This window comes from Vanellus vanellus, assembly GCF_965231255.1.
Source record: "Vanellus vanellus genome assembly, chromosome: 22".
Taxonomy (NCBI): domain Eukaryota; kingdom Metazoa; phylum Chordata; class Aves; order Charadriiformes; family Charadriidae; genus Vanellus; species Vanellus vanellus.
The window spans coordinates 8,305,597-8,446,004 of NC_138927.1; the positions used below are offsets into that span (position 1 = coordinate 8,305,597).

The following is a 140,408-nucleotide window of genomic DNA, read 5'->3' on the forward strand; positions in this document are numbered from 1 at the left end:
GCCCCGCACTCGGGGGGCAGCGGGAGGGCTCGCGGAGGGTGATGCCCTGCCGTGCCTTCTGCCGTACGGAGCCAAGCAGCCGGCAGAGGTGAGAAGTGAGCGCAAACCATGTTGCAGAATCGGGTCTCCCCTGGTGCCCCGCGCCCTTCCCGCCCCCCTGCCCGCTCCCCTCGGAGCACCGCGGAGCACCCCACACCCACCGGGCAGCAGCCCCGTCCCCCCTCCCATCGGGCTCCAGCACTCTCGGCGCATCTCCTGCGGCCCCAAACCCCACAGGACCCAACGCCGGCAAGTTAATGTCAGCGAGTAAACGGTCCCTGGGCGAAACTCTCATGCTTTTTCTCGCTGCTATTTTGCACCCGCGTGTGACAGCCCTCCTTGTTCTGCTCCGTCCACTGCCCCGGCGCACGGGGGTGCCAGCGGGCAGCACTGCCCTCGCCGCGCCGGCAGCCTGCCCCGCTGCCATCCTGCCTGCACGCACCATGCATGGGCCCGTCCGGCTGCCTCTGTGCCCGGTCACACTGGTGGCTTTGGCAGGGGGCGAGAGCTGCAGCAGCCGTGCAGGAGCAGCTGCCGGCAACGCCGTGCAGTGCAGCTCTTCCTTGGGACTTTCATCCTCGCGCTGCTTAGACATGGCCGAAAGCCTCCCGCCTCCCCGGCCCTGCTAGGGACAACCAGAAGCCAAGCGCCCACTTGCTCGTCCTGTGGGGCAGGGGCGAGAGGTGGCAGGGACAAGGAGCAAGGGACACTTCTCACCCAGGACACGGCCATCCTGGCACCCGGCCCAGGCTGAGCGCAAGTCCCCGTGCTGCCTTCAGCTCCGCTCACAAAAACCCTGGAAGGGAAAAAACGCCTATTTTAAGAGCTGTCTGATGTAATTATCTCTGCGGAGGAGGAACCAACGGACGCACAAGAGCAGACGGGCCACCTAATTCTGCAGATTTATTACATGCGTTAATTAGACTCCCTGTGCTGCTCCCAGGGACTCAGACCCGCAGCCATGCAGCTCTGTGTCGGTGGCACGTGGGGACGGGGGTGCACGGCAGAGCTGGAGCCAGTGCCGAGAGCACGAGGCCGGCAAAGCCGTCAGCTGCTGGGGGAAGGCAAGCCCGGCACCCTCGGGCTCTCCTTCGGCAGTGTCTGGGGCTGGCACAGCCCCTGCAGCTCCCGGGGGTCTGCCCAGGCTCCCCCAACCCCTCCTGCCCCTCCACAGCCGAAAGCGGGCTCGGCACGGGGGGCTGGGCAGAAACCCACCCGCAGCGGGGGGCCAGACGGGCAAAGGCCCTGCATGGGTGATTAGCATCAGAAAGGAGATTTCAAAGGATTACAAAAAAAAAGGAAATCAACTGTCTGATAGCAGGTTTTCGTCAGTCACACAGTGGTGTATAAATCACTGAGCCCGGAGAGCCGAGGGAGCCCAGGCAGTAGTGAAGCCGGACAAACCCCATCCCACCCCACCGGCAGTGGCACTCAGTGCCTCGTGCAGGGCCGACGCAGGGCTGGAACGCACAGAGGAGAAAGAACTACTTTTTATTTTCCCAGGAGAAAACGACAGTTTGCATTTGCTCATCTCTGTCCCAGCACGGGGAGGAATTGGTTCATTTTGGTCCTTGCTGAGTAAACCGGTGCTTCTGCCTCCGCTCTCAAAGGTCCCTCGGCCCCAGCGCTGCTCGGCCCGCACGCAGAATGGGCAGCGCGAAGGCGCAGAGACCCGCTGTCACCTGCTAACGGCGGACACGTGGGAAAACTGCAGCAAACCCATCCTGGTGGCCGGGTGGCTCCAGCATTTCGCACAGAGTTGCTGGTCGCCACGAGAGGGGCAGGGGAGCTCCTCTCACAGCCGGTCATGGTGCCCAGCACGGCCGCCAGCCCACTGTGCCGGACGGACCCTGCCCTCCCTCGGTCACCGCACTGCTCCTCCCAAACACCCCGCGCACGCGGCATCCGGGGCACCGGCACGTCCCCTGAGGGTGGTGGCAGTCACCACTGACCAGCCACTGGCCACGGCTCCAACACTCCCCTGGGCAGCACTGACCAAGAGGAAACCATTTGCTGCCAATAAAAAAGTAATTTAGAGCCCCAGAGGAATCCAGCTGTAATTTAGCACTTAAAGTAAACCTAGTGAATTTGGGACCATGTCCTGCCCCACCCATTCAGTCATTCTGAGCAGCAGGGTCAGGAATACCAACTTCCCGCACTCCCACAGCCAATGCACACAGGCACCGGGGCCGATGCCATCCCATCGCCCGCAGGACCCTGGAGCCTCCCGGAGCCCCCCTGCCCCTTCGCTGCCGGCAGCAAGCGCAGACCCTCGCCATGGAGGCACAGCCACTGCTGGGCCAGGGGGGTCCGGACTGGAGAGACTCCCCAGCTCCCGCGGGAGGCAGGTCCTGCCCCGCAGAGATGCTTTGCCAGTGGTGCCAAACACAGGGCTGGACGCCGGCACCCCGGTCTTTGCCCAGACAGACATCTTCGCACTCAGCCAGCCCCGCTGGTGCTGCTGCTGCCCTTACTCCCGCTGAAAGACAGAATTGCAGACTGGGAGCTCAGGTGTCTGAGCCTCTGAGAGCCGAGGTCTGTGATAGAAATGATGATATACCTCAAGTATAATGGTGCAAACAACCATTATCATAATTTTGGTACCAATTACATGTAATTTGAACAAAGGAGTTGTCCTAGCTTTGATTCACTCTCCTTGTATTCCTGGCTGGTTTCATTAAAATCACTTATAGAGATTTGCAGCAGTTCTGTTTGAAGTGCTGTCATTAGGATTTTCATTTTCAGTGGTGTCAGAAATAATTCCACAGCAGTCTGTTTATGTTTTACAAAGGGATCTGCAGTGTGTGGCCATCACTCATGGTCAGATGTGTTCCAGCTGGACCAGTCCTGCTGGTCATACGTCCCCGAGAGCTGGGGAAGGGTGCTCCAGAGGGCTATGGCAGAGGCCATCCCCCACACCGGCACCGAGCTCTCACCGCAGCCCGCGTTCTTCCCAGACCTCCCTCAACTGCTCCAAGCAGTGGTGTGCCAAATTTGCAACCCAAACCTTTGTAAATTTGAAGACCAAGTAAATGCCAGGCTGGTTCACGCTGCTCCCGAGGGCACCTACAGCTCTGGACTTGCACCCCCGCACACCCCCAAGGGGGGACCCCAAAGTGCCAGTGCACCTCAGGTGTGGGTTTCCCCGAGTCACAGTGTTTCCCCTATTTGTTAAGAGTTTTTTTACATTTAAGTCCTTGCACTGATTACCATTTAAAATCAATTTCTAACTTTATTGGCCCCTCAATAAAGTGGCAGTAAATGTCCCTTAACAATGAGGGCACTGAAGTTACGGCACTGAGCGAGAGCGGATTTCCTCGGGGTGAGCGCCGCTCTGGCTCCCATTCATTAGGCAATCAAAGGCGCAAGTTGCATGACACGCTGATGAAGAAACACACTTTGGGACTTGCTCCGTAACTCAATCACCACAAGGCACTCGCCAATTATCCCTTAGTCACGGGGTGAGGGTGACAGGGAGGGCATGCAGAGCGAGTCTCTTTCATTTGTCCATGATAAAAGAGGGTAATATACTTCGCAAATGATAATTAGCAATTCACTCCAGCTGGGGCTAATTCCTAGATGCATTTTGCACTCCAGGACTCGGCACTTGGGCAGACTCTAAATAAGGCACCAGCACGGTGTGTCCAGCGCCATTAAAGCTCTCTGGTAATTACAGAGTGCTTGGCGCGCCACGGAGAGCTGGACGGGTTCCCGCGCCAGCGGGTGCCTCTGCTGCGCCTGCCGCCATGCCGGGGCTGATGCAGCCCCTGGAGAGGGACCGCCAGCCGCTGGCCACGCTGTCCCCAGGACACCTGCTGTGGGGGTCCTGCTGGCTCTGTCCCAACAATGGAGATGGAGAGAGGGTCCCTCCCCGGCCGGCGCATCCCGGCCCCACTCCCAGCCACTGGCCCGGCACTGGCTGCCGGTGGAGGGGGCGTTGGGGGAAACAGCCCGAATCTCAGGGAAGCAATAAATCTGGTTTCATTATAACGGTGCACTTGTGTCCCAGGGCAAGACTGCCATGTAGGTTCGCAAAAATACTGCTTAAATAAACAGAAAGGGAGGAAATGCTGGAGAGAGTGTCCAATCTGCATTATAATTAGGGAAAAGAATAACAAATGGCAGAAACAACCTGTTCCCATCTGCAGCTGCAGTTTGCTCCTACTGTATGTGACAGGCCATGCACCATCCATACTGGGACCTTTCTCTGGAAATGTATGAATGTTTCATTCAGCAAGAGTGGAAAAAGAGCATCTTTCTGCGTGTATTGCAGATTCTGCTGTAATGAAGCATCAAAGAGAATTTTATCAACCCAGACACTTACTGCTGTCTCCAGTCTGGCAGCAAAAGTGGGGCCTGCACCCCTGAAGGGGTCTCCGTGAAGAACACCAACACAGGCACAGCAGTGAGGGTCCGGGGCTGGGGGTCATCTGGTGTGGGGCTGGGTTTGGTGTCACCAGAGTCACTCCCCGGCCGGCCGGAGTCGGAGGGTGCAGTGCTCAGTGGATGCATTTGAGACATTCTTCAACCCCAGACTGCCTAATTTGTCCATAAACCTTCCTAATGAGGCTGATAGTGTAGGAATGGAGAGAAAGCAGCATTATTATCTGTAAACAGCAGCGGCTGACAGCAAGTTTAATCACAGGCTGTGTAATGGTAACATCGGTGGAGGACACAATTAGACACTTCTCCAATTAGTCATACACCAAAGGCACAAACGCACAGCCTGAGAGTCGCTTAACCCACAAACGAGAGGAGCAAAGACCAAAGCTGGAGGCTGTCCCAGCCAGGGGGAGGCACTCGAGGGCCGGCAGGGATGGAGCCGTCCCCAACGCCCCACTTGTGCACCCAGGCACCGCCGCAGAGCCGAAGGCACCGCCGCAGAGCCAGAGCCACCACCGGGCGCTGAGCACCCCGAGCGGCCCTCCAGCTCTGCCAGCTGCCCACTCTGAACAGGATTTTGCAATCTGCGGTGAATGTGCTAATGGGATAAAGAGGTAAAGAGTTCATCCCACTCACTTTTCTCTGCTGCTTTTCTTTTTTTCTGAGTATCTCTCTCTCTCCTGGTTTTCTCTGGCTCACCTCTCCCTGCCTGAGCGCTCCTGAGGTCTGTAGATTAAAAGCATTAATAAGAGCCAGAAGTTATTATGTGAATCCTATTTATCACAAAGCAAATGGTATCCAGCAGGCTGCAGCCTTGGGAGCCGTGGCCACTGGTTTACAAGCAATGCTGTCAGGGCGGTGGGGTTTCTCCTTCCCCAGCCCCTGTGTCTGGGCGACGCGGCAGCGGGCGAGCAGGCAGCGGGACTGGGGGGAGCACAGAGGAGAAGAGAAAGTAGCGGCAGGAGTCGCTGCCGGTGGACCACAGCAAGAGGGAGAGCGGCGGCGGCACGAGAGGCGAGGGGGTGGATGCTGGCAGACGGCACAGCCGCAGGGCACGCGGGATGCGCCAGGCACCGCGAGGCAGTGGGATGCGGCCCCGACCACAGGATAATGGTGGCTGCGGCATTCCCACTGCCACGTCTGCTTCCACAGCAGACAAGATTTTAGCACGTGCCCTCTCTTCTTCCTAATCCCAATATCTTGGGTTAAACCAGTAGCTCTTCTGTGGTGAAATCCAGGTGTTTTGATTTGTCTGTGAGAGATCTCATTATCAGCTGCAGCAACAGAGACTCTGACATTTCATGTCAGGGCCCCTTTGAATTTACTTTCTGCCCTGAGGTACAAAAGAAACCATGAGAAATCAATTTTCTTTCCTCCAAGACCCCCTAGTTTTCAAGAACTTTTAAAGGGCAGAGAAACCATAACTGGGACGTCTTCTACCTTTAAAAGGGTCCTTTATCATGTTAGATTTTGATTAATCAGCCTCCTACTCTCCTGTCACTTCCACAGGGGAGAGCACCAGAGTCCTCCCCACAGGCCCTCGGGAGAGGGAGAGGGAGAGGGAGAGGGAGAGGGAGAGGGAGAGGGAGAGGGAGAGGGAGAGGGAGAGGGAGAGGGAGAGGGAGAGGGAGAGGGAGAGGGAGAGGGAGAGGGAGAGGGAGAGGGAGAGGGAGAGGGAGAGGGAGAGGGAGAGGGAGGCTTCGGCGGCTGTCGGAGCCACGGCCGTGTGCGGGGAAGGCTCCAGCCTCCGTGCCAGCCTGCCCTCCTGGTCCTGGTCCTGCTCCTGTCGGCAGGGAGATGCGGCACTGCGCTGGGTGCGGGATGCTCCAGTGGGCGCTGCTGGTTGCTGGTTTCTGCTCCCATGGTGCTGCTCGCCATGGCCGCCTCCAGGCTTGCAGACTGTTGCTGGGGCTGCAATCCCTGAGACTCCCTGGCTTGCTCCAGCAAGTGCCGGGACCTCGACGAGAGCATCGTGCTCGCAGACGAGCCCAACACCATAGGGGCTGAGGCTGCTCACCCCAGCAGCAGCCCCAACGGGCAGGCGCGGGGGTGCAGAAGCCCTGCAGACTCTGACTGGCAGCAGGCAGCTTCCTCTGCCTGCCAGATGACATGCATAATTCAGGCAAAATATTCATTTAAGACCGTCTGAGCCATGGTAATAAAGCAGACATTATGACAATACAGATCAATAAGTCCAGAGAGGATCGTTCGCTGAAACACACTGCAATTGTTCAAACCAAGTCTTAATTGTGACAGGAATTGATTTCTCTTTTCTAATATCCCCGACTTTTAATTAAAAGGTAGTTAAGTAGACGATACATTTCCAGGATCATTTTGAGGCAGGACAACATCAAGGAGCATGCACTTAAAATGCAGAAATGGTGCCTCGTTAATACCACGAGACTGCAGGTCAGGGAGTCGCTCCATGGCGACTCAGAGATACCCACGGCTGAGTGGGGCACGGGGGCACCGGGGCACCCGCGCCACTGCTGCAGCCTGAGCAGGGACATGGGCACGTCCCCCCTTGTTCTCTCCTGCTCCCCAGGGTCCTCCATCCATCTGCATTTCACACCCTCTGGCACACACGAGTGCCTCTGATAGTGCTGATTATCCTGCGGACTCCGGCGCTTTGCTCTGCTCTTGGACAGCGGGAGGTGGCCGAGGCTGGTGGGGCGGGCGGCATGCCGGGGACGGCAGTGGCTGCAGCACCATCTGCCCCGGGAGCTCTGCACGGGAGGAGCAGCCCCAGCACAGCCTTTCCCCGCTCCGACCCTGTGGCCACACGCTCCTTGGGGTGGTCCAAGACGCGTCTGCAGTGAGGAAGAAGCCGGGCGGAGGGAGCGCTGGGGCCTCTGAGAAGGGAGGGGATGAGCTCCTCCAGCCTTGTTTTTTTTAATTTCCAGGAAACTTCTCGTTGGCAGGGGTGGCAGCGGCGTGGCACAGCAAGACATGCGAGGAAGCCAACTGTGAAGCAGCCAGACGCTTCTCAATCATCCTCTATTAGAGTAAAACAGGCCAAAGCACCTTAATCTGACTGGAGGGAGGCCATTAACATCAGAGACTCCATTAAAAGAAGAAATGGGCCTTTTATCTACTCATCAAGAATCATAAAGGAGAAAACCTCGGAAGACACCCATAAATCCGCTAACGCATCCCCAGGGAAACCCCAGCACTGCAGCACGGCGCAGCAGCAGCAGTTCTGGTGCAGCAGCTCCCGCACCGACCCCACCAACACGTCTGTGAGACCAGGGCATCTCCCGCACAGTTCAACCTGACAGACTCACAGCCATCCGTCCGTATTGGAGGCAGCACCGGCGCACCGGGTGCCCGAGCCGTCCCTAAGGGGGGGCCTGTTGCTGCCAGGCGGTCCCTCGCACAGAGCAGGGCTCCTGGACTGCGCAAGTGCCAGGACGGATGCCGGCTGTGTGCCCCTGTGGCACCGCGGCATTGCCTGGCCTGGACCAGCCCACCCGGCATCCGGCAGAAGCCCCTCTCCTGTCTCCGGGAGGAGAGGCTGGACCCAGAGCCAGAGCTTTGCCAGGTTCACGCTCCCCCGGCAGATGGACCCCGAGGGACCATTACCTCCCACCACTTGAGCTCTAATAACAGAGTATTAACAGGACTAATCAAATTTTCCCCGCCTTACCACCCCGTCAGGTTGCTGCTTGGAAAACACGTGTGATGTAGTCAGGAAAGTGGCATTTGGACCAGCTCCATAAGAAATTGAGTAGTAATTTAGCAGTACTTTAGGGCTCTCCCTGCCACCTGGAAGCCATAATCAGACTAGCGAGTCCTCGCAGAGCCACCTCTGCCTCCCGTCCCCATCCCTCAGCACAGCCACCCCTCTGCCCTGTGCCCAGCGGATCCACCGCAGTCAGCCGCGCACCCCCCGCTCCGACGCATCTCCGCACGCCTGGGAGAGCCCCTCTCCCCGCGGCCCCCAGCAGTGGCGTCTGTGCAGCTGGCTCAGACGTGGGACCCGCAGCAGAGGCAGAGGACGAGATGCGCGTGTCCCCTCCTCAGGAGCTCCTGCCAGGGCAATGGCAAACACAGCAGGGGCCGGCAGGAGCCCGGCACCTCACCCACGGGCTCTGAGGGACGGGGACAGGCTGTGCCCCCAGGGGAACGGCCAGAGCCGATGCAGAGCTCTGACCCACGGGGCAGCAAAGCCACGTGTTCAAAGCTGCCATTTTTAACGGCAGTGGTTGCAAGCATGTCCTGTCATTGGACTATGGTCACAAGCAGCTGTTTACACTCTTTGAAAAGCTTTTTTCTTTTTACCCTTATAAAGAAACACAAGCACCAGTACCGAGCTGTACGGTGAGCTGCTGTATTAGTCCCCATCACAGGGCTTTAGAGAGAACAGTAATTACTTCTCGATACTGGAGTTCCCCGCGTACATATCCTCCTCTGTATTGACAAACCTGCCTGCCACAGTCTTGCTCAAAGCTGGCAGCGGTGGAATTCAGAGTGGCAGCACAAAGCAGGAAGAGGTCCAGGTTCCGGAGACCCTGTCTCTGCATTAAAAGGTGCTGGGATAGCTTTTGGCCATTCTCACAAAATATGTCTGGTATTTATTCCGCTGGGGGGCACCTAAGTGGTCAGACTCTGCGGCAAACGCTGTTTCCCCAGGACTGATTAGATTAGAGAGCGGAGGTGCTTGAGAGCTTGCTGCTATTGCCAGGAAAGAAGAGCAAAACTGAAGAAGATTCTCAGAAACATCCACGCCCCGATGTTCTTCCCCAAAGCTGCTTGTCCATGCCAGTTACAAATGCAGAGGCATCACCTTTGCAAATACAGCCCATTTATTTATATTATTTGGCTCATCAAATATAAGCCAAAACACAGGCAGTGACAAATGGTCCCCTGGCTTTTTGAGCCCCCCCAACATACCCCCACGCTGCGCCCCCGCCCAGTACACCTCATACGAAGTGCAACCCCTCCACCATTCTGCCTGTCCCCTGGCCGCAGTGTGTCCATGAGCAAGGCACCCCTTCTCCGGGCAAGTCCCATCACCGCAGCCGGCAGGTCGTGCCGCGGGGCCGGGGGGAGCGGGCAGCCGTCACCTGCGAGGGATGGGGCCAGCAGCAGCACTGCCACGGTCTGCCTTCCCCTAAAGCCTCCTTCCTAGAAAGAGGAAAGCCAGCAGCTGCGCACGTGAACAGCCTCCGAAGGAAGGATAACGCCGCGTGGCCGGGACATCGGTCTTGAGAAGGAGTGGGAAAGCCCAAACAAGTTTCTGAAGAATTTGTGGTGCTGTAACACCTCTTCACGCTGTCAAGCTTTTAATTCATCCAGCTTTGTTACCCCGGATATTTTTTTCTCTAAATCAATGCAGCCCCCAGAATGATAAAAACCTTCATTAATACCACTGGGTTATTGCCTAAAACAACAGCACACGATCTGGTGCTTTTTAGTTTGATTTTGCTGTCGCTTGGGACAGGATTAGAGAGAAATATATCTACTAATTCTTCCAATATCCTTCAGCAAACATCAGCTCAGACCAAAGAGGACACGAGATGCCAGTGCTAGTAATTGGAAAGCAGCTCTTCGCTTGCAGATGGTTGGAGACCCTTGATGGCACCCCAGGCTTTGACATAATTATCGCAGGCACAGAGCAGCTGCCAACGAGCCCAGTACTTGAGCGAAAAGGAAGAGCTGCTTAATCATACAGCCTCTCTTCCCAAAAGGGGGCTTTCTTCCCTGTTCAAACCCTTTGCAGGGGTGCTGCGTGAAGCACAAATCAAATATCACGGAAGGGGCTTACATACATACAATTAGTGGCTCTTCTTGCTCAGACAGAAATTAGCAATTTGCCTGTGAAGGGTGGAGGCCGTGGCACCTCCTGCTGCAGAGGTGGGGGCAGGCGCCAGCGGGACCCCGGCCCCGTGCTGCCAGGGCCCGCACCACCGCCAGCAGCAGGCGCATCCCCCCGACGCGCTGCCCTGCCCGCGGCCGTGCCCACGACGGGATGGGACCGAGCCCCCACCCGCAGCAAGCACGAAAGCGTCAGAGGGCAGATGGGCACCCGCGACGCAGAGCGCGATGCTCGAGCCCCATGAGACCACTGTGCATCTGCCGGAAAAGCCTCCGCGTGAAGCAGCTGAGGCCATTTTCCGCGGGACAGAGGACGGTGATATTGACGGCCAGAGGGAATCCTCCTACGACGCAGTGACAGACTCGGGTCTTTCTCCAGGGCAGCCGTCTGTAGCTGGTGAACTCCGCTTACAGCAGAACGTGTTACCAGGCCTGAAGCACAGCACTGCACTTCGCAAGAACAAATTTCATCCCAGTTACCTTACTCCTGCATTTTCCTCTGAAATATTCCAGCGCCCGGAGCCGCCAGCGCCCTGTGCCTGCGGCGCGTTCCCAATCCCAAGGGGTCGCCCCAGCCGGATTCCCACCGCCCCACACCACAGCCCCGCGGCTGCTGGCTTTACCAGGGTCTTACTCACCTTTGCCGTTCTTGCTCTAATCTCCGTTTGCTGTGGTTTAGCCAAGTTTGTCTCACACTCGACAGCAGTGTGTGTGGTTTCGGTCCCTCGCGCTGCTGCGTTGGGGTGCCCGCCTCGCTGCGCTGCCCGCGGCACAGCCTGCCCGGGTCGCGTGCTGAGGAACCCACAGTACATCTTATCCCACTTCCCACTTACTGCTGGTTTTTTGGAGCTGTTCGTAAGCTCATGTGTTGCAGCATCGCAGTGGCCTTTCCCAAACAAGACAGAATTTTCTGGCCAGACACCTCTGGCTTTGTGTCAAGCTCCAGTTTCCCCATCCAGCGAGTCCCAGTGCCTGCCAGTCATTAAGTTCACATCCAGTCATTGAGCTCACATCGGCTGTTGGCCTGTCGTTACACCGCCGGGATGGCTGCGGTCAGCGCTGACAGCTCTCTGGGGTTGTTCACACAAGGTTTAGCCTCACCAAATGTCCCCACAAGGGAATGTGGCAGTGGGGTCCGGGATGACTTCACATCCATCCCCACCCGTAGGAAGGCACGAGGAGCGATGCCTTCATTTCCACTGGCAGTGAGCGCAATTTAATACGGGGCCACAGAGAGCCCCAGGCAGGGAGCGGGGCGCTGCGCACCCTCGTGCTGCCCTGTGGCACCGGGACAGGAGCCGAGGAGCAGCCTGGCCCTCACGCTCAGCGCAGGATGCGGTTTATGTTTTGTTTTCTCTTGTAACTCTGTTCCCGACCTTGTAACTGTTAACTCTCAAAATCTGACCTTAAGCCTTGCTAAATAAATTTTTCCTCTCTGTTACCGTAAGGGCTGCACGATGCCGGGAACGACGCTCAATCATGGCAAGCGGGAGAAGCAAAGGGTCTCCGCGGGGCACACCAGGCTGCACGGGGCCGGGGAGCTCTGCCAGCACAGACCCCCCCTCGGGATGCCCGGACCAGGCACACATTTGCCCCCCTGACGCACAGAGCAACAGCAGAAACCCCAAGGAGTTTTGAGGGTACAGAGCAATTTCCAGCCTGCTTGGCCCCAGGACACCGGGCCGCAGTGACGCGGGGGAAGCGGTGCCAAGTGGGGCCCGTGGCCGGAGCCCAGAGCCCTGCAGAAGCCCCGTGGGATGGCGCCAGGCAGAGCTGGGCCACCAGCACATGCTGTGGGACGGCCGGGCCGGGCCAAGCGCAGAGCAGGTCAGCCGCACCACCGGCACATGCCGAGAGCTGGCTGCGACCACACGCAGCCCCGCCGGACACATCCCCCTGCCCTGGCGTCCCGCTCACCCACCGACCACCGTCAACGGGCGGCCGCAGGTAAATCACAGCATCCACCGTGTCTCGAGAGGGGGAGCACGAGCAGAGCAGCCAGATGCCACGTAGACTTCGGAGAGCGGTAAAGTAATTAAGTATTGACTGAGAATATCCTAAGTGAGCCCCGGATGCACATTACATTCTGCTTAACTCAATAATTACCGTATATATTATTCCTTTCCACACTCTATCTTTATTAAGCTAAAAGGTCTGTAATTAGCTACGTGGTTTAAGCGTAAGATTTTAAGTAATTCATATTATGAAATATAATTGCTTATTAGAGACAATGTTGCACATTCTATCACACCAGTATGTGTCTGTAATATTTTAACCAAAATACAAAGCTTTATGTCACAGTGGGTGAGCGGAGGTTTTGTTAATCAGGCACTGGGATGCAAAACATCCTCTACGAAGCCAAAAGGAACCAACAGACCGGTACGAGACTTGTACAAACCCACTCCCAGAGCCATTCCCCCTCCCAAAACTGAGCAGGACGCCGCAGAGCGGTGCCCACTCCACCTGGGGGGCAGCTTCGTCCCCATGGGACCAACGTCTGCGACAGCCGCGCACACGGAGCGCCCGCACCGCGGGTGACGGTCCTGCGAGAGCTGCAGTCAGCGACACCGACCGCGCAGAAACACCAGCCACAGCCGCCACCTCTGCAAGCAGTCAAGAGATTTGCCCGGCGGCATTTTCAGAAGCGTCGGGGCTGGCAGCGCTGCGGTCCCATGAAACAGAGAAGAGGGTTCCATGGCGGCACCCCCGTGACAGCCGCGTCTCTTCTAGAGAGATGGAGAGCAGGCAGCAGGCGGGGAGGCAGCCAGGGTCTGTGCGTTTTTTCACCCCTCCCAGCTCTCCCAGCACCCAAGGAACGCAATTTGCGGGGAACCATGTTCTCCGCTTAATGAGCCTCGTCAGCAAACCTCACCTGAACCTTCGCATTCCCTTCGCTCCTGCTGGCGGCCGCAGGGGCAGTCTGGGTCAGCTGCTGCTGCCGAACCCGGCCCCATCGCTCACCGACAGCACCGCGGCCCAGCATCTGCACGTGTATTTAGCTGATGATTTAAGCCTTGATTCCATTTAATTTAGATGTTAGAAGAGTTTTATTTTAGGGTTTAATATGTTATTTATGAAGGTATGTCAACACAGCATATCAATTTAGCAGCTGCTGCGAGTTTACTATGAGATGCTGTTTAAGACAGGACAATCTGTCTCGCTATATAATGTCAATTCTGTGGCACTTACACAAATGCAAAATCACTACAACATTAGAAACAAACAACAGCCATACTAGAGACTTAGAGAGATACCTTGTAAACTGCACGATAAATTATTGACTTTGTGGCATTTGGTGCTGAATTAAAATGATAAACTAAAGTTTTTATCTGCCGAAAGCCGTTTCCATGGTGTTGAAGCAGCAGATGGTCTTTCCTGGAGATAAAGGACTTCAAAGCTTTGCCAGTGCAGAGAACTGGAGATTTAACATATGTATTGTAAAATTTAAGAGGAGAGCACCTGGTGTTGCAGCCTGACGGTGGCTGGCACGGCTCTGCCTCGCATGTGGCCGAGCCCCGTCCGGCCAAGCAGGACCGGGACCCACCACAGCCCCAGCCCGGCCCAGGGTGCGTTCAAGAGGCTGCACGGACCCAATTAGCTGTTTATCAGGGGCTCCTTCATACTCACTCAGGAGGGAAACCCCAACAGTCGCAGCCTTCCCTTCATTCACACCAACAGCCTGTTCTGGCCCTGTTTTATGAGTCATTAATTCCTAATAAGTAGAAAACTGCATGATGGGCTTTGGATAGGAATAGTTTACTGTATCAGAGACAATCCATGATCTAAATCACCAGCTATAAATCAATTTTTGAATGTTGACACATCTTTAATAATGATAAATGAAGAATTTATGGATGCTGCTAAAGTTCACATCAAGATTTTGATTTATGAGCACACTGAGCTCAGGTGGAGCCATCAGCCCCAGGTCCAGCACCTTGTCCCAGACTTGCACAGCCGTGTGTCCCTCACCTGCACTCCGGCGACTGCCAGCCCCCCGTCTCCCTCCTGTGCTGTGGGGCTGGAGGTCCCCATGGACCACAGCTGAGCAACTGCAGGTGTGTCTGAGCTGCTGCCCCCTGTGCCAGCTCCCGCCATCCTCACCGCCACGCTGCAGACAACCGGCACAGCGAGAGGTTGTTTTTTCTGTGCATTGAATGCTCCCCCTCGTCCGGAACACATCGTCCTCGGGTGGTGCTTCTCCCGCCTCTCTATTTCTCTTGACCTGCAGACACCCTTTCTCACCACCGTGAGGGTCTGTGGGGAGACAGAGAGTAGTGTGGGGTGAGCTGTGACCATCTCAGCTTTTGCAGAATTCAGGACACTGAACTGGCACAGGCATGCTGCCGAGAGCTGGAGGGCGAAGGGCTGGAGCAGAAAGCTGGGAGCCAGGAGACACTGAGGCTGCAGGAGGCCAACAGACCCAAAAACGGCTCAGCCACCTGCAAGGCTGAAGATAGTCTCGTTTTGTAACAGCACCATGGTAATGGTAGGAGCTCCGCCACGTATTTCACACAAACGAGACACATGAGCAACTCCAGACACAGGCACAGCCCTCCTCCGTCCGTCTGTCTGCGGGCTCTGCTGGTCTTTCTGCTGCCCGGGGCACCGGGACGCAGCTCCCTGACGGGGGCTGTTCTCATGCGCGTGTGCCAGGAAGGCCTTCTGGGCTGGAGAGCTGCTTTTCATTTGATTTCAATTTACCATTGGAATTAAGCTGGTGTAAAACAGTGTGTGAAGAGAAAAATTACCATGTCTGTTTAGAGAGCGTAAAATAGGTACTTAACTGTTTGACCACTTAGATAGCGGGGTCCAAATCACTTTTCACCCAGCTCACGTCCTGCCACAATTAATAAGCTGAAAATGCTTGTTAGAAGCAAACAGTAAACAATAAATAACCTCAGTGCCTGTCGCTCCCCTCCTTCAGGCTCGTACTCTGCCTCCCCCCGCCTCGCCTGCAGCCGCAGGGCAGCCATGTGTGGCGTTGGTGGGAGCCGCAGCGGCCGGGCGCGGGGTCGGGGCTGCGTGGCGGGGTACAGGGGTGCTGCCCGTGGCCATGGCAGCCTGCTGTGAACCAAAGGCACCTGCAGTGCCGCTGCAGGACGGCCCCGAGAGCGGGCATCCCGTCGGTGCCCCCCAGCCCCTCTCTGCTGGCTGAGGGCTCCCTGACCCCGTCTCTCTCTGCCGAGACTGATGGTGGGACCCCCAGGCACCAGGGATGGATCGGAAAGGGGCTGTGCTCGCCAGAGGTGCTACACACATGTCAAATAAAAAGCAAGCTCAGCAAGCGACCCCAGCGACGTCCCTGCGGCAGACACGGTGAGACCCGCCACCCCCGCCCCTGCCGACACTGCCCGTCCTCCGGCGGGGAGACGGCCGGCCCGGCACTGCCTCTCCTTCCCCGGCTGGAAGCACCAACCCCGATCCATCTTTCTCCAGGGAATACTACATACATGTGCCGTGAAAAGGCAAGGCATGACACACGGACTAGCAATTAGCCTGTTCCCGTTGTAACGAGGGTGGGAGCACAGTGGCTGTTGCCAGCATCCCCGCGGTGCACGCCGGCATGCCCAGAAGCCCCGGGAGGGCTGCTCGGGGTCGAAGCAGGGGGCTGATCCCCCTCCCCACCCAGCCCCTCATTTAACAACGTCTGGAAGCTTCGCAACGAGCAGCACTGAGCTATTCGGCCCAAGCCAAGGCCATGACAGCTCCCCAGCGAGCCAGAGAAACATTAATTGCTAAGCAAGTAATTAATGGCTACAAATATGACCAATACAATTACACTGAGGGTTTTTTTCCCTCTCTGTCCAGAGTCTTGGCACCAAACGGTCTCATAATTAGATGACAAACTGACGGGCAGCTCCAGTGAAACCGCCCATCCTCGTCTTTTGCAGAGACTCCCAAGTGTTCTGCACCAATAATTACTAATCAAGTTATTTCTTTCAGTATTAAAAAGGCATTTCACAGGTAATTCGCCCATAATAGCACAGGCCCAGCGCTGGCAAACAGCCCCGTACCTCCATCCAGCACACATGCTGCTCCACCGCGTCGCGATGGGACCCCCCGGGAACAGCCAGGACCTGAGCGTGGGCGAGGGACGGGGCAGATCGGCGAAGGAGAAGCAATACCCGATGAGCCCTACTCCCTCCAGCCTGGCGCTGGGCACGAGGATAAATGCCGTGGGGGAGGACGAGCGGGCCCGCAGGCAGCGGCGTGCCCACACCACCCCTTCCGCAGGTCCAACCTGCTGACCCAGTCCTCACCTGCACGGGGACGCACCCTCCTCAGCACCATTTCATCCCAGATGTTCACAGATGCTGCTGGTGGTGTGCCCTGGCTCAGTGACACTCTAATGATGTCATCCATCTGCATTTTCTAAGACTATTTGGGAAAAAAGCCCACAAGTCTGTAGTTTGTCATTATCATACAGACCTGGAAAACAGCTGAACAAACCACTAATATTGAGCAAACAAACAAACAAAACCCAATAATGGCTTCTATCGAGCAGAGACCCAAAGCTGATGGATGACCTGTAGCAGCCCAGGAGAATTATTTCTGAATTGCTATTGATTTCCAAAATCAAAATGTAAATTTTGCCTCACAATTGAAGTATTGGGGGAAGTTTTTGCTTTTAGAAAATCTTTTCTCTCCCTGTGACTTTGGGGGGGGGGATAACATTCACTCCAGCCAAGCCCCCATTATTCTCACAGACACAGAGCAGGCTGGTTACACGCAGGCACCCACACCGGGGTGCTGGCCGGTGTCTGAGCATCGCAGGGCATCCTCGGGGTCCTCCTAGACGCCAAAATGCTGACACACAGGCAGAGCATCCGAGAGCAACCAACGAGCGCTACAGCTCCTGCCCTGCTGCCTCCAAACGCGGCTCTGCGTTGGGGCAGGAGCTCAGCACGTCACTGTGAAATCTAAACTAACTGACTGGCAATCTGAAAATGTTAGAAACAGCCCCTCTCCATCCCAGCGCAGAAAAGCCACCGGCGAGCGATCCTGCCGGGCTCCGCAGATGCAGCAGCCCAGGACAGCACGTCCCACACCAGCAAACGCCGGCGGTAGCTGCCGCTGGTGCACACTCTGCTCCTCCTCCAGCGGCTCAGTATCCGCCACCCCCCTGCATCCCCAGCCTTTTATCATTATCTAACCCATGACAAACCCATTACGATGCTAAAGATTGGAATTACTGTGATCCCAGCAGATGCCCAGGAACTGGCCCAGAGAAACACTGGCAGTGTTTTGCACAAGGCAGTAATAAATTACTGAAGGTCACCTATGATTTATCACTGCTTTGGATTCCAGACAGTGACACTGCTTCACCCGGGGAAGCAGCCTCGTGGGTGCCAGAGCATCTGCTGTCGTTGAGCCTCTAACAGTGATGTTTTTGCTTATTTTATTGGACTGGAAGTATCCCCAATAAGCACGCTGTCTGCTTGCTTGAGCAACGCCTTTGCCATACAACACTGTGAATTTACATCCCATCCACTGTGCACAACTGCTCTGACAACTGGAAAAGCACCGTCTGGGGAGAGGACAGACTCCGGGAACCGCGGGCGGCTCCCAGGCAGGGCGAGCTCTCTGTGCCAGCCCCGCACACCCCCATCCTGCCCGGCCGAGCGAGCGAAGGACGCGGCCACGGCCGCAGCCAGCTGCGGTCCACAGGAACATGGCACCTTCAGCATGACCCTGAGTGTGAGGGAGAGCCTCTGCGGTGCCGGGCTGGCCTGGCAAGGGCTACGGACACAGACCCACGGACCCTTCCTCCCCGGCGCTCTGGCTCCTGCTGGAGCATCCCCAGCCCAGCTCCCAGGCTGGGTGCCCTGAGGTTTCGGCAACACTGCGGGGGCTTCGAGACCCCTGCCAGCAGCACCTCCTCCTTGCTGGCTGTTCGCCTGTCCCCGGACGAGTCCTGCCTGCAGCGAGTGCGGGCAGAGCGCAGCACCAGTGGAGGGGCAGCCCCAGCCGCTGCTCACGGCCTCTCCGGCCCCACGCAACTGACCAGCCGCGGATGCTCCCACTGCTCAGACAGCCATAGCGAGGAAGACCCCAGCCTCCACCCCACTCCTGCGCCTGCGCCCCTCTGCCCCGGGGATGTCCCCCCTCCTCTGGGCCCCGATCCTGCCTCTTCCGGGGCTGGGACAGCCCAGCGCAGCCGGGGGGGAGTCAAGGGCACAGACAGGCAGTACTCGCAGCAAGACCCTGGCAGTTGCAACCTCTCACTTTAGAAGCAGGAAAAAGAATTACCAGCAACTTTTGGAAGTAAATAAATAGTTGGTGAGCTGAGCCACTTGAATTATTAATGATCAGTTCAACTGTTCAGACACCTTGGTCATTACTAACAAGAATATCTGATGCCAATAAAACTCTTTGCCTATCGTGCTGCCAATATAAAAAAAAATCCAATACGTATACAAAACCAGGTACCCTCAAGCACAGAGAAAATGGCCAGAATCTGGCAAATCCCCCAAATACATCCCTAGTGCAGGCTGGGTCATTATCACCAGGATGGGGCAACTATGCACACCAAGAGGGCAGCTGGGGCCACGCTGGGGGACACCTGGGACATCCGCGGGACCCCAGGAGCAGTGAGGACCCAGAGATATTAAGACAAGGTCACATACTCATTTGTTGCAAGTGCAAGGGGTAGATAAGAGGACATCAGCTGCACAGCCTGCCCCAGCCAGAGGCTGCCCTGTGCCGGAGCCCAGCGGAGCTGCCGCAGACATGAGACACATTCCTAGTTTCAGCCCTGTGACTCCCCAGACTTGGTCCCAGCAGGGACGAGTCTTCGCCGTGCTCCTCATTGTGCCAGAAACAGCGGCAGGTGACAGACGCTGCCAGAGATAAGACTACGCAGCACTGCGCCGTGTTTCATCTTCAAAGAGCTTTAAAATGCTGAGAAATTAACAGCAGCTTCTCCTGGGCACAGCTTTTGTCCCTGCACGAAGGTCTGAGCCACCAGGCTGGCATCACGGAGCCGCGCTGCCGGAGCCTGTCTGCAGGCCTGAGCTGCTCTGATGAGGACAATTAGACAAGAGGGCAGAGAAACCCCGAGGAGAGCGGCTCCCGCCAGGCTGCGGTGGCCCCTCTGCAAGTGCGGTGGATGCTGCTGGAGCCTCCCCCGCCACGAAGGCAACAAGGACAGCGCGCCCTCCGCCAGCCCACCCTCCGCCCTCACCCACTGCATCGCGGGGGGAAACACCAGCGGGGGCAGGGTCACCCCAGGGTTTGAAACCCACAGGTTTTCCCTGCAAAGAGCCCTCCATCCCCTGGAGCTGCTCCCCTGCAGGCCCTGCCATGGGGACGGGCAGCCTGCCACCGCCAGCAGCGCCTGGACCGGCCTCGCGTCTGGCTGGCGGCGGTGGCTGCGTTTCTAGATATCCCTTTCATCTCATCAGAGGCTGCTAGATTTAATTCCCAGCACTTTGGTATAAAGTCAGGGTCCCACCCGGAAAGCAATTTGTGCCTCCTGGAGCAGGCAGTTGTAACATTTCCCATTAAAATGTAAATTGGCTAAGTTTTCTGGCATCTCTTTTCCTTCCTTAAGGTAAGAAGAATATGAACTTGTATTATTTTTTCCATCAATGTTATCTTCCTCTCAGTTTTGTGCTAAGTAAAAAAGCTGCCCGATATACACCTTCCGCAAATTAAATTTGAATTGAGTCTGACAGCACAACAGGGATCCAGATTACAAAGAGATGTGCTAGCCTAATTGGAATCATTTCTAAGAGGTTATTCGCAGAAACGTTAACCACGGAAGGCACAAGTGGAGCCACACGCGGCCTCTGCACCGAATGCTCATCGCGGCCGAGCCGCCCAGCGCTGCCGGCATTGCCGCGGCAGTACGGGACCAGCCTGCGCCCGGCACCAGCGGCACCTCGCCAGCAGCATCGCCTGTCGGGAACGGGCTGGACACTGAGGTTAGTTTTACCAATGATTGCAGCCTTCCAACCCAAACCAGCCCTCCGCAGCCAGGCGCTGCGGGGTGCCGGGGCCAGCCAGGTGCCAGTGGTCCCTGCCCCGGCACTGTCCCTGCCCCGGCACTGTCCCTGCCCCGGCAGCCGTCCCTGACCACCACTCGCCCCCCCAGCCGCCGCAGCAACACGCCGTGCCCCCCGCCAGCAGCGAGGGGAAGGGATGTCTTGTAACTGGCACGGGATTTTGGCCAAACATGCTCAGAATAATTAAACCAGTTGTCCTGCTCACACTGCAGTTTTTAAAAGACGATCTTTCATGATTAAAACCCCAAATCCCTGTAGACTCACCACTTCTTTTGCCTTCAGACACCTGGAGGCAGGGAAGTGCTCTCTCCATGCCTCGGGAAGCTTGTCAGAGTCTGAAGGGTATTTAAAGGATACAACTATACACCAGGGGGAAAAAAACTGAAAATTATCTTTTGATGGTCAGCGACGCAGAGACCAAGGGGGAGCAGGCTGCTGCTCCCAGGGCTCCCTGCCCAGAACTGCTGCTGGACACGGCTCGTCAAAGTCACGCTGGAGCAGAGCAGCTACAGAATTAATATGGGAGCACGATGAATTAATTACTATCTCCAGCTGCATTTCTAGTGGGGATAATTTCAGGTGCAACGGTTTGAATGACATCGTTTCAAATAAGAGTCTCCCATTCTCCTGACTAATTTAAGGTTAACTAAATTTGCTTCTCACCAGGAGACAGCTCATCAGCTCAGCCCACAGTAATGACAGCTCCGCAAGTTCCCGCACGTTGTCGAGAAGCAGGAGGTGCTTTGGGATTTGTGCCCAAGAAGAAGTAGGGTCAAGTTGTGCCAAACTTCCTTCTCTGGCAGAGGTCCCCACAGGAGCTCCAGCACCCGGGGCTGCAGCCGGCAGCTCTGGCACCGCCGCTCCCGCCCCATCCCATTGCCCCACGCGTGGCCGCTGGCCACCACGTCATCCTAAACACAGTTTGCTACGGTTTGGCTCCCCTGAGGGGCTCAGGAGCTGCGAGGTCCTGGGCGAGAAGGGGAGATGCTGGTCCCTGCAGGGCAGCGGGATGTCCCTGTTGTGGTCCCTCCCCGTAGGGCAGCGCACCCTGCACTCCATTTTCAGTCCCATCTCCAGAAACCGCAGCCTCACCACACCGGCCGCCTGCCGCGGCACGAGCCATCCTGCCTGATGGTGTGACGGCCAGGCAGCCCAGCCGGCCCCACCAGCCCCCGCTCCATGAAGGAACAGCACACCGCGGGGCCAGCCCGGACGGCCATCGCAGGCCTGGGGCACGCACGCCATGAGACCTGGCGGCACACGGATGGCCCACGTTGGGCAGCGATGGCTCAGGTCGGGCAGCAATGGCCCGGGTCGGGCAGCCAGCCCCGGCAGGCTCGGGAGTTCCTATTTCCCCAGTAATCTCATCAAAACAAGCTGTGGCTAATGACAGGTTGCGTCACGACGTAATGAAGTAATTGCATTTGACAGAGCCACAGCCGTCCCACTTCTCAGCGACTGGTGGGCAGAGTTAATGGAGAGCATCATCACAGACCCAGGGGAGAGCGGGCTCATGAATAAAAACCATTTCTGTTGCAAGAGAGGTCTGATCCAGTGTTTTCCCTGTCCCAGAGACCCCCAGACCCCGGGGACAGGAGTGCCCCCCAGGGCCGCAGTGTGGTTTTCGTACGGGGCAGCTCCCGGCACGGCACAGGCAGCACCAGCTGCTGGAAACCAGCCGGCGGCTCAGACTCCAACCGAAACCTCTGTCCCCTCAGCAGCAGTAAGTGAATTAGCAGAATCAGTCAGCATTAATTATGCACAGAATCATTTGCTGGTGAAATTAAAAAAAAAAAAAATCTAATTTAATCAAAATATAATTAAATTAATAGTTAATTTAACAATTCCGCAGTGAAAACCCCTTGACCTCCCTGCAAGCATGGGCTGTTCATTGCTCCGGCACTTGGCCCTGGCAGTGGTGGCACCCCATGGCACCTCCGGCACATCCCCACCTCCACCGCTGCTGCCCAGAGCCCCCTCCCCAGGGACTCACCCTGCAGCCATCCCCAAGGTGTCAACATCAGAAGGGGTAAATTACAGCCTTTTTGAGAATGGGAGAAGAAAGAGAATCAGAAAATCATCTAGGTTGGAAGGGACCTTTAAGTCCAACCATCAACCTAACACCACCAAACCCACCACTAAAGCATGTCCCTAAGAGATGGGCATACACAGACGCCAGTCCCAGTAAATACTTTTTTAAGGAACTGGAAAATAGGAAGGAGACGAGCGGCAGCCAGGTGGAATTTCTTCCAGTAAAGGGAGCTGAGAGCAAATCTGACAAATGTGTCTGGAGTGGCTTGGGAAAGCGGGTGCTGTCTGGGGAAGGGGACTCTCCAGATGGCCTCAAGGTCCCTTCTGTCTCCATCGTCTACGCTTCCACAGACTAACTCCTTAAATCGGCATCCTGTGGAAATTTGCCAGGCACCCTGCCAGCTCTGGAGCTGGAAGAAGGGCTGGAGGACAGTATAAATGGATATGCACGCGCAGCATGTAAAAAGGAACCGGGTTTTTGCAACAGGCCCCTACGATCTCCAGAGATAAACTCAAAGGAGCATTTTACAGCAGCCACCTCGTGAGAGGCAAAGCCCTGGCTGAGGGAGGCAAGGTGTGCGTAAGAGAGGCAGAACGTCCCCAGCCCAGAACTGGCTGTCTCACGGATGCCCCTTCCCACGCGCTGTTTCACAGCCCTCTCCTGTTACAGGCGGACTCATTCCTGCAGCAAAAATGAGAACTGCAGCTCAGCATCCCCCTCTACATACAAATATGGCCTAGATGGACCAGATCATCTCTCCTGGATATAACCACAGTGAGTGAAAAATCCTCACTCTGAGCTTCAAGCATCTGGCAAGGCGGACTGCGCTCCATCTGGAAGCATTTCCCCATGCACTGGACTATCTCCTAGTCAAGGCATTATAAGAAAATAAATCAGAAGGAGATTAACATAAATATTGTTTGAAAGATTTAATCAGCTACAAATTGCAATGTTATGTTTCCAGCTTAATTAGCCCAAGCCTGGTTTTCTTTGCTCTGTATTGTGAAGTACAGAGAGGGCATTTAGAAGCGGCGCTGCAGATCTCGGTTTGCGGTGATGCAGGCTGGGGCTAGCAGATGCCTCAGAGAGCAGGATCTCTGGGGGAGGCTGCTTTTTGCAGCAAGAATGGTGCCCCGGTGGCTTCCTGTGCCACTCTGTGACAAGGAGGATGCTCCGGCCTCGCAGGCGCGGTGCTGCTGCACCCGCCCATACAGGACTCGGCTGCTTTGCCTTCAACAACATCAGCAGCGCGAGAGTACCACACGGAGGTGGTACTTGTGGGAGTCCCCCCAGGGAGAGCACCTCAGCCCTGCACAGGCACGGGGCGGTTTTGCCAAAGACCTCCTGACTGCCCCATCAAAGGCATGGCCTGAGGTACATCTGCACCGGGCAGACCGTGCCTGTACTGTGGCACTGTGAAGCCCCACACATTCACTCAGACCTGCAGAGCTCAAGGAAGGGTGAGGAATAAATCTAGTGTCATAGTTACAGATGGCCAAAAATGTGTAAAAAATATTAAAGCAATTAAATACATTCTCTGAGACACCTTCCTGCAACCAGCGTTATTCCTGGGCTGCTCTAATTTATGTCCTGCTTCCTACAGTACTCCAAACGATAACCAAAAGTCCACAATAAAGGGTGTTCCAACTATACCAGCTGTGAAAAGGTCTCAGCACAACCACGTCTGCCATGTAACAGCTTCACAAAACAAAAAAGGGTATGAAAAGCCACAGGCTTTTAGCCACCGATGGTAGCAGCAAGAATGACATTGTGGACCCGGGTAAGCACTCAGTGAACATCAGTAGATAAGATCACAGTGACAAGCCAGAGTTACCCAGCAACTGCCCGACATCAGACAGACCCGATTGCTCGGCCAAGGCTGCCAAACAGAACCCCCGACAGCATCTTTCCCCAACGGCTTCACCAGGGATGGAAGGGGTCAGACACTCGGCAGCTTCACCTCTGAGACCAACACGGGCCAAGCCTCCCTGGTCTGTTTTAGCTCACTTGAATCATTGCTTTATGAGTTTGAACTGGCTCCTCTAATGAGGTTCTAAAGATGCGTTTTTATTTGGAGGGCAAGTGCTAATTAAAATGCAAACCATGTATGTCCTACTCCGAGTGCTCATGCCAATGTGATTTCAACAAGGGTTGCAAACACAAGAGTCACCCTGATCTGTGCTGCTCCTGTGAATTGGCTTATGAAAGTGTTTATAGTTCCACCTACAAGATCTAAAAAGGCATCTCTCTCGGCTCCAGCAGAAGCTATTTGACTAATCAGCAGGTCCTAACTGGTGATGAGCGTATTCTCTCAGTGCATCTCAACAGGCAGCCTGCAGTGTCCCAGACACTCACCATTGCCGTCGGTCCCGATGCCGTGTCCCCTGCCCACAGCACTAGCAGTGCCTGGCACTGAGTCTTTGCACAAAGTCACTCAGCGCAGCAGCAGGGTCCCCGTTTTGGAAAGTACACCTGATTAAGGAACACCTGACTAAGGAACAAAGCCGAGGTTTGCTCGTGCCAGTGCATTCCAGAGGCGCTGACGGTGCCCAGACGCTGACACAGAGGCCGGTCACTTTAGCTGGTGCCGAGTACATCACCCTGGCAGCTGCAGACACACAGAAGCCAGAGGAAAGAAGTAATTTACAGTGCCTGCATCTCCTGCAAGGGAAGAAGGGCACCAGCCGTTTCACCCATGCCTGACGCCTGGCTCATCCTCTTGATGCTGGTGGCACAAATAAAGCTGTCACTTGCGGGGACACTGAACGCCAGCAGCCTGGAATGGGCCGGGAGCAGAGGCACCAGCTGAGATGCCGATAAGTTTCCCCAGCTCTCTGCCCACCGAGGCTGCTCACAAAGGCCACATCAGGCTGTGGCAGAGAGACAAGGCTTCGGGCACCCCAGAGCAGACCACAAAGCCAGCCCTTTTCACACAACGCAGGGCTTTGCCTCACCTTCTGGGAGACCATCGCCTCCCACCCAGCTACGGGCAAACAGCCCTCCCCGGCCGTGAGGGCATCGCCTCCGCCTGCGCGCGTCCACGGCCCCAAGGGCAGGGATGAGCCCCTGCAGCACAGACCCCGCAGCCAGGGAAGCGGCTCTCGGGGGTCCCTGCGGCTGTACCGCTCACCCCGCGTCCCTGCGGCGGGGCCGGCTGCGTCCCCACAGCGCGGAGCCGCGTGCCCGTGCCGTGCCTGTGCCAGCACAGAGGTCGGGAGCAGCGCTGCACCCCGGTTATTGATGGCACAAGATTAGCTCGTCCGAACAGGGAAATACATCACTGGAAAAACAGGAAACATTTGGAAAGTGGACGGCGGGTGTGAGAGTGATGAATGAGTGCCGGAGGAGCCCGGCAAAGATCAATGAATAGCTGATGAGCTGAGGAACGAGACAGGGCGGGCGAGGGGAGCTCACCATGCAAATGCAGAGAGAGCAGAATCAGTAGGGAAATTGCTCACCACGGTGAGACGTCACAGTGAGCCCCCAAACAGCCGCGGCACTCGCGCCACGTGTGCGGGGCAAGGCAGGCATCGGGGCAGCCGGTTCCAGCTCCGCTCAGCATTGGTGCAAACCAGGGGGTGTGCAGAGCAGACGACCATCACTGCATCACTGCCTGCCGGGGCCCAAGGAGGGACCCCCCGTGCCCCGCTCTGTCCCCCCCGCCTTGCTCAGAGCAGTGCCCGTCAGCACTGCGAGGACAGTGGAGCAGGGCAGAGGGTCCTGAGCAGGCAGGCAAAAGGGACGTGATCCCTCCTTTATCTCCCTCGGACTCTCTGTCCTGCAGGATACCCGAATGGGAAAGACAAGGTAAGAGCCAAGGCTCAGAGAAGGGGAAACACCCAGAGACCCCTCACGCACACACTTTGCAGGTGTACCCAGCCTGGTGCTTCTGGGCTTTTACGGCAGAAGCTCCACAGATGGGCAGTTTCTGTGAAGACATCATTTTGGGGTCAGCTCTGTGTGTATTACAGTACATTAGCAGCGACTGAGACAGCTGCTCAGGAGCAATAAAGATACATAACCATTCTGTGCCACCCAGACACCCGGAAAAATCAACCCAGCGTGGGCTTTGCAAGGACCGGGCGCAGGCAGGAGAGCAGCACTGCATCCTGCCCTCGTCGGCAGCTCGGCACGCAACCCGCCATCTGTACCGTGCCGAGCCCACACCGGCACGGCCCCAGCACAGCACTCGCTTATTAATGCTTTTAAGCAAGCGTACACAGTGCCAGCCGGTACGGCCTCCAGCTCCAAGGCTCCCTGCAGTGGCCTAGCACTATCTAGTGGCGGGAGACGTGGCTCCAGTGGCAGGACACACAGCTCCAGTGGCAGGAGACACGGCCCCAGTGGCTCGGCCACCCTGGATGCAAAAGGCTGGAGGTCCGGCTCGGCTTCCGGGGCTGCTCAGAGAACAAACCTCCATGGAGGGAGGCAGCGGGAAGCCAGCAGGACAGTCTTTTAGGACAAGCGTCACCTCCAGCAATGTAGTAGTGAGAAGTGCCCTGGTGCAGTAATTTTTGGGAACTCATGTTTCCAGGCCTTCTGCACTACAGGGCGGTTGATCCGGGTGGGCTCGGGGATGGGACTCCAGTAAAAACCGATCCTTGCGATACTGCTGGAACACAAATCACCCAGACAACGCGGAGACCCAGACTGAGCCACACCACCATTTCACCCAGTTAGATGTGGCTGTTAGACCTGAAGATCCCGACTCATACACCACGCATCCCCTGCTCATTGCTTCCACATAATTTTTTTTTAGGTGGACGCTGCTATTCCCAGGAAGAGTGGGGCAGGCGTCACCCCCACAGCAGGGCTGGTGTACAAGCAACAAGGAGAGGTTTCCCAAATCTCTTTGGCAAACTCAGGCAGGACTAGTTACAGGGATTTGAGAGGCCAAAACATAGAATCATCATAGAATCACAGAATGGTTTGGGTTGGAAGGGACCTTAAAGATCATCTCGTTCCACTCCCTGCCCTGGGCAGGGACACCCCCCACCAGCCCAGGTTGCTCCAAGCCCCGTCCAACCTGGTGCTGCTGGCACCTCGGAAGCCTGTTTCTGATTTGCCGGCATTTTGTTCCTTCAACAAATTAATCTCATTACTGGGTTTCCATTTATCAGGAGTTTTATCACCTGTAACATTTGTGTGTAGCAGATTCACCCAATTAAAATGTTTATTTCCTTTAACAGCTCGGATAGTCACATTTCAGTGTTTGCTGGAGCGTGTTTACCTTTCCTCAATTAAGTTTAGTCCTTCATCAGCCCCTCAGGACCCGAGTGCGGCCAGTGGCCGCTGCCCTTCCCCACCACCCCCATCTCTGCCCTCCCAGCGGGGGCCATGGCTGCCCCCACCCTCGGGCCAGTCTCACCAGGAGCATCATCAGAGCTGCGGGGAATGAGCCCCCAGCACTGCCCGCACGGAGGCCCTGCAGCTCCCAGAGACCAGCTCTGCCGTCGGAGGGCACCGCCGGCCCTCCCAGGCAATGAGAGCCCCGAGGCCGCCCACCAGCCCCAGACACCAGCCCTGTGGCATGCACAGGCACCCACCCATCCCCAAGACCCACACCGTGTCACCATGGCCGCAGCACGAGCGGTGTCCCCCTCGGCTATGCCGCGATGCCCTGTCCCCGCACACCATCCCCACGGCCCCCTGCACCCAGCGCCTCTCCCCACCACCACCCGGGAACCCGACAGCCACCTCGGAGCGTTGATGACAGCATCTCATGAACACCCCAGGTCTTCTAAAGCATTAGAATGATGAGATGCTTACTGCACTGCTGATGCACAGGAAGAGAAAAAGTTCAGGAATGAAACGCGTCTCCCCCAGCCCTGCTCTGTTACATGCTGCTGCAGGAGTGCTGGTCCTGTCCCAGTACCCACCCGGGCTGGCAGAGGGCCACGGGGAGCAGCCAGACAGCCTCGTGCCCTCCAGACCAGACACTGCCCACAGATACGCGTAAAGGTAAGGCTCCTGTCCGCTCCTGGAGGCCATTAAACTCGCCGGTCAACTCCAGCACGGAGCCGATGCAGTGCTTGGGCAGCAGCCCTGCTCCACTGCTTCAGTGACTGTGTTAAAAGAACTGAGTACTTGCATTTAAGACAATGGGAACAATTTTTCAATAGCTAAATACAGGGGGTTTTCTCTTCTTTATAATTGGGATTTTCAGTTTACTTATTGCTACCGAGCGCCAGGGTCTCTTTTGCCTTTGGCATGCAGCCACACAAAGGGCGCGATGACCACACTGTGCACAAGAGCATCACATACATCATGGGCAAAATCCAGATGTGTAATGTTGCTTTAAGCACAAACGGTGTGCAGAACTTTGAATTAAGTGCACGAGAACAGTGTCCAGGGGAGGGAGCTGCCTGGAGCAGTCACCAGGGCAGTGCTGGGTAGGGCTCATAAACAGAACCCTCTTTCTCCAGCACTTCAATACCTTGCCTTCAGAACCCAAAATTGCTTTATTTTGCCCAAGTTTCTAAGCTTATCAGCCGTAGGCTGGCACCTCTAGCCTTTCTTTCACACAGGAAAGCAGCAGGCACAGGCGCTCCCATACAGATGGAAATAAAGGCTGTGGGAAAGGCGGCCCCCACAGCAAACCGAGTCTCGCACCACGCTTGCCTGACAACAGCCGTGCCCACTGAGGGCTTGTCACCCCAGCCCCTGGAAAACCTTTGTGCTGTCCTCCAGATAGGGATCACATGCGGCTTTTTGTAAGTACAAGACCAGCACCGGCAAGTCTCCCGCTGTTTTATTTCTATGATTCCTACATGACACCGGCTGAATCCTGGGCCAACCTTCTCAGGCCATCAGGCTCCCGCTCCCTCCGCAACACCGCTTACAGCACCGTGTTCATAGTGCTGCTGGGGGAGGAGGGACACAACCACGATATTCTCTCCGCAGGCTCCAATGGCACATACACATACTTTGTGTCCAACTCTTTTGGCTTTTTTTTGAGAAAAAACACCAGAGGAAACTTTCACCCATTCCCTATTTACTTCAGCTTAGCACTGCTTTCAGAACAAAATCGAGAGGGAAATCCCCTTTAAAAAAAATGAAGATCAGCACACCAAGAGCTTGTTTTCATTCTTTGTATTAGGAGGAATCCAGGTCTTTCTGAGCAGCTCTTGTCTAGATAGGGACCATATGAACACTGTGAATTTCAAAAGCACTTACAGTTTCATCTCAGTAGTAGGTTTTGATTACATTTAGAACAGAGAAAAACAGCCAGAGAACACCTCAGCTGTAACACCCTGAAAGCTGGAAAAACCTCTTTTCTATCTTTGCATTTCTCTCAGTGCAGACACAATAAACAAAGACATGGAATGAGTGTTAAGGGGAGGGTGGATCAAACACAGTCCTCATCTTCCCATCCTGAGAACAGTCCAATGTTCAAATACCATATTTCAAAGGCCTAATCACATTAGTAAAACAGAGAAGTATTTGGGAATGGTACAGCAGCACAAAGAGGTCAGCATACGGATTCGGGTTGGTTTCTCAGACTATAGCAGATTGTGATACTAATTAACAGACACCCGTCAACTGTTATTCTCTTTTTTTATCTTTTTTCTTTTGGTTATTAACCTTTACATAACCCATCGACCTCATCAAACAAGGCCACGAATGCCCATTTCCTGAATGCGCCGGCACACGGTGCCCCGCCTTCCCAGCTTTCTTAAGAAGATCCTGGTATCAAGCCATACTTCTGCCTCAGGATTTCAACTGTGGATGTCAGTGCGCTGTGGGGTGAAATAGAACTGTCAGGAAAAAGGTTTTTAAAGACTAAATTGCATTTTCTGTGAAAGAGCCAACAGCTAGATGCAGTACTGCATATTGAATCGAGAACACAAACTCCAGAAACGAGAGTGTTTCACATAGAAGTTCTAGAAAGGGGTGTCCTGGGCTCGGAATTTGAAGCGGTCTTTCAGGATTTCTGAGCGTGCTGGTAATTAAGCTAAACAAAGTTAATGTCAAGGGTCAACTGCTATGGGAAAACAAGCAAAACACAACCCACCCTAACTTGAAAGCTTCATTTCATTTAAAGTAAATAAAAAGCTACATTTATATTCATCAAAGAGTGCTCACCAGCCAGGACGAATGATGGTGAATTTCCCTGACACAGACAAGTCGACCACAGTTGATCCCAAACGACACTCTGGGCTCTGGACATCCCCTATCGGGCCTCCATCAATGATTAAGGACAACTGAGGCCACAGGTCTTGGAACTCCTGAAAGAGAGAGGTGTGGCTAACAGTCCTGGAGACGGTTTGTGATCGTGTTATAACAGACACTGCTGGACACTCTGCTGTCAAGGAAGGAAGTGGTCCCTCCCCTTCCTCTGTCAGGTCAGCTCACTTTTTTTTCTGTCATAAACACACCCCAGTTTGGTTTCTGAGAACAGATTTATCTCAAACATGCAGGAAAGCCACAAGGATTCTCTGGCTGAAGACTTCTCAGCTGCACCACTGCGTATTAAGGAGCGCTGAAGAAAAGCCAGAAATCTATCAAGACATTAGGGGGCAAGGACAGGGCGTCTGTCTGGTACTACGCCCAACTATACCATCACCAGGGTCACAAGCTTTGCAAAAAGACATCTCCTTGAGTGAGTTAGTTACCAGGCTGCAAGGAGCTGTACAGACAGCAGCAGTATCATTCCACAGCCATCTCTCCGACAGTAATTTCTGTCTTTCAGATCTGGCACCCACTTCAAAAGCTGTGATAGGCCCTTAAATATTGATCTTCAGCTCTGCCCTCCACACCTTTTAAGGTGAGGATCACAGCAAGACAGCTACCCCACACCACATACCTGCAGGCTGTTTTAACTGGAGATTATCATTAAAAAAAATAGTAGCAGCAGAGAAATCCTTATGTTATTGATAAAGCTGGCTTCCAGTTGTGAGAGGCTGGAGCTGTGACAGACTACCACAACAATGTCACTCAGGGGCAAAAGCAGACTTACCGAAACCGTCAGCGTGCTCGCCTGACAGCTGATGTTAGCGCTTGTTAAAGCCAGTGGTCCAGAGCAAGCTCGTGCCAAGTCCCTGACAAAAGGGTGGTTTGGAATACGAACACCAACCAGCTACAAGGAAGAAGAGAGCGTGGGTTTACACACAGTTACTGTTTTTAATCTTGCCTTGCCTAAAGCCCTCTTGACTAAAAGCTGATACTCTGGAGAATCAATACATCAACACCTGCTGAACCAGCAATAACGAGACATACTTCCGTAAGTTAGCCCCCAGCGCTGCATTACGTTGTGTTCAAGTAAATCATGGGGAGCACAACAGCACAGGGAACGGCTTCAGGAAAACACCAATCACTGCTAAACATGCTAAACACACACGTAAGAATAAAAGCTACTACAGCAGAAGAACAAAACCGGCATCCTGTCCCTCAAAAACACAGATTCACCCTATGGCGAAAACCTACCGATGTGAAAGGATTCAAGTCTTTATTGAGTTCTTCCGAACGCTTTAAGACCAGGGTGACGGGCCCCGGGAGCAGGTCCCGCAGCAGCTCATCCGGCACGTTCACCTGGCAGTACCTGCAGGGCGAGGGGCAGCGCGGCAGAGGCGGTTCACAGCTGCGCCCAGCGCCGGCGCGGCGAGCAGAGCGGCCGCTCCCGCCGCAACCGGCCCCGGCAGCCGCGGGCAGCCCCGCTCGCACGGGCCCGCTAGTACCGCACGACGGCTCCGGAGCCGCGCACCGGCCCGCTCACCGCGGGGCCACGCACACCGCCCGCCCGCCGGCGCCCACCTGTAGAGGCGGTCCACGTCGCCCAGGCAGATGGCGAGCGGCTTCCCCCCGTTCCGCCCCTTCAGGCTGTAGATGCTCCGCACGGCGTCGGAGTCCTGGGCCAGGCAGGCCACGCCGTACACCGTGTCCGTCGGCAGCGCCACCAGCCCGCCCGCCTGCAGGGCACCGACGGCGGCCGCCACCGCCTCCCTCCAGCCTGCGCGACACCGGCGGTCAGCGGGGCGGCCCGGCACCCCCGGATCGCCTCGGTCCTGGCCCCACTCCCCCGAACCCACACCCCCGGCCCCGGCCCTCCTGCCACGCCGGCCCCGACTCTGCTCCCCTCCCCTCCCCGCCCGGCCTCCCGCCCCACCGCCCGCGCCTTCCCCCCGGCCCGGGCCTCGCCCCTCCGCCGGGTACCCCGCAGCTCCGGCCGGGCCGCGCCGCCGGGCGGCAGCAGCAGGCGGGCGGTGCAGGCGCGGCTCGGCCCCGGCCCCGGGCCCGGCGGCCCCTCCGCGGCCCGAGCCAACCCCGCCAGCGCCGCCCGCCGCGCGCTCCGCATGCAACAGCCGCTCCCGGTCCGCACGGGGCGGGGCGGTGACGCACATCCGGGGGCGCGGCGGCCGCGCCGTTGCCATGGCCACGCGGGGAGGGGATGGCGGCGGCGGAGCGCGGCGGGCGGCCCACGGTGGGTGCCGGGGAGGGGGTGTGGGGGGAGCGCGGCCGGCGGCGCCGCCCGTGACCGCTGCCTCTGCCGCAGGTGGCGGACGAGCTGCGGAGGCGGGTGGAGGCCCGGCAGCGGTGCCTGCGGGCCCGCATCGCCGCCTGCGAGGAGCTGGCGGCGGAGATGGCCGCCCTGCGGGCTGCCCTGGCGGCCGCCCGGCCCGGTTCTCCAGCTCGGCAGGAGCCGGGCCCGGCCGGGGGCAGCTCCGCGCCCGGAGGCGGGGGGACGCGGAGCCCTGAGGAGCCTCGGCGAGCGGCGGCCGCAGGAGAGCGTCCCGGCGGGACCCCGGCCGCGCAGACGGGGAGGGACCGGAGGGGCTCTCTCCGCTACGGGCTCCGGAAAAGTCCGGCTGGTCGGTGGCGGGGGAGAGCCCGGGGTCTGACGAGCCAGTGACCATCGCCCGTTCCCCCGGCTGCGGCCTTGGACTTGCCTTTCCCTTGCTGCACTAATACCTTTTCTTACTCTATTTGCACTGTAAAATAAAGCAATATCGGCTCAGGCTGCATCTCATCCCCTGTCCACAGGGACGGTAGCGGCTTCTTACCGAAGGAGGCGCGGACTTCAAACCGAGTGCACCGGTTTGCCGCAGTTACCGGGGCGGGGGCATCGCGGCGGCCGCGCGCTGGTGGGGGGCAGCGGCTCCAGCAGGGATGGGAACGGCGCTGCTGCCCGAGCCGGGACCTGTGAACAGGCTGCAGCCCAGCCTGGGGGGCTGCGGGTGGGAGAAGCCCTTCGGCTGTTGAGGGAGGTGTTTTGCCACATAGAAGTGATTTGCTACACCAAAATCTTGATTTATTCAGTGTGGAGATTCAGTGTATTTTCCTTATTGGCAATAGCTTTCCCCAAAGTTCCCATTGTCTTTATTGGGAAGTACTTAGCATCCCCACTTTGAAGGTTTAAGGTACTAAAACTACCATCTTTACCACAGGAAATTTTCCCCGGCAGGTTCAGCTGCTCACAGCACCTCGCTGGTGCTGGAGGTGCTGGTACCTGCACTGTCCAAAGGGGGCGAGGGAAGGACGCTCACACTCCTCTCCCAAATAATTCATCAGTGCTCTTAGGAAAGACTATTATAACACAATGTTTAAATAAGCATTTAATTAGGATTCCATTAGTATTAATATTGCTTTCAATTCAAAAAAAGTTAATTTCCACTTCTTTTGCAGATATTTCAAAGTACAATATTAACTTCATACAAAATGAGCAATTAAGCAAACACCATTATTTCACATTTTACATTCTTCAAAAAAATACAAATTCATATTTACTCTTTTTTTGGGTTTTGGAGATGCTCTTCCTTTGGAAGTACTGTACCTGTAACTAACATCTTCACATTGCTCAATGTAAGCACATTTGTTCCCATGTTTCATAGTTAAACAAATTCCTTTATTATCACCATACACACATTCTTGAAAAACTGGGGTTCTTTTATTCTGTCATCTCCAAGACCATTGCCCAGCTCCCCATACGTGTCGAACAACACAAAAGCAGTAAATAGACAACCTACGGTTCTCCTGGACCTCCTGGTTTGAGTTATGCAGACGTCCACGCTGAAGATGGCTTCGGTAACTAACCAGGCTCGAGGTCTGCACATCCCTGCCCGCCGCGCTGACGCTAGTCTGTGTGAAATGGAACTGCAACTGCAACTCTCTCTCCAAAACAAGGGTCAGACACATAGCTCCGGTTCAGTAAGCAAGTGGAAGGACACAAAGCTACACAGCGAGAAATAACAGCTACTGTAACTACGGTACTGCAAAAACATACCCTTGATTTTGCTGAAAAAGATCATATGAAAAAAATTTCTTGTAAGAAAAAGTAGAAACTGCATTTATTTGAGAAAGTGTACACTGCATAATGAACCAAATTTTGGCCAGCTTGCACACCACCAAAAGCATGGTGTGGGATTTTTAAACTAGTTCCAAGAACACACACACTTAGACTATGTACACTACTACATAAATATCCAGTTTAATTTGCATTTCTCAGTGCAGACACAGAATCCAACTTCTAGAACATATGATCTATATCGAGACAAGACGCAAAAAAGTTAGAAGTTCAGCCCTGTCCATGAGTATCAACTACAGGTAACATTTATAAAAACTTGACATTGTTTCCAAAATATGTTACGGAAAAAATAGTGTACGAATTAAAAACTATGCAATCAGAAATTTTTAGGGTTTATTAAAGACATGCTTTTTTTTTTTTTCCTTTTTTTTTTTTTTTTGCCTTACAGCCCAAATTGACTCAACAGTTCTGCCCAGCTAGCTCAGATCACTAATGCCAAGGACTTTTCACCTATAGATCTCAAAGCATCTTACAAAGACAAGTTTCATTGTCCTTATTTCACAGGGAGGAAACCGAGGCACAGGGAGGTTAAGTGACTTGCCCAAGGTCTCACAGCCAGCCAGCAGCAGAACAAAGACTGTGACACTGAGATCCCATCTGCTCTACATCCTGGACCTGGTGCCTCTCATTTCAGTTGCCAGCCATGCTCCCCCCACAAACCAGGAACAGCTTTTCATCTCCAATCAACTCCAAAGGCAGTTTCGCCTCAACTACTCTCCCCCAGCAGTTCCACTACCACCAGGCCAGTCATTAGTTCCTTCTCCGAGCCTTGTTTATAATTGGTGCAGGAAGAGTACTGTAAACAGTTTCACAATGTTGCTGCAGTTGCAAAAACAATATCGTGGATGACTGCGGAAGCGCCATCCTCCATGAAGTAAGGCAGATAACATGACATCAAAAACAATTGCGAAGACAAATTTTAAAGGTGCAACATGCCCGTTTCAGACCAGCTTGTCACTTCTGTTCGTACTCGTGTGGCAGAACAGAGCAGAGGTCAAGGGAGAAAGAATATACACCACCGAACACAGTTGTGCCCAGCAGAAGTGACAAGCAGCCCACCAGAAAGCGTGAGAGAAAAGGCCTGCTAAAGCACAGTGCTCTCAGTGGAATATTTGCATAGATTGGACGTTTGCTAATGATGCATAATTTCTCTAGGGTATAGACAGGGAAGGGCAGTATGTCACTGAGCTCGTTAACTATACATATTCAGTTAGACAGACACAGACAGACCGACCACATGGGACAATGATCTTTAGCTACAAGTATTGCACCAAGTTAAGTGCTCATCTTTGCACACCCTTGTTAACTTTTACTCAGAGCAAAAATAAACTTTGTGAAAGTATATACAAAAGAAATTGCAGCAATTGGGTTAAAGATAAAATAACCTAAAGTGCATTTTAGATACCAGTATGAGGTTCTGCGAACTAGTCTTTCTGGACACAGCCAGCATTACAGAAGTGCCCAATTCGTACTTTGTTCTACATAATTCAGTACCAGCATTTAAACAGTGCTGATTTTCCATCCCTCTACCACCTACAAGCATGAAAAGCAACTTCTACAGCCTTCAACTGCACACCAAGTCTGCTTACTTGGGTCACTGCTTGGCAACTAGAGCTACCCATGTTGGTAATTAGACCCATTCCACATGTTTAAGCTTCTGCACCCATCTAGAAACTGTAAGTAACCACGTAAATCCCCACAAGCCACAAAAGAGCAAAACCTTTAACACAGAACGGCCCAGAGCAGTGCAGTTTTGCTCTCCGACTGATAATTAAAGGGGTTCGTGAAATGCAGATTTTGCAGAGGGAGGGCACGCTGTTCTCGGAGGCTCCAGCTTAATAACAGAACGTGCCCCTTTCTGGGAATCCAACATCTTACCAGATCTGCAACAGTAGAAACTCCTCCCTTTATTAAAAATGTTATTGTGAATATGCTAAATTCTGGGGCAATATGGGGAGAGAGACAGAAAATCCTCTGGCATTGAGGAATCTCAGGGCTTTGCTGTGACTGCCCTCTTTTGCCAGCTGCTCGCAGATCCCCTCCCATCCAAGCACATTAATGGCCTCCCCAGCAGCACAACATCTGACCACACAGCACTGGGGACGATGCAAATGTCCACTGCGAAACATATCAGATACATGCAGCATGGAACACTCTGGAAAGCAGACCAACAATTAAACAACAAAAGCACACAACTGTACAACGCAATCGGGTGGGATGCACAGCCCGTGGTGCAGCGGCCTGTGCATTCACAGAATCATACTGCTCTCGCCTCATTACAAACTCTAATTAGTTTCACCTAAATGGCAGCCTGCCTGGTGCACATTCAAGAGGGTAACAGCAAACTCAGTGCACCTGAAAGTCAGCATAAACCCGGAACACATTGCTTTTCCTACAACACACCAATAGAAACCAGTAGCTGTGAAGATGAAGCAGCAGAGGGGTTAACCTCTGACACCCACTTGGAAAGGATGTGTGCAGCACCTCGCTGCTGCCAATCAGCTTCCTATTTCAAAGCCTTTGGTAGATTCCTGTACTCATTTCTGTCACAAAGGAGTTTCTGAAGATGCTATCTGGTCCAACCAGAAGTGCGTTTTAGGTGGACTAAGTCAAAAGTAGCAAAAGTAGCTGAAGGACGGAAAGGCTCACAAGATGTTGCTACATCCCCCAGCTGTCACATTTCAGACCACACCTGGTACCCTTGTCCCCATCAGAGAAAACCCCACAACTCCAGAGGAATCCACACACTCCTGCGTTAGCAGTCTCTCACACGCACACACGCATCAGCCACTCACCCTCAGACACCACCACCGCACCACACCACGGGAAAGGTGCGAGGCCCCTGGCAGCAGCCTGTGCCCCGGGGGACCCTCAGGCAGCTCCAGGCGCTGCCTGCTCTCCTCCAAAGCGGGGCTCTACACAAGAGCACTGGCAGGAGACTCATCCACGCGAGGACAGTCCCAGCCAGACCATTTCTTTTGAGTTCAAAGCAGTTCTTGCTGTCCTGCAAACAAACTGCATCACAAAATGAAGCTACAGGCGAAAAACAAAGGAGGCCACCATCTCACCACCTTCTAGGGATTCCCATTACAAGAACAAAACACAAAATGCTTTGTTAATGCGTGTTTCATGGATGCAAACCTTATTGCTGCAGGACCCACGTGCCCCCTGCCATAGCACTGCACAGCACAGCACCACATGCACGGAGAGGAAACACAATTAGCGTGTTTCCCGTTCAGCTGGTGCCCCCAAGCTCATCACTGCAATTACCAAAACGGAGCACTCTGCTCTAGTAGAGTGACACAACACTTGCCAGGCACAAAGCATTCTTTGCACAGCCTCTCCTCCCTTATGTTCGCCCTAACAGGACACGGTTTTACCCTTCTGCACTTAACAGCTGTAAGCAAGTTGTCAGAGAGGTGAAGCGCCAGTTCCCTTCAGCCCATTTCCACCTGTGCTGTGCAGAGGATTCATGAGGGAACAGCACACGAGATCGCTTACGTCACTGCCTCGGCTAAGACTGTGACAGCGATGTTGGTAAGGCTACACAGAGCAGGTCACAAGAGGGTTAAAAAACCTGCTAATCATCCGCATCCTGGGGAGCTCTGGCTGCACTCCTAAGGTTCTCCCCCAGCAGGTACAGAGAGCAGCTTTGATCCAACACAGAGTCGAAGATCTCTATCCACTAGGAGTCTGCATTCCTAAATTTAGTGCACAGAGACACTCCACATTAATTGGCTTACAGTCATTGTCTTTGTATCTCACTAATGACAACACTGTAAACTGAATAAAGACTATTTAATATTCTTTCCTTTAACACAAAAAGACTGACAGCCAAAGCCAGAAAGATGGATAAAACACTATAAAATTACATTTTTTAAAATAATGCAGCATAAATAAACCATTTAGAATGAGACTGCATTTATTGCAACATTACAGGCTTTTTGGTGGAAGGGGGGTTTGTGTTTTATTTACCCTGAGTAGGTTAGAATATAGACTTTCAGTTTGATATGAAAAACTACTATGTTGTGTAACATCTTTTAGTCAAGAAATAGCCCCGTGCACAAAAAGCTGGCATTGCAGTAGGTTGGAGGCAGATTCAGGCAGAAATTACATAGCTTAACAGAAAATAAGGAAGCATTTAGGGACAGCTGAAGGATAGACTCACTGAATTCAAACTGAATTTATGTTGAATCACTCCGGAAAAATTTCCTAGAGTTGTTCTTGACAAAAGATGAAAGTAACCAGCAAAGGCACCATGCTCCCGATTAAACAGTCGCGGGGGTTACGAGGATAACTTGTTTCTGAACAGAGCCAAATAAATCAAAAGAGCAGCAGGCACCAATCTGACTACATCTGGGACTCACTGCATCCTTCAAAGACAGGCAAAAAAAACAGACTCTTGAGCCTGAGTAAGCAGGGGCTCCGATTGTGTTTCCATGTTGTGAAACAGTGTCTCTGCCACCACACTTTTAAGTCCTAATGAAATTAAATTATCAGTTTCCTGATAGATCTACTGAAATAAACTCCACAAAATTTCTGTAGGCTTTAGTAACAGCATTACTACAAAGCAAACCCAGGTATCAGCTCCCAACTCAGTGATGTGACAATCACATTCCAACAAAATTGCAGATAAATCATCTTCTACAATAATACCATTTTCTACTACAGCGAATTACTTTCCTGGGCCCCCCTCATAGTGCACGGTTAGTATCAGACATGAGAGAAGAAAATTATAGACCCAAGGAGTTGTAACAAAGACCCACTTGCTGCCAGTACCTTAATCCCAAACATGTGATGTGCAATTGGAGACAAACTAACCCCCCTTTTTCTTTTTAAAATCTTTTTGCACACGAGTAACCTTAACTTCTGTGTTCACATATGACAAGCAAAAGTGACAGACAGTGCAGCCAAAACAGTTCATATATAACTTAGCTTTTTCTTTTTTTTCATTTCTTTTTTTAGATAGATTCTCAAAGATGGATGTACCTGGGACGTGACTAAGATGACATCTGTGAAGCAGAAATAAGCCACAAAACTTCCAAAGAGGAAGGAAAAAGAATCGATCCTTCAGTTTCTGCTTCTAAGGAGAAGGATTTTACCCTCCAGGTGCAAAGGAAAATCTGGAACATCTTCACTTAGAGAAGCTGCTATTCAAACCAATTTCTTCCTCACCCTGCAGTAGTGCTTCGATTGGAATTATATTAGATGGGGTTTCAGGGCTTTGGAGGGACAGGAAGTCCGATACATCCATGGCACTTAATGTTTCAGTCTGTGAGTCTGAAGTGTTAACTATCTGACTGCTCTGCCCACACGAAGGAGAAGGGGAAGAGGAAGGAAAGCTCTGAGGCTGCAGCTGGGGAGCTGGCTGCTCCAAAGCTTTTGAATCAGGTGAGGAACATTCCTTCTTAACGGTGGCTTTGTCCTTGGCAGAGTCTCGGCAGGCACACTGACACTGGCAGGCCTCCTCCTGCTTTATAATAATGACAGGAACACTGAGACCAATCTGCTGAACAGCGTTTCCTGAAGGTGAAACAAAGACAAAACACAACAGAACTACATAATTTCACAGCAGGAAGAGACAAATCATCTTTGTTGAATTACATTGTATGCACCTTGCAGCACAGATTACATGTACTTTGTTCAAGCCCAATTAATACCTCTAGCAGATGATAAATAAGAAAAAGGTGGCAGGTACTCTGTTGATGAGGAACCTGTTCAGGCTGAAACCAGGCATTAGAATTCTGATCTAAATTTTTCACAAAGCACAGTATGTCTCTTCTGACAACCACTGTAACTTTTACAGCATAAAATCCAATAAAGAACGGCATTTAAACGTCCCAGTCCCCGTGCACCGATCTTTAAAGATGATGATACAACATTACACCAGTAATTCTACTCCTTCACACCAACACATGTATTTTCCTGTTCATTTTCTCTAGTCTGCTTTCCTCTCCCATCTTGCTTGTCATTCTTCCTCCTCACTCTTCCTATGCTGCTCTACTTGCCTGGCTTCCTTTCTTTTTGAAAACTTTAAATTTAAACTTACCTGATCTCTCTTGACTCCGATTCATTCATCTTTGCAATGTAACAACACTGTGCAGGAAACATGTTATGGAACAGAACTTCTACAGTTGTGTATCATTTTGATGAATCTCACAGATACAAAAAACAATTGCTAAAGAACCGACTAAGTTTACTGTTTACTACCTGTCTTCACTTATAAGAACAAAACCCAAATGTCCTTGCATTTCGGTCTTCTATTAAGTTCCATTAAAATATCATTTTTATGAATACTGGATCCGATTTGTGAACCTGATTATCTTACCAGTTGTTAGAGAAAATTCTACAGGACAGATCTCAGCACAAACCTGTAAGTCTACAGCAGACTGCACTTAGAATCTCAGGAAGGCAAAGAAAAAAGAAAGGATTGTCTTCAATATTTCTGAAAGCAATAAAATCACCACAAATCCTAGTCAAGCTAACAGTACTACAGAGAAAGAGAAAAGCAAGTTCAGTGTCAAGCTTACCTGTGTTGCCAGCTACTGGTAACGCAGTGGTAAAAAAGACCTTTTCTACTACTTTTGGAACTTGTGGCTTTAAAGAAAAAAAGAAAGAAAAAAGCGTGAATTGATTTCAATCAAATTTCTATTGTTCAAATTCTAAATAGCTGCAGTCAAATGAAACAGCTATACACACATTTCAAATAGAACACACAGGAAGACTAATTTAAAAAAATTAACATTTAGCTTGGTTCTGGGCTATGTTCTGGCTATCCCAAAACTCAGAGTATTCCTAAAGACAGAGAGTAATTACCCTCCTCAATACATGCTCAGTAACACAGCTACTGGTTTTTGATAACTGAATGACTGAATTCTTAAAAAAAACTGCTGTGCTTGCTCATACTGCTTGTACCTGCTGCCATTCACTTTTGATTATTTGCAACTGAGAAAGTCTAAAGATAGCAACAGTATTCTTAAAAATAAAACAGTTGAAGTCTCAGCTGTCCAGGTTTACTAGAGAACCAGAAACATTCCGTTTTCCCAGAAAACTTTTCTTTATCAGTCTATATCAGGAAGAGAGAGATTACAAAATGTGTAAACAAACTTTACAGAGTTTTTTGTGCTTCTACTTGTCAAAAGTAATAGATTAAACCCCACATATATTCTCAGGCCACGTGGTGCACGGTCCTGGATAAAACAAGCTGACACCTGCTGTAAGAAGTCTGTCACTGGGGAAAAGAAGAAAGCACGATTTCTCTGCACCCTGGATTTCTCTACCTATTTTCTATTTATCTATCTCAGGGGCTGCACTGGTGACATGTTTATACTGCATGATGGTTTGTCTCTTACAATTCCACTTTGATCCCCATCCTTTTCAAAAGCAAAGACCCTAGGAGGAAGAGAGATGGTTCAAGCTGTTTCAAAGCCGTGCTGGATATACTAACCATTTGTTCTTGGCTTTGCGGAGAACCAGTGGCACCATTTAAGATCCATTGCAAGTTTTGCTCTCCCATGACAATGCTGGACTGCAGAATAGCGGTGCTCTGGGAAGGAGTAATTGTTATAGTTGGATTACTGGTCAGAACAGAGTTCGCACCAACAGGCACAGTCTGAACTACAGCTGGCAGGGGCTCAGTGGCACTTGATGCTGTTGGGGCAGATGCCCCAGCAACCACTGAAAGTCCTTGTACAATGGGCTGTGGCGGTGTCTGAGTGTGCTGCAGGAAGTCTTGGTGACTGGCTGCAAACTGTGTGCTGTGAGGAACAGGCACTTCTGGGGATTGTAAAACAGTTGCAGGATTTCCAAATGCAGCTTGCTGTGAGCTGGTTCCTATGGAGGAGGGAGCAGCGGGTGCTGCCGAGGCTTGTAGTGCTGAATGCGAAGGCTCAGAGATGCCAAGCTGCAGTACAAGTGGAAGAGACAATGATGCTGAGTCTCCTGCAGAAGGCGGAACAGCAGTGACTGAGTCTGCATCACCATTAAAACCTTCAATCAAGGCAGCTGCCAAGAGCAACAAAGAAAAAAAAACAGAAATACATCAGTTCTCGTAAGATCTGAATAAACAACTTTTTCACTGAAGTTACGAGCTAGCTGAGGGATTTTGCACTTTCACATCTTCAGACTAGTGCTCAAAAACACGTAACAGGCAGTGAAATCTAGAAGTAGGTCCAAATTCAGGAAGCTGGTGACACTGAATACTACACACAAGTTGATCAGCCTTATTATCTCTCTCTAAGAAGCCTTTTTGTGGCTACATCAAGAGAGGAAGCTCGAAAACAACACTTATGTGGAAAGTCCAAGAGCATCGGTGTCAGCATTGCTCAACAGCACGCTGTAAATACCCGGCCAGTTCCCCTGTCACTGAGCGTTATACCGCCTGTGAATACAATGCATTTTAACACAAAAGAATTTCAACACTGAAGTTAAAGTTCTGTTTGCTATTCAGAGTTATGTGGGGTAGTAATCTTCTGTCTGAAATGCTGAATTAAGTACATGCACACAGAGGGGAAAACTGTCAAAAAGCTCTCTTAAAATAGTGCAGATGCAATTTGTACCTGTTTGCTGAGAGTCATCCTGATTTGCAGTATGATCTGGGCTCTGAAACATAGACTCAAAGATGCTTGCTGGTGAGATTGTGCTCAGGTCTTGTCCGTGTGTCTGGCAGATAGAAAACAAAGAGGAAGACATCAGACAATGTTCTATCTCGGGCCTCCATAAACTTTGCACAAACCCCAGTCAAGCCACGTATGAATGTCAAAAATAAGTCTCCAATTAACCAGCCACCATCAGGAAAGGCAACACATTTCAGTTACCTAGTCTGAAATGACACTTGGTTTTTATTAACCACAATAAAATCTACCAACATAATGAGCAAATCCTTACAGAAATAAAAAGTCCTTCAAAATATATTCTTCTGCATCCATAGTTTATTTAACTCTAATTTCTTGTAATGCTCTGTTAGAAACAGAAACAGACATTAATTTGTTCTTGGCTGTTTGTGAAACCTTTTCTGGAGCAGAAACAAAATAGCTCCGTTTAGATTATATCCTGGACTATGCACTACTGTCACCCATGCTGCTCTAGGAACAGAATATATTAAAATGCTGCATACTGCTTCCACATCAAAGCACAGAAGAGTGACACAGTCTCATCGGTATATAATTTTCCTCTATGTAAAATTTAACCTCAGTCAACCATTATCAATAAGCAAGAACATCATTACAGTAAAACCAGATGGAGAGCCTTTAAAAACAGGTTGAATTAAGCACTGCATAATTTAGAGGAAAATCCCTCTCTTGGTTATTCTGCTTTTAGACAGAAGTGTTTATTTTTTTGTTCCAACATTCCAAAAAGGACAGCAGTAGTATGTCATATTTACAGGCTCAACAGGGTGTGTAAGAGACATATTTTTTGTCCTGCAAACAGCCATAAGACACACAAAAAAGCAGCATTCAGTACATCTAAAACTATCCAAAGTCACTTATTCTGTGAAAGAGTACATACATCTCCTCCAGTAGCAAAATGAAAGCCTGAAGTAGAGCATGCTGGAGGCCTGAACAAGGGAAACAGAAGCAACCAGCCATACACTTCTAATCTGCTGTGTTCTAGTTGACAGGACAGGCTCTTTGCTAGAAAAAAGCAAAACTCAAACTACAGGTGAGGCAATTCCAGGACAGTAACTCACTGGATTAGAGTTCTCCCGCAATTCCGAATCTGTTGATATGAGGCTTAAGTCACTCAGACAAAGTGAGTGGCTTGTATCCTGTAAAGAAGGAAACATAAATTGACTAATATATCAAAAAAAGTGTCATAAGTGTTTTAAATTACTTTTTAGAGTCTATACAATTCTACCTAACCAGAATTGTTTTTACCTATGCGACCCAAGCATCAGTTCTAAAAATCAAAAGGAGCAATATTACTAAGCAAAGGATATTTAGTAGCTATCAAGGATTCTTAACATCTCTTTCACATTACTTCATAAAAATTAAATAACCTGGAATTTTAAATTAGCACAGGAACAAATCACTCTATAGAAAATAAAAAATTTGAACCTTAATAGTTATTATTTTACTTCACATGTTTATTACATAGTATCAATTAAAACATAGGAATCTACAAGGAAAGCATGATAATATACATAATTGCCTATAAACTTGTGCCAGTACGTGGCATACTCGTCAAAGCAGCAGTAGCCTAAGCGTTAATTTTAATATGACCAAAATGAATGGACAAATTTAGATGAACTTTTCTAAATAAAACTTGGTAACCAAACACCATGCTAGAAGTTTCAGATCAGATATACCGATCCTGCTCTTTATTATCAGCATGCTGTAAACACAGCATATAAGAATAAACCCTACACTGACACCTTGAATGCCAGCCATTTCAGAATTGAAACTGAATTCTCGGTTCAAAAAAAGGCACCCATGGGTTTCTTCACAGGAGACAGGGCACCACGTAGATACAATTCCCTTTGAAAATCCCAGCCTTAAAAGTCATACCTTTAGAACAAGCTACAGATCAAGTAATTTCTTCCCCAAAATATGGTTTTATATCCTCCTAACACAGAAGCATTAGGAAGAAGTGCTACTAACCTCAGACACACTGTTATTGGGAAGTGCATTATAGGAATGTCCTTTCTCATGACCTTTCATGTGACTCTTGAGACTATACTGTGTACTAAAAGTCTTCTCACAGCCATTACTGGGACAGAAGAAGGGTTTCTCCCCTATTGGCAGCAAAAACCACACATAACAAAACTTATAAACACTATATGAGACACATACTTTTAAAGCACATAGGACAGTGACAATATTTTATACAAACAAGATTGTTTAATGCCACTTCACATATTCAGTATTCTTGGGAGTCTTGCAGATAAAAGCTTCCATTTTACCACATGAACTGACACAAGAACACAACATTATAATTTGTATGCATCATTACTGATATACTTGTGAAACGTGTTCATGAAATTCAAGACCCATCAAGCATAAATGGAAGTGCATAAATGAAACATTGGGGATTGCCCTGATCCAGGTGCAGGAGTTTGCACTTGGCCTTGTTAAACTTCATGAGGTTCACATGGGCACACTCCTTCAGCCTGTCCAGGTCCCTCTGGATGGCATCCCTTCCCTCCAGCGTATCAACCACACCACTTAGCTTGGTGTCACCCGCATATTATATATAAGTATAAATACATATTAGAATTCTGAGAGTTAGTATAAACTGAATAAGCTCAATTAAAGAAAAAACAAACCCTTAGGACTTACCAGTATGAGTCCTAACGTGTGTTTTAAGGTGGTGGCTTGCAGCAAAAGCCTTTCCACAGCCGTCATGCTCGCACCTGAATGAGGCATCACAGAAGAGTTAGCATCAGGCTTCTTCAACAACCTTTATTACAACCTTAGATCATGCTTTGCAACAGCTCCAGGACTCTGAAAAGCTGGCCTAATGCTAACCTGTGTTAGTAATCAGGCATCTCCCCACAGCCGCTATGTATGCTACACAGACTATAGCAGGGCTCTGAACAGGACTTCAGAATTAAAGCATGAAGTCAGCATTTGGCAGGGTCCTCCTCCACAGAATAAACACCCTATCACAGCAGAGAAGCAGCAATATGTTTTTAAAATATGCTCATCATGGCACACATTTATGTTTAAAAAAAGAGCTCGACTATTCTTGTCTTTGAAGACAGTCATTTCACTCACTTTTACAGGCAACTGAGGGAGCTCTAGAACAAACATGCTCAAACGCTAGCCACCTTCGCCTTTTTCTCATGAGGATAGCTTTTCCTTCAGGACAGTAATAGATGCCTTTAGATACAGGTGGCCTATTACAGAAGTTCCATAGAAGTAAAAATTGCCATCCAGCAATCTTACCGAAATGGCTTTTCTCCTGTGTGTGTTCGGATGTGCTTCCTCAGGTCACTGTGCGTTGTGAAGTATTTACTGCAGCCTTCTGATTCACAGTTAAATGTTTTCCCTGTGTGAAGCCTCTGATGTGCTTTCAACCTAAAAAGCATGCCAAAAAACATCCCTCTTATGACTTGTAGTACCAGATGGCCCCACCTGAGGCAAGCAAGCCATTCACTCAAATGTGCAGGACAAGATCAAAGGCTTAACTTGTCCCGAATTGAAGGTAACTAGCTTATGAGAGTAATTCATATCACTTCTGAAGTCCTCAAGCAAATCTGAGAATTCCTTGTGTTTGTGCACCATCTTCAATACTATTGTAATATAAATAAGCTAAGTATGGCACGATAGGTTGTCATCCTATTCTTGGTACAGCGTTCCCACATTTTAGGGGGTTTATATTCATATATGTACCTGGAAGCAGCATAACAATTGTACTCGGACACAAACAAAAAATACATGCAACTTGCAAAACAGCAACATCCACATCTACAAGAGAAATAGGCAGAAGCTTCCTACCTGTACAGTGTATTGAATGCCTTTTCACAGCCCTGCACATCACATTCAAACGGCTTTTCCTTAGTGTGCACTCGAACATGGATTTTCAGGCTGTAGGAGGTAAGAAAGGCCTTGCCACAGCCTTCTTGATTGCAGACAAATGTGTATTCCCCACGATGCGTCTTTTGGTGGGTGCGCAGGTTTCCGGCAGTGCTATAGGTGCGTGGACAGCCCTCAAAGGTGCACTGGTATCTCTTAACCTAAGAGACAAAACGCTGCATACTTAATTTTTAAGCATTTCTGGAATCCAGACAGGGTAGAATTGCAGTTAAACATCAAAGACCACAGAAAATATTTTGACCTCAAAGGCAAAAAAGAAAGAAAATATTACAGTTTAATTATCAGATAACTTAATATTTCTGCTGCACTATGCGAGGAACTAGTGGCACACACTGGAAAGCAGGCTGACCTTACAGAAGAACAGTAATCTAACAGAAGACGGGGAAAAAAGGAAAAACAATTTTAAACATTCCTAGCTAAAAATCTGATAAAATAGTTGGAACAGAAGCTAAGAGGCTATCAAACCTAACCACTGCTCCCATAAGTAGCACCTGCATTCCACCCAGGTGTTTCTAGCAGAGCTACTTATTTGGGGAGGATGAAGACAAGGGAAAACGTACTTTCACAACCTGACCCTCAAAAGCACTGCCCTGCATGCTGAATTCCCATTAACACCTTGAATAAGAAATAGTTTTCACTGTCTCCTATGGTCTAACCATTATTCCATTCGTTACTTCATTTTATCTCAAAAGCAGCCTTCATTGTGCTTTGTTCTTCTCTTGGGTGTTTACTGACATAGTCAATGCCTGAAGTATAATGAATCAAACAAGGCGCTTTACATCAAAATGCAAGTGTTAAAGATTTTTCAGCCGGCTATCTAAATCACTGAACCAGATTTGGTAGCCTGCTGAGCCTCTACAACAGGCAGAAAGAGACCGTGTAGAAGCTTCCAATCATAATGCTTAATTACATCTCGTTCTCTCTTGTGAAGTAGAAGGAATAAGCCATCTGATACGCTTGAATAAATTTATCCTCAACGTTAATTATTAGGCTGACAGCTTTCATTTGACTGTTGCAGTTGAGACACCTTAGCGTCTAAAAGTGACTATTGAGCCCAAGAGAGGACTTGATGGTTGACAGGCAAGAAGTAGAAGAGCATTCCAAAATATGTTGATTTGGAAATGTTTAGAAAAGCAACGCAAACTCACAGGAGCATGAACCTGCAGATTTAGTATTCTAACAACTCATCTGTAAGATAATATAGCAGGGCATAAGCCACCAATTCTCCTCTTTTCCAAGGCACAAAGCACCCATCTCACAGCACCTAGCAGTATTACTTAGAAAAGGCTGCAGACTGTCTTCAAAAAAACGAGATACTGAATTGGGGGTTGATACCAGCAGAACCGGATGAACCCGTACATAACCAGCATGTAACACTTACGGGTTTCTACCCATCTCATGACTCAACAGCTGTTCTTTTTTCTTTATATACACCCATCAAAAAAGAGCATTTGATAATCACAGTTCTTTACTACCACAGCTTGGAAGCTAAGAACAGAATAACATGGGATGCCTTGATATATTATCAGGTAAGTATAAAATCACTTTATTTGAAGTCATTCTCCTCTCAGAATAATGGGAATTTAAGTAGACACAACATCAAAACCACATCATTCTTGGTGCGCCTAATTAAGAACAGAGTACTTTTAATCCTTCCATAAAATAACTAATTTGATTAATGCTTTGTATAATATTGAATAAATGAAAGAAACAATGGGCCCTCAGTAAAACCACTATGAGATTTCTAAATGGCTCCCTGAAACACATTTGTGTTTTGTCCAGAAGTTGTCTCCCATTCATGTACTACAATGGCACAGAATAAGGACAGCTGAGGGGATCTGGAACACATTATTTGTTATGCTAACAGTTGTTGGTACTGTTGAAGACAGTATCAGTGCTACAGGGTTCAAAGGGAGGTACACACCTCCAAGTTGTTTCTCAAATAGTTGAAGTAACAGCCCTTAATGCTGTCAATTTGAGCCACCTGGCTCAGCATTTCCTCTACGGAACATGCCTACTAGATCCTACATCAAGTACCTGAGAACTGAGGCACCCAAAGGATGTTCCATTGCATGCCTTCACTCCTCTCTCTACATATATGGGTGTGCCGATTGAGAAGCTCAACATGAGCCAGCGATGTGTGATCGCAGCCCAGAGGGCCAACCGTATCCTGGGCTGCATCAGAAAACATGTGGCCAGCAGGTGGAGGGAGGTGATTCTGCCCCTCTACTCCACTCTCGTGAGACCCCCACCTGGAGTACTGCATCCAGCTCTGGAGTCCCCAACATAAGAAGGACATGGACCTGTTGGAGCAGGTCCAGAGGAAGGCCACAAAGATGATCAGATGGCTGGAGCACCTCTCCTATGAGGACAGACTGAGGGAGTTTGGGTTGTTCAGCCTGGAGAAGTCTCCGGGAAGACCTTATTGTGGCCTTCCAGTCCCTAAAGGGGCTACAGGAGAGCTGGGGAGGGACTTTTTACAAGGGCATGTAGTGATAGGATGAGGGGAAATGGCTTCAAACTGGAAGAGGGGAGATTTAGATTAAATATTAGGAAGAAATTTTTCACTTTGAGGGTGATAAGGCACTGGAACAGGTTGCCCAGAGAGGTTGATGAGGCCCCATCCCTGGAGGTGTTTAAGGCCAGGCTGGACAGGGCTTTGAGCAACCTGGTCTGGTGGGAGGTGTCCCTGCCTATGGCACACACCTCAGGGCTGGAACAATCAGGTTACTCAGTTCCAGGCTCTGCCTGTCCAGAAGATCACCTGTGGAATAGAGGTAGCCTGGGAAACGAGCTCTTCAGGAAGGGCAGGGACTGCAGTCAACTGAACACATCATCCCAACAGCTTCCCAGGAAGCACTGGGGTCATGCAGTGCCCTGGCACAAACTCATACCAGGTATAATTTAGGTTCTGGATGGCTCTCCATAAGGGAAGAGAAATACATGGTCTCTCAGTTACTTCCAACCTAATTTGTAGGGGACAAAATTTCCAGTAGGACTCCTTTAAGAAACCCTAATAAAATCTGAGTATATAGGATCTAAATAATCTCTTGTGTAGGCTCAATCTGTAGTCTCTTGTTGATATCAGCAATAGGCTGGCGTTTACCTTCACCTTCCTTTGATAAAACCTTAGTATTTGGAGAACTTTAAAGCAGATTAGACATACACAGAAGCATAGAAATATAACTATAAACCCAGAAAGACATAAGACAACTATTAAAGAACTAGCAGTAGTTTTCATTTTGGGTAGTACTAAATTAAGTTCCCACCTCTTATGTACAGTTGATGTTAACAGCATATTGCCAAATGGAGATGAGTTTTCCAAGGTACTTATTATCAACACTTATCTTACTACTTGATTAATCCACGGAGAAACTTTACTCTCAAATGCAGGCTTAAACAGAGCATTTACTCATTCAGGAACCAGTTCTCCATGCTTTTCCGATTCCACATGACAGGTGAGAAGCAATATTATCCCATAGAATTGTAACTACCATGAAAAATATTTAGCTACTGCAAAATACAGTAAGGGGAGAAAAGGATAGCAGAAATTACAGAAGATGGAGAAAGAACAAGTATAAAAAAGCATTTTGTCCCAGTAAGATTGAGAGAAAATTACCCATAGTAAGGCGCTTATTAAAAACTACAGTTCAGAAGCCTTAATGCCAAAACCCAAAAACCTTTCCTCTTTCAAAATATCTTGCCCTGCTGAAGGGCCACTTCTTACAATCCTCACCACATTCCCATCTAGCAAGGAGACAGTGAATTTGTTTGTGGCTTTTTGTTTTTTATAAAAGGGATGGGGAAGAAGACCTATTCTACACTTCACTGTAACAGGTTTAAATAATCTAAAAAAAAAAGTAATTAGGAGATATACTTAAATTTATTCGATTTCTTTTAATACTTAAAGTACTACACAGTTTTATCTTTATTTCTATAGACACTAGTTACCTAGGCTGCTCTAGGTACAGGAAACACAATGAATTCATATGAGAACGTGTAGGAAAATGTCATGTTTGGACTCATAACTTGACAGCCTACCATGAAACTCACAATACAGCACAAACTCTTGCCAAACCTTTCTCCTCCTGTGATCCAAGGTTTACTATAAAGCATTTAACGTACTACAGATTTGCTAGTCAAGAAATACACGTGTACTAAAGCAATGGAAGTGGTTCACTACACCAAAAACAGCTGTTAATGTTTGCATCTGATTCTCCCATGGTTTTGTACAAGACAGTAAAAAGACAAAAGATTAAAAACATCAAGTGTTTAAATTGTACAAGTGATACATGTCCTACATGATAGGACTTAGTAACTTGAAGAGGAAGAGATTTTGCAAGTCTTCACATTTTTATCTAGTCATGTAGCATCATTAGAAGCACCATACAGAGGAAACAGTAATTTCACTATAAAGCAACTTGCCCTTAATTTATAGTTCAAATCAGGTAAAAGTTATCAATAAATATCCAAGCATTACAATACAGTTACAACATAATTAAGAAGTTTGGTTGTGTTGAGTCAGCCAAAACACAAGAGCATAGCCTGACAAAACACAGACAGAAGGTCAGAAGGTATGTTTTATTAGACGAGAAGGTGTACATTATCTTCACCAGGGATCATCAGATTCAGTACAATTTATGTATCAGTACTGTAGTAAATGTTCCCTGTTAGAGTTTTAAGGCAGCTGGAAATTAACATTTTATATATTGCATTACAGGACATTCTCCACAGTACTTCCCATAATACACAAGCAATTTGACACAGGTGTAAACTACCTAAAAGTCAAGTGAGGAGTCTGATAAGCTTTCTAGGTATTTACATTTAGGTCTAGAAAGTGAAAGAAAAGAATATTAATTATAGATTAATGCTCTGGTTCCTAGCTGCCAATGCACATATTTAAAGAAAGACAGCAGCAACACTTTCAGTTTAATGGCCTGAACTATTACAAAGGCCTTGCAGTGCTCCCCTTTTTCTCAAAGGCCACATCTTTATTTTACAAGTTATTCTGAGAAGGATACTGCAGGCAGAAGCAGTACTACCACTGTGTTCTAAGGTAAACAAAACTTTCTGTAAAGCAGCAAAGCATTTAAATCTCTTTTCACATTAGGAACATTAGCATATCAAGTAAGCACTGATTATACACATAAAATTATGTAGATATTGACCATGATAGACTTCCAGTTACAACAGCAATAGTCAGGACCATCACCACACACAAGCAACAATAAAAAAGAACCATGGCAGCCAACAGGAAAAGCCACAGACAGCCAGGACACAAAGACAAGTTGCCGTGAAGGCAATGGCTGCGACTGCATGGCACATGCTTTGGTAAAGGGCAGTGTGCTGTCTCTCCCACAGAGACACACCAGAGGGAAGCTAGAAGTGTCTTAATTAAGCATTTACCTTAGAAGTAGGAACTAATTGTCCAATAACCAACAAGACTGGCAAAAGCTGAGCCTGACACACTGTGCCAAAGTCTACTTAAATTTCTCAGTTTACCTTTAAATCATCTTGAGTTTGAGATTCTCCTTAATTTGCTATTTTTTTTCTGTCATTGTTGAACAAAAAAACCTAATGGATTTTAAATAGAAGACTATAATCGCATTTATTCTTACAGACAGAATTATAGTGAAAGAAGCATAATATAACAAAAGGTAGTTGAAGGTAGTTAATGAAGTGTAAAACCCTCTTTTGCTTCATAAATGTCTAAGAGTGACCTGAAAATTTAAGACTATGAAACAGTTCTCAAGTGTGAGAACTGCTACGGATGTTTTGGAAGTAAAAAAGATTTTGACTGATGACTTTTAGAAATGAGCGAAACATTCAGGGGTTTTAGACCTTTCCCCTTCCCATCTCCAGACAACTGATCAAGCATTTGAAGCAGCAGGACAAAAAGGGCTTTTTACAAGATGGAAGAGGGTCACGTAGCTTCGAGCTTATTTCCACTACACCCAAATTGTAGTGTAACACACCCCCACCCCCGTGAAAATTAATTCAAGAAACAGAAAATAAATTCAGATAAAGGACTTCACTGGGAAATTCCAGGTCTTCACTCCTTTTTAAAAAAGGCTTGTGTGAAGAAGTAAAATCAGTTTAATTTCTTATGCAGTCATCAACACCTGTTTTGCTAGTACACACTGTTCTCAGACACTACAGACTACAAGCTTATCCTACAAAACATACTGATGACTGACACACAAAAATTAAATATTTTACCAGCTAAGAAGGTGGGATACAGCAGCTGCTAATGTGAATAACAACTGAGCAAAAGGAGTTCCTTAGACTTAAATGGGCTTATTAAACAAACCTCTGTCCAGAAATTTCACAATTGCAGAGCTGACCTCCCACAGCCCCATTTCCTCACTGCCGAGCAGGCAATAATGAAGGTTCCCTGCTAATCTAAATTATTCAGAGCATTCAAACCCAGCTTCCTTTCTCAGCAAGGGCTCATTTCTGCAGTTCTCTCTTACACTGAATATCAGTTACACAAGTAGTTGATACTACTACCACTGATACCAGCACAGACACTTGCATAGATCATCCCTTATTTAACTCAGAAGGAGCACAAAGTTGCCCCTGTGTTGGTATTTCAGTCAACTTCGCATTGCTTTTGCGCCTAAAAAGCAAGAATCCTAAGTCAGTCAGTACAAGCCCTCATCGTTCTTCATGCAGGTAGAATTCATTAGGGAAACAGAATTAAAAGTCATCACAATTTTAAATACGTAAGCTGACAAGCTTTCGAAATACAACAGATGGTAGTTTAAAGCTTCCTTTGTTTTCTTCTCAGTTTCCCTGGAAGCGACATAATAAAACTACAAGTAATTTTAAGGTTGGCATCTTAAGTTTCATACTTCAGCTACTGCCAACAGTTTGGAATTTAACTTGCAACTTGGATGTGCTTTTCTCAAGAATGTGGTTAACCACAGCATAACAGAGTTTGTGTTCTTTTTAGTTATCTCTGAACTCAGGAAATAATTGCCCAACCAAAAGCAAATTAAAAGACCACTAAAATCACATATGCTACTAATACAAACGCATTTTCAGTACCATATTCTCCTGCTATCTAGTGTTACGCATGTCATAAAGCAATTCCTGGCTGCTTCACAAGAAAGTGAAAACTGATGACACTCGCAGCTTTGTTGCTGACCCACTAAGTGACTGTGGGAAACAGCCTGTTACCAGCACAAAGCATTACTATCACTAAAAGTAACAGCGGGTTTAACGGAGTGTAATTCACTCCACTACACAATAACCTTTAAGAACATGGGAAACGTCCACCTACCTCCCAAACAGCTTTAGAAAAACAGGTTTTTAAAGCATCTAAGGTCACCAGGTGAAAAAAATCTCACAATAAGCACAAAATTCAGAATTAGCTACTTACTTCTTTAAGCTTAGTTTCTGGGCATTCAGACTGCAAAGTGAGCGTAGCTCCTTCAATATTTCTTGGCATAGGAGTTGAACCAGGATTTATTGTTAGGTGAATCTGATCTGGAGAAATAATATGTTGCACATAACCCTGGGACATTCCTTCATGGTCTGCTATTAAATGAAATCCTTCTTCATGACCCTCTGGTAAAAAAGGCAAGTGATCACCACACTGTCCTTCATCCTCATCATCTTCCAACACACTGTGGTCCTGCTCTATTAGAACAGTCGTCCTGTCATAGACCGTCCCAGATGATGAAGAATCCAGCCCGTTTTTATCAGAAAACCTCATCATATTGTCATCTTGGGTTAAATCGTCTTCCTCCGCTTCATAGTAGATAACGTTGCCTTCAGGACTGTTCTCCCCCATGGCTCACCACCTCTCAGAGCGATAGCGCGCAGTTGGCCCGTAACGACTCATCTGCAACACAAGGACGGGCGGCGGCGGGTCAGGCGGCTCTGCCTCGGCCGGGCCGGGCCCCCGCCCCGCCCGCAGGCCACTGGGCAGATACCCCGCGGCCCCGGCGGCCCAGCAGGCCCCTAGGCGGGCGGCAGCGGAGGTGCCGGGCCTTGCGCCGCAGCACCCGCCCCGCGAGCCGGGGAAGGCGTCCCCTCCCCGACCGCGGCGCTACCACCGCCCTGCCCGGCCCTGCCCTGCCCGGCCCGGCCCGGCCCGGCCCCGTACTGCCACCCCACCCCGCGGAGAGCCGCTCCCGGGGCCTGCGCGGGGCCGCACCGCCCCCCCGCCACCCTCCCGCTGGCCCAGCCGCGCTCACCGAGCTCCCGGCAGCGGCGGCACCTCCTTCCCCACCCCAGCGGCACCATGATTACCAGCACACTCACTTCCGCTTCCGGCCGCGCACGGCCCGACGGGAGCGCCGCGCCCGCCGCCAGGCCTCACGGGAAGGAGCGGTGAGCGGGCGTGGGGCTGCGCCTGCGCACTCAGCGGCGGCCGCGGCCCGGAACAGCGGCGCCCACCGCCACCGCCCCGCCCGCTCCCTCTGCCCTCCCGTCGGGCGACTGCTCCCGCTGCTGCGCTGCTCGCACCAAGCGAAACCGAACCTGAACCGGCCCCCGCGCACGGGAAGAAGCGTTACCAGCGCCAGGAGGAAAAGGGAACAGGGGCGGCCGTGCCAGAGCAACAGGCCCCGGGCCGTGGCCCGGCCTGGCAGCCGCTGCAGCAGAGGAGATGCCGCACATATACAGCAGCCAGTGTCGAAATAGATTTATATCCTAGAAATACAGTTACACGGTAGAAAAAAATAGCCATTTCTTCCATAATTAGCATAGGTTCCAAGTAGAACACACAAAGCTAGGATAAGTTTTCCTTAATGCTCCATTTTTACCTCGGTATTTTCAAGAAGCTTGCGGCTGCCTGCAGGACAGCTCAGGCAGCAGCCGCCACCAGCCACGGATGGCAAACCCCGCTGCGATGGCAACCCCCGCTGCACGTTATTCCAAAGGCCAGGGCTCCTCTGGGGTGGAGGTCTCCCTTTCTCATGGCCACAGCCACCTCTCCCCCACACCCTCCCCACCACCGCCAGCACATGCTTTTAAAACAACCCCTTTTCTTGCAGAAGAGTCCCTTACCTCCACTGGATCACCAGTCCACATTGCTGCATGGTCTGGGAGAGTTACACAAGTAGGGAGTGGAAGACCACAGAACGATTCATATAACACCAAGACGTGGTATTAAGCCACGGAGAGGGCTGCTCTAAACCAGCCAGCATTGAAAACAGGCAGATAGGCTGGAAAAATGTACCAGGATCTTTTTATTTAAATAACAAGGACTTAAAAATTCTCATTTTTAATACAAGTTAAATAAAATACCACGTAAATATCAGCTTTTATATTTTTGCTTGTCTACGTACAGCTTATTTAGAAACCTGATATACTTTACAGCTTAAACAGTGACACCTGATTCAAACTGTCTGATCTGTGCCTTCAAAAGCAAGAGATTGTATAAAATACTGTGATATCAAAAAAAAAGCCAGTATACTGTACAAAAAAATATTTTTACAGTAATTAGATATCTAAAACTCAGATTAGCTGCATCTGAAATTCATAGTAAATTGTCTTCTCTCAAGAGGAACTGATGGATAAATTGCTGAGCTTTCCTCTTTTCAGTTATATCAGGTGTAGGATGTCCAGGAGGAGGTCGAAGTAACAAGCCACCAAATATACTAGCTGCATTAAAAAAAAACAAAACAAAACAAAACAAAAAAAAACACACACCACAGAGACACACAGTCAGAGCCTGTCAGCAGCAGGATATCCAGGGTAATTCCACCAACCCCCAGCAGTCAAAGCGAGAGTGTGCCTGGCTTCAGAATGGGGTGAGATAAAGCTGGTGACCCATGCATCTCTGAGTCACTTTACAACTTTTTTCAGGGTACTGCAATGACTGTTGTTCTATGGACCATTTCCTCATTATTAAATGCTTCAAAACAGCAGAGGCCATGACTGCTCTCGCTTTGAAGAAATATGTTTTGTTACACAAACTGCAAAGCCCCTCTGAACAGAATGGTTATTTTGCTCGCCTTACCAAGAATATTTGCATCCAAATGGTTTTTCCCTGAATTTTTCAATAGTTCTCGTAGAAATGCCATTAGATATTGAAATACATTTTTATGGCACCCTGGCAGGTTAGTGATAATCTGAGGAGGGAAAAAAAAAACATTTATATTGAAGACATGGCAATGGCTTAGCAGCTTTTTCTACTACAAACATCACCCTGTCTGCAAATACTAATGGCTCTTAATAACTATGAAACACTAGTTCTACATCCTTTCTATTATCAAGTGATTAAGTTTCTGAGAGCAAAAACCTGATACTGGTCTGGCATAAAACAGTTTGCCTCCCCTCCCTCCAGAATTACAGAACCACTCTCACAGTGAAGCCAGCGATACCTGGCTGCTCAGCGGGTAGTTGCTGGCGCTCTCCAAACAGCTGCTGTAGAACCTGTAGCAGATGACAGGCTCTGGCAGGCTTTCCAGGAAGAGCAGCAGGGCTTCTGCTACCGAGTGGTTGCTGCCAACTGATGCAAAGACAGTTAAGGAAGAGGCAAGCACGACGTGATTTATTTTTGTCGTATTTCTGTGGCAAAATTAATCTTTGCTTAGGTCTCCAAGAACTCCTCCTATTGTTCACAGCTTTGAGTTAAATCACTTGACTCCACATAGCAAGCTGTTTCCACTGGCAGTCGGACACTTACGTCTGATCAACAATTATTCATCAACATCGCAAGGACTTAGCAGAGGCATTCGTACTGGTTACAAGGAGTAGTGAGGAACGAGGAACTGCAGATCTCGGTTACCCTGAGATGAGAGACGGTAATTTAAAAGCCATGGTGGAGCATAGAAGACCGAGGAAATCTTATTCAGCTTTGAGCTCTAAGACATAGTGAGCCTTACCGGACACCAGTCTAAAAGGATACGAAGGGTATCATGCATTCCTTTGTCCAAACAATCTCGGATTTGCTCAAATTCAGATCTGAGGCCTGGTTGCTGAAACAGGTCTTCCTGCAAAGCAGACCATCACTCAGTCTCAAGGAAAATAAAAGTTATTTGGGTAAATAGAGCAATGTCATTATAATCTGGCTGGAAAAGTCTCTCCAAATTGGTAGTTATCAGCACAAATCCCACCATGAGCAGCTCTAGTAAGGCCATGGCGCTGCAGTAGAGAGCAATGCAGGACAGCTGCTGATGCATGCCTCACACAGACAAGGCCACCATCACGAAACAGTGCTACCCAGGGTACCAGGATCACTTAGCACAGATGTCCTTTATCTCTTTTTACCATTGGCCAAACATCCACAGTTAGCAATGATTGTCATTACCAGTATCTTCTTCAAAACCAAACCTAATACAAATTTTCTTGTGTTTCCAGTTCAAAGACTGCCAACCTGCTGAGAAGCATTGCGGTACAAGTGATCCACCATCATCCACAGCTCTTTTGGAATCTCCATAGGCTTTTCAGCTTGAACAACATCATCACTCATTTCTAGTGGCATCAGGGTCTGAGACAGGGAGGTGTTGGGAAGAAAAAAAAAAAAGTAGCTAGCCAAGTTTTTATTCAACTCTGCAAAAACGATTCACAGAGCTTATACCTGAGAATTAAGACTTAAGAAACTGTGCATCTCCACTCACCAGTCTCCATACAAGACTAGTGTAACAGGCACAATTATATCAAAAGTCCTGACAGAAGAAACAAGCTGCTCTCAAACACGCTTCATGTAGACTCAGCTCTACAGAAATGTTACATCACAGTTCACATACGCACACACATCTCCATTCGATGCAGAGAAAGCCAAGGGCTCCAGGGAAAAGGTCTACGTTTAGAAGTTGCACACCTTTCTTAAATATGCAGGCAGAACAAATGGGATCTTATTGTCAATGCTCTCTATATGAAATGGGTTGGTTCATCCACATGAAGAACTAATGCAAGGTGTGAAGATGGACCACTGGAGAGCACAAGCTGTATCAGCATTCTCAGGCTATGGACCAGGGAAGTGGAAGAAGGCTCTTTAAAACTAGATGTTAAGTCCTGCTTATTGCTAATGGTTCTCATGTGTTCTGAAGGAAATTTTGTCTTTAACTCACAAGTGTCCGAATGGATTCTGCTGACATGTCCTGGATCGGTTCCCTCATGTAACACAACGTATGAATGGGAGACCCAAAGCAACTTGGCAAGTAGTTGCCTGTTACAGATAGAAAATAATCCTTCCCCTTGTTAAGATGCAAGACCAAGATATCTTCAAGTTTTTCCTCTCCAGAGTTCAAGTGTGTAGCTGTTGATTTATTAACAAACACCTCCAACTCAATTGTGATCTTGGCATCTGCCAAAAGATGATAAAAAAAAACCATACTCAGTTAAAAGAAGGTATTAAACCAACGAGCCTGCAAATAGGCATAGCATTCTCAAAGTAGCAGAGAGAACTAAGGCAGAAGGTGACAATCTTAGCTCATTAACATGAGACAAACAATGAGGAGCTCACCTGATAGCAGAAAGCCCTTACTGGGATTAGCAATCAACCACTCCTTGCAGTACGTTTCCTCATCTGGTTTGTTGATAAATTCGAAATGGCAGGGCACTTGTCCATTACAGATTGTAAACTTCTCTACCTGCAGCTGCATGTATTTAACATCCTCAAAGTGGAACTAAAAACAAATGTCAGTCAACATCATCAGCCAATTCCATCTTGCCAAGCACCAGCAGCAATTCCTGTCCTGTGGTTTAATCATTAAGCAGCATGATACCCAGGTTAACCCTCTTGCTCCCACACCCCATCTCTTCCAGGATTACATAGGATTACATTTGCTTACTCTGTATGCTAAAGTTTTTGAATCAGTGGCCCCTTTAAAACAAATGCTCCCCTCAAATAACCTCAATGAAACTTGAGAGCAAGGTAGCAGTAGCCTCAAATGTCTCATTTGCTTATCTTTTTTAGTGCCCGACACACAAAGTAAATGCTGCTTTTGTGACCTTCTCCAAACCCTTCAGATTTTACATTTTGTGTTTCAAGCAATTCAGAGCAAGGACCACAAACCACCCTCTTACTCTCTCTCCCCACCTCAGGGAGTAGCACACCCTATGTTCCAGCCTGGTACTGGGAATGGAATTTAGCTGTGTCTAGACAGAAACAACTATTTCTAAACAGAGAATAGCTGGAAGTCAAAATAGTCTACTTCTTTGGAACCAGACCCTGCGGTCTAGAATCCATCTAATATACTTCTACCACTGGAATATGCTTCTGGGCTCTAGGGTGGCTCAGTGTCTCCAGCAGGTGACAGCACATGAACATACCCTACCTCTGTCTGGGAGAGGGTCACCGAGGGAATGTTGGCGTTCTCCAGCTTATCCAGGGAGCGGACTATTTCCTCAAAGGCTTTTCGATAGAGGTCCTCATTCACAACCTTCACCTGAAAAGGACACACACTGCACCAACTGGCATTTACTGTGCCTCCGCAGGAGAGCTGTAACACAGCTGGAAACGTACAAAGTGATTTGATTTTAGCAGCACACCAGCGGATACAACACATGTAATGAGCAGAGTCACTTGGAGCCCTCTCCTCAGGATCCAACAGTAAAGCACCTTGCCATAACTAGCAAGAATCACCCAGTCAGTACTAGATCAGTGGGTTTTTTTTCTTAAAAAAAAAAAAAAAAAAAAAAGTTTGGTAACACACTGCTGTGTTGTCAGTGATGTAGCATTCCCGCACTGCAAGTTTCTAAGAAAATTATTAGGAAAATAAGAAAAAAGGCAGAAGAACACTTCTGAAAAAACCACCTACAGATATTTATGCATTATTCTGCTTAACTGGAGTATCACTTAACAGAACCCCAGCCTACTATGAACAACAATCCTATCTCAATATCTTATCTAGCCCACCTTTTGAGCCATTGTTCTCTGTGGATGCCATAAAGCAGGAGGAGAGGTAAATCAGCAGGAGAACCTCCCTCCTCCTCCTCCCCCCTCTCCCCACACAGAGGACAAGGTCAGCAGTTATTTCCTTCAGCACTGACGTACTTACCCCAATATCAAACACAGAGCTAACTGGCTTATGATCACTGATCTTCAAAGCCATATGGCTGCGATAGCTCAGCTGAGCAATGTTCTGCCCCTTCCAGAGTATCCGATCACACCACGCTGGAACACGACACTTCTCACTACAACAGAGGTAAAAATTCCAGTTTCCAGGCACAGTTCAGGCAGAGTAACAACACAAGGCAGAATACTGCCCTCCCAGAGACTCTCTTCCTGACGTGGCCTGGAGCTAGTTCTCTATCAAAGTTCTATTTTCCACAGTTCCTTTGAGTAGTTATAAAAAGTTTGATTGTCTAGTGTTAGGTTCTCTCTGTCTCATGCTTCACTTTCTGTGAATCTTCTTCAAAGATGCAATTATTTGTTTTGTTCTTTTGATACAATTAGCATACAAAGCAATATTCAGATACTTTTGACCACAAGAACCATGAAAAATAACTCAAGCTCCACATTTAAAGTTCACATTTTAATTACTTTTTTTTTTCACTGACTGTTCAGATTTCACTCCCGCACTCGAAACCACTGTTCCCAGCTTACTCAGAACAGGTTAGCCACTCTGTGTAGTGCATTGCAGGAATAACAGCTCTCGCAGCCTTTTGGAGAATGCACTCAGCTACAGACAGCACAAACGCACCATTTCAAACCCTAGCTGGTCTGACCTGAGTAGATACAGCAGATATCAGCAAATAAAAGGTCCTAAAAATTTTGCTTAGGAAAAAACAACAACAAAACAAACCAAACAAAAATAATTAACTAAAATGATTCCTCAATTTTGTACCCTTCTAACTAAGGGGAAACCAAATGGATTCTGGGTAAAAAGATTAGGAATATCTGTCAAATTGCAGTGGAAGAAAAGCAACATAAATAAATGTAAAGTGGAGATGGATTTTGGAGTCAAGGGAGAGGGAACAGCAATAAGCTCAGAACTGTTCCTATTTACAGCCATTAGATCTGCAATGCTTTTTAGCTTTGTTTTTGCTTCCTTCAATGACAACAGTAGCCATTGCCATCACGTATGAGGCAATTACTGTACCTTGTGTCCCAGTCATCACAGCCAGCATCATATTTGTATGTTGGCTGGAAAGAAATCTCTCCCTCTGTAAAGCCTTCAAAGACTGCATTTGCATTCATTTGCCTCTTTAGCTACGAAAGAAAAAAAGACAAATTTAATTTTAAATAAGCTCAAGCACAACTCCCATATGAGCTCAAGGGAGATGTTCAGCACTGAGAAGGCTCAGGAGTACGTGTGCAGTTTCTAACTAGCACCCTCAGCACCACCTGCAGGTAGGCAAGACATCAGTACCTGGTCATACTGGCAAAGCTCTAGAAATGCTTTCTCATCAACAAGGTGCTTCACTTTTGCCACATCCAGTTCCTCCAGCCGATAGTTGAGGTCACCCAACCATAAGATCACGCTGAAAGAGAATGCACACCAGAAGTCTGCACAGCGGCCTGAGGATGTCCACAACACAAGCTGGCCCTGAGCTGCAGGCACAGCTCTGCAGCAGTGCCTTAAATCATCTAATGCAAGTATGCCCTCTTCTCATCTCAACATGATCAGGTGGACGCTCTGTCTGCTTCTCCAGAGAGCAAGTAAGAGTGAAAACTTGAAAGAGAAGCTACATTTTCTACTTTTGCTGGGTTTAATTCCTGTTCTCCATGTTTGTCACTACCTCTTAACAACTGGTGCTTTTAATATTCCACGCTGACTAAATCCCACAAGCCACTGGGGAAATCGATGCATATTATTGCCCCATTCCCACTTCACGCCTGAAAATAAAACAAGGCTTAGAAGAGCATAAGAAGGCAAGTGATTTGTCAGAACTGTATAGGGGACCACTCTCAAAACCAGGGTTACAGTAAAGCATTTCTGGCCCTGCCAGGCTGACGATTAGGTCACTGGGCACCCCTTCCCACACCCTTGCTGAGAACACCTCACACCCCAGAACGTTCACAGCGTTCTTCCTTGCGACACGCAGTGATTCACACAGTCAGACAGGAAGCATACTCGTGTTCATTAATAGTGAGAGGGGGCAAATTTGGATCCGACTGGCAGAATTGCATCCGAGAGCAGATGTCTTTGAAGTCCTGGTTCCTCCGCTCATACTCCTCCATGTGAGCTGCAAGGTGAGAATTCACAACGCACACGCTAGTGTTATGGAGTTTAAACCTTATGGCAACACCACCTTTGTTACCCTGAAAGATAAAGACAAAGGCGTTTGTCAGAAGCTAGAACGAGTTACTAGCAGTGAGCAAGCCAGAAGACGTTGAGGCAGACCATTTCATTCCAGAGGAAGGAAATGGCTGAAAACGCCAATTAGTGATAACTACTTCATGAATTCAGATCAGTAACTCATGTGAGGGTTGCACATAGCAACAAGCACATGGAGCTCAGTTTGTAATTCAGGAATTAGCTAATACAAAAGGAAATTAAAATCAGTAAGAAAGCTGGTCAGTTGCTTCAGCAAGTCCCAGAACCTGTTTAGCAACAAACTGGATCTTTCAACACAAACCATAAAAAAAAATTGTAAATGGAGGAGGAAGCACATGGCTTAGCTGGTCAGAAATACCTTTCACAAGTTATAACTGCAGTGTTCACAGAAACTACATTCAAAGGGCACAGACTCCATTCCAATGGGGTGGAATGGCAAGAGGCCAGGAAATCCTCCTCAGGAAAACTGATCTGGATAGACATTTCTTCTACTCATGCTTCCTTGCGTTAATCGCTTTGGGCAAAACCACAGCCAGCATCAAAATCGCATGAGAGCAAGGCCCCACACAGCCCAGCACAAAAAATCAGGAAAAAAAGCCTTCAGAGAAGATTCTCCCTCCGGGTCTTTGAGCCTTTGCGACCACATGGCAATTCCCTCTAGTGACGCCCTGAGCTGGCACGGGGACAGGACTATGTGCTTCTAAAGGCAGCTGCATCCCTTCGCTGGAGGAATAACCACTACATCCAAGGCGAGGGGCTCTCCAGGGCTCTTCTAAATCTCCCCCCTTCTCATGCATAGTTGCCATTCTTACCATCCTCCCCATGATTCCGGTTCCCACAGTCTCAATTTCCACCTCGGAGATGTTCAAAGCAAGGTCTGCTTTCACGTACAACAGAAGCATGATTCCTACGAGCCGCACAAGTTTCACCTGAAAAACAGATCCTGTTCCATTAAATACTAGAACAGGACAGGTTTGATGAGAGAAGGCACATCACCCCCAAGTCCAGAACACAGATGAAGAAAAAGAGAGTTCCAGGCTTGTCCAACGGACTAACCGGGCTGACAGTACACAGGCACTCCAGAGCGCAGCAGAGGCAGAAGCCAGGGACCAACACCCCAGTAAACGAAGCTGAAGCCCAAAGCAAAACCTACAGCACAGGCAGAGCCCAGGGAAGGAGCTTCCCTTCAACAACAGCGACAAGAGACAAAGCAGACCTCGGGAGCAGGAGCCAAAACATAAGCAGTATTCCTACCAAGACACCTTCACAACTCATTCCACCGTGCGTTGCAAAGACAGACATGGAAGAAGCTAAGACACTTGCTATTCTCTTCCCCCAAGATAGCAGGAGCGTCCTTTATGCGTGGATGCCTAGCTCTGGTCTCCTGCCCTGCCCCCTGCCTCGGCGCCCTGCACAGCAACACCACGCGCTTCACCGCCAGAGCTCTGCTGGCTGAGCAGAGCCTGCAGACAACGAGCCTCTGGAAGACCCAGCAACTGAGACAGGAAAAAGCAAAGGGAAAAGAGGCCCAAGTGGAAAATGATTGCACATTCAAACCTCCCCAAAAGCCACGTTTACCTTTGCATATTTGGCATCTGGGTGAAGACTATCAGTTACAGCTTTAAACCATTCCTCTTCCTTCGGTGTGTCATTGAAAAAGAAGGCTTCTTTACTCAGATCAAGCTCCTGGAAACTGTGTTAGAGGAAGGAACCCGTGGATGCATGCACTTGTTTATAACCCTCCAGCCCTTTCCTCTGGGAAAGAACTAAATCAATTTATACTCACTAAATTTATAACTGAAAACTCAAATTCAGATATGCTGATTTTAGAGGTATGTTAAATGTAAAGCTAAATTACTGTTAGTATTAAAATGAGTGGCACTAAACATTTTGTAACGCTGCAGTGCCAGAGAGTCCAAACACTACCAGCATGACAGCCCTTTCAGGCTACGCAAACACACACTCTAAAGCTGGGCAACGGAGTAAGGCGATGCAAACATTCCTCAGCTGTGGCGTCTTGGCTGAACACCTCCATGCTACGGATTCACAAGCAAGCAACCCACAGTCACGGTTTGGAAGGACGGGCCAGAAAGAAACACTCACCCCACGCAGTAAACATCTGGAGGCTCAGCATCACTTCTCAGCCAAGGCTGGAGGCTTTCTCTGGGTGACTGACCATTCACATTGTATGTCCCAACAAAAAATCTGCCAAGAAATTAACTAAATCCCTGAGCTGCAAATTGTAGAGCTGATGAAAATACCACTGTTATTAACCCATGTACTTAATACTAGATGTAACTATTTAGGAGTAACATGTTTCCAGGGGGGAAACTGGGAAAATGTGACAAAGTTTAAATCCCTAAAATGATTTAATTACAGTGGCATCTTTACAGTCTTTACAGACACATTTTACAGAAGGATACACATTTTTTACACACAGTATTAAAAAAAAAAAAAAAAAAAAGGCTAGCAGCTTGGAATGATAAATTCATAGCATGACATGCATAAAAGCATTTCAACCACAGTAAATTTTGGTCCTAATTATATATTTTACCCAAGCTCTTATGAGCTTATTGGAACAACTACATGGATAAGTAGTGAACAGAAGCAGTGAGAGAGAAGGGCAGAGGTGCACAGCATTGATGTATTTCCAGACACAGTCTGAAATAACCACAGGAAAAGGTCATTTCAAAATTTCAACAAGAACCATGAGGCAAGCTTTGATAGAGACACCAATGAAATTCTTGTCTGCTAATGCCTAAACAAGGAAAACAAGCTGTTCTGGAAAGTATGGCTCATACTTTTCTACAAAATTTCCTATTTTGCAGGGATACTAGATGAAATAACGAACAAGAGTTATTTGACAGCTTACGCTAACTAACTTATTCCCTGCAAAAAATAAGTTCTTCTCAGGAATGATCATTACCTGAAGCTCTGGATGTGCGTGTAGGAATCCTCCATTTGTACAAGCTGAGATTTAACAATAGTATCTCTTAGTCCAAAGTTTGGTTCTGATAAGATTGAAGCCTTGTTTGAAACCATTACGCTGGAGGACTGTACCATTTCAGTTTTCACTTCGGGTTTGAGTTTGTTTTGCCTGCAAATGAAAGCAAAACTGCGTGAGGAAACCCAGGATACGCAGACGCCCTAAACAGCTTATTTCTGCCACCGAGGACTTGATTTGCATTTATCTGTCTGTTTCACTAAAGATAGATAATCAATGTTTGGGTTAAGCAAACAAGGCTGAAATGAGCATTTCTTAGAACCATTCAGATCTCGAGATAAAACCAGTTGAACTAACTGAAATAACAAATGGTTTTCACTAACCTGGTGCAGCCTGTTAATTCAGAGTGGGCCTTACTCACACCTCGATGCTCATACAAAACCTGTCCACCTTTCCTGCTTACTGGAGCAAGGCGATGCAAATCTCACCTCCCGCTGCCTCTGCACAGCCCTTCTGACCTCAGCAGAAGAATGAAAAACTGTGTTTGTTTTAAAAGCCCTCTGGTGGAAAACTCCCAGCTCTGCCTAGAAGGGAGGCAGCACAGAGTGGGTGGAGGTAGAGGGGGTTTTGTTTATTATCTTGTGGCTCTGCAAACTCATTTTGCAACAGTAATAATGCCACAGCTTGGGAGTTCCCACAAGCAAGTGGATGGTATAAATTTAAGGTCAAAAACCTGCACACCAGTGCCAAGGACAGCACACAGCCAGACTCTGAAGGATATGCAGTGGGTCCACAAAGTCCTGGGAACTGGAAAACGAAACTGTAACATTTTAAGAGTGTATCTATGAGACAGGGTGGCCCTAAGCCAAAGCTCTCTGAATTCAAAATAAACAGCACTAGTGGGTCCTGTCCCACTCAGTAGCAAAAATATGCCCAAATAGGGAACTACGAGGACTGTCTCCGAGAGACTGTACTGAAGTTTCCACTAAAGTTTTGACAGCATGCTTATGCTGAACTTTTTTCTCTCCTAACTAGAATCTACAGATTCTCTTCTCAAAAAGTTGCCAACTTCTGCTCTCAAGCCCACCACCTCTGGGGATTGCAACCGACACAGTCGCCGGCAGATGGAACTAGATAATGCAGCCGCAAGATTGCTCGAGCGCTGGTGAGCACAGACCTCACACGCCAGCACCAGAGAGACCAACTTCCCCACTCGGTTTCCAGCTGAAAACCAGGAAGCCCAGACAGAAAGCTCTCTGCACTTTCTTTCTCTTCCTCCAGACATCAAAGCATCAACAATTTGCCCACTGCAGTTCATTCCATCCATGCACAATCACCCAGAAGTACCCAGAACTTTGGTGCTATATATATTTACTGTCAATATGCAGAGATCCTCTGTGGAGGGAAGGCATAGCTAAACTGGCAAAGAAACGTTGCCACCACTTTTGCTCCTCACTAGACCTTCCACAAAGAGCTGACGTGCACAACTCTCGCTTCACCAAACCTACACAAGAAGTGACAGAGATACCATACCTGGGAGCACTTTTATCGGTGCTGTCGTGGCTCTGGTTCTGGCTAACTGCAAGCTTTTTTCCATTCTGTTTAATGCCTTCAGAGCCAACCGCTTCTGGAAAAAAACCAAAAAATTTCACATTAAACACAAAGTGTTCTTTAATTTATCAACACACTGGCAAAACACTGGCAAAAGTCTGTGAGCAGAATACAATTTAGATTTGTGTGGAGAAAAAAAGTGCCCCACAGTCTCTCCTTCAGTTATCTGATAGATTTAGCTTGTTTTGACAGAACTGTTCTGTGACGATGCAGCTTCCCCTCTAGAGGAAGAATTGCCACGAGCATGCCATGCAGCCATGGAGAGCAGCAGCATGCTGCCTGCCTGTGCCTGGCGCAGGTTGCTGTTGGCTCCCCCTTACAGCTAAGCCAAACCAGGGCTTAGCAGCACAAAATCCAGGGCATTATTCTGGGAATCCAAAAAAATGTATGTTAATAACAGGTTTTTGATTTCTGAAGCAAGGCAGGAAGTACAAAGAAAGTAAGAAAAAGACGGGGAAAAAAAAACAACCCAAAAAACCCCACACTACCGTTTAAAAGGTTTCTACCTATCTGCAAATACAGAGCAAAGCCCAAGCGCCTCCCCCCTCGAGGCAGTGCAGTAGAGTCACCATACGAACCCACTGTGCCGCAGCAGAAACAAGAGCCTCAATGCAAACTGCGCATTCCTAAAAAAAAAACCAACAGGGCGGCTACCATGCAAATACAGCTAAATACAGGTGTAACACTAAACACATTACACTTAGCAAAATTTGACCTGTCTTTCAGCATTTTGTTTCAGTTATGATATTCTGCTCCTACAAGTGGCAAAATGACAGTTAAAAAAGAGGATTCTGCATGGGGGTTTCCCTTTAGGAGGCACAAACAGCAATCTCAAGATTATGCTACTTAGCACACAAATCTAATGCTGATATAGAAATTGTTCTTAAGATTATAAGGTTCTAGTCATTCAGCTGAGCTTCTCCTTCAGTGAACACAATCCAGAAAAATCCAAGTTTCATTGCTGTCATAGTACATTCTCCAGGACAAGAGCGCAAACGAGAAATAGAACTTGAAGTACTTTACCTAAGCACTCGGAATATGAACAAGCTGATGAGAAGTGGCCATATTCTCAGCTTGGAAAACCTCTTCTGCCCAAGAGCCCTCTGAGAATAAAGACTGTGTAAGAGGATTTATCAGAGGCTGGTTGCAGAAGGGCACGTGACTCAAACCTCATTACAGACCACACAGCCAAAGTCACGTAGAATTGAACAGGAGCATAGGCGGTTCAGAGATGCACTGCGACGCGTGGTCTCGGTGAGCTGGGACAGAGTCATAAATTTTCTTCATAGGCATTAAGTACTGAATCAGTGCTGCTTGAGCCTCTGCAAGTCCTCCCAATAAAGACTGTGCAATGTATCTTGACAGTGACAAGAACCAACTTGAACTTTCCCTTTAATAGACAACTCTTACTTTTGTAACAGGAAGGGAGCAGAAGTTCAGGCTTTATTACCTGTGTAGGACAATGCCATTCGCCAGCACCCAGAAGGCGTTAGTGCCAGAATGGCAAGACTTGTGTGCCGGCTCAATGCTGCTGACACAGATGCTACATGATCCAAAGATCACAGTCATCTATCACACCTTTGCATTCCAACCTCGTTAGCAGAAATCAGTTTTAGATAGGATTCTCCTAAGAAAGAGATCAGCCCTGGAAAAGGTCTGTTTCCTTCCGGTAAATTTATATCTAGATACAGATTGCTCTAGCCAGAGGGATCTATAAGTTAGCAATCTGAAGTGGAATATTTTAGCAAGATAACGACCTTGTTCAATAATTGAACTGGACACAGAAATAAAAAGCTGTGTGCAGAGATTGCAGAACAGCAGAACATGTATGGCCTGAATCAGGATTTGCAGTTAAAAAGAGATTTAAGTAGTAATAAAGATGTTCTTGTTAAAAATGTGCAGTGACATTATTGTACTGTTCTACAGCAGGAAAACATATCGTATCTTCTGGATAAAGTAGGATGCCTGCTTAGTGTTCAAAAGGGAGAATTAAATCAGCCTTGCCATTAGTTCGATGAGGCTTAGCCAGTCCACTCTTTACCTAATTGAAGTGTAAGCAACAGTCCATGTGGGACTGCGCTACTCCGAGCTGAAGGGAAATAAGATTGTTCTTTTCAGGGTTCCAAATGAAGCAACACTGCAGTTGCGACTGTGACTGCAGACGCTCGCACACAGGTAGGATTTTAGGTAGTGGTTTTAACCAAAATTGCGAACATAAACCATACAAGGTAAAGCGCATTTAAAGCACATTTAAATCCCTTTATAGATGCTCTCATTCATTAGCCAGCCTTAATTCACAGAAGATATAATGAACTAATATCACTTTACTAGCAAATGGCAGTATTTACACAGTATTTAAATGTCCTTCGATTTGCATATGAAAGTTGCTAACTCAGTATACATATTAATTTAAGGACAGAATGAGTAACAGCTATTCCTGGAAAACAGCAGACAAAACCTCATTCTGTATCAATTTAGGTTCCAAAAGACCCCAAGTGATGGCAGAGAGCATTTTCTTCTGCTAATGCAACAGAAGAAAAAAAATAAATAAATCCCCAGACTCTTCCGATTCAAGAACAACACAATGAAGCCTTGAAAAGGCAACTTTGTCAAAGCTCAAAGGTGTGATTTGATAGAACTACTTCCCGAGGAGCTTACCCTTCAAAGGGTGTTACTGTGCCCCAGATACAACAAAAACACACCAACAAAGGAGCCGGGATTGCGTTTCACTGGGCATGTTTTTCCTCCTAAACACAAAGATATGCCCAAGTCTGTCCCAGTGAGTTCTATGCTACCAGTTAAAACACCGCATCTGAGGGGGTGTTCCCGGACCCCCACCTCGGCTCACCCCGTGCTGCACTGCCGCTGCAGTTACAAAGTTCATCTCCTCTCTCTCTCTTTTTTTTTTTTTTTTAGTGCGCTACTAATAAATGTAGACATAAGCCCAAGGAACGCCAGCAATACCACAGGGCGCCTTCACGAGTCAAGAGGAGCCCGGCCCAAACGCAGGTGGGTAAACTGGAAATGGTGCAATCCAGATGTGGAATCCCACACTGACCTCCCGGAACTGCTTCGGCCCTCGGCCCCTCCGCGAAGAGGGGAACGGCCACGGTGCGCGGGGGCCGCGGGATGCGGCACTTCCAGCAAGCGCCGGTCCCGCCGCCGGACCGGGGGAGCGGTCTGGGCCGCCGCCGAGGCCGCGGGAACGCCGGTGCCCCCCGCGAGCAGCGCCCGGGGTGCCGGGCTGGGGCGGCGCGATGCCGGCGGCGCAGACAGCTCCGCTCCCGGGGCCGCCCCGCGGTCCGCTTCGCTCCCGCCGCCCGCCAAGGGGAGGCCGGGGGCGGCGGGGCGCTGCGCCCGCGGTCGGCCCCCGGTCCCGCCGGACTCGCCTCCCCCCCCCCCCCCCCCCCCCGGCGCCGGGCGGCCCCCGGGACCCGGACAGGCGCGACGAGACGCGCAGCGCGGCTCGCCCCTTCCGCCGTCCCGTCCGTCCGTCCGTCCCGTCCCCGCGCTCACCTCGGCGGGGCCGCCCGCGCCCGGACATCGCCGCCGCCCGCCCCGGGAGCCGGAGCGCCGCCGCCCAGTGCCGCACGGGCGCCCCCGCCGGGGTCGGTCCGGGCGCTCAAAGTTCCGTGGGGCCGCCCCGCGGGAACGGCGGCGAACCCCTTCCGACCCACGCGGGGGGAACAGAGGACGAGCGCGACCGGAACCCGCGCCCCGAGCGGGGGGTGGCGGCCGTTCACTGGGGCCCCGGGGGGGCTGAGGGCGGCGGGAGAACGGGGCGAGCGGGGGCCGCGCCGGGGCTCTCACAGTGCGGGTTCCCGGGGCACCGCGACTCGGCCCTCGGCCCACGCACCCGGCACGGTCCTTGTCGCAGAACCCGCATCTGCGCGGCCAAAACCGATCGCGGGACCGCAGACCGGCGGGGGGGGAGGGGGCAGAGACCTCTGGAGAGCTTCTAGCAGGGTCACCCCGAGCACTCTGCACAGCATCGCGGCCAGGCGGGTTTGGGATATCTCCAGAGAAGGAGACTCCACAGCCTCTCTGGGCAGCCTGCGCCAGGGCTCTGCCACCCTCAAAGGAAAGACGTTTTTCCTCATGTTGAGATGGAATTTCCCATGTTCCACTTTGTGCCGGTTGCCCCCTGTCCTGGCGCTGGGCACCACTGAAAAGAGTCTGGCCCCATCCTCTTGCCACCCGCCCTTTAGATATTGATCAGCATTGCTGAGATCCCCTCTCAGCCTTCTCTCCAGGCTGAACAGCCCCGGGGCTCTCAGCCTGTCCTCAGCAGAGAGATGCTCCAGTCCCTGAGCATCTTTGTAGCCCTTTGCTGGACCCTCTCCAGCAGTTCCCTGTCTGTCTTGAACTGGGGAGCCCAGAACTGGACACAGTGCTCCAGATGGGGCCTCACCAGAGCAGAGTAAAAGGGGAGGACGACCTCCCTTGTCCTGCTGGCCATGCTCTTTTTTAATGCACCCCAGGATGCCATTGGCCTTCCTGACCACCAGGGCACATTGCTGCCTCGTGGGCAACTTGTCCACCAGGACTCCCAGATCCCTTTCCAGAGAGCTGCTCTCCAGCAGGTCAGCCCCTAACCTGTACCGCTGCATGGGGTTATTCCTCCCTACGTGCAGGACCCTACACTTGCCCTTGTTGAACTTCATGGGGTTCCTCTCTGCCCAGCTCTCCAGCCTGTCCAGGTCTCACTGACACAGCCTTCTGGTGTGTCAGCCACTCCTCCCAGCTTTGTGTCATCAGCAAACTTGCTGAGGGTAGACTCTGTCCCCTCATCCACGTCGTTGATGACCATGTTTAACAAGACTGGACCCAGTGCTGACCCCTGGGGAACACCGCTAGTTACAGGCCTCCAACTGGACTCTGCACTGCTGATCACAACCCTCTGAGCTCTGCCCTTCGGCCAGTTCATCCACCTCACTGCCCACTCATCTAACCCACACTTCCTAAGCTTACCCATGAGGGTGTTATGGCAGACAGCACCAAAAGCCTTGCTGAAGTGGAGGTAGACAACATCCACTGCCCTCCCCTCATCCACCCAGCCCATCACGCCACCACAGAAGGCCATCAGATTGGTCAAGATCAGATCGATCACCACTGCTGAGCTGTCTGCCAATGGAGACTTGTCACACTTGCAAACCATTACAGTTCTGTGCAAGTTTCAGCAGCAAAGACCGACGCTGCTCTTCCACACAGAGAGCAATGTGCAAACGCAACAGCCAGCTGAGCTTGCCTACACCTCCACCACCCCTGCGGGCCACGTCCAGCACCCGACAGAGCTCCTACCTGGGCTGCACCTGCTGACCTCCTGAAGGAACATGCGCGTGTGGGAACCAAACGGCAACCGCACCGTGAGTCGATCATCTTCTGAACTGATCTGGATAGTCACGTCAGAGCCTAAAGACATTGGGAGAAGAAGAGCTTTCAGAAACGGAGCATCTTCTCCACTCTACAGCAGCTGGTGGGTGCATGCATGCAGACTTCAGCAACACACCTCATCATGCTCCTTTTCCACGTTTTACACAAGAATGCCATTTAAAAATATAAAAATCAGCTTTTATAATAATTTTTATTCTGCTCATTCAGTGACAATAACTAATCTTCCAGTAGCAGTTTAAAAGCACTAGGAAGAAACGTTCCTTTGGTTGAACTGGGGTGAGAACACTCATTAGCATGAACTGCGCTATGGCAAACAGCACGCCCAGTTCCCCAACTGCAGCGAGACGAGATCCCCCCGGTCAACAGTGCGGTCACAAGAGCCCCCACTCCCGCCTGCCTGGGTGCAGCTGTGCAGGGCCCGGGAACGCCCATAGCACAGGCATTAACGCAGCAACAGAACTCACCGATGACACGAAGGTCACTGTCAAGTACAACTGGAAAAGCAAAACAAAGTTCTGTTACAGAGGTAAGTAACAGGTCCGCAGGCCGTGATGGCACTCTGAAGTTAGCAAACTCGGCAAGTTCCTCAGACCCCAAATACTCCTGGTACAAACGGAGACAGACAGAAGGAACCTGCCGGGGCAGGAGGCCATGGCTGGTGCTTGGTAGGACGCAGGGCGCTTTGGACTGCAGAGCAAATAATCTAGCAGGGCCCTTCCAGCTATGCCATGGGATGCACAAGCATCACCGGGGATTACAAATTGAAGAAAAAATGTCAAGGCTGAATAGATCCCAAGTTTCATCAAGTAGAACAACAACATATTGACTCCAAACCCCTTCATCCCCTTCTTTCGAAGTGGCCACTAAGCCACCAAAGTGTGTTAGTACCTTCTTCCACTGCAAATCCTTCTGTGATTGGGATAACTTTCTCCAGCCAGACATCCTCAGCTGTTATGGCCATCCGCCGGTGAGTGTATACATAGATCCTGCAAGCACAGAGCAGACATAGAGGTAACGCCTCCTCGATTCTGGCATCTCTGCCGATACGGGCAGACCCCATCCCATCCAGCAGCACCTGGTGCCACAGCCTCACACAAACCCCAAAGCAGCTTCTCGACCGTGTGCCCACCCACCTGCTTACCCCGTCATTTAAATAAGAACGTATTTATGTTACTGGCAAAACATGCCAGGCCAAAACCTCCGGGGCTCTTCTCCCCAACCACCCGTGCAGTGCAGCGGGGGAAACACCAAGGCACAACGCCCTCAAATCACTGCCCCACCGCTCCCCCCCGGGGGACAGTCTTTGGGAGAGGAAGGAGTTTTCAGGCGGTTTCCATGGCCTTCAAGAGGCCCGCGGAGCTCTCGGCTTTTCCACAGACACTCTTCCCACCCTGCCCGCCCTGCGGCACCCACGCGTGCCCTCCGCAGCTCTCCACCAGCCCCAGGAGGCGGCTCTCCACGCTCTCCCCAGCGGCCAGGAGGCCCTGCACCGCCTGCGGCCGGGGGTCAAGGAAGAGCAGAGACAGACGGCAGAGAAGGGCGGGGGGGAAGGACCCGGCGGTGGGGGAACCCCGGGGTGGGGTGGGGGACCCCGGGGGGGGAGGGAGCCCCGGGGGAGGGGAAGTCCCGGGGGGGGGGGGGGGGGGGGGAGCCCGCCCTGCCCCGCACAGGGCCGCGCCGGCCGAGGCCGCAGCAAAGGATACGATGCGGCACGTCGCCCCCTCCGCCAGACTCTCCTGGATGGCGACCGACTGGTCCATCCCCGCGGCGGCAGCGCGGCCGGTGGCGCTGGGTCAGGCGGGGCCACCGCGACCCGGCGGCTCCCCTGGCTGTCGCGACACGTCGCGCCCGGTCCGCCGCGCTCCCCGGGCGGGGCCGTCACCGCTCCCGCCGCCGCCCGGGCCCGCCCCGCGCCCTCCGCCGCCCGCAGTCCCCCCGACCCGGCCCCGGGACCCCCGGCCGGCACCCGGGCGCTCCGGTACGGCCCCGCGCTGGCGCTGGCCGGAGGGCGCCGGACGCCGAGTGACGCGGCGGGGCCGGGCCGGGGGGAGCCGCCGCCGCCGCCCCCGGAAATAACGGCGCCGTCCCGGGAACGGGCGGCGCGATCGCGGCGGGAGGCGCTCCCCGCAACCGAGTGGATCCTGAGCGGCTGCACGGCGGGGAGCAGCCGGCGGGGGACCGGGAACCGGGGAGGGGGGGGGCGGGAGCATCCTGCAGCCCTCTCCCGGCGGGAAGGGCAGAGCTGTGGGAGTGGCAGAAGTTGGAAAGGTTCATTTCCTGGTAAAACCGGGAGATGCGCTTTCTTTTCCCGTACCACCTTGAATTAATTTTTTGTTGTATTTGCAGAAGAGGCACCTGGCATAAGCCAACCTTTGAGCCGCCGGTTTGTTATGTGAACGAATTACTGCGGAGTGTGTGAGCAGGTGCTGGAAAATGTCACCAGACGTCTTCTTTTGCATAGTAGAGAGAGCAGAGTTTGGCCTCAGCCCTTCCCACAGAGCAATAGCCACAATCCAGACATTAGGAAAAAACCTGAGCAGTGTCTGTCAAAGGAACCCCTCTGCTCTCTGCCTTCCCGCTCCCCTCTCTGCATACCAGCAACCGCCCAGAATGGACAAGAGAGCGCAGAGAGGAAATGAAAGGAGAACAGTCTGAAATATCTGCTGTTAACGGTAAACTTCTATTGTTACAAGAAACGTGGCGCTGGATGGTATTTTTGAGACAGAAAACCCCTGGGTTTCATCCTGTTTTTACTTGCTGCAGATACGCTGACAGTGTGACCTGAAACACATTAAAAACACGCCAAACCCTGTACTGCGGTTTCGACGCACCAGCACAGCGGGCTGGTTGGGGCCGCGCTGCAACGTGGAAGGGGCCGACGGCCATCTAGGCCAGGCTGCTTGCGCCCGCTCCCGATCCGCCGCAGGGGAAGGGCTCAGGCGGCAGCACCCCATGCAGGCTGGGGGGCAGAGCCACAGGGGGCCAGCCAGCGCACCCGCACCCTCTCTCCCCTTCCCGGGGCCGTCAGCCCCGCTCTGCACGCCCCGCCCCTGACCAGCGGGGCTCACACTCGCATTTTTATATTTTTGCAATCTTGTCTTTAAGAGACAACGGTCACAGAGGACAGCAGAGTTTGTATTTGCACGATCACCAGTACATTGACACTGGTGAATTCTGCCCAAAAAGTGATCCACCGGCTCTATGCGATGCAGTAACAGGCTGGGGGAACGCCGGGGGGTGGTTCACATTACAGGCTAATGCTCACACCTCTGCTCTACCCTTTAGCAGGAGAGAATCACAGATGCGATACAGGATCATCTAAAACATTAGACACTTTCAGATTAATCCCATTTTCATGCCCAAGAATTTGAGATTAAACAGTTACTAATTTTACGTACCCAGACACGAGACATTTCCAATACCAGAACAGTTTTAAGCTACCAAGTAAGAGGGGGCCCAGAAAGGCTGCGCTGCAAGCAGATTATTAACTAGAGCAGACCCTGTGCCTTCAGTCAAGGCAGAATTTTCCGTTTTTTTAGCAGGTTTAACACCCTCTTGTTCCTACTCCCGAGGTCACTCGTTCCAGCATCTGCAGTCCCAGCAGCACACAGGCACACACTGCAGCAGCTCTCGGAAACCATAATTAGCTTGCAAGTCTCGCAGGCCTACAGGTTTTTGGCAGGGCAGGGAAGAATACCTCTTTGTAGCTTTCTTAGTGCATATATTAAGTGCTTTTGCTTTGGATATAGTGGGGGACTCTTGATTACAGGTATTTAAAATTCACTGAAACAGGAGCCAGGACTCACCAGTCCCGGGAAGGTGCAGGATTTAGAGTGGAGCTTCGGGATGGGAGGTGGGATTTGGGATCAGCAGCAGGGTCCTGTGCAGGACAACTACCCAGCCAAGCGTCGTGAACTCCAATCAAGCACAGCAGACCCCAAGCCGACAGGGAGGGTCAGCCAGAGGAGCGGTGGCCCTCTGCTAGTTGTGCAAGAGCAGCAGTCCTGTGCTACCATGCTGCAGGAGCAGCCCCCAGGGGAAGTTTTCCTTTCATGGGCTTCATGAACAGCCAGTGGTCAGTAACCAGTACAGGCTGGGCCCAGCCCTGAGAGCAGCTGCATGAGCTGCTGCTGGAAAGACAAGGGGAAAAACTACTGCTGCCTACATGTGCTGACGAAAGGGCTTTCCCTGGGGAACTGGCCCCCCAGGAAAGGGGTACAGGAGGAGACCCAGCCATTGGAACATCCTTCAGTGTCCCCTGCACACAATATTGGCTTAGGTACAAAGCTTAGGAAGCACGAGTGAGATACCAGGGCTAGAAATTCATCCTCTCCAGTTGTAACCCAGAGGACACTTGAACTGGGACTGGGAAACAGGCGGAAAGGGTGCTGTGGAGAGGGGAGAGCAGCCCACAGAGGAGGGCATCCCACAGGGCAGCTGCTCAGATCCCCCCTGCTCTGCAGGAGCTTGGGTGGCGAACCAGTGTCATGGCTGTGACCAGCCAGAGGTGTGAAGCAGAGCGCTGGCTCACCACGCTGAGAGGGAGCCCCACATCCCTCCATGGCCAGGACCCACTGCTCACTGAGAGCTCAGAAACAGGGGGAGTCATCCCGGGGCAGGGCACCCCAGCAGACGCCCGCAGCCGCTTCTCAAAGCGGAGTGCGCAGGAGCGTTGTGCTGCAGGACAACGCCAACAGAGACCAGACCCCATCAGCAACCTGCAGCCACTGCCACCGTGTTTCACTGGGAGGCCCAGGGCGGCCCTGTGGGCGGGAGGCACCTGCAGAGGGGGAGAAGCAGCCACCTACAACTGGGCCACCTTGTTCCTGGGACAGGGATGTAACGGAGGGTGTTCGATAGCAGCTTTGGCTGAAGTCAGAGAGAGACAGTGAGCCTAAAGAGCGCTGCGGGGCTCCGCTGCAGGAGGGCGGGCTGCGGAGCACCAGGACTGCCACCTACCCCCAGAGGGAAGCGGAGACCCTGTAATTCAGGACCAGGACCACCCCACATGCCATGAGCCTCAAGAGCGGGGCCAGAGTCACCTGCCCAGCGCTATTGACGTGAACTTTGCCATCCAGTTTCAGACAGCTCGCTTTCAGGGTAGCTGGGCAGCACTCCTGGTAACAGGCAGCCTTCGTCCCCCCAGCACAGACTGGTTTGGCAGCCTTGCAGGCTCTGCTGCATCCCGCCATGTAATTCAAGCCTGTCTTCTTCATCTGGAAGGAGGAGAGAGACAGTAGCCTGCGGGTCCTGCCAAGCCGTTACTATTCACATTACAGGGAGGCACCCAGGGCCCTGGGCACATCCCAGCTCACGGGCTGTCCTGCTTTTTAGCCCCAAGGCCATACCTCACAGAAGTCTTGCCCAACAATGCATCTAGCAACAGTCTTCTTGCCTTTGAAACATCCATCCCCATGACAGGAGAACGCTGCACACACTTTCCCCTACAAGAGAGGGCCAGAGGAGACACTGTATATTCATCGGGCCAGAGAACAGGACGCCTGGGACAAGAACTGAACTTCAGACAGCCTGTCTTTCCTGAGGACTCCTTTCTAAATCCTTCTCTGTTCTTGGTACTTGGCCAGTGCTGTCTCAGGCATTTTGGATAGAGAGGTAAAAGACTAACAGTGCCCCATCTGAGACTGCAGGAAACTTCAGTGAAACAGCCGTGTAGCAAACGAGCTTCAAACCCCCTTGTCCTTCCTCTTAACAGGGCTCTGCAGAGGTAAGCACCATCTCCTCCAGTAAGCTCAGGAGAAAGGCTGCAGTGCCCCGTCAGTCCCCGCACCCTCCCTGCAGTTGCCGGGAAGGCTTGAGCCGATCTAAGTGCTGGGCTTGGGGAAAGGCCCGTTTGGCAGGGCTCGTTATGGACTCTTTCCTTTCAAAGCTTGTTAACGATTTGTTCCCCTTCCAGAGGCTTTTGAACCTGTAAAGCAGGGCAGGAGGCACCTTTCCCTCTCCCGCCACTCAGGTGGGCGCTCGGCCGTCCCAGTGGCCACAGCCCCCAGAGAGCCCGCGGCTGCAGCAGCGTTTGCCCCATTGGTACCTACGTTTCGGGGGGGAGCTCGGGGGGTGGTGGTGGTGGTCGTAGGCGGCGCAGTGGCAGGTGGCAGGTCACCTGCAGACACACAAGGAGCCCTGTGAGGCTGCGCCCTGCACACAGCCCACGCAGAGCCCTCCACAGCCACACACGGGACAGATTCACCAGCACTGCTCATGCTGCAGCCAGAGCTGCTGGGCCACCCTTTCTCCTCGCCCAGCTCTGAGGAAGAGCAGGCCTCAGGGCAGAGGAGATGTGCTTCTGCATCCACAGCCAGCCCTCTGCAACGGGGCTTTGCCCACCCGCCTCCCTCCTGCACAGCAGGATTAACCTCAGACCGCCGCTGGGGAACCTGCAGGCAGTTACCGTAGGAGCTGGCATTGAGCTGCAGGCAGAGTGGGGAGTCACAGCAGTCCAGGGCACATTGTTGCATGCTTACACTGCTGTTGGTCCTGCACATCTCTGTGCCGCATGCGCTGCTGCACCTGGCTGTGTAGTTCGTGCTGGAGAAACGATACAGCTGCAATAGCAGAGCCAAAGGAAAAAAATGCTAGGAGTGTGAAGAGATGCCATTATGAAGGAGCAAAAATAACTGACAGACTGCAACAGAGAGAGAGAAGGGAAACAGGAGATTGACACAGACAACAGAGTACTGTGGATTCCCAATGTAAAGAAAGGGAAAGCAGACTTTCCCTATCACAGCCCCCCTGCTCCTCTGTCGCAGCAAGCTCCGTACCTCGCAGTGAGTCTCATTACGGCAGGTCATAGTTTTGTTGGCATGGGCTTCATCCTGGTAACACCTCTCCCCAGAGCACTGAAAGCTCTGGCAGGTGAGCTGAGGGGAGAACACACCATGGTGTCACCATGCGGCAAAGCTGCCTCGCACAGCACTGCAGGGCTGTCCCCATGTCCCCAGCCATGGCCCTGGAGGAGCTCCCTCTGTGCACCCACCCACCATGCTTGAGGTGCTCCCCTTCCACCCCAGGAGATGCCCTCATGGGACTCCTGGGTCCCGCAAGAGACCCTCTCCATGGGGCTGTAACAGCCTGGCCAACAGCCCTCTTCCCTTTTCTTTCCTTTCCTTACCAGTGTTTCTTCTGTGCTGTTCACCGAGGCGTTGGCGGCCACCGAGGCGTTGGCGGCCACCGAGGCGTTGGCGGCCACCGAGGCGTTGGCGGCCACCGAGGCGTTGGCGGCCACCGAGGCGTTGGCGGCCACCGAGGCGTTGGCGGCCACCGAGGCGTTGGCGGCCACCGAGGCGTTGGCGGCCACGTTATTCTCTGGAAGACACAAAATTCCCCCTTGATGAAAGAAACACCAACCTTATGCTCAGCAAGCCCTGCACCCCCTCCTGAACCTCTGCACAGTCCAAAGACATCTGTGGGAAGCATCAGTCCCATTGCGTTTGGGGTAGGGATGGCAGTAAGTGACAGGATGGCCCAAACAAGGTCCATTTCCAGCCAGTGACCAGGCAGCCCGACAAGCAGGTCAGAGACAACAGCCTACTGCAGCAGCACTACAGAGAGATGTTACAATAGCTTCTCCCTCCCCCTTCCAGCCATGCTGCATGTGAAGAACAAGCTTTTCTAGGGTTAAAACCTCAAAAAAAGGTTCCTCCCTGCAGCTCCATCCCACAGAATAGAGTCCCCGTTGCACCACACTGCCTTTGTCCCACTCCCCACAGCAGCCCCAGGTTTCCCTTCAGGGTAAAGCTCACCTGCTGTGGCAAGAGGGTCCTGGACATAGATGTGCAGAGCCAAGATGGAGAGCAGCAAGCCTGGAACAGAGAGGGGACAACTGAGACCACCACGTCTGCCACCCACTTTACCCACAGCCTGAAGACCCTCCCCAGCAGTACAGGCAGCTCGACCTCGAAACACCAAATCCAGCCCCCACCAGCCTCCCTGGAGCAGGGTGGTGGCCCGTTCCCCCTGGGGAGGTCATGGGGAGCCCCACAGATACACCTGAGGTTGGGGACCCATGCTGGCCACAGGGGGCCAGTCCTGCTGCAGGAAGACCCCCACACACCTGCCCAGAGCTCCAGGTGAGCAGCGGCCACCCCTCGCCCCAGGAAGCCTCTGGCACAGCTTCTGGCAGCTGGGATAGGGACAGACATCCTGGGCACACCAGGACAGACACCGCTCTCCATGCTGTAGCAGAGTCCCTGTTACCTTTGACAGGGCAGACGTGCCATCGGCGACCTGCCATCTTCATCCACCAGCAACTTCACCCGGGACCTGGCGGGAAGAGGCACGGTTAGAGCCGGGCAGTGGCAGGGGACAGCCCGGTGTCGCTGCCACGGTCACAGCAGCATGTGCTCCCAGAGTCCGCCCGGTGTGGGATGAGGTGGCAGAAACAATAACAGGACAAGTTACAAAAAAGAGACTTTTCCTGTTGAGTTTTTTTTTTTTTTTAAGAGACCTTTCTCCTAGGAAATTCTACAGCTTTTATTCCGGACACCAGGGGACACCAGAGAAATCCAGGTTGCTCAGCACTCCAGTTTTGGTCCCTGTAGTGGCAGGACATGCTTTTCAGGCAGAAATAAATGCCTGAAAACACCCACCACCAACCCCCACCAACAGCACCTCCAAAAACTGCTGTCCAGGTCATCTCAACAGGCTCTCAACCTGAAATCATCTAACATATAAACAACCAAATAATTCAGCACCCTTGTCACTGTTTGCCTGGATGTCAGGGAGCAGCAGTCCACCCCCTTCAGCCGCAGCTGGAGGCCACTGAAGAGGTGTGGAGGGGGTCTGGGAGTGGGGCTCAGCCCCGGGATGTCCACAGTCGCTGCCTCTCGAGAGGGTCTCCAAAACCACCCAGGCTGCCGCGGCTGCCTGCCACCGCCGGGGCGCAGGGACACAGCTGCTGACGAGCAGGAGCCCCCGGGGAGCCACGCGTTGCTGTCGGTGTGGTAACTCACAGGCAGTGTGCAGAGCTGCAGGCAGCTGCCGGTGGCACGGAGGCAGTTACAGACGACACTTGGCACCGTGCAGCAGTGGCTGATGCTGCTGCAAATGAAGATGTGACCCACCGGCAGCAGCACCCACCATGGGAGGACACAAGCCCACCAGCCCTCAGGGCAGCAACAGAGACCGTCCACAGCACTTCTTGCTGCGACGGATGAAGAAGTCTGGTGTGAAAAATGCCCATTTCCAGACATGCCTATGCAACAAGCCCTCAGCACCTGGCAAAGAGCAAAACACAGCCCTGGTAGTTCTGGCACACCACTCCTGTAGAACATAAACAGGAACATTTACAGCTAAAGTAGCTTTCCCCAGCAAGAGGTCTGGATCATAAAGAGCTGCTGCACTGCCAATGCTCAAGTATTCCTGGTTAACTCACTATTAACAGCCACCTCCTTCCCACCTGTCCATCTCTGCCTGCGTCTCCCCCTGGCCAGCCCACGCTGCAGCCCCCAGCCCAGGACGGTGGCACACACATCCCTTTCACCCAGCATTTCCCACCCGCCTGGCCTGGGCAGCACGGCCCCCAGGCTGCGAGTGGCTCGCTGCCCGGACTGAGCAAGGAAACCAGGCAGCACCTCTGGGAAAGCAGTACAGGCCGGGTAGACGGGGCAGGAAGAAGGTCTGCCATGACACGAGCTTGTCCCAAGGGTGGGCACAGGAGCCACCACCACCTCACAGCAGGGAGGACGGGGTTGTGCCAAGCGTCTAGGCTTCATGACCAAGCGGGTTCAATGGACAGAGGTTTCCTGCTGCAAAGCTTTCGGTTATGTCCTTGCATGTGCCTCCACACTGCTGTCAAGTCCTGACTACAAAGAAGTGTCTGCACAGCTTCTCACCGCCCAGTCCCTTGCCCTGCCACTAACTCCCACGTTTTGGGAAATTCTACCTGCTCTGGTGCTTCCCATGACACCCAGCTCTCTGTTGTAGGAATCCCTCTGCTTTCATTCAAAATCGTTACCTGTTTAGCTAAGGAAACACCGGAGATGGGACTCCAAACAGGCTCCATGGCCAATTCTCCAAGAACTGTAACACTCCCCTCCTGTCTTATGATTTAGTCCCTGAGGACCTGGAACAGCTGAAGCTTGCACAGAGACCACTGAGGCTGTTCATTCAGAGTGAAAGAGAAGACAATGCAGGCTGGCATCTCTCTCACCTTCCAAACCAGGCAGCCACCACCCAGGCCAGGTTCGGACATCCTTACTAAGCAGGGTGCCGCTCTGGCACAGCCCAACCCAGCTCCAGGGCAGGCTAGGAGCAAACGCCCACCAGACATGGCCCCATCCCACAGAAAGCAACCTTCCCCTGGGGCAGGGAAAGGAAAGACCCCACAGCATTGACTCACCCCGTCTGTCTGCTCCCCAGATCCCCACACCAGCGAAAGCCTGCAGCTGCTGCCTGCAGTGGAGCGCCTGCAAGCACTGACAGCAGCCACAGTCACTGCCGCGCAGGCTCACACCCTGGTGCCAGCAACCAGCCCCAGCCCTGCCAACCACCCGCTGCGCAAACCACCACCCCAGGGAAGCGTTCGTTACCTGCTGCTCCACAGCACCTGGATATGCAAATGGCCCTGCACAGCAACAACAAAGAAAGGGTCTTTTTGAGGTCAGAGATGTCACACAAGCCAACTCTACACCAAAATGAAACCCCACCTGAGGGGCTGGAGGGGGCACGAGGACCAGCACGGCGCTGGAGAAATTGTCACAAACTGCCCCTACAGACCAACCTAAATCAAGATCTGTTATTAATGCCCTGAAAAAATCCCAGTAGCCAAACCTCCACAGGGAGACAGACCTGAGGTATAAGCAGCAATGGAACCCAAAGAAATTTGTTTTGCAAAGGAGCCCAAAGACAAACATATGCTTACAGCAAAACATAGTATAGGACCATTGCTCGTTGTCAGCATGCCATGTTCACATGTGCTTTACAGACAGTCAATCCTCATCACAAAAATTTCCATCAGAATGGGAATAAGAAGCAATTGTTTCTGACAATTCGAACTACATAAAAAGCATTTTTAAAATATCGTAATCAAATCTCTTCCTTCCAGCATATGAAAGGAGACAAGTTTCTCAGCACTTCCTAAATTAAAACCAGTTTATTTTTCAAGTTTGGTTTTTTTTTTTAATATAAAATAACGTCACAAGTCTGCTTTTCACAAGGGGCTTACTAGAAAGTGATTCTATAAAGTATCCTTGAAATCTATATTCATGCACATAGAAAATCCAGGAACTGAAGAAGAGTCAGAGCTGCTGACACATCTCCACTTGTTTTTCAGATGTGAAATCCTTCACTTGGGAAAAGCTACAGCAGCCCTTGACGTTTCAAGTCTTCATAGGTCTTTTTATTCACCACGTTCCCACTGGAATCCTCGTATTCCTCCTAGAATGGAATGAACAGTTTAGAGACACCTGGACACAACCCAGGTTGTACTACAGCATTTGAATTTTGCTCCAGCAGCGCCTGCTGAACACGACCATCCTGCCCAGAACCTCTCTACACGAAGGTATGGATCTACCATCAATCGGGCTCCATGAGAAGAGCTCAAAGTCAAAATAATGACAAGCTGTACTACCGCCTCTATTTCCCACAGTTGCCCTGCATACTGCTGAAAAATGGTTTGAGATAGAAGTGTAAGAAAAGGCACTAGTATAAGTGAACACACTGCTCACAACAGTTCCTTTTTCTTCTCAGAAAACAAAGATGACACTGGCACCATAAAGCAGCATATTAAAAGATTCTTACACAAAGGGCTGAGTCTGTCCCATCAGAATTACTTTCCAATACAACACAAGTGCTTCTCATACATCACCACTAACAGGAGCTGCGCAACCAGCAGCGTAGGTTCCTGCTTATCTCTCCAGCATGCAGGGGACTCTCTTAGAAATTCTTTCGTCAGAGCAAGGCAGTTCAGGCAAAGTAAATGGGGGGTTCTCTGTACACAGGACTAGAGACATCCAAATGCCGCTGTGACATCTCACCTCTGTATCGGGCTGCCATCTCTCTGAAGCCTTCTGTTGTTTCAGCTTTGCCCACACTGTAAATACAAAGTCTTAGTATCTAATATCCATTACAAACATATTGTCCCCCTGTACGGTTTACTGAAAGGCACAAGAACTAAAGCAAACAAGGCTTTAAAGTGATCATTCAGGATGAGACACAAGAGACAAAGGTCCAGAAACACTACTTCAGAGATACAGCTCCAAAGCTAATAGTAGCTTGTTTGGGAAATCAAGGCTTTACCTGATTAGTTTCTTTTAGGCAAGAATTAATGTACCTCCAGGAACCATAACCTGTATCTGTTAACCTAAGTGGGGCAGATTCAACAAACCACCTCTGCCTGAGGTAGCCTCTTCAAAACATCAGCACAGATTAGCCACATGAAATTATCATCACTGTAAGTCCTTAGTACTGTAGGCTTTCAAAATCTGCCTATAGGCTCTACCATTCCTGAAGGTTTTTCTGGCTTCCACATGAAGATGTTGATGAACATCAATTTAGCAAGAGTTACATGGGATGATGTAGCAACACACTGCCTTAAAGAAATGGTGGCCCATTGCACTTGGCTGAGATTTTGCACACAAAGCATCACAGGCAAACCAGCCTGCAACAAACGAACACTTCACTGGCAATTCCAGCAAGCACCTACTCCTGCAGGTATCCAACAAAGGAAAAAAGCCACTCTCCTTTTAAGAGCTGAGGGTCCAAAGAAGGATCATCCCACATGCACCATGTTTCTTACCTTCTTTCCCGGAACTGGTCTCTGGTCATAGGGTAAGACAAGTTTTTGGCAAGAGCTAACATGAGCATTCTTATTGTGTTTTACACACATATTATTGTGTTCCCTGTTCTGCCCATCACTACTTACGTGAGACTGCATCCTCAATCTGTGTGACATTGGCGAAGTGTGCAGTGTTGGGAATGCCCAGGCACCTCATCCCATGAGCATGTCGCCATTCCTGGGGAGAAGAGGCAAAGAGGTCAGTGTGTGAGGGGGAATGCCTCTTCATCTACAATGCCAAAGACTATAAAGACATACTTACATCTGGACAGGGTGAAACAAATACTATCAAAATACAAATCTACCAGTCCTAAAAACCTCTATAAAAATAGTTTTTCTGTATTTTAGACAGTAACAGTACACTGGCAGTCAACAGGCACTCTGCACCAATCAGGTCTGGATGCTGGAATTAAGTGTTCAAACAAGAAGGGACCGTAAAGAAACTCGCAGAAGAGATTTTATCATGCCCTATGTGATTTGTCGTTCCAATCGCGTGGCCCTGCAGCATCAGCCCAGACCCACATTTTAGAAGCGGAAGAAGTGCCACTCAGGCATCCAGTTGTTTACTAGTTACTTATCATACAGATTATCTGAACATAGTACTGGTGGTTTTGTAGCAAAAAATTACTTACTGCAAAGTGGCGCTGAAAAGCTTTGGGCCCTCGGTAGGTGTAGTTACCGCAAATCTCACAATTGTAGTTGATGTTTAAACCATGCAATTTATATAGCCAGTATGGGATTGGCTGACAAGCAAAGAGAAACAGCAATTAGGGCAAACGGCAAGGCAGGTTCAAGAAGAAGAGTGCTGTGGAGTCAGTGACACCTCCCACTTTTCCAGACCCGACAATCTCAGTTACCTTGCCATCCCAACCAAGAGGCAGATTTTTAGGATTATAAATGATTTCATTTTCTTCATCTTCACTCTCACTCTCACTGATCTGCTCTTCCTCCTCTTCCTCCCTCTCTTCCCCTGTCCGTGCTTGCTTACGCTGTACATTCTCGTGAGTGAGGTGTCTCTGTTCCTAGAGAAACAGAGAAGGAATATGAGAAAAGAGAAGGAACTGTTCACACAACAGGACAGCAAGAAAATAAGGGCAAACTCTTGCAGCGTGAAACACTTCCTCAACGTGCAGATGCAGGAGAATGGAAGACCAGTATGAAACAGAGAACTCTCGTTTTATTTAGCCCAACAACTTAAGTTTTTAGTATAACATTTCCTAGTTTGAAAGAATGAAAAACTTGTACAACCATTAGCACTTCCAAGATAACAAGCTAACAGCAACGGCAACCCTGCTAAAAGCAAACACCCCAGACCAAAGCAAGGACTTAAGGCAAGCGTCAAGGCAGAACAAGTAAAGGTTTGCAATACCCTGTGACTTAGGCATAAAATAGAAATTATCTACATTGAAGTGGTGCCTAGAAGAAAAGGGCGGGAAAAAAAAAGGGGGGGGGGGGGGGACGGGGACAAGACAGACTTCTCCAGGGGAACATGTAGCCTCTGTATCTCGGTCTGTTCACAAAAGCCTGTCAAATAATTAGCTAATGGAAATATAAATGTAATCCATCATATTCTACTTACTGACAGAAAAAGCTATCTGCTAACATGCACTTTAAAACATTACAACTCTGGACATTAAAATAACTCTTCTGAGCATGACGCCTGTGAAAGCACAGGGTAAAGACGTGGATGACCTTCCAGTCACTATTTGACAGCACTGAAATAAAAAGCTCAAAGACAAAATAAAATCCTTACCCCAAGAACTTCTACATACTCATAAATCTGAGCTTCCAGGAATGCGAGATCTTTATTTCTTTCAGTGTCTCTGGAAATAGATAAAGAAGCTTTATGAAGTCCATTCCAGAACTGCAAACATCATGTGTACACTGAACTTCTAAAGGCAAATTTGACCTGTATACAGCAAGAAAACAGAACAAGTACCAAGCAGCTTGTGTAAACTAAACTGCACACAAACCATTCAGCTCTGATATCTTCCATTTGATTCAGGATTATTTGGTCCAACATGAACAGCTTCTAATACTCCCAGAATCTCTGCCATGACTATACAAGAGTGATGACTACAGAATACTTCTCATTCAAGTGAAGATAACACCACCAACCTGAGAATGACCTTTAGGAACTCACCTTTTGCTTCCTTTTGTCTTTGGATTCTTAGCAAACAAGGAAGGATCAAGCGCTTCTAGGGATTTGCCTTTAGTGCTAAAAAGTCTCTGAGCACGCTCTTCCAGAGTCCTATGGAGATGCAGAGAGGAGATGAGTCTAAACCATAGTTTTACATTTCCAGAGAACTATTTGAATTCATGCAACAAAATTCTAAATTTAATTTTTAAGAGATCGTGAGATTTCCTATTATCTTTGTCTTCATTCTTTAAGCCAAATTCTTCTATATAAGAGATTTCAGTACAGGACACTGTTCAAAACAGTAGACCGCAGTATCCGCTGATTGGTTCTAAATGTTTTGTCTTAATACATCATTAAAGTAATTCTTGTACAATAGAGACAACAAAACAAGTATCCCATAAAGGAATGCAAGACAGGAAGACCTCAAAAACTGAAAAGGAACTATAAAAAGACTGCACCTCACCCGCCACATTTTAGTCCCAAGGCCAGTAAAGCTGATTTTAATCTATCCAGTCCCAGGGAAGCCAATTCCTGTTCAATTAAAGTAAATCACAATAAGAGAGAAGCTATTAAGCAAATACAATATGGATGTATGTCCATTTTAAATCATAAAAAAACCACAAACAAACAACATTCAATAAAGGACTGTCAAGGGTGCACCACTCCTCAGTGGAAAATGAGGACTGTGAGAAATCTAACCCGATCTTTCAAGTTACATCACCCTAATGGGGGAAATTAAGTCATCAGCATAATAAAAGTTTTACTTGGAGAGCACAGAGTCAGAAGTGAAAGTACAGCAAGTAAAATTATGAAAAAAATCAAAATTAATAAGCTTCCACCTGCTCAAAATTTAGCACTAAGTGCAGAGCACTGCAAACATACCTCCCAAGAGGAAAATGCTGAGAGATCCAGGTGGGCTCCAGCATGAGTGAGCGCACTGCTGGTCTCTTTCTGCCAAGAAAAACCACATGCAAGATCTTTGTGACATCCCACAACATTTCATGCAATATAATATTCTGACCTCAAGAAAAGCAGTTCATTTCACAGAGAAAAATCTCTCACTAAACTGAGCAATGGAACAGAAAAGATACAAAATAAGCAAACCTTAACAAAGGTTTGTTTCCAACCTGTTATGTTGGTTTTCAAATTCAAGTTAGCACTAAATTGCATCTTTGAGATACACAACTACACACCTTGCTATTAGACTTAACCTTAGCGATGACTTTACACAAATGATTCACAGAAAACCTATCAGAAATACAGAAGCATTCACATGGGCATAACAACTGCTCACCGGCCAGCCAGGGAATGTTCCATTTTCCCACTTCTTCTCAAACTCAGTCTGAATTTTCCCAAAAAGTTCATTCTGGTCCAGTAATGGTTTCACTCGATCTGTGTAATCCTGTAGGTACTCAAGAAGCATTTCAAGGTACCTGGCAGAGTAATCACAAGCACAGGTAATTCGATATCAACCTTTAACATATTTCTCTAATTGTATCTTTGGAAAGCAGTTACCCTCTAGTACTTCAAAGGGAAGTCATCAAGATTATGACAGTGTTCAACACACTATTTCTAGATGCAGCAGTTACAAGGATAAAGTAAGGTCCTTCCACAGAGCAGAATGTGGCTTCCCACACTTTTGCTGCACAACACGTTTTTTCAGGGCTCAGACACACGACTGCGTTACTATAGCTCAGTGACCCAATTCACATGAGTTAAGTTTGACTGTTAACTATATCCTTAGCAGCTGTACACTTAAGAAGCAAATTCCTTCTCATCAATTACCATAAAAGCAGCAGGTAGGCAAAAAGGCTCACCTCTTATATTCAGCATTTTTTCTCTCCTTGGGAATATCAAAGAGTTGGTCAAATGTGGATAAGTAAGTGATATAATCCAATTTCTAAGAATAAAAAAAGTTTAAGTCAGACTTTAGATGCATGCAGCCAAATTAACATCCAGTTTCCAGTTACTGGACCAGAAGAAAAGCACTACCTCATGCCATTATTCGGGAGTGCAGAGGCATGGAGTTCTCTGTGCACTAACACATTGCCTTAGACACTTATCAGTACTTCGTAGCAGAAAACAGACACTTTTTACAAGGCCATCATTACATTAACAATAGAGAGATATCAACTGAAGAGAACAAAAGAGGAGAGTCATAAAGCAGCATTCAGAATTCAGATGCTGTCAGGCTGTATGTGCAAAGTGACTCTGAGATAGCTATTTGGAAATAAATTTATTTATGTAAGAAGAAAACCAAACAACAAGTAACCATGAACCAACCAAAGAAAAACCCCTCGGCTTTAAACACTGAAGTTTCCCAGACACATGCAGCCGCTTACCTCTGATGATTTTAGGTTAATGTACTTGAGGTAACAGTCATGCAGATCTAAGTATCGTCCATACCCTTCCTCATCTGTGAACTCCACCAGATCTGTAGGAAAGACCATGAAGAGCTTTAGTACAAGCTTAATCTTCCCTACTTATTATACACGTACTTTAGAACTTGAAAAGGATTAACTGTGGACTAATTTATGCTCAAGGAAGATGTTTATAATGTAAACATCCTCCAACCCAGAGGAGGCCCCAGAGATGCTGCGAGGGCTGGATCCCCTCTGCTGGGAGGAGAGGCTGAGAGAGTTGGGGTTGTTCAGCCTGGAGAAGAGAAGGCTCCAGGGAGACCTTAGAGCCCCTTACAGTCCCTAAAGGGGCTGCAGGAAAGCTGGGGAGGGACTCTTATCAGGGAGGAGAGTCATAGGACAAGGGGAAATGGTTGTACACTGAAAGAGGGGAGATTTAGATGAGATATTAGGAAGAAATTCTTGGCTGTGAGGGTGGTGAGCCCCTGGTGCAGATTGCCCAGAGAAGCTGTGTCTGCCCCATCCCTGGAGGTGTTCAAGGCCAGGTTGGACAGGGCTTGGAGCAATGTGGGCTGGCAGGAGGTGTCCCCACCTGTGACAGGGGGGTTGGAACTGGATGATATTTAAGGTCCTTTCCAACCCAGATTGTTCTATGATTCCATGAATTGGGATACTCATTGATCAGACACCTGACTGCTGCTGCGTGTAAGCGCACTGGGACATTCCCCAAAGAGGGGCACCACTACGGTGGAATATTCCAGGGGGCTGCAGTTTAGAAGTTAAATGGTAAAAGAAGAATTTTCAAAAGTCATTTAGTAAAAGGGAGGTGGAACTCTGAAATGTGCAAAACAGATCAAACAACTCATTAAATAATGCCTCTCAAACAAGCACCACACTTTCACTTAAACTGGCCTCAGAAAAAAACAACAAACTTACTTTGAGCTTCTTCACTTGGGTTGTCTCTGGCCTTCAGCAGTTCCTCAAACTCCACTGACATCGGAACACAGATCTTCAAGAACACACAGAAATTACAGAAAAAAAAATATTACTTCAGCTAATGACCCAGATTAATTGATCTAAAAATCACAATAGGTTGCAAACAATAAAACTGCTAACTAAAAAGGTATCCAATGCATTTCTTCACCATTACTTTTGCACAAAGAAAAAAGGTCTGACTTTAGCCAGCATGAAACAGGCAAGACCAACGCCAGCTCAGCAGAAGGACGTTCCTCAGCTAACACACAGCAAGCAGAGAACACACAGAATACATCCTGCATCCTCTCATATTCATACAGCTCTGTAGTGCTTCTGAAGCACTGCCTAACCTCGAACATTTCTTTTCTCAAGTGATATTTTAGTGTATTTAACACTTGCATATTAAGGCAACTAAACTAGGAAAAAAAGGACTGTTTATTGTACAGATGAGGTCCAACAGACCACAAATCACCTTTTTTTATGAAGTAGATAACTACTTACCTCATTTGGGTGCTTCCGGTGAAATTCCTTAATTTGTTTCAGTCTGTTGTAGAATTCTGCAAATTCATTTGGCCCTGAAATGGCACTGAGTTCTTCTTTCCGTAAGCTACGAGTTCATGAAAAACAATAGATTACAAGTGGAAAGGAAAACACACTGACACTACTACAACCTTTTTCCAGGTCTAGTGCTGCATTTTGATGACATGAAGCTCCATTAAGGCTGACTGCAAACCCCAGAAAGTCACATCGGACCTCGCAGTCTGCCAGGCTTACAGTCTGAGGCTCCAGGTCACCTCTCCCACTGAATGTGCAGTCACCTCCACTTACAAACATTCAAGGCAACTCAGGGCCTCCCCCCGTGACTCAAACGAAAAAAAACCAAAACAACCCACAGGTGTTTATCCAGCATGTATGCATCCAATGTCCAACCTGGGTCCTGCTCTGGCAGGTTTAGTCTCCAAAACCTGACTCCTGGTCTCACTTATCAGCATTTCTCCTCATGGATTTGCAACTGACTCACAAGACACACACACCCCCCCCAAGGGTCCCCCTGAGCTACCACATTCGGCAGGCACTCAGGGGCGCACACCAGACGAGGTTTTGTGCAAGCACTTACCCGTCTTTGTCGTCGTACAAGTCCCTCAGGTTGCCGCTCACCTCCATGTACCTCTACAAGACAAGAGCAAGCCCAAGTGCCGCAAGGGCCGTCACCCGGGAGGGACGAGGCCCGCTCCGCCCCGGCTGCGGCTTACCCGCCCCGCGCGGCTCCGGGCCCACCCCAGGCCTGCCGGGGCCCCCACCCCCCGCCCGCCCGCGGCCCCGGCGCACTCACGTCCTGCATGGCCCGCGTCCGGTGGTCCGAGTTGATCTGGTCGCGGAGCTGTGGGGAGAGGAACGGAGTTAACACGGGCCCGGGCCCGGCCGCTGTCCGTCCCCGTCCGCGTCCCCGTCCCCCGCGTCCCCGGGCGCACCGTGGACTTCTTGGTGAGCATCTCCTTCACCATCACGTCCATGAGCCGCTCCCGCTCCTCATGGTAGCGCCGCTGCTGCTCCAGGATGGTCTCCATCTTGCCCCGCCGACCGGCCGCCGCCGCTCCGCCCTTCCGGTCCTGCTCTTCCGGTCCCGCCTGCGCCCGGCCGCGAGGCTCCGGCCCAGCACGCGCCCGGCGCGGAAGGTTCCGGCCCGGCGGCGGCCGTGGGGCGGGGCGGGCCGGGGGCGGTCCCGGTGCCGCCCCGGTGCCCGGGGTCGCGGGGCCGGGCCCGGGCCCACTGCCGGGGCCGGGCCGCAGTGGCGCGGCCTCGGCCGCCTCGGGGCTGCCGGCGGGAGGCGGGCCCGGCCCGGCCCGGCCCCTGCGGCCCGGAGCCGCCGCAGGCCGACGGGTCCCTCGTCACCCGGGCGCGACCAGGCCGTTTCCTCTGGGCACCCTCACGGCGAGCCGCCGGGTCCTGGCCAGCACGGCGGCGGCTCAGCGGAGCCCTCCGGTGCTGGAGGCTTTGGGCGCGCCCGGCGGCGCGTGGAAAACCGGCCCGGTGCCGCCGGAGCTGCCCGGTGCGGGGCGGGGAGCGGGCGCGGGCGGCCCTCGTAGGGCCGAGCTGTCCCTCGGCGCGGGCGGGGACGTGCGCCTCCTCTGCACAGGCGCCGCACGGGAGCCCGCAGCGGGCTGGGGGCGGCCCCGGTGGTTCCTGTGCGGACGGGGGGCAGAGGGACGGGATTTCTGCCGCTGGCATTCGTTCCTGTGACAGCGCCGCAGCTCCGGGCGCAGCGATAAGGCACGGGAGAGCTCCCGCCCGGCGGTGCGCCCAAAGGAACAGCTGGGTTCAGTCCCATCTGCCCGCTCAAGAGAGCAGCACCAGCGACCGAGGCCCACGGGAGAGGTGTTCCAGTGCCCACAGCAGATGCTGGAGGAAGTCACGGGCCTGAAGATGGCAGCAGTACCCACCCACCACACCGCAGGAGCGGCGGCAGGGCCAGAGGAAGGGGGAGGCAGCGCTTGGGCCGAAGCCCGCGTCACAGGAGGCCCGAGGAGCGGGAGTCCCCTTGGAGCAGGTCCTGGCATTTCTGCGGTCTCAGCTCCCCAGTGCCTCAGCTGCGAGCGGCTATTTTATCATTCTGTTGCCTGGGAGAGGCAGATCATCGTGTAAGTGCCAGAAAACCAAAGGTGCCGACAGCATGACCTGGACAGAATCTGGGCACCGGAGCCCACAGAGCGGCTTGCAAAGCTCCCCAGCACCCCTTTTTCCACCGTTTCCACCAGTGCTGTTATTAACAAGCTTGACATCCTGCTCTGGCACAGGCATGGTGGCACACTCTGTGTCCATCACTGCTGAGGCCCCAGGGATGTGCTGGCCAGGACCTCAGAGCCCTGTCCGGGTGGGTGTTTGTGGCCCGTGCCTCCACTCCACCGCTGGACCCCTCTGCCGTGGAGCACGGCTCCCTGGGGTGATGGCTGGGGGAGAGGGTGTCTTGCCGAGAGGCTGCGTGTGTCAGCCTGGGAGCGGGGGACTGGTGGCAGACGTGGCAGCAGTGGCCCCCCTCGCCTCCCAGGTACCCCAGAGCTGCCCTCTCTGCAGGAGGGGACACAAGTCTGACAGTGAGAGAGAAAAGGGGCTGGAGAGGGAACCCCAGCAAGGGGCAGGCAATCCCCCGTGGCCAGAAGCAGGGCTGGCTGCACGCACAAGGCCCTCCAGACAGCTTTTAGCAGATGAAGGGGTTGCCACCCTGGTGGCTGCTTATGCTTCCTAGTAAATCAGAGCGGAAAGTGTCGTGTTGTAAGAGGCCATTAGCTTAAATTGTTCTCAAATAGTTAGCAGTCACCAAGAAAATGCTGTTTTATCTGGAGCAGCTGGGCGCATGCTGTCCAGGCTGTGCAGAGAGCTGGGGTGGGTGTGCGGCAGTCACTGCTGTGAGAGGAGGGAGAGCCGCATGCCCAGGAGAGCTGCGATGCTGCACAGCCCTGCCTGCCTCCCTGCCTGCCAGGAGTCCTGCCTGTCCCTCGGTGGCAGCGGCTGGACCCCAGCACTGCAGCAGCCCAGCCTGGCTGGGCACAGCGCCCAGGGGGTTCTGCGGGCAGCAGCCCTCCGCATGGCTGCCTTCCAAGCCCCTCCAGGCCTGCCTGCGGCTCACCCGAGCGCTGGCCATATTTGGTGGCACAGACTGCCCCAGGATGCTGGCACTGGATTTGGGATCAGGACTGACCCCAGCCTTGGAGGCACAATGACCTTTCTCGAGGGGCAACAGCAAAGTGGAGAAGGCAAAGTTAAAAGCAGGAGACACTTGTGAAACCATTCCCATCTCAGCAGGCAGCAGCCTCGGGGCAGTCGTGAGGGGTGGGAATGCGCTGGGCTGGTGTCAGAAGGTGGGAGAAAGGGGAATGGAGGAGGGGAAAGCTAAATAGATACCCAAAAGTCCTGTTCCAAACACTGCTAGCATGGATGCTTTCTGTAGTGTTATGTGTGCAAAAATGCAACTGCATGCACTTTGAAACAGCCTTGACATCTCCTGGAAACAGCACAGCATTCAGCCCAGTAGCACATGTGATGAAGTCCCCGTAACCATGGACAACTGCTCCAAAACTCACTCATACCCCCCATGCAAGTGCAGAGCGTGCAGACAACACCCCATCCCGCAGCCATACAGCATCTCTGCCCCTCACAGCATCCTTCAGCCGTGCACCCATACGCTGCCCTCCACATACCCATGCTCCTCCTCTGCCGCAGCGGTGCTGCAGAACACATGGGACAAGGATAGAGAAAACAGGAAGAAGTACTTAGAAAATGTCATGGCTTTAATTACCCTTATCAAAATTATTGTGAGCTTGCTTAAGTAAACATTCATGCTGCACATTCCAGGACCCATCTGGAGGGGAAGGCAGCCAGCGTGCAGCACCAGGGTCCCAGGACAGCAGGCCTGCCTTCTGGGGAGCGGTGCTCCTCGGCTTGCCTGAGGACAGGGCGGGCAGCTGGGGTGCTCAGCCCACGCAGCACTGGGTGCTGAGCCAAGGCAGAGGTGTGCGGTGACGCTGAGCTACCTGCAAGCCCGCCTCCACCTCCTCTCCCTGCGAAAACTCTTGAGCCCCAGGAAGCAGGACAGACGGGGTCTCACAGGCATGGTTGCTTTGCCCAGACGTGGCTGTAATCCATAGCATGCGGCTTGTAAATCACCTCCTGCAGTGGGGGCTTGAGGTGAGGGCTGAACGCAAGGCAGGGAGGGAGCATCCAGGCTTGGCAGCGCCGAGTGTCCCTGTCACCTGTGCTCAACACAGCCTCACACGCAGAGCTCCTGGCCCTGCGGCCGGCACCGTGCGCCCACTTGGGTATGAGCCCCCATGTCCCTGCAGCCGGGGGGGAAAACCTTCCCCATGTTGCGCAGGTGGGATGCCAGCGGCTGGCAGACCTGACAGGCTCCAGCAGCATTACGCAGTCATGAATCAGAGTCCGAACTGGAACAGACCTGAAAGAAACAAACATGTAGGATCTGGTATGCGGCCGTCGGTCTGCCTCTCATGGGTCAGAGCTGTTGCCCTGGGTACCTGGGAAGCGCAGGCTTTTGTTGCCTGACAGGCTTTCAGCAACATGACTGCGCTTGAGTGACACGATCCCAGTGGAAGTCCTCCCACAGAAACCATGGCTGCAACCTTCCACTTTCCCTTGGATTTTAATTGCCTTCTTCAGATCCACCCTGAATGCCAAGGAGAGATCATGCCAGTGTTTTGCCCCTGCTTTGCCAAATGCAAAGCTATAATTAAATTTTAACTCACAAATAAATTATTCATATTTTTCTACCATGCATGATAAATTACTTTAAGCCAAAAGCAACAACAACAACAACAAAATTGGGCTTAATTATGGCAGACAAACATGATCCTGCCCTGGGAACAGCCAATTCACTGAGGAGACAGTGATACCGAAGGTAAGAATATTGTCTTTAATTACTCTTTTGCACTACAGGCTGTCCCAAAGTACGTCATTTCTTCCTCATGAATGCCTGTCTAAAAATAAAAAGAGATAAGATTCTGAACTTAGTGTTCTTCCATTTCCCGTTGTATGAAACTTCATCCCTGGAAAGGGAAGGAGTTGAAATCTAGCAATGTCCACATGGCCTCTTTATTTTGGGCCACTGGTATTAGGAAGGTCGAGGTGAGACAAGACCAGCCGCTGCATGGCCTCCCTTCTCCTCACCGCACAGATGGCAGTGCACCTGGGAGAAGGTTTGCTCCAGGGGGAGGTGGTTGCTCTGGGAGGTGCCACTCTGTCCCGGGCAGCGGCAGCGCAGCCCCTTGGTGCCATGTGCCGCAGCAGCAGCCCCTGTGCCGTGGCTGCGGGACAGACCAGGGAGCGCCATGGCACAGTTTGCCTGGAAGGAAAGGTGGGATGAAGGGAGCAAACCCACTTGAGCTGAGCTACAGCTCCTTCCCCACCTCCCCAGCACCTTCACTAGGCGCTGCCCTGGCAGGGTGGGGACAAAGGGACAGCAAAAGAGACCTGGGGGAGTATTCACAGGGTGCCTGCAGGGTTCAGCCTGGCTATAACCACATCCCTGCCTCCTAACACTGGGGATGAAGGGAGAGCTATTCGCCCTGTAAGACCAGCTCTCCCACCCTCCCTGGGACCTGCAGCAACTGCCCTGGAGACCTGCTTGTTACCATTGGGGGACCAAAACAGAGCCTCCAGCCTCACCCAGCACCGGCGCAGCCTCCTGACGGGTCACCTGGCAGGATGCAAGAGCAGCCAAGGCAGGTCCGTGCTCGGTTTAGGGCGCTCAGACAAGGCATTACCGGCACACTAATCTGACACGCTGTCTGAACCTGTGTGCTGCTACAACTGGAAAAGCAGCAAACGCCGGCAGGCAGCTGAAATCAGCCCTTCCCTCCTGCCCAGCTGCAGGCAGGAGCAGGCAGACCTCACTCCCCAGCCGTGCAGCTCCCGTCGGCTCTGGGACACATTGCTGCGGCCCAGACCGTACCCGATAGACAGCTCAGCTCTCCTCCGGGGGCCTGGCTGGAAAGAGAACAAACCCCTGGGAAGGGAAACTGCTGCCTGTAGCCAGCCCGAGCCAGGAGCAGCTGTGTCCGTCTCTGGGGGAGGAAGCAGACGGCCGGCATGTGCCCAGCACGGGCACCGCTGCAGGGCCAGCAGCGAGCAGCCGTCGTCACCACTGAGCTGAGCTGCCTCTGGTGCCCTGGGCCATGACACAACACTGCTTCCACGCACCAGGGAGCATCACGTCCCTGCCCTTGTACTCATCCCCATCTCTGCACCAGCCGGCCCGTGGCAGGGCCCTGCTCTCACTCCTCCTCTCACTCCCTGGCCCAGAGCAAGCAGCCCCTTTGGGACACCGTGCTGGGGCCGGGGCGGGCAGCGGCTCGGACACGGCTCTGCCCGTGAGGGCTGCAGTGCCATCCCTGACCCTGTGCCGAGCTGAGGCACCGGCGGGCAGTGCAGGGAAGCGCAGCTTGGGCGTGTTTGGTTGATGCCGGAGGCTCTTTCTACACCCCCAGTGCTGCCCCAGGCTCCCAGTGTGTTTCCCTGCTCCCACCTCACCCTGCGCAGCAGCCCCGGCCCTCCCCCTGCACTTTTCGCCTGTGCTTAATAATATTTTCATGATTGTTTCAGATCCGCACTCTGGGAGTCTCGGGGGATGTTTGTGCATGACATCACCCTCCCCCTCCTGTAAATCAGGCACTGGGCCATGCACAGCCATGACCCATTCATGACAGGGATAAAATCCAGATGTTCCAGTGCTGCATGCAGCTGGGCCATTTCCTTTTTTGGCTAAAAACGTGAGGCTCTTGAGGCTGACTGAAAGAGGAGCCTGGGGGCCCTTTGTACAGAAACCTTTTGTGGTTAATCCCTGGAAACAGCGCTGCAGAAACAAGGGTTTGCGGTGCTCCAGCTGGAGGAGAGGCTCAGCTGGAAACCTCCGGGGCCGAAGCTCCTCCATCACCCTCTGAGGCTGAGCAGCAGCAAAGCCGGAGCCAGCGCAGGTCACAGGGCAGCAACAGTGACAAAAACCTTATTTTAAAAACCCCATTAGCTGCCAGAGCAGGAGCCTTTGGAGGAGCCAGGACTGTGGATGCGCAGAGCCCGTGCTGTGGTGCCACACGGGCCGTGCCGGTCCTGCAGCCGGAGCAGCACTCGCCGCAGGGCAGCCGCCGCGCAGGGGGAAGGGAGCAGGCGGCGGGGCAGGCAACCCCCGAGGAAGTCATGGCAGCTGTTAGTAAATGTAAAGGAATCTGTGGAAAATGGTTTCAGATGTTAGGGGAATAAATGGCTCCCTGGCTGATAAAAGTGAGTAATGAGCACGCACCGCTTCGGGGAAAGCTGCCAGAAGGAGACAGACCACGGTTACCCTGACGGGAGACTACAGCAGCTTCCCCACCAAACTCCTCCTGAGAGCCTGCACATGTGGACCGGAGAGCGTGTACCGTGGGGGGAAGGAAGCTCGTCTGCACAGTGGGATACAATTCGGTATTGCAGCGAGCGAGACCAGCTCCTGCAGTGGTGCAGCATCCTGGCAGCCGCCGAGCCCGACCCACGGCCAGCCCGGAGCCATGGCGCCTGGGCAGCACCGGCACCGCCTGAGTCCTGCTCAGGCCCATCCTGCAGAACAGCCTGCCCAAACAGACAGCAGGCACGGACAGCCAGCCAGCCCTGGCACCAGGAACCCACTGCAGCCCACAGCTGGGAGAAGGAGCTGCTGTTCCTCTGCCATAACCCTCGGGACTGGTGGGGAGCACCGCGGGCATTGCCTGTCCCCAGGATGGGGTGAGGGGCGAGGATAGAGCTGAGCACTGAGCCACAACACCGAGTCAGACAGCACTGTGCCTGCTGCTCGAGAAACGCAGGAGAGCAAGCGTCACCAAAATGGTTTATTATATAAAGCCATAGGAAATACACAAGAGGCTGAGGCTTACAACAATTCCTTCTAGCTCCAAGCTCCTCAGAATAGCAAACACACAAACTCTGATTTGCCTGCATCAAAGCTTTCAAACGAGGATTCAACAAGGATCTGCATACAGTTAATAACACTTCAACATGCATAACATTTTCTGTTCCTAAAGGAAAGCCTGGGGGGGGGGGCTAGCCCCTTCATCCTGTAGTTGGTTACAAAATGACAGATATTCATGACAAAAGAGTACAAAAGGAGAAAAAAAACAAACACAAGAAGATGCTTTCAGAAAAAGCACGTGGCTGTCTAAGCAGGAAAGCAGGGTCAGCATAAGTGCCCCAGCAAGACAGAAGCAAAAGGAACGTGGAGACAAGACAGGAGAGAGCATCCCACCACAGAGGGGCCCGAGGGAGGCCCAAAGCCAGCTCAGCCATGGGGCAAGGACAGCTCAAGCCCTCGTGCAAGTCTGGGATGGCTCAAAATGTCCTATTTTGCACAGTTAGGGCCAATGCAGGGACACAGGAGATGCACAGCCCCTCCTCAGGGCAGCGCAGGTGCCACCTTTGCTTTGCTTCTCGTTTGGGATGCAGCAAGGGATGCGTGTGGCTGGGGGAGCTGCCGGTCTCTGCCCGCCGGGGCAGGGGATGCTCAGCGCTGGCAGGAGCAGGTTGTGGACATGCCGGCCGCCCCGTTGGCTGACCTCCACACTGGAGCCCTGTGCTCCCACAGATCCACCCCTCCAGCGCTCCCAGCAGACACCGAGCGCAGCCACAACACTCCCCTCCCCGCATTAACGGAGGTCTGCGGTGTTGCCAGTGCCGCTGGTGGCTGGGCTCAGCAAGGCAGTCCCCATCCCAGGGATCCCCATGAGAGGGATGGAGTAGGAATAAAGCCCTGGGTGCTCTCAGCCTTCAGCACACCCTTCTCCAGGGCTCAGCCAGGCGCATCTCAGGGGGGACTACCACCGGGCCAATACCCACCAGCTCCAGCTCAGACACTGCACAGGCAGCCATGGGACACCACAACACAGATGGACAGGAACAGGGCAGGGAGGTGGTGGGGGCAGAACACCCCGTACCTGCGAGTGATTTGAGCTCTGCATCCACAACTGAGTGAGAGCACCTCCATGGAGATGTGCAGAGCAAAGGGTCTGGCCCACAAGCGGTGAGGTGGCTACAGAAATCCAGAGGTTGATCCCATCTGGCAGGACACACACTCTTCTCCTGGCCACACTCCAGCCTGGTGTCCCCAAACCTCCCGAACCGGGCAGAGAGCACCCTTCAAGCCCGGGTCGCCAGAGGCCAGCCACACGTGCGGAAGGGCTGTGCTGCAAAGCCATTCCCTTCGCAGGCGAGCACAGCCAAGCCGCGTGGACCGGGAGCTGCTGCCTTATGTCACACAGAGCAAGGGAAGCGCATGGGGAAAAGAGAAGAGTCAGCGCTGTGCCAGGGGGCGCAAATAACATGCTGCCAGCGTGCAGATCCAGCAGCCCAGCACTGAAGCTGGTGCTGCCCTTTGCTCAGCCGGGGCCCTGGGCTCAGCTCGTGCCTGGTCAGACAGGAAGCAAAAGGAAAGACTAAATAATGGGGGGGTGTTGAAGCTCCTTTTTCAACTTTATTTAGCTTTGACTCTGCACAGAGCCATAGCATAGCATACTCTAGCCTTCAGAAAGGGGCACAGGAACCCCCTGAACACACCGTGGTTCGGGGTCAGCCCCCATCTCCTGTGCCTTGTGCCCTGCCCCTGAAATGTTGTTGGGATTTCTGGCACAAAGGCCCTGAAGAATAGAGAAAGCCCCTGCCCCACGGTGTCCTCGGAGGCTCATAGATCGCTGCTGCAGTCGCGGCACAGGATCTCATCGTTGTCAGGGATGAAGCCTTTCCCGACCAGCGAGGTGTTGCAGCGGGCACAGTTAAAGCAATTATGGTGCCAGTGACGGTCCTCAAAGGAGACATATTTACCACCGCCAAAGCCTACAGGAGGGACAGAGTGCAGCGTTAGAACCCCTGGAGAAACTGGGATGAGCTTCCCGCACAGACCCAGTCTCCGAGTCAGGTCTTCACATGCAGTGCTGCACTGTGGCACCCAAACACCCCCCCCGCATCGCATGCATCTGAAATACACACCTCCACTCTTGGTGGGGGGGTCAAAGGACCAAAATTATTTTACACCAGATTTTGCAGGGTTGAGATCCTCAGACCAGAATCTCCATTTTCTCCCCAGAGAGGAGCAGGGAGCGGAGCTGCACCATCGCAGTGAACAAGGGGCTGTCGGGAGCTCCAGGCAGCACTGCCTAGAGCTGTTCCTTCCAGGGACAGTGCTAGTGAAATCCCGGGAAGAGGTCTCCTGCCACCAGCCCAGGCCACTGCTCCTGCAGAGGGTCCGCAGGCAGATTCCTTCCTCTGCCTGCAGTGGTTGGACTTGTGGGCTGTGACCCCTTTCTCCACAGCGCTGTGACAGAGTGATGCGGACCAGACGGGAAGCGTGGTGCCCGGGGGCTGCCCTGTCCTCAGCCAGAGTCATCCTCTGAGTCACGTGCTGATTCATGGCTTTGCCTGCCTTCCCCGCAGCCAGAGACAAGAGTTGCAAAGGGAATGGTCAAGTGGGGGAGGACAGGAAGGCAGCCAGACCCTCTCAGGGGTTTGGGCAGAAAAGGACCCCCAGCTTCTGCCCATGGCAGGTACAGCAGGTCCAGACTCCCTGCAGCAGTTCCTGCTCCAGCTATGGCTGGAAGTCTCTGGCTTTCCCTGTATGTGAGCATTCCCTTCCCTTCCACAGGACGTGGGAACCAGCGTCAAACACGGCAAGCTCGGGACATGAGATCACACTGTGAGGGGTCATTTTGGGAGCCTTTACCCCTGGGCAGAGGGAATTCCTCCCAAGAGACACAGTTCACGGCTTTGAAAGATGCAGATGAAGGGACACGAGCAGCTCTAGGACCACTGCAACAAAGAGATCCTCTCTCACTGCAGTTGTTTCTGGGGAGGACGTGCCTGAAGGCAGCTTGCACTCCCCAGCATTTGTCCCTGGGAGGCCTGAAGTGCCTGGAGACACTTGCGCAAGCCCGCATGGTGGAGATGCATGTGAGCATCATATGGGCCTGGGCCACACGTGCAATTGAGAGTGCAGCTTCACCCAGAGAAGTCACTGCATGTCTGGAAACGGGGCAGGTAGGTCGTGCCCTGTGCTGCGGAAGTGCCCCGTAACCAGGGCCTTTGTACTCACCTGTGATGGGCTTTGTGCAGGCGCTGCACTTCTTGGCATAGAGGTTCCCAAAGCACTTGATGCAGTAGGGGTTGTCATCCTGGGAGGTGAACTGCTGGCCAGCCAGGGGGGTCTTGCAGCCTGTGCAGACGAAGCACTCCTTGTGCCACGGCTCATCCCGGTAAGTCACTCCTCCCTTGGTGAGGGTCTGAGGGAAGAGAGCGCACACTGGTGACACACGGACACGAGGAAACGGGCTGCAGCGCACGACCAGCAGCTAGCTGGGGTGCTGGCACCTGAACCCTTCTCTGGTGGGGCTCCGACAGGAGCGGGGAACGTGTCCCTGGGTCAGAGAATGCAGGGGCTTTAGGCTGTCAGGCCAGACGTACCTTTTTGCAACGAGTGCAGCGAGGAGCAAACTTGCTCTCATAACAAGGGACGCAGTAATAATCCTTCTTGTCTGGGATGAAGGATCGTGACCCGATGGGCTGCTGGCAGCTGCTGCATATGAAGCAATGCTCGTGCCAGGTTTGTCCGTTGTACTCCAGCTTACGGGATCCTGCGGAGAGAGCCGTTCACAGTGACAGGAGGGCGCAGCACACACATGCACAGGGGACAGGGGAGGCTGTGCAGGATAAACTGCAGTCCTGCACACCCGGCTCTGTGCCTGCCCTCCCCATGGCAGCGCAGGACGGCGGAGGCCCCGGACCCACCCCACAGGCTGCGGGAACATGCCCCCAGCACCGCACGCAGGCTGCGGCAGAGACGCCTGTTGTAACCTACATCTGAAGATGGTGCCAGAATGGCCAGGCAAAGGCACTCCTTTGCCTCAGGCCATCTCCAGAGATGATCACAAGCCTTTAGTCATTCTTCTTGTCAGCACACACCAGAAAATGCCCAGGAAACACATTGTTATCTCCTCCCCGGCTCACTTCCCCATGAAAAAGGGGAACAGACAGACAAGGCTGCTGTGGTGACCGCAGCTCAGGATCCTGCTGTCTTGCCAGGCAAGCAAAGTGCCGGCCCACTCTGTGCAGTGACAACGGGGCAGGAGAGCAGAAATTCAGCACTCTCCCTTGCTGCCCTGGTGTCGGACCCTGCAGCCCTGGCTGACGCCGCTGGGACCAGGAACAAACCGCAGTGCTCGAGTCTACCCGCTCCTACCTGGCATGACCGTCTTCTCACAGGCAATGCATTTGGAGGAAAACTCGCTGCAGTAGCAGTCATTGCACAGCAGCTCCTCGCCTTGGCAGGTAAACGGCTCGTCAGCCAGAGAACGGTCACAGCGGAAGCAACGAAAGCAGTGCTCGTGGTAATGGCGATCCTCGTAGTACAGCTCCTGGGGAGGAGAGCCGAGATGAGGAGGGGACCCATCGCCCCAGGGGACCGCCCTGCCCGGCCACGGGGTCCCATACTCACTCGGCAGTCGTGGCCGATCAGCTCTTTGCACTCATCACAGGTGTTGGCAAAGTGGGCATCGTAGCAGGGGATGCAGTACGGGCCATTGTCCATCTGGATGTACTTGCGTCCATACAAGGATTCCTTGCAGTTGTCACAGTCAAAGCACTCTGTCATGGTGCCAGTCTGAGGGCTTCCTTCACCTGCTAAGAGATCAGCGGAGATGCTGCGTCAGTATCAGCTTACACTGCCCGAGATGTCCCTGCACAGCCCTGCCACCTCTAGAGGACAAGCACCACCAACCCCTGTGCTGAGCCAACGAACAGCCGCTATCAGGAGAGGACACAGACCTGAGCGGCTGCACCTGCTCTGCGCCTCTACACACTTCCAAAAAAGCCTGCACGCATTCAGGGCCTGGCACAAATCTCGCTTCGCGTTTATACTCAAGTTCAACAGTTGGAGCCCTTGGGCACCACTCAGAGAAACCTAGACATGTAAGCATGCAGCTGAGCTTCTCACGGTCTGCCTCCTTGCTGGGAAGCAAAGTGTAAGTGATGACCAAAAGAGAGAAATTTTTTGCATGAAAAGTTTTGATTTGGTACCAAAAACAGGAGCGTGCACATGCTGGGCACACATCCCCTGTCACATCAGAGAGCCAGCCACCTTGAAGGAGATCTGTCTACCAAGCAGCCCTTCAGAGAGCCACACTCAGCCACCAGCACGGCCCCGCACCAATGGTGAGATTCCTCCTGATGGCCCGTGAGCTGATGCTCTGCCTGACGGGGCTGTCAGCGTTCCAAATTCTGCAACTTTTCCAGAACTTCAAAGCAGCTGCTCCACAGGGCAGCAGGAACCAGGTACCCCACTCTGCACCCAGCTACGGAGCCACATCCCAGCAAACCATTTTGTACATGTCGCTCCAACTACAAACATTCTTCAGGGACAAAGTGTTGGGGAGGCGGGTGTTTTACAAGCAATACAGGTGTCGGGGTTTTGCACACTGGAGATCAGACATCTCTCCTTGCCCCTTGCCTCCCTCTCAGACAAGAGGTTTGTGGAGCTATTTTGCTTTCCTTGGAGCACTAACTCCAGAACAAGAGTATCTTCCTTCTGTTTGGTTTAACCTGGTTATTCCTAAATATGGAGTTTTCCACTTGCAAAATCACACCCTTCTTTAATACAGGTTGCTATCAAGTGTAGACAAGCCCATAGAATTACATCTGAGCAGTCAGCTGCAGAGCGCCGCACGCTGCAGTTTTCTTCATGAACCCACCCACTTCAGAAAGAGCTATTATGGCTCAATCTACAGTTTAGCATTTAATGGGGCCAAGAGCTCACCGCGAGTCTCTGCCTCCCTGCTCGCGGGCTGCCCGGCCACAGCGGCCGTGTCCCTCCAGGGCAGGAGTCGATCCAGACAGCTCTGACTCACGGCAGTGAGCTCCCCAGGGCTATTCTTGGTCAAGCCACACAGCTCCCAGCTGTTGTCAAGCCTGGTATGTGCCGATAGGGCTGCCGGTGAATAAATCTAGTGTTCCCACATGGCTACGTGACCAACAGAGGGGGAACAAAGTCCCTTTTCAGACACTCGTTCCCCAGCTGCTGCCCCGGCCGTCGCCTGCTCCTCTGACCGCTCGGTGCCCTGCAGCGTGGCAGGCTGCTGCGGGTGGCTGCGGTGGCGGGAGCTGCTCCACGGCGTGCCCCCGTGGGGAGCGCAGGCTTTGGGCCACTGCTCTGCCGAGCCCATCCTACAGAGCCCCAGCCAGCAGCCCCAGACCTGCTGGCCATGGAAGAAGGCAGCTGGGCTGCGCCGGGCGATTTCCAGTCTGTTACTGGAGACGGGGCTGGCATGTGGAGAGGTTTGCCCAGGGGAGCCGGACGCGTGCCAGGGCACCGAACCGGACCCGCTGCCCCGGCTCTGCCCCCAGCGCCCCCTCCCTTGGCGGCACCCCGCGCAGTGTGCACCGGTCCGGGCAGCAGCTCCCGCACCCCCGGCACCCCACACTGCTCCCGGCCGCTTCTCACCCACTGCCGCCTCCTCTGCTGCCCCACTCGCCTTCGATCCCTGACGCCATCCGGGACCTTTCTCTCTGGCAAAGAATGAAAATCAAATTAACAACCCTCCTCCTCCCAGCCCTGTTGAAGGGAACTTTCCAAGGTGTGTCTGTAATAAAGGGCCTCTAATGAGCACTCCTACCCTGGGAGCCGTGAGCTGCCATGTTTGCTCAATGGGCTGCACTTTATTGCTGTGGTCCTGTAATACGGGGTCAGAGGACATCAGAAAACGCGAGGGAAGGCAGAACAACTTGAATGGAGAAGCCTTGGGTTTTACTGGTGACAAGGATTCAGCCGGCCTGACACTGCCCCTCTGTGAGCTCTGGTCCCCAAACTCCAAACAAGGGGCAGCATTTCCCCATGTCGCAGGAGTCGGGCAGGATAAACCCACCAAGGACCGCTGGGGCTCCTGTGCCACTGAACCGCAAACCACCCCAACAAGGAAGGTGCTGCTGCCCTGAGCGCGCACCGTCCCCCGGCCCCGCGCGCCCCCTGGGGACCCGGTGGCAGCCAGCAAACCAGAGGGGGGCTACGGGCTGCTCCCCCGGGGCAGCTGAGCGATCATCACCATCAAAACGGGGATTAAACAAATAGTGACAGGACAGGAACATGTCAATCCCAAATGCGGTTTGTCACCCAGGCTCCCAGCAGTGCCGGTCCTCCTCTCCTCCACCGGCGAGGGCAGCTGGCACTCCCCAGCCCACCAGGACCCCCAGCTCACCTGGTGCTGGCCGAAGCCCCGGGCCGGCACTCAGCAGCAGTGCTGCCGGCAGCGCCGGTGGGTGCTCCGCAGTGCTGTGACACAGAGCGGCCACAGAGGAGGAAGTGAAAACCCTATAAACCCTTTGAGAATGATATCCCGAGGTGGACCCTAAAGCAGCGTGCCATGCTTGCCTCCGCTTTGAGTAGTTTCTCCCCAAAGTCTACCTATGTCTGCTGCACGCCGTGCGTGCCGAGCTCCGGCACTGCGGGGTCCCTGCGGGCTGGCCGACACACATGCTGCCAGCAGAGCCATTGCGCACAGCGTCACGTGGCCAAGACGGCTGCAAGAGCATACGGGAGCTGACTCCACACTGCCTTTTCCACAGAAAAAAGAACAAGCCCAGGAAGTTTGCTCAGAGTTATTTGTATTAGATAAGCTGTTTGCTCTCTTTGTTCCTGTCTCGTACACGGTGCTGGGCAGGGGTGTCAAAGCCCTATGCAATGCCAACACAAACTCTGCATCTTCACCCCTGAGGACATGGCACTGCCGGAGACCAAGTTCAGGGGGAGGCAGAAGGTGGGACAACAAAAATAGACTAAAAGAAATACCACAAAAGCCCACAATTCCTATTGTGATTGTAATAAGGAACCTGGAAATTGTCTCCATTCATGAAGAAGTAGAGTTTTAAAATGCATTAAAAAAGCTTTAATTAAGGCTCAGATTTAGAAGGCACAATATATGCAATCACTATGCGTGCTAATTAGCATGTGCTCATATTTTGCAGTCTGCACCACCCTGTAAACATTAGCTGTGTGCTAGGCTGATGTAAGTAACACTTTCAAATACTAACCAAGGCGTTGCCCTAAAATGATGGGATTCCAGTTGCAAAGAGAGTGTTTGCCCATTACCAGATGGCCGTGGTCCCCATGGGACAAGGTCTACTGAAGCAGGTCTCCCGTAGGTGGGGACGGCAGAGCTGGATGTGGGGTATTCTCTCAGCTGTCTCGTTGGCTGTCTCAGGGCAAATATAAACAGCAGCCACACGCCTGCCAGCTGCCTACCCTTTCCCTTTGACAGCTAGAGTTGTGCTCACAGAGGAAAGGAAGTTCAGTTCTCCTCCTGTGCCCATGAACAAACAGCTTTGGGAACAAGAACTCCTCTCACAAACAACATTTAAAGTGCTCCAGGATGCAAATCTGATCAGTCTGGAACCAAGCTCAGAATAGCTTCACATATGAGAAAGGTCAGCAATTTGTCAAGGACGCACAGCAGAGTCCACTTTCTAATTAGAGAGTAACATGCACCTAACACCACCCCAGTGTCATTGTCAGCAGCAACACAGCAGATGGCTTAGCAACAGCCCCAGGAGATTATTACATTAATTTTAGTGTCGATAAACTGAGGACCTATTATGCAAAGGAGGCAGTACAGACTGTCCAGGGCTGGGCTTTCTCCCGCGTGCAATCACTTGAGAGTTTAACCAGCCTTTTGAGACAACTCCTGCTACAATGAACTCCTTCTGCGAGAGGTCTTGTGTATATGGTGAACCTATAACCCTCTGTAACTTCACACCAGTTTGTTGTTCGTTGTCAGGTCACAACCAGCTGCTCCACAAAGTCATCCTAGAGCAACCCGTAAGGCTATTCCTAGGGAAACACTTAATCTCTCCGGGACACAGGAATAGACCTGCCTTTGACTGTCTGTCAGGTTCCTGCCGATTCTCACCTTCCCCGAGCCGCTCCGAGCACGGCTAGTGCAGCGGCAGCTCACACCTAAAGAGACACGCAGAGGAGAACGCACAACCTCACTGGGACAGGCGAGCGCTCCCCATGTAAGGATGAAACTGTCCAGGGGCAAGGCTTTGGAAGATGGTCCTCAACGCGCTCCAAGGTCAGAAGAGGAGAAGAACGCTTTTTGTTCCTGTTGGCTTTCCAGAACCATTATGGGTCCTGGAATCCGTGTGAAATTGTTTCTGCCTGCCGCCAACCCTAAAAGGGAAACCAGCTGCTTGCTGCGAGGAGCAGCTCCAGCCCCTCCATTAGGCTGGGAATGTTTTCAGTCCATGTTTCCCGACACTGCTTCTGCGGATCCGCTCAGGGTCACTGTGTGCTGTGGGCAGGGGCCGTCACGGCCAGCCCAGGCGCGGGGGGGGCAGCGGGGGCCAGCTCCCGGGGTGCCTCCACACCTCCTCACGCTGCTGCCTCTGTCTGTACCCTCCTGCTCTGCTTCCAGACTCACGAGTGCGGCTGTAGACCCGGCACGGTGGGAACAACATCCCCTATCTGCTCTTGAAGGAGCTCCTGCTTTGGGCTGGCGGCAGCTTGCCAGGACGGTGCCGAGTGTTTCATCGGGGTGACCCAGCCCGCACCGAGCACCCTCGGCAGCCCTGTTGCATTGAGCCTTCACCCGCCTGCTTGCAGCACCACTGAGTCACGTCGTGCCCTCGGCTCTCGCCTCCGAGCTGCCTTCCAGCCTCAGCCTCCCTGCAGAGGACTCGTGAACCCCAAGAACAAAGGGCTGCTCTGGGGGGCTCGGGTGCAGAGCGCACAGCCACGGACCTCACCTGGCAGCTCCCCCATTGCCAGCACAACAGGAGAACGCTGCCGGTCACTTCTCCAACACATAGGAAAGATTTGGCTCCTACAGTCGGCCTCAGAGGCAGGAGGCAAATGAATCAGCTGGGTGTAAGGCCACACAGCCCCCACCTGCACCACTGGGATGTGGCACTTATGCACGTGCACACACCGCGCTCGGCTGAGCACGCTGCAGCGCAGTCGTTTCCCAGGCACGGGCAGCCCAACCGCCTGCCCAGAGCCGTCACGGGCTGCTCTGGGATCTGCAACAGGTTCAGCAAAGCGGCTGGCACAGTTGTAAGGAAACACCCTGCACTTCCAGTGAGATAAGTGTTGTTAGAATCATCGTTGCTCAGCAAGGTAGGCAGCTTCCCACAATTTTGAGAGGAAGAAGCAGCAAAAACTGTTAAAGCATCTGACAAGTCACAAGGCATACCTAGGCATTGCACAATTTTTATAGCCTTGGAATGGGAAATTGAGGGATTCCTAATGTTCAGAAGAGATCTCTGAGGTGCCCTCCATTCAAAGTGCAAAACCACATCACATGGACTCCTCCCGACAGCTTTGCATATAGATCAAGATAGTGCTAAAAGCACAACTGTCCCACAAATGTCTGATCTCACCCTTAAACCGAGAAAAATCTCACCTGATGTCAGCCCACAGCCTGCCCAGAGGCATGCTGCAGGAAGCACTGCGCTGTTTGCACAGCCGTGGCTGAGCCACCACACCTGGTCCAGATACACTCAAAAGATCTGGAAAGCGGCAATGATTTTTTTGAAGTTTAAATTAAACTTTTGAATTACCATAAATGATTGGCCAGGTCTCCTAGGAAGGCCAACAAACCTTAGAGAGACCATATGCAGAGTCAGCTGTCTGCACATGGAAATAGTTTCGGCCTTGACGTGCTTCCGCTCCCTCCAGCAGACGTGGCTGGGTCTGCAAGAAATCCCAACACCCCCAGGCCGAGCTGTCCTGCCTGCGGACGGGGGGCGCGGGGCTGTCAGGAACTCCAAAACGCTGCTCTGGTTTCAAACCACCAATGAGTTCATAAACCTTTTTCCTCTAGTACTAAATTCCTTGTTCTTTCTCCTAAGATAAGGAAACAAAACAAAACTTTTCCTATGTGAAAGGAAAACCTGCTGCTAGTAAGTCAGGCTCTCACAAGGCAGCATCCCCATACAAGGTAATGGGACAAAACTCTGAGCCAATATTTGTGCACACTGTGACTTTTGCCCCTTCTCTACCCTTTAAAAAAAGAATCTCTTTTTAATGAGGCCACAGTTGCGCGGGAATCCAATTTTCCATGCTACAGTGGAAAACCAGGCGGGTTTGCCCATCCGAGATTCCAATTGTAATTTCTGTGGCCAAGACCTTGCTTTGCTCTTGGTTTTCAGCTACTTCTGTCCCTTTCCTCTCCACATCCTTCCTATCCCACCAGGTCCCCTGAGTCCAGCTGTGAGCTGAAGCACCCACATGGTGAGCATGAAGATACGTGGTTTGGAGGAAGAGGAACAGAACATCTATTCAAACATCACCGGTGAGAAGTGCCAGGTTTCCCGTGGCTGCCTCTCTTCACTGTGTCCACCCACCTTCCAAAACCCCAGCAGGGGGACAGCAGAGTGCAGGCTGACAAGGAGGAAGGCAACAGAGAATTCAGCTCTTGCTGTAGACTTACTTTCTTTAGGGAAAGTTAATTCTACAGGGGTCAGAAAAAAAGCTTAAGAGTGCCTACTATGCCACCATAAAAAGAAAAACTGCCCAGGAAGAAAGGAGCGAATGATCTGAGAGTTAAAAATTTATTACTAAACATCTGTAAGGGTTAATTAACTATTTCAGGTTCTGAACAAAATCCTCCGCGGTCGGGAGGCAGCTCAGACCGAGGGCACAGCCAACAGCAGCAGAGCTGTCAGGACACATTCAGAAAGAGCAGCCTGTGTCATTCTGTGAACATTAAAAACGAACGTTTGCTCAAAAGATCACCTGTTAATATTATTCAAAATGTATACAGAGTTAGCAAATTTTGCACGCTCAACAGTAAGTAGGGAATTGGAACCATTTGGGCAGTTTGGACCTGTCACGATTCAAACTGACCACTTAGCGGAAGGAGGACGTCAGAGAGCAGAGGAGTAAGATACGAACACATCAGAACTCCTTCCCAGCCAAATGAAGTCCCTTTTACCGATGGTTAAGAAACCCGCAGTTTAAAAACGTGCCAGCAGATTCTGGCCGGTCTCTGAAGGGGCTTTGGAGAAGGGGGAGACGGCCTGGCCCCAGCTCCGCGCCACAGGTTCCCTCCCCAGCCGCGCGCGGCACAAGCCGAGCAGGAGCCCACTGGCAGCAGCATCTCGCACCGAGCGATTCTGCTACTGAAGCTCATAACCGGCGGCGGGGCAGCAGCTGCAGACATGGCCAGGGCGACCATAATAGGAAGAAAGATGCTGGAGCCAAGTTTCAGGGAGCGTGACTGATCACAGGAGCTTCAGTGCGATGAGAGGAGCGGGAGTCACAGGCCAGGGAAATGGCTGCTCGGATCAGTGCTTAAAAAGGAGCAAGAAGGGGTGTGCAATTGCTTTCTGAAGTCCTGCTCCCTTCTCCTTCTCAAGCACGTTAGTCATCCCGTTTGAGAGAGGAGGATATGCTCCCGTTCAAATATGGTAACAGCGATATCAAAAACATCGGAGTGCACACGGAGAGTGAGCGTGCACAAGCTTCAGGCTCCCTGCGTGTGTGACAGCCGGTGGGCAGAACACCAGCGGCACTGCCCGTGCTGTGCCACACTGCACCATCAGCTCGCACCGCGTCCCCAACGTGGGAACACACACAGTTCCCAGCTGCTTGTGCTCTCCCGGCCTCAACAGCGCTGGCAAAAACGCCATCAGCTAGCGGGGGCCTGACAAATCACACCACGAGAGTCTGCCAACGTCAAATCCACAAATTCCCTTTCAACTAGAAAACTGGGCAAGAATGAGGAACTTGTTGCTTGTACAGGGCTGAATAGGCCTTTTAGACATATTGAGCAGAACATACATTAACCATCATCCTACTGGCAACAAACTGTAACACAAGAACATAAAACAAACCCTAAAGATAGTCATCAACCATACAAAAGTAATTAATGGGCAGTGGCTGGTTTCCAGCCCCTAGGTTTCACACCAGGTCTACGCAGGAGCTAATCTGGACAGTGAAATGCCCGTCCCTTGTGTAATTTATCTGTAAACCTTCATTGCCCATGTCATTATGAAGTGATGGACAAGAAAAGGTGGTGGGAAGGGATAGTAACCGGATGAGGTTTCATCAAGAAAGTCATGGAGAGAGTACATATAAATCTACATGAAACCACAAATTGGTCTATACGGTGCTCTGTGTTACATGCCTGTTGTAGCACAGGTTTTCTTGTCCTGCATGCTACAGCCTCGTAACACCACACACCACTGCAATTACAACCTCGCACGAGAGGTACAGGGCACTTGCGTGAAGTTGGTATTCTCCAGAAACAAACATACGCCCAAAGACCAAATGGGAAAATGCATCCACGCCCCAGGCTCAGAAGACAAAACTCTGTTGCCCAGAGCCTAGGACACCCTAAGCCTTCCAAACACAGAAGCCCAGTGAGATCTTTATAATGCCCTGGCTACTACAGAAAGAAAAAGGGGTCCTGAAGAATAAGCATGTTGTGAGGACTGTAATCTAGCATGGAAAGTTTAATTTTAGATTGAATTCAACTGGTTTGAGACCAACCCAGCAAAGTTGGTCCGTAGCCACGTAAGCGTGCAACTGCTTATCCAAGGGCACAAACCCGGGACTCTGGCAATAACGTTTCAAAATCTCTTTGCCCCATGACACAAAGGTCATATCCAGTACACAAGAATTCAAACACGAAAGCATGAGAGGAAATGACTAACTGCACACTGGAGCCAATTACCTTCATCTTAGGTTTGCTCAGCACACAAGAATCTTGCAATTCAAACAGACATCACCGCCTATATGCAGAAAAAATAATCTGACAGCTCTAGTTGCTATTCTTGGGGTCTGTGCATCTCAGTACAGATACCACTGCAAGATAATGGAATTCTGCTCTATTTCCCTAAAGTTCTCTTACAATTCTAGCCTTACGCTGTAGCTTTCACTTTTCTTTCCCTTAAAGGCAGATGTTATTTAAATTAAAGATGAAGCCATTCTTATTTCTGAGGTGATCCATAATTTAAAGCTTTTTGTAGTCCCTGAATAAGAGGCATTTCGGAGATTATACATCTATTTTGCACATAAAGGCAATCAAGGGGCTGCTTCAAGCTTGCTTCTGAACAAGAACGCGGGTGAGCGTGTGGACAGGCTGCCGGGGACGGATGCCATCACAGCGTGCATGTTTTGGGCTCACATGCTAAAAAGCAAACCTGTGTGGTCTGAGCCCAATCCTTTATTAACTGTTTTCTCCAGAAAGCCTGGCAGCTCTTTTGCTGATTAAGACTCTGCTCAACTTCAGGGTTTGTTTTTAATAAACAAAGCAACTTTGACTTACAGTAGCAGGAAAAGACATATAAACCAGACATGTTTTATTTAATGCATGCCTATTACTTAAAGGGCAAAGCAAATTTTTTTGCCAAATTTGGTCAAAATATTCCCTTTTTCAAGTTGATTCTTTGTCTCCCAAACATGATCATTTGTAGTTCATTTCTTGCATATTAGCCAATATTCTGACTGAGAAAGGTAACCTGCATGGTAACCCGGGCAGGTTTGTGCCTTTCGGGGCTCAACGCCCACACGCACTACCAGCAGCGTGCCGAGCAAGGCAGGGAGGTGGCAGGGGAGACACCTCAGTGACACTTGTGTGCCGCACCAGCCCTTGCCCAGCAGCCCTTCTCCCACCATCGGCCACTAACAGTGGGCCCCTCCACGCACGGCGGCCGTTTGCCCGAGCACTACGGACCGTCTCCCTCTGCTGTACCTTTTACAGCTGCTGGTGCCCCTTGCAAGCAAAGGCAATTACAGCGCTGCGGCTCGCAGCATGTGAGCCGCTTCTAAATCTGGGGAAGGACTGAATCCTGGCAAAGACAAACTGTCTCAGGTTACCATCCCCAGAACTGCTCGCCTGTGGTCCGAAACAAAACTAAGATCATTTGTTGCCCGGGAGATGCTGTGCGTGCCAGCTGGAACCCTCCTGAAAAAGGTACCGCTCCACAAGGGCAGCACCGCCAGGCCCCGAGAGTATGGGAAAGTACAGAATGGACAGACGGGGCATCGCAGATTTTAGCCGCTGCCTTGCCAACGTAGAAGTGAAACCAGTTTCCTTCTTCTGTGGCTGAAGATTTCTCTGCGAGGTGATCTGGTCGTCAGGTGCCATCTACTTTTACTAGACAGAGCTGGTTACCTTCAAATCAGTCTCCTTCCTCAAGCACTTCTCACTGGCACCTTTAAAAATCACTCTTAAATACCACACATTTTAAATAATGAAGCCATCGGTTGCAATTGTCATATATTTTACATTAAAATCTCTAAGAAATAACTCTTTGCAAGCGCTAATAGGAAATCTGCAAGATGCAACATGCTTTCCCATTTCTGCCACGCTGTGCTGCAATAGCTGGAGATAAAGAGTCTGTGGCAGTACCTGTGAAAGGGAAAACTGTCACCACATGCAAAAGACTAAGTGGAAACAGTTATTTTAAGGGGCACAAATGCTCACAAAGTTTATGAGTGCGGTCATATGCCGCAGCCACATGCTGAGTGTCCAACACCCGTGTCCCTGCCCGTGGGACGTGTCTGCTCAGAACCAGCGCCGCGGCTCGCCACGCCGGCAGCACTTCAGCGGGGCAACACGGAGCACTGCTGCATAAAGCACACGTGCTGGCGGTGCCCAAAAAGTCATACAGAGAGAAAAACTGCTCCTTTACAGGTAAAAACCCCACATGAACAGAAAACAAATAAGAATATTAGAGAGCCCCCGATCCAGGTCTGTGGCTCATTTACAGAACCTCATTCTCTCATTCAAACCTGAGTTTTACAAGGAAACCTACATGAAACGGATTTGTCACAGATTAAAAAGAGACAGGAAGGTCAGAATTCTAACTAGCGGAGGCTCCTCTGGTGACGGCTTTCAGGTAAAGACCAAGGAGCGTTGGTGTCTCAGCCCCTGAAGCAGCGGTACGACGCGACGCCCGTTTCTTTGCTCCCCACGGGCTCACTGAAGGCAGCGACAGCAGTCTGCTCTCTGACTGGACAAAAAGGTTTCCCAAAACTGTTTGCACGCTCAGGCAGTTCGAGGACCATGGGCTTCACTGCAACAAGGCACCGCCAATGCCCTAATAACCCTCTCTCTGTTCTCCCGACCGACCTGAACAAAAATGCTCTATTTACAAGCTATTTGACCCAAATTGGCGAACCCTTGGAAACAAAATCTCAGGCCAGTTCTCTGTTACCTTGCATTGCAGAGTGCGATGGACCAGCGTGAGACCCAGCAGCAGCGGAGGCAGCAGCTCTCCCAGCGACTCCGACCACAGACAGTTGGAGCAGGTGCGACCAGCAAGAGACTCTCACCAGTAAATCACCGCTTCACTAGCAAAACACTCAAGTGCTTGCCCAGAAACAAAAGCAGTCACATCATAAACCAGAGGGTGACATCAGCACAGGGATTGCATTTCCTACAGAGGTTTAAATGTCATTACTTGTGACTGGAAATTGGACACTTATAATTCAAGTTACTCTAAATTTTCATAAGACACATAAGAAATCTGATTCCAATTTTGTGTAGATATATTTCACTTCCAAACCCTTTCTATTTCTTAGTGTCAAAATGACAGAAAAGAAAGAGAACAAGCAAAACACCTAACAGAAAGTGAAAAGCTGATGAACATCAGCATTAGCCTCACTTACCAAGTCAGGTGCTAATGAGGTGAGCAGCAGAACTCATCGATTTCCAGGGGAAAGGGTCAGTGTTACTCAAACAGCACGATCTACTCGGGGCCCAGTTATTCACGATCTCTGGACTGCCCTCTTCCACTCTTATTCAAAGTTCTGCTCTGTGTCTCCTTCTGAAGTTGAGATTCAAAGCTATCAAGGATCTGAAAGCACAAACTTCATTGCTCCTTAGTCGAGTCACTGTTTCACAGAGTGTGGAGCATGACACAGTCTCTGCGCGTGGTCCAACACCTTCACCAGCCTCAAGCACGTTTGTGATTTTCCTCACACAGCTCTTCGGGCTCTCCAAAAACAACACATCCAAGACTTCTATACAAGCACAATGGGCCAGATTTAATCTTCCTGTGAGTTACATGATGTTTGCATAGGCTTGAGAAATACTAGAAATAAAACTTCTCTTGGCTGAGTTACATGCAACACACTGTCTACTTTTTGCTATTAATGACTCTTCAGTAAGTACAGCTATTACTCTACATATTCCAGATCCCTCTGAGTTAGGCATCGCAGCAATTTTCTTGATATGAAGTGTTCACTGAGTTAAAGGCAGCCACTGAAATGCCTTAAAATTTAAACACTGACTTTTCTATTTGAAGATTTCCACGTGCTGAGAAGAGAGGCCAATGAGAATAACTAATCCTCATTCGAGGACACAAACTAAAGATTAGTTTCTTTGCTTGGAATGTAGTTTAGCTCCCTGACTCCCTACTGCAAATAACACAAATATATACGATGATCCAGTGCAAGACCATAAATGCAACAGTGCTCCGTTTCCACAGATCCGACACCCCATACCTCTCATAGGATTGTTGCTTCCTTGATTCCCTAACAGCTGTCACCAGCAAAAACATTATTTACCCTTATAATACCTGCAGGACAGGGGTTTATTTTATCTCCCTCCTGGGATTTCCACCTCGGAGGGTTTTGGCACAAGGCAAGCCTGGTAGAACTAAAAATGTATCCAAGATCCAAGTCCCCATCCATCTTTCTTCTTTTGAGATGCAGCACATATCCCCATCAGCCTGGAAACTGTGACACCCACTAATGCACGTTGTAGACCTACGTCCAAATAGATTCCACCAACTGAACTTTTTGTGAGAAGCCGGGGAAAAAGGAAGGAAGAGAAGGACGTGATCTTTAAGGTCCTTTCCAACCCAAACCATGCTACGACAGACAGATACAGTGCTCTGCAGTTAAAGTACAGTTAATCCAGACTCCAGATCTTTCGACCAAGTAACACCACGCCTTCGCTAGTTGCTCCTACTATTTAAATTTTGGGCTTTAAAAGTGAGCACGCCAAGCTAGAAGATGGCACTGGAGTAGTGCGGTGCCGTGCCAGGAGTTATGCACCACTTCAAACTGCGTTAGTTCTTAAGAACAGAAAAAGCCATGTTTTCCTTAAGGAAAACTCATTTAAATGAGGGTAGTGGACTTCCGAGGTGAGGTCAAAAGCCTGGCAAAGGTCAGCAGTTTAGGCTGGTACGTGGGATCCAGATGCTGACAAAAGTAGTCCTTGCACTCAGAGACAGTTCAGGATCCACTTCTTCTGTTTGTTCTTCACCGTCTTCACATCCTAAGCACTATCTAAGAATACTGCCATCTGATGCGGACCTCAAAGAGGAATTTTCGTCTTTACGGTTGGATTCGATGATATTAAAGGTCTTTTCCAACCTACATAATTCTGTGATTCTGTCTTCAACCATCCTGAAGTGAGGCCTTTCAGATAGACATTTTCTATTATTACTCAATTTCTTTTGTTTCATTGGAAGAGCCTTAAAAAACAGACATTTTTTCCCCAGCAGTACCAAGTTAATATACACGCTGTTTTAGCAGAAAATGGCATGATCTGCAGCCACAGAGATTCAAACTACAGCAGAAATTACTTAACGCCTGATACACTCACATGAGGGAAATCCTGTGGGCTTGTATCATTCAAGAAATAAGGTTGCTTTAGAGTTACAGGAAAAACACGTGTCCAGAATAGGCTCTAAACTGGTAAGATGCAGCTTGAAAATCAACTGTTAAGTGGTTTTACAATTTGCATTTTATATTAAAAAACCTCCCAAAGACCTCAGGAGGCAGAACGCAGCCTGGAAAGGATTTTTATGGTTACACTGTAAACCCACAGAAAGCAGGGATCTAGAACAGAAACAGTTCATTACAGCTAAAATACTGATCCTGGGCTCTGCCTGAAACAGCTGGGACTATTCCTCCAGTTAAGCAAATTCCTGTTACTGAAACTCACTCAGATATTTAAAGAAATTTGGAGGAGATGCTGAGTAGTCACTCTTCTTCTCAGATATCAATTAATACAGTCCCAATCTTGTAAAGTTGCTAAGTGAACACTTGAAATTTAGGTAAACAAATTCATCTTATCAAGGCCATATTTACATTCTGGAGTAATAATTAAATATTTAATATCTTGTGGTTCCAGTATTCTAGGTTTTTCTACGCACCAAAATAGTTAGTCATGTAAAAACCATCTGTAGCAGCTAGAAGACATTCATTTGCCCGCTAAGATTCATCAGTTTAAAAATACATAAATAAAGTGTTCATTTTATTTCCAAAAAGCTAACACTGCTGCTTTCAGCTCTATTAGGGTGCTTGGTGAATAATGCTGTCAGCAGGAGGTATCGGATGCCACAGTTTCACAAATGCATACAAATATCTGTTAACGAAAACAAGTCTCGTATTTAGGTTAATGCTCTTCTGCGCTAACTCAAGTCATTAAGCAATATGAAAACCAGCTTGCAAATGGTTCGATCTCTGTTTTCATTCTTTCGCCTATGCTCCCAAATTCCCACTGCTGAAATCGACTTTTAAAAATTATCGATGAAAAGAAATTTCGCTTGGGAACTGGGATTCAGATACCTGCGCTAAAGAATTACAAAACACGAGCCTCCATGTGTGCCTTTTCCCTCCAAGAAGTTCCTGCATAACCTTAATACAGCCTTTTAAAAATCAAGTAAACAAGAGGCACAGCTGAGATTGTAAAAAGAGTTGAATTTGGCTTCATATCCACAGGGATCACTCTTCCAGCCACGGTTCGCTAAGGGTTATTTATTGGCTAGCCATTTCTCTTTTGCTGGAAGATGCTGAGGTTTTAGCAAAGTTTCTGCAGAGTATGCAACAGTATTCAGCGTTTGCTCAGCTAACGAGTTAAATCATTGCAGCTCTCCGATGACTTGAAGATTATGGCTGTAGGAAAAGGGAATGCTCAGAGAAGGGAACTTTCAGCAGTCACCACCAAACTGCGGTTAAAACAGACACCAATGACTCTATTCAGCTCCCAAACCTCAGACAGTTTCCATTTTCTCAATAACAAAGCATTTTTGTGGAATGAGGTAACAGCCTCCATCTGCCAGGTCTAACTCTCCACTAAGATTTCTCAAGAGCCGGGCTGAACCGGGAGGCTGCGCAGGGCACAGTCCTTACGGGGAAACAAAGGGACAAACTGCACCAGGACAGACATGGAGAGGAGCCTCTCTGGCACCGTCACGCAAATTCTCCTGGGAGTTTGCATCAAAAGTGGCCTCAAGTGAGCTCCAACTGGCGCACGGCTGGAGAGCGCAAAAGGCCAAGGGAAGAGGAAGACTTTCCAGTAAGGATGGACTGGGATGGGCAGGGGGAGCAGAAGACAAAGGGGTACTGTGGGTTTGGCGTTCAGCAGTCCATCGTAAAAGTGTCACGAGGTCAGAGCAGCATGCTTTAGAAGTGAACACAGGTGAGATGCAAAGCAGAACACAGACACGCCGGTCCCCTGGGACCGCACAGCCCATAGGAACAGCTGCTCAAGCTGGGATACACCCTTCCACGGCTGAAACGCTCTGTGTCTGAGCCAGAGCAGTTACAGCCCCAGAACAGAGCTGGTAGGGTTTTGGGTTTGTTCTTGCCTTGGTTTTGTATTTGGCAGCCTGTGCCTCGGCCCCTCAATTCCAGGGATGCTGAGCACCCATCCATTCTTTTGATTTTGGGCAAAGTCGGCTCAGTTCCTCTGAAAAGCGCTGCTCATTTAGTTTCAGGTGAAGCTGCTGCCTCCTGTCAGGACCCCCCACCCGACTCTCACCTCCCTCTGTAAGCAGCCGCCTGTTAGTCAGCTCCCTCACAGTCCTGAGACTCTCAGCTCCAGGTTCAACACATCCCAGCTGCCCGCCCTACCAACGGAGGAGCAAAGAACTCCACAGCCCCAGGCTCACTCCTGCAAATAAAGGTAAAAACCTTGGAATGGCATGGGGAGATGAGGCCCGCTGGAAAGAGCTTGGAGGAAAAGGCGGCTACACAGCACGTAACATCAGGAAATTATCTTCATGGTGTATGCGAGTCTTCTGAACTATTTTTTGTCCCTGCTTATGTAAACCTTTAAAAATCAATGCTGGAAATTCTCCAGGACACAGAAGCAACTGGTGCAAAGGAAGGACCTGCGACTCAGGCAGGTCAGAACATACAGGATCCAAAACTTAGCTACTACTTTGGTAAATAGTGCTGCCGAGAGCAGTTACTCACACCATTTGCAGCCCTCATTCTGCCTGGGACAGAGGACATTTGAATACAAATTTTAAGAATCACAATTCAGAGGGATTAGAAAACACTTTCAGAAAATGCATTCTGATTGCATTGTTTTAGTCTGGTGCATCAGGTTTTATATTTACAAGGACAACAACAAAGATTCCCAAGCAGAAACCGCCCCAAAGCCATTTTGTGAAAATTTAATTTAAATTTGCAACCTCCAGATCTATGATACTACTGCAGTACAAAGGAAGAATCAATGAGGACAGAAACATAAGTGTAGATGGTCCCATTTAACATTCACCAGTGCATCAGCTTTACACACTTTTGCTATTCTGTAGCCAAAGCCTTAACATAAGCAAATACATTTAACCCTGGTGCTCTTTAGTCCTAGGGACATGCTGAAATCTGTGCATTTATATGTTAGTCATATGCACTAACAAGCAACAAACTCATAAAAATGCACAGAGCAACTGGAACTCAACTCACCCGCAACCCAAATTGAGTGATGTGCTAATTAGGAGGGACATTTCATTTCCAATGAAGCCAATTCTCTAACCATCAATCTTTATTTCTGCAGATTGGACACAGCCGTCCAGACATGCACTGATGCAAACCAAGGAGGAGCTTTTCAGTATCAGATGATCTGGGGTATACTCCCACTTCTGCTGCTTTCTTGAGTGGCATCATACAACTTCCTTCCCACCTACACATCTAGTTCTCTCATCGAAAGCAAAGGCAGTTTTTCAGCTGGTTTTCTGAAGGCCTCTGAGTTCCCGTAGCACTTTCTCCTGAAGCTTTGAAAACATTAATATTGACCTCCTCACCCTCTAGTTTATTACCACGTACCCGGCTGGATACCTGGAGAACGCAGCTGGCAAGTGGCATACCTTCCCTCCCAGCCGGGACAAAACCTTTCCCAAGCCAGTTTTCTTCCTAGGGAGAACACTGCTGTCAAATCTCAGAAATCCACGCTGCTAATACTAGTCTCAGTGCAAGGTCAGCCAAAGAGGACTTCCATCGGAGATGAGCTCTGCTAGAGAAGGTTCCCTGGAGATTATAAGAATAGTACAGTCAAGCCCAGATGGCAGCAACGTGCAGAGCACATTTCCAGCACACACAGTGACTGGGCAGAGGACTATGCAGGCTGAAGTCCACCCCGATTTCTGCCTTCACTAGCTAAACGCTGAAGTCTAGGCTGAGGCCTTTGGGAAAGGTCAGGATAGTCTTACAGGCTCTCAAGATACCGCTTTTGTTCTCACTATTTGCTTCTCAATTCCTTTGTTAAAAGATACTAATCTCTCTGTAAGGCAGTTATTTGGAGCCAAGACTTTAGATATTATTGCAAAACATATGCTTAAAAGAGACTGGAAATGATGTTGGCAGTGTTACAGAGGAGAGTGAAGCGCAGCTTTGGGTCAAAACAACAAAAAAAATAAATCTAAGCTAGTAAGCAATTCCCATGTGATAGTTTAGGAGAGCCAGCAAAAGCTTCTTCTAGAAAGAAAACAATACTGTGAGAACGAAGCTAACAAGAGCTGGCTGTTGGAAAAATAAAATGGCCAGTAATGAGCCAGAGTATTGCCAACAGCACATATCCAAGAGAATCTTTCTGGGAAACCGACCCAAGTCATTACGCTGGAAAGCCCTGAGGGACTAGGGACCTTGAGGCTAAAAGCTGGCAAATTGCTTCATCAGTTAAGGTTGGTCCCAATGTTTTCTACTGCGTAAGAATAATTTGTTTTAGCCTACAGGTCTCTACAGAGCAATGGGTAAATTCAGGCTGCTTCCTCTGGGAAGGGAAGCAGAGTGCTCGGCAAAGCCCTGCCCAACGGGACGCTTTTAGAAGGTTTCCCAACGCCGCTGACCTCCTTTCAGCCCAACCGCCGTCCCCGCGCACTCAGGCTGCTGGCTTTGCTTCACGCCCTGCGCACCCCTGGCACTGCTCGGCGCTGCTGTGGCACACCAGGCACCTCCTGCCCATTACCTGGTGGGAAAACCATCCCAGCTATTTTGGCCAGCACTCCACCAGCGAGCGGTCACCACAAAAATGTGATGACTGTGCTTCCACAAAAGCATCTTCTGGAGACTCATTCACTCAAAATGGATGCAGTTGAAGCAGTTATTCTGATGTATCTTGTTTTCCAGAGGGAAAAGGAGACCACGCTCTGTCTCTCTGTTTTCAGAGAGACTCTCTGTTTCAGAGAGACTAGTTAATACACCAGAAAATAGGTGTACTGATGCAGAGTGATAGAGGCAAGGCTTTGTCTGCAGCCTTCTCTTTCATTTCCAGTCCAGCTACTCACAGTTACAGGAGTGTATGGAGAGCACAGAAGACAATGAATGTGACCTCTAACTGTGCTTCTGTGCTGGCAGAGAAAAATCCTGCATTGGCAGGGGATGTCAAGGTGCTGTCTAATGACTTTCCTCCTCTTCCAACTCCTTTTCTGATTCACATTGCCATCTTCCTTGCAATTGACCTAAATAACATGTTCAGGCAGCACTGGAATTATTTCCGCCTCATACTTCAATGGCAGCATGATCTCTGCGTCTGGAAAGGGCATTTCTCAGGAGAGTCACGCTCGGGAGCGCCTTTCCCAAGAAAGGGAGAGAATCACCCTGTCTTGTCTCATCCCATCAGTGAAGCTTCCTGGCGGCAGGAGAACAAAGGTCGTCCAGGAGCAGAGAAAACACACGCTACGTCTGTGCCTGAGCCCCAGCTAATCTGAACAACGTGGGCAGAGTATTCAGTTACCTCATTTCCAGGTGTGCCGTCAGCATGAGCCACGACTGGCTTGGGATGAAAGGGGAAAAAACGTTCCTGGATCTGGACTCGTCTGTATCATTTATGGTAATTACTGCCCAGCATCCTTTAATCCTTTAATGTCGTATCACACGCTCAGCCCTCAGTTCCTCTGTAACCTTTTGATCACTGCTTGCCATTCCCCTACAGACGAGGCCAGAGGACAGCGTGTGAAACCGCAGCATCCCACCAGCGCTGAAGGCACGCCAACCCAGGCTTCGGGAAGGGGACAGCAAGGAAAGCCGCTGCGCAAGGACTTCAGTGGGTCAGTCATCTTCAGACACACAGAGATTACGTATGCTGGCAATGTACCAGCACTTAAAACAGTTGTATATCCAAACAGTTATAGTACCTCTCCAGCTATTCACTTCAGCACCTTTTATAATGTAACACAGCGTTCAACAGCACTGCGCCACAGGAACACAGGGACAATCCAACACCTGTCACTCCACGGTGGCTTCACACATGGAAAGATTTTTGATCTTCTCACTATCTCATTCTTCACTTTGCCATAAGTTTAGGCACTCCTGATAGCCATGTAGATACATCACCTCCTTACAACCCCCTGCAGAGTACTAATCTCAATGTTATCTTACAGCAGTGGCCTTCACAGGCCGTGTACTGAGTAAATGAAAAGGTAAAAAGTCAGCTGAAAATGCACTTATTGCCAACAAGGAAATGGACTGTGGGGAAATAGAAGACTCCAAAGCTGCAGGGACTGCCACAGCACTTCCAGCTCTCAAGTGAGAAAGTGTTAGCCTGGGGCTCACGCGCCAGACCCCACAAGGCAGGCGCTACATCCCCGGCAGCTGAACAGATCCCTTTCTTATTCAGAGGAATATTTTACACATAAAGACAGTTCCCCTATCACAACAGAAAGAAAGTTATACTTGATCTGTACCACTTCTTTTTCAAGTAATCGAGCTTCAAAACTAAAGCAGAAAAGATGTAAGCGAAACTCACGCATCTTTGTGCTACATCACGCCCATTTAGTCTACAACAGCTAGTCCGTATCTGTTATCTCTACGTTTTTTATTAGCTCATGTTTACTTTGGCTGCACATCATTTAAACAGGGTGAGAGAGGAAAATCTTGGACTCTCAACAATGGCCAAGCAGTTTAATCTGCCACTGGGGACAATGACTTGACTCCTATTGGCGTTTAGCGCTGGCAGGGTCAAGTGTAACATGTGCTGCAGGAAGCACTAGGGAAGCAGATCCACAGCCGTTCCAGCAACACCGAGCGTTTCCTTGAGCTATTCAGAGGTCCCTTTTCCCCTCATGTGTCAGGAGAACAGCTCCAGCTGTCCAGTCACCTGCACTGGCTTCTCCACTCACTGGATTTATGACATTGGAGGCTGCTAACAGCTCCAGGTTAGATACAGCACATTCCTCGGGCTTATAGCTCAGACATTCAAAACTAAGTTAGGAAGCAGTAAAGATTATGTTCCTGGCATCAGCCACCAGGTTGGCGCTGGAACATAATTTATATTCCTGAACAGAACTGGCACTGGGCAGGTTGGGCACAAACGTCAACAACTTTAGTCCAGCGATGACACCAATCAGAAGGGTCTAGTGTCAATATTTATCCATGGTGCTGATTTAAGAATTTTTTCTTTTGCATTTGAGAACTTTGAAATACTTTGTAGAACTCTGCAGCTTGCAAGCCTAGGCCGATCTACAGTAATATATTCAGAGCCAGATAAAAAAATGATGTGAGTTAATGTTAACAGTCAGATGACCACAGGCCAAATAAAGCCGAAGTGAGACTGCACTAAGGACAAGAACATAAGTTTCAGGATTTCTATTGCATCACTATTTGGATTCTGTGTTAACACATTTCTAAATAACTCTTAATTAACTATTAATATAACTTATTAACACTAGCCATAATGGACATGTCTTTCTGATTCCTCCCAGGGTAATACTATCCTCTCAGCAGGCTCCTGTTGAGCAAGGGCAGAATCATTTGTTGAAAGTGTTCTCCATTCAGTAAATATCAACAGACAGACAGTAAGTCACTCCGCAGAGGCAATTCTGCTAGGATGAAACACAGGAAGGTGGAAGCCATGTGGCATTCTTCCGTTTCCCCTTTCCTTTCACAATCAGACCCTTGATATTTTCTTCAACAGGAAAACTGACACTCCGCCTCCCTGTAAACTGCTGACAATTGTATTTTACACCTGGCAAAACCAGTGCAAAACGGAAGGAAGAGAAGAAACAAAGACCACAGACTTTTCTCAGCAACTGCATCATTTTTCTTTCCAACTGTAGCTAAAGACCCACCACTTCTTCGTGGACAAAGTCTGGCAGCTACCTGTCAGCCTTCGTGGGAAATGCCACCTCCTCCCCCAGCGAACGGCTGCAGAACAGGGAATGCTGTGCAGATTCACGGCAGCTGCTTCACGAGCACAGCCAGAGCAGCCAAGCCTGCCTGCGGGACCCACGTCCCTTTGAAACCAGCACGGCATGTGCAGCTGAGCCCCTCTGCTCACAAACTCTCAGCCCTCGTACTTGAACCTCCCACCCTTTAAAAGTGATCCTAAACTCTTGGTAGTAACCTGAAGATTAAAGAATACTGGTAAAGTTTCTCTGCCCCTAACAACTGGTCTTTTCCTTTTCCTAGATGCAGCTGGTGTCTCTTGTTGTAAGTGTCCTTTTTTTCTCTTTTCTTTTTATTTTTGTTTTCATGACACCACCAGGCAAAACATTGTCAAGTTCTCTGTTAATTTTCCAGTTTGGCCATAGAAATTACACCTGTTTCAGCAGAAATGGTCAGAGTCCTCTTAGGAATGAGGCGTAGCAGCTTGCACTCTGGAGTCAAATGCACAGCAGAACTGCAAGTGTCGTTCGCACCACCTTCTTGCCAGACCACGCTGGGTGCTCCACAGTGGGCACAGGCAATCCAAGAACAGCAGATGTCAACCAAAAATACTGAATAATGAACACCAGGGTAGAAATGGTTTCCTTACTTGAGCAATTACAAGAAATTATGAAGCCATTTGTCTAGTTAAGAAGTTTGGCTTTTATTCAGATCAGCCAGGCAGTCAGTCCCCAGTTTTTCGTAAACACCTTCTTTGTCTGTGGAAGCTGTTTCACGCAAAATGTGAGGCAGAGGCAAAAAGGTTTGCACTCACATCTCTCTCCTGAGGCTACTGCTGCAATTAGGGCTCTTCAAGCATGACCTCATGCAAGCTAAGGACAGTGAAAATCCCACAGACATGAACGAGGACTCAAGTGGGCCACCATGAAAATCCTGTGTATCAGGGCTGTGATTAGCATCAACGGGAGAGGGGCCGGGAATCACCTGAGCACTAAGAGCAATCAATTTATTCCGTTTTCCTGCCGGCATTTCAAAAAACAGCAGGCCATGTAACAGTATCAGCTCAGCCACAATTAGGAACACAGTAGAAAGCATCCCACCTCACAGAGCAAGCAATAGAGCAAGCAAGTCCTGGCTGCGAACAGAATCAAGCGCTTCCAAAGTTGGTGCACTGGGAATTTCAGTAACCTGCCCCCAGAGAAGTTTTTCCTGGCTCCATCAGTTAAGGGTTCACCTCCATCTTAAAGCTGCCAGGTCCGAAACCCAAAAGAACATCAGTGAGCTCATACACCTCAGAAGTCTACTGACTACTCAACACTGCCCACAGCCACACAAGGCTGGTACTCTACAGAAAAAAAAAAAAACAACATGCATGGTAAGGGCAACCACAATGACGGGGGCGAAGAAAGAGACTCCTGCCTTCCTTCCCCATGACGATCTCGGAGAGCTGAGCCACCCAGCTGCCAGCTGTGTCCCCGGGCAGCGCAGCTGCTCCAGAGCCCACTGTAAACCCAACTGCAGCGTAAACAGGAAGCAGAGCTGACAGCAGACGTGCTGCAGATCCTGCAGAGGGAACATCAGCGACCTACCATCCTCCCAAAGACCAAGGAACCAGCCTGACCTTCAGCACATGAGTCACTGCTCAGCTCTTCAGATGCTATTCTGCAGGCAGGGGAAGATGCACAGATTTTCCCCCCAAGCACCACCTCAAAAACATCCAACATGGAGAAACAGTGGTGCTCCAGAAGCTGAGACCATGGAACTGTTCACATGGCTTCCTGCGAGGGAATTCTGGATATTTCCAAGGACGACTTTGCCTTTGGTGTGCGCCCACCACTCATTATGTACAGGTATAAGATGTTCTTATTACAAAACATACATTTCGCTGTAGAGCATCCCCTCTAATTAGTGCCCACAACTAACTATATTACCTGTATTTTTGTCTCCTATGCTATGCCACCAGTCTGAAAAGTATACAAAATTACAGACCTAGCTGTGTAAGGATTAAACTAACGGTCACAACTCCATGCCTCTAAGGAAACAGACAGCTGGAGAAGCAAGAGAACCACACGCTCTCCATCCTAGGAAAAGGAAAGAAAACGGCACAAAAATAAGACAGGAGAAATGTCGGATTTCCCCTTTCCTGCTGGTGGCCTGCCTATCAGGAAGTTAAACCACATTCTGACAAAGCAAATTAGGGAAATGAGGCGGCTTCAACACCTTTGTGAACACCATAAAAATACTACTCGTGCCAAAGGGAGATACTTAAATATGAGAGACTCCTAAGGAAACATCCAAGAAAACGCTTCTCAAAAATTAACAGTAAAGGAATATTAGACAATCAGACATTCACAGCAGCCAGAAGGGACACAAATTTCTAATGCTTGGTAGAAGAGTCAGAAGTCTCCCTGAACTCTTCTCTCGCAGTTCACCAGACCTTCAGCCCGGTCTAGGGCGGCCTTCCCTGTGCTACTGTAATAGGTTTCCCACTCTGGAAAGATTTCTTTATGATTTTCAAAACTGGGAAACAGTGGATGTATTAAATTCAAATTTAAGTATAGAGACCTCAGTATCAAAGCCTGCACTTGAAGATAAGCAACCACCATCGCAGGTAACTCCACCATTGAAGCTTTGAGTCAGTGGAGAGTAATTCCTACTAACATGCTTCACCCAGGCTAACTATAAAGTACATCCAACACTTCCATGAAACATCATGAAAGAGTCAAAGTGCTTAATGTAACCACAAGTACAAAATACCAACAAAACTGGAAACCAAAAAAGAAAACATTACCTGTAAGAAAACATCGCAATCTGAAGCAAAACTGTGTTAAAACGGTGTTCAGTAAAAAGAACATTTTGAAAAGATGCTGAGCTATTTTTTAAAAGCAAGATTCAAACTGTGCCTTTGGAGCCTTTGTTTAACACACACACACGCAAGGCTTCGCGTAGTCTTTCCCCATACCTACCCTGGGACTCTCTGGAAACATAGCAACCATTTAGGATGTGTTGAAAAATTCTCTGTACCACGTTTGATCATTTGGTTTAAGTTTACTTCTAAGTTTACTTCTAAGTTTACTGGTTGGGTAAAGTTTCAAAGCTTTCTTAATACAGTACAGCTTAGGCATTGCAACTTTACAGTCTGGGAAAGAGACGCGGCCGAAAGATTTTTTTTTTTCTTTTAGAGAGCGGCGTAAGCTGTGCTTCCCAGAGCAGACCGGAGCAGAGCTCTGCGAGCCAGCTCCATCCCGGGGATCGACAAAGCACACCCGGCCGGGCTCCCGCGGGACGCCCTGTCCCAGGGCAGCGCCACAGCGGCACCGTCCCTCCCGCCGCCCGCTCCTCCGGGGCGACCCCCGCCCCCGCCCGCACCCGCGGGGGCCAAAGCGGGCGGCAGCGGCTCCCGCCGCCGGCCCAGTCTCCCCCCCCGCCGCCGCCCGTCCCACCTGGTCGGCGTCCCGGGACCGCGCCCGCTCGCTGCTCGCCCCGGCGGTGGCCCGGCGCGGCTCGGCGCTGCTCCCCGGCCCCGCGGCGCGGAGCCCGGCCCCGCCCGGGGCGGGGCTGAGGGGCGGCGGGATGAGCCGGGGGCGGCGGGCTCGGCCAGGCGGTGCCCGCCCCGCACAGCCGCTCGCTCCGGGAGCCGGGCGGGGAGTACGACTGCAAGCGGGAGGCTCCGGCCAGCCCAGGCGTCCGTGCGCCCCGGCACCGCGACCGCTTGTCCCCAGCCCCGAGAACAGCGGTGCGCGGCGGCACCCCCGTCCCGGCACTGACCCCTTCAGCTCCCCGTTCGCTTCCGAGCGGCCACCTCGGAGCCCGCTCGCTTCCCCGTCGCTCGGCGAGGCGCGGGGCCGCCCGCGAGGCGGAGGGGGAGCGGCGGGCGCCGGGAGGGCCGGCGGGCAGCGGACGAACAGCAAAGTCCGCGGCCGGGCTCCTGGCGGCGGACGCAGGGCAGCCCCAGGAGCTCTCCCTCGCCGCGAAGCCCGGCCGTCTGCCCGCACCGGTCACCGGGGCTGCGGCTCAGAGCCCGGCCCGCCGCGGGCGGACGCAGACAAGCCCCGCACAGGGCGAGCGGGAGCCCGGGACCCTCGACGACGGTGGGATCATTCAACTCAACCCGCCCGGAGCCCCTCCCGCCCGGGCCCGAATCTCCCGAGCGGGTTCGGCGGCGGGAAACGCCGCGGGTCCCTTCGGCGCCGTACGCCGGCAGAGGCTCCCCTGCCCCGGGGGGGGGGGCGAGCCGGTCCGGCTTCCCGCCCACCCAGCGCTGCCGCGGCTTAACGGGCTGCGCCCGGTCCCCGCCGTCGCCATGGAGACGGCGCCACCTCCCGGCGAGCCTCGCGCACGACCCCTCACCCCGAGGCCCCGCCCCTTCCGGCCCGTGCACAGCGGCGGAGCGTGGCTCAGGGCGGCGGCGGCGGCACCGGGCTGGGCGGGAGCGGCCGGGCAGAGCGGGGGCACTGCAAGGCGGGCTGGGGCAGAGCAGAGCAGAGCAGAGCAGAGCAGAGCAGAGCAGAGCAGAGCAGAGCGTGGTACCGCGGTGGGTTGGGAGGCTCGAGTGAGGCGAGTGGAGGCCGCCGCCGCCCGCCGCCATGTCGGCCGCTTTCAGGAAAGCCGCCAAGTCGGGGCAGCGCCCGCACCGCGAGCGGGCACAGGTCAGTGCGCCGGGCCGGGCTGGGCCGCCGTCCGCCTCGGCCAGGCTGTCCCGCGCCGGGCCGCGCCGCGCCGCCCATGGCCGGTGGCGGCGGCCGCCCATGGCGCTCCCTGCCTTTTCTCCTAGCCCGCCTCACGGAGGAAGCTGGGCTTGCTGGAGAAGAAGAAGGACTACAGGCTCCGCGCCGAGTGAGTCAGGCCGCCGCCCGGGGAGGGCTCGGGGCTGGGCGTGGGGTGCGGGCCCGGCCCCGCGGGGGGGGGAGCGGCGCCGGGGCTTTCACCGGGCTCCCGAGCGCGGCCCTCGGGCCGGAGCGCGCTGTGCAGAGCCGGTGCGAAGAGCCGGTGTTCGCGGCGGCGCGAGGAGCGGCGGTAGCGGGCCCCAGCGGACACCTTCACAGAGACGAAGACAGCGCGAACAGGCGGCAGAATATCCCTGTGGTCGAGTCGGGAGAAAGGGGACACGGAGGGCGAAGGCCTCTCAAAATTGTTGTTGTGGTGGTGAACTCAAAACTTATAAGTGTTATCTTTCATCGATAGCGGTGGATTCTGCAGACCATCTGGCAGACCTAAGCAGCTCAGTAAGCATTACAGAATGGGTGAATGTGTTTCCATTGTAATGCTTACTGTTGGACACTGTTCATTTCCAACTTTGTTAAGGAGTAAACTGTAAAGCTAAAGTTGTGTGTTGGTGACCAGCTCTATACGTGGAGCCTTTTCTGCTGTCTCGAGCTCTGTGCACCACTTTGAAGACTTAGAATCTCATCAGGGAGGGTGAACATGGAGAAACTGCTGAACATCTTCTGTTTGTTTGTTTTCCCCAGTGACTATCACAAGAAACAGAATGCCCTCAGAGCACTTCAAAAGAAAGCTCTGGACAAGAATCCTGATGAGTTCTACTTTAAAATGATACGTGCAGAGCTCCAGGTGAGATTCTAAATTGCCTTCCAGCAGGCTTACACTCTGTTGCTCTAAGTAACATCTTTTTCTTTTTCTTCCTACCTTGTTTTGTTTTTAATTTATGAATTAGTAAACAAATTAGCAGATTTGATTTGATGCCTGCAGAAGGCTTTGAAGAAAGTGAGGGGCAGAAGACAAAAAGATTCTTGTGCTTTTGTTATTAGGACCCATAGTACGCTATAGCTAGAATGGTGTCTGTCTGCAAGTGCTGTGTTCCGTCTGGTTGTAGGATGGAGTTCACGTAATAAAGCAGCCAAAGGATGAAGTGACCCCCGAACAGGTGAAACTGATGAGGACACAGGATATTAAATATGTGGAAATGAAAAGAGTGGCAGAAGCCAAGGTAATACTTCACTTTTTTGGTTTTCCAGTTTACTCAAAATCGGTCTTGTTATTGTGGTTTTTTTTTTTGGTGGTGGTGGTGGTTATTGTGTTTATGTTTAGTGAAATCTGATTTGTGTAATACTGGAAGTGATAGATGGAAATGTCAGTGGAGCTCTGTATATAGAACCTGAAGGTATACTAAATAATAAAGATAATGCTATGCATTGTTATAAAACACAATAATTTCTGATGTAAATTTCAGACATTAAATGTGTTCTTGCTTCTCATTTATAAAGAAGTGAGGGTTATTGTTACTGAAGTGGGTTGTTTGAATATGGTAGGAAGGCAATCAACAGAAATATTACCCGCTTTTGAAAGTGTTTTATGCTCTGATCTTGATCCCCCCATCATCACCACAGATAAAAAATTAAAGAAAGTCAGCTTTGAATTTTCCTTGGTATTTTTGCTTGTGATTTCATGGTAATTATTCCTACTTTGTCTGCCATACAGACAAATTACTGTTTTGAAAATTGATTTGTACATATTTGGTTGGGTAATACCAGAAATTACTGTTAACCTCTACTCAAAAAGGTTATTAAGACATGACATAAATACAAACTAGATATATTTTCAAAGATTAAAAAGGAAGGAAGAGTTCAGATGCTTGAGAAACAAACAGGAATTTACTTCAGGGAGACATAATTTACCTTGTTATGGATGTTTGGCAAAACAGCTTATCTTTTCTTTCCTGCAGAAAATCGAGAGGCTGAAGTCGGAGCTCCATCTGCTGGATGCTGAGGGGAAGAGTCCCAACAAGCACGTGTTTTTTCTTGATACCAAAAAAGAAGGTAAGACTTAAGTGGGTTTTATCAGAAAACTGTTGTGTTTTATTGTGGGCTGTTTAAAATAGTATCATCTTGATGTCTTTATACTGTTATAATCAAAAAAGTGTGTTTTTTTTCCCAGACTAATAATTTGGGTGCTCTAGAAATCTCTTTTGATTACTAGATAAGACCTCAGTTCTGCAGGAGCTATGTTGCTCAGGCTTCCACTGCTGACTGTACTTAAGCTACATGTTTGGAAGGTTTGTTGAGCATTAGTCCAAGAAGTCCATGTGAGTTTATTCCTAAAATTCTTTTTATTTGTAGTTCAGGAGTTTGATATTGCAACTCATCTGGATACTGTTCCAGAGCTCGTAGGTCGAGTGTACAACCGACCAACCATTGCAACTTTGCAGAAAGAGACACTGAAAGGAGCTACTGAGCCTGCTCACTTAAAGGTACTGCCACTCTTTGTACCGTACTTTTCTTAATCACAGAATCTCAGAATGGTCAGGGTTGGAAGGGCCCTCTGGAGCTCATCCAGTGCCACCCCCTGCCAGAGCAGGGGCACCTACAGCAGGGGCACAGGACGGCGTCCAGGCGGGTTTGGAATGTCTCCAGAGTGGGAGACTCCCCCACCTCCTCTGGGCAGCCTGTGCCAGTGCTCTGCCGCCCGCACAGGAGAGAAGTCCCTCCTCAGGTTTAAATGGAACATCCTATGCTCAAGTTTGTGCCCGTTACCTGTATCACTGGGCACCACTGAAAAAAGACTGTTCTCATCTACCTGGCACCCTCCCTTTAAGTATTTACAAGTATTGATAAGATCCCCCCCTCAGATGTTAATGCTTTACATCTTTTCTATAATAAGCATTAAAGAGGATTTATTGGAATATTTTGGAGGAGAACAAAGTTGTTCTGTTTTCTTAGAATTTTTATCGGTGACACAAGACTATGGTGGATGTCACTTAATCATCAAGTGCCTGGAGCCCACAGTCAAATCTTCTCTGGGACCAACATGGAGAACTTGTTCAGTTGTGTCCCAGCCCCTGTGGATTATATATCAAGAGTTATGATGCGTGGGCCAGAAAGGAAGGGTATAGATCTGATTACGCGGTTTCCTTGGCAAAATTGATATATTTCTCCTCCGTTACATGACATACAGCTATCTTTTCCTTAGATTGCTGCAGGTTTAAGTGTGATTTTTGCAGTATCCACTGTTAAGTCTCCCCTTACACCTCACCCAAAAACGCTTGCACCCCTGAATAGGGATATGAAGAAGCTTATTCCAATGTAGACATATCTGTTGTTGGGTTTCTGATCTCATGGTATTTTTGAGTTAGGTTCTGAGCCTGAAGTGGCTTGAGATTCAGGATTTGTCTCCTCCCTTTTCTTCTTAAAGACATTTAAGCTATATTCTTACTTCTTGGCTTTCCTAATTTAAAGTGTTTCATGATCCTTCAGGGTGAATTGCTTACACAATCTACTGATTCTGATGTTTTAATATCACAGCACTTCTGTCCTAGAAGTAGCTATGCTCGCCTTTAACATTGTAAATACTGCTTAATTAGTTTAGATATATTGTGCAGTCCTGTAAGCTTGAGTTGGTATGTGTAAGGTAAAAATAAAGCTGTCTAAAATTGCTGATTGGTAGATTTGTAACCTGTTGTTTTCTGAATCAGATGTCAGATAACAAACGCCCTGTGGTCCCTTTCTTCTTGCCAGCTTTCTCAGTTTGGCTTGTCAGTAAAGCAGTTGGACAAGTTGTAGACTGACAAGTTTTCTCCTCTAAATGTCTGAGTCATATTTTAAGCATGTTGGGATCTGTTCTCCTTAATTTAATTACTTAAATCACACCTGCAGTAGTACCATTTTTGTGCTGGGAAAGCCATCCATCCACTCTTGTTCAGTAAACATGACCAAACAAGTTGCATTTTGGGAGGCCTCTGTGCAATTCCTAAGCACTTCAGGAATTGGTCTCTGGTCTTTTCTTCCCCCCCCCTTCCCGGGATAAACATTAGGGAGTTAAAAGTTAACTTGCACTCAACACTGAAATTCAGGGGATTTAGAAAAATGAAATTCCCGTCACTTACTGAACAAGGTTACGCAGCATCTGAACTCGGTTAGATTTTTTTATGCTTGGATTTAGGAGATTGAAACAAGCCCAAAGAATTAAGTGCTAACTAGAAAACCTCCACTATGAGAATCAAGATGTTAAAACAGTTCTCTGGAATCCAGCCACACAATTGAAGCAGAATTCTTTAATGTAATTATGATTTTAAAATGTAAAAAAAATGTTTGTGAGGCCCCAGTGCCTCGGATTAGGTCAGTTATAGACCATAGTGCCTTGTTTCTCTCTCTGTCTTAAACATGCTTCTTTTATTTTTCTCCAGAAATTAGCCCAGCAAAGGAAGAATCAGTATGACCTCCTGAAGCAGCGCATTGAAAGAGAAAAGGCCATGTTCGTTATCGCACAGAAAATCCAGACGCGTAAAGATCTTTTGGTGAGGGATTTAGTTCTGGTTCTTTGAATCTGTTTTGTTAAGGTCATTAGGTCTAGTTTAGTATGTATGCGATTCTTCACTCTGATTTTATACTGATGCTTCCAGATAATTCCTAAAAATAAGTAGTCCTATTTTAATATGGAAAAAAGTGAGGAGATAAAGCATTCCAGTTGTGCCATAGCTAGTAAATCGTATCTGCTAGTCCTAGTCCAATTCTTACCATGTCAGTAAGGACAAAGACTCAACTTTGAAATGGTGCTCACAAGTCTTTTCTAAAACACCGTTGCCACCTCTCAAGTACTAAGTTAATACTTCCAAGTAGCAGAGGCAAGGAGCCATTTCTGTAGGTTATGAGAAGGTCTTAAAAATCCCAATGACAAAAAAATTATTTGTCTCAGTGGGACTCGCCATTCACTGGTGCTTGTGACCAAAACAGATTGTGCCTGACAACCGAAAGGTGAAAAAAGCAGATGAAAACATAATTCCCACCTAAAGAGTGGAAAGTGACTATTTTCCCCTAATACCGGGTCAGCCTTAGACAGGCACTTTCTTACTTATATGAGGGTGGTTTACTTTTTTTTTTTCTTCTTACATGCCAGCAAATATTTTCTCTTGTTCTTTTTTCCAGGATAAAACTCATAAAGTAAAGGTGAAGAAAGAGACTACAAATAGTCCAGCTATATACAAATTCAAATTTCAGCGGAAACGTTAGCCATTCTATTAAATAATTGTTACTGCCTTTGCTTAGAAAGAAAGAGGATTCTACTTAAGAAGAAGGACTGATAGACCATATCAGTTTGTTTTTTCACTGCAGCCTAACACTTTGTTAAAACAAATTGCTGTGGGCCTGTGGTAGCCATAAATATATTGTATCTAATTAATTGATTAATAAATCAGAGCGTTGGTTGTCTTGGTATTTACAGTGGGAAGCCACAAGAGGTGCCTGCATGTCCTAGTAATATGCACCATAAACAATCCTTGAAAAGACAAGGTCAAAATTAAGAGTGGGAGAGGGGTTGCACGCAGCGTACGGACAGAAAAGGTGCTGCAGCATTGTTTGGTTCAGCTCTGCGGCACATGGACCACAACGTATTCAAAACCAGAAGAGATTTCAGGTCAGCTTTTTTAGCTATCTTTTCAAGCAGGTTAAAGTTGAATTCCTGTCTTTCTGATCACTCCCCACCCCCCCCTTTAATTTTGTCATTCTGCTTTATCTGCACAAAGTATTTCACTTTAAAATGTAAGAAGGTAAAGGCATTGCTAAGGGTGTGTTGCTAAATTCAGGCACTGTATTAGCCAGACTATTCTGGAATGGTGCTAGCAGTGGGGAATTGTTTCTTCCACTGTACAGAAACTTCACCTTTATGAATAATTTCCATAGCTGAGAAGCAGTTTGTGCTTTTTCTTTCTTCTCCTGTACGATGGGGTAGTGCCGGTGCCACACTGAATTTCCCATGTTGCCTACCAGGCTTGAACAGAGGCAATACTGAAGTTCATGCATAGGGAGAGACGATGCAGGAGCCAACTGCGGGACAAAAGTTTGTCCTCTGTTTACGTTGCTCTTTTGCAGCATTGGTAGTTGGAAGGGGGGTTCAGCTGAAAGTGATGAAGACGCATCCTTGAGGGTCCTGGAGCAGTTCGGGCAAGTTGAGAGTCTGGGCGTAAACATTCCTCCTCTTATCTCGCTTGCTTGTACTGTGTATGCCAGTAAGCAGCACATGCCCATGCAAGATGGTGAAAAAAAAAAAAAAGATGCTCTTCTCAAGCTCTTCCCACTTTGGGAGTTTTCCTAGCTTCTCCCAGATGAAACGTGACCTTTGTTACGTGCTAAAATGCAGCTTCAGCCATTGTTTCTGCCACTGCAAAGATCCCCAAGTTAGCGAGTACTGTGGGGTGGATTTTTTTTTCTGGGAAGGATGAGGGGAGGTAAAAGCGGCAGAGATGCTCTCCTGCGGGAGGTGAAGGTTGGCGATGTCCCCGTTAACGGCGGTGAACCGTCCAGTGCCCGACTGCCCGGAGGGAGCACCAGACTCGCCGCGGGGGCCGGCGGGCTCCTGGTCCTCCCCCAGGAAAGCCCACCCGGGACGGAAAGCTGCTTTTCCCCGCGACAGCCGCCTCCCGCCGCGGGCAGGAGCGGCGGCGGCAGCGCCCGTCCCCGGGAGGGGGCAGTAGCGCACCGTGGCCGGGCGGGGGTCCGGTCCGTGCCCGCCCCCCCGGGGGCCCGTGTTTGGCTGAGCGGGGAGCCCCTTCCAGCAGAGCAGCCTTCGTTCCTCTCCCGGTTGTTTGGAATAAAACCTGAAGATTTTTCGCGTAACTCGCTGATTTTGAAAGCGTAAGCTGGCAGTGTTCAGAGAAATATGAAAAGCCGGAGGAATGAAAATCAAGCTAGATTTTAAGGAAACTGTCAAGTTCACCCATGTTTTTCAGGACTTTTTAATTGTTTTTAAAATGTACATCAAGGTCCTCACTGCACTGGCTGGGTGGGTGACTTTGAAGTGAAATCTCAGCTAGACTGAGATTTAAATGGATAAATATTTGATCCTTAACCCTGATTTATTTTTACCCGCATTGAGAGAGTTACTGAAAAGGATGGGAAAGCAAAACAGCAATTCCATTGGAAGACCCTAAAGGAATTAGTGTCTGGCAGAAGCTGAAAAGTAACAACCTGAACAAGAACAGCTAATTAGCCCGATGCTGGAAATGCCTGGTGCGCCTCCGATCCCATTGGCAGATCAAGCGTTGCAATGGGCGCAAATGACCTAATCCCTGGAAGAGAGCCATCTCTTCCCAGTAAAGGAACAAGACGTTATGGGATGCAGTAGGTAGCTGCAAGGCTTCGAGCGGTCAGTGCTTTCACCATAGAAAATTACAGGTCGAGTGTCATACCGCTTATTCTCCTGGTGGTAGTTCTCATCTGCCGCTGGCACGCAGGAGCTGCAAGCTTTCAGCGAAGACATGAGTTTCACGTTCACTGTACAGGATATGAGCAGCAGAAGCGGTGCCTGTTCTGAGTTACTTTTCCCTGGGAAACTATGAAGGTCTTAAAGCAAAACTGGAGCGTTGTTATGTCTGTGTTGTTACATCGAGCAGACATTGCTGGACTGTGACCACAAAAGCCTAGGTACAAATCCAGTTGGCTGCGGAGTGGTTTATGATCTTGTGGCCGCAACAGACTGAAAGAAGGAGCCAGATCTCGTGCACAAACATGTTTCACTTTCTCCTGCCTGCACATTCAAGGATTTGGTGGGTGCTTATCACTGAACCTCCACCTTAGCAGGTGGCTGACTCACACCTGTGGCCCTCAGAGCTCCCAACAGCCACCAGCAAAACAACCATCTCAAAGAGAAAAACCAAAGAAAGTTCTTCTATCTGACCAACATCCCTCCTTGTGTTTCACAGTGTTACTGTAGCTCGGTGTCCAGAGAAACATTCAGGCAGGTAATGCTGAAAATGCCATCACAGGTTAGACACTATCTTTTGGTGCCAAGACCCAGCTCCCAACAGCGCAGATACATGGGAAATGAGCTGCCTGTTGGAAGAGAGAATCCGTTTTGATTTCCCTTGGCAGATGAGCCCATGCAGTTTTGAAAGCGTGGGGAACAAAAATGGTGCCCGGACTCTGTTTGGCCATTTCTCAGGAGGACCCCCAGTCCCATTTCACACCTTGAAAGAAACTGGACAGGAGCTGTCTGAAAACATCTTCCCACATCCAACATCACACTCCAAAACAATTAAAGATTTGAGGCAATAAACAAGGACAAGGAGAGTTTTATGGAGAACGTTGGACTCTGCCCTCAGCTTCACAAGTTACCTTTAATAGGAAAGTTGGGCACTTATTCATATAGCCACTATCTCTGTGCACTTGCACAAACCCTTGCTAGCACTACTTCCACATTTAAAAAAGAAAAAAAAAAAAGGCAAAATTTGTGGGTGCAGTCACAGAATAACTTCAGGCTGCCAGAGGAAAAAAGCCAATATATCAGGCAGGCAATATTGGAAGTATCTTACAAGACTGTCACAAAACTTCATCTGGAACATCATATGCAGGTCATCAAGAGTCAAGAAACGGGACAGATGAAAGATGTCTCTAAGGTGCAGAAGGGGATTGAGATGTTCTTACAAACAGGACTAGGTCTTGGCTTCTTCAGCTCGGCAAGATAAAGGCTGTACAAGTGCTTTAAAAAGCTTACAGACAGCAAACATGAAAATACTTATGACAGAGAAAAGTGCTGGCACAGTGTACGAACTGTGCAGGAACAAATTTGGGCTGGAAATCCTGTTTTCCAGGAGGTTCTGGAAAAGTACCTCTAAGAGATATTTAGGAAAGAACATAAGTTGTGATGAGGGTTATGGGACTTGGTTGCCACTGTAGAGCAGTGGACAGCTCTGGTGCAGGGTGGTGGCCCTGCAGGTCAGTCATGGGACCCAACAGCTCCCTTCGGGGCACCATCACTAATTGCCAAACCCTTCCCTTCGTCTGCCAGACCTGGCTTGTGGTTCACCCCCCAAAGCCCTTAGCTTGGTTTCCTCATCCTAAACTAGCAAAATGTTTCTGCAAGGCTCTGGGGAGAGTCAGTACCTCATAACTGAGCAAAACACGCAGCCCACTCAACCGCAGCGTGAGATTTGAAGCGAAACGCTGGTGGGATCTGCCATCCTCTAGCTGGGCCCTTGTGGGGAAGGACACAGAGAAACAGCCCACAGCTATTTTCTGCTTGTGATAATTATAGTATCAAAGGCTGAACCAACAGGTTCTTTAGCAAGGAGATTCCCTGCAGCTTGCAAGATAC

General features: G+C 50.5%; 6 protein-coding genes across 10 annotated transcripts; 1 reads left to right on the forward strand and 5 right to left on the reverse strand.

Annotated features, from left to right (window-relative positions):
- Window positions 1-14,012: 14,012 nt before the first annotated feature.
- Window positions 14,013-32,572, reverse strand: YRDC (yrdC N6-threonylcarbamoyltransferase domain containing; the record flags this gene model as incomplete). Of its 2 annotated transcripts, none has more annotated exons than XM_082494064.1 (6): window positions 14,013-14,493; window positions 30,364-30,506; window positions 31,238-31,357; window positions 31,705-31,819; window positions 32,032-32,227; window positions 32,431-32,572. In XM_082494064.1, coding segments are annotated over 6 exons (717 nt in total). In that variant the 3' UTR covers window positions 14,013-14,492. The 2 variants fall into 2 exon arrangements, with proteins under 2 accessions (XP_082350190.1, XP_082350189.1); XM_082494063.1 differs by lacking the exon at window positions 14,013-14,493 and adding an exon at window positions 29,253-30,017.
- Window positions 32,573-38,404: 5,832 nt separating this feature from the next.
- Window positions 38,405-54,959, reverse strand: MTF1 (metal regulatory transcription factor 1). Its single transcript, XM_082493968.1, has 10 exons — window positions 54,500-54,959; window positions 47,017-47,255; window positions 46,465-46,596; window positions 45,856-45,929; window positions 45,178-45,311; window positions 44,268-44,345; window positions 43,138-43,240; window positions 42,027-42,583; window positions 41,110-41,176; window positions 38,405-40,102 (listed from the first exon to the last, which is right to left on the reverse strand). Exons 1-10 carry the CDS (start codon window positions 54,911-54,913, stop codon window positions 39,714-39,716), a joined length of 2,187 nt encoding a protein of 728 aa, XP_082350094.1. The 5' UTR covers window positions 54,914-54,959; the 3' UTR covers window positions 38,405-39,713.
- Window positions 54,960-56,297: 1,338 nt separating this feature from the next.
- INPP5B (inositol polyphosphate-5-phosphatase B) lies at window positions 56,298-75,069 on the reverse strand. Of its 3 annotated transcripts, XM_082494128.1 has the most exons (22): window positions 74,952-75,069; window positions 74,662-74,741; window positions 74,137-74,234; window positions 73,713-73,742; window positions 73,156-73,266; window positions 67,777-67,870; window positions 66,226-66,396; window positions 65,403-65,504; window positions 64,878-64,992; window positions 64,112-64,228; window positions 63,096-63,283; window positions 62,391-62,502; window positions 62,121-62,230; window positions 61,077-61,212; window positions 60,354-60,464; window positions 59,540-59,702; window positions 59,145-59,380; window positions 58,448-58,561; window positions 57,980-58,064; window positions 57,453-57,580; window positions 57,089-57,200; window positions 56,298-56,730 (listed from the first exon to the last, which is right to left on the reverse strand). In XM_082494128.1, exons 1-22 carry the CDS (start codon window positions 75,006-75,008, stop codon window positions 56,606-56,608), a joined length of 2,595 nt encoding a protein of 864 aa, XP_082350254.1. In that variant the 5' UTR covers window positions 75,009-75,069; the 3' UTR covers window positions 56,298-56,605. The 3 variants fall into 3 exon arrangements, with proteins under 3 accessions (XP_082350254.1, XP_082350252.1, XP_082350253.1); XM_082494126.1 differs by lacking the exons at window positions 73,713-73,742; window positions 74,662-74,741; window positions 74,952-75,069 and having other exon boundaries at window positions 74,137-74,618; XM_082494127.1 differs by lacking the exons at window positions 56,298-56,730; window positions 57,089-57,200; window positions 57,453-57,580; window positions 74,662-74,741; window positions 74,952-75,069 and adding an exon at window positions 57,600-57,860 and having other exon boundaries at window positions 57,957-58,064; window positions 74,137-74,618.
- Window positions 75,070-84,340: 9,271 nt separating this feature from the next.
- SF3A3 (splicing factor 3a subunit 3) lies at window positions 84,341-93,114 on the reverse strand. The gene is made up of 17 exons (XM_082494329.1): window positions 92,986-93,114; window positions 92,847-92,894; window positions 92,631-92,683; window positions 92,015-92,120; window positions 91,475-91,547; window positions 90,521-90,612; window positions 89,996-90,078; window positions 89,473-89,611; window positions 89,061-89,129; window positions 88,642-88,709; window positions 88,182-88,289; window positions 87,792-87,861; window positions 86,896-87,060; window positions 86,671-86,781; window positions 86,126-86,216; window positions 85,239-85,294; window positions 84,341-84,639 (listed from the first exon to the last, which is right to left on the reverse strand). Exons 1-17 carry the CDS (start codon window positions 93,079-93,081, stop codon window positions 84,562-84,564), a joined length of 1,506 nt encoding a protein of 501 aa, XP_082350455.1. The 5' UTR covers window positions 93,082-93,114; the 3' UTR covers window positions 84,341-84,561.
- A 6,755-nt stretch (window positions 93,115-99,869) lies between these two features.
- FHL3 (four and a half LIM domains 3) lies at window positions 99,870-129,880 on the reverse strand. Of its 2 annotated transcripts, none has more exons than XM_082494107.1 (6): window positions 129,812-129,880; window positions 104,526-104,710; window positions 104,271-104,445; window positions 103,496-103,665; window positions 103,128-103,314; window positions 99,870-101,875 (listed from the first exon to the last, which is right to left on the reverse strand). In XM_082494107.1, the coding sequence occupies exons 2-6, from the start codon at window positions 104,679-104,681 to the stop codon at window positions 101,724-101,726; spliced, it is 840 nt and encodes a 279-aa protein (XP_082350233.1). In that variant the 5' UTR covers window positions 104,682-104,710; window positions 129,812-129,880; the 3' UTR covers window positions 99,870-101,723. The 2 variants fall into 2 exon arrangements, with proteins under 2 accessions (XP_082350233.1, XP_082350232.1); XM_082494106.1 differs by lacking the exon at window positions 129,812-129,880 and adding an exon at window positions 116,243-116,365.
- An 882-nt stretch (window positions 129,881-130,762) lies between these two features.
- UTP11 (UTP11 small subunit processome component) lies at window positions 130,763-136,534 on the forward strand. Its single transcript, XM_082494206.1, has 8 exons — window positions 130,763-131,017; window positions 131,143-131,204; window positions 131,837-131,939; window positions 132,202-132,315; window positions 133,051-133,144; window positions 133,445-133,575; window positions 135,508-135,618; window positions 136,247-136,534. The coding sequence occupies exons 1-8, from the start codon at window positions 130,955-130,957 to the stop codon at window positions 136,328-136,330; spliced, it is 762 nt and encodes a 253-aa protein (XP_082350332.1). The 5' UTR covers window positions 130,763-130,954; the 3' UTR covers window positions 136,331-136,534.
- The last annotated feature ends 3,874 nt before the right edge of the window (window positions 136,535-140,408 follow it).

What these genes read in the sequence shown, in the direction of transcription:
- FHL3 (XM_082494106.1), bottom strand. An exon ending in GCTGCACTCGTTGCAAAAAG is followed by an intron (nt 103,315 to 103,495) that starts GTACGTCTGGCC and finishes CTCTTCCCTCAG; the next exon opens with ACCCTCACCAAGGGAGGAGT. An exon ending in CTGCACAAAGCCCATCACAG is followed by an intron (nt 101,876 to 103,127) that starts GTGAGTACAAAG and finishes TCCCTCCTGTAG; the next exon opens with GCTTTGGCGGTGGTAAATAT.
- UTP11 (XM_082494206.1), top strand. Translation starts at nt 130,955, where the DNA reads ATGTCGGCCGCTTTCAGGAAAGCCGCCAAGTCGGGGCAGCGCCCGCAC. An exon ending in CGCACCGCGAGCGGGCACAG is followed by an intron (nt 131,018 to 131,142) that starts GTCAGTGCGCCG and finishes CTTTTCTCCTAG; the next exon opens with CCCGCCTCACGGAGGAAGCT. An exon ending in CTGAGCCTGCTCACTTAAAG is followed by an intron (nt 133,576 to 135,507) that starts GTACTGCCACTC and finishes ATTTTTCTCCAG; the next exon opens with AAATTAGCCCAGCAAAGGAA.
- INPP5B (XM_082494128.1), bottom strand. Translation starts at nt 75,008, where the DNA reads ATGGACCAGTCGGTCGCCATCCAGGAGAGTCTGGCGGAGGGGGCGACG. An exon ending in AGGGGGCGACGTGCCGCATC is followed by an intron (nt 74,742 to 74,951) that starts GTATCCTTTGCT and finishes CCCCGGCCGCAG; the next exon opens with GCGGTGCAGGGCCTCCTGGC. An exon ending in CAGTGACCTTCGTGTCATCG is followed by an intron (nt 73,267 to 73,712) that starts GTGAGTTCTGTT and finishes CAATGTCTTTAG; the next exon opens with GCTCTGACGTGACTATCCAG.
- MTF1 (XM_082493968.1), bottom strand. Translation starts at nt 54,913, where the DNA reads ATGGGGGAGAACAGTCCTGAAGGCAACGTTATCTACTATGAAGCGGAG. An exon ending in TGCGGGAGAACTCTAATCCA is followed by an intron (nt 43,241 to 44,267) that starts GTGAGTTACTGT and finishes TCTATCTGCCAG; the next exon opens with ACACACGGACAAGACCTGAG. An exon ending in ACCAGTAGCTGGCAACACAG is followed by an intron (nt 40,103 to 41,109) that starts GTAAGCTTGACA and finishes TTTCACCTTCAG; the next exon opens with GAAACGCTGTTCAGCAGATT.
- SF3A3 (XM_082494329.1), bottom strand. Translation starts at nt 93,081, where the DNA reads ATGGAGACCATCCTGGAGCAGCAGCGGCGCTACCATGAGGAGCGGGAG. An exon ending in AAAAATGCTGAATATAAGAG is followed by an intron (nt 89,612 to 89,995) that starts GTGAGCCTTTTT and finishes TTACTCTGCCAG; the next exon opens with GTACCTTGAAATGCTTCTTG. An exon ending in CTTTTCAGCGCCACTTTGCA is followed by an intron (nt 86,217 to 86,670) that starts GTAAGTAATTTT and finishes TCTTCTCCCCAG; the next exon opens with GAATGGCGACATGCTCATGG.